This window comes from Hydra vulgaris, chromosome 09 (genome assembly GCF_038396675.1).
Source record: "Hydra vulgaris chromosome 09, alternate assembly HydraT2T_AEP".
Classification (NCBI taxonomy): Eukaryota; Metazoa; Cnidaria; class Hydrozoa; order Anthoathecata; family Hydridae; genus Hydra; species Hydra vulgaris.
In genome coordinates, this window is record NC_088928.1 from 36,170,001 (window position 1) to 36,307,500 (window position 137,500).

Here is a 137,500-nt window from a genome sequence, read left to right on the forward strand (position 1 = left end):
ATTTGTTAAAACTCAACAAACTTTTCTCCAAGTAGTCAATTAATCATAGTGTAATTTATTCTTAAGCGTTTCGTGTAATTTATTCTTTAACGTGAAAATGTTTTACTAACACACGTTTAAGCTCAACGAAGAAATGTGAATACGAATGGAGACATGTGGATACCAAATCTTATAATTTATTTTGAATGTATACTTTATTATTTTACATTTGTCTAATAATTCACCCAATTTCAAATTTTTAAAATAAAAGTTAGTTACATACGATTGTAAAACAAAGCCATAAAATACTTAAAGCAAGAAAAACTATTTGTTGGAGGCACGGCTATCTAAAACACAGGCCTATTAATCGTGCAAACCGTAAAAATAACTGGAGGCCGATTAACTCACAAATATTTGCCGAAGGTTAAATATAGTTGTTTAAAATTGGAAGAAGAAAAAATATTTATTGAGACTTATTATGCCTTTAAAGAGTTGTGTTGCGAATTGCTCTACTAATTATTTAACAGATAAAAAATTTGGTAATCTGCTGTTGACAGATTACCAAAAGATCCAGAAGATCGTAGAAAGTGGCTATCTGCTATTCCAAGAAGCAACATTCCTGATAGCAAATACACTGTTGTATGTTCTGAACATTGGCCTATAAATTTCAAAAAAATAAATGTTTATGGTAAGGAAAGACCCTCTTCTCCACCTTCTATTTTTAATTGTGTTAAGTCCAGCCTTGTACCAACTGCACCTCCAAAGTCAAGAATTACAACTTCATCAACTTCTGGTGCAAGAAGTGTACAAACTGATCAACTTGAAACTTTCTCTCAAGTTGAAAGTGGACTCTTTGAATTTCAATGATGCGATTATTCATTACCAAAAAAACTTTAGAAGAGAAACCATGGCTGACTAAAAATAACATTTTTTTACTTTACGATTATGTTCATATATGGAAAAACATAAGAAATAATTGGATTACTGAAAAAACACAAGAAATTCAATTTAAGGATGATGATGATAATTTAATTGCAAGGTTGAGTGATCTTAAGAACCTTTACAACTTAGAAAGTAAGACACTTGTGACTCTTTCACGTTTAAATACAGCTTTTATCTTTCCAAAACCTGTTGAGCGACAAAATGTTTCTTTGTGTTTGAGAGTTTTTTGTGATGAAACTCTTTCTGCCTTATCAACACATCCTAAAATAGACCAAACCAATGTTAAAGGAACTGTTGTATTTCTAAAAATGTTTATAGACGCATGGAAAATTATTAATGTTCACAAACTGGGTGATGATAAAAGGTTAAGAGACCCATTGCGCTCTGTCATAAATTCAACTGATGATCTTCGTCTGCAACAGATACTTTCATTATCACAAATCTGTGAAGATATGGATTGCCATAATGGAAAAAATAGAATTAAAACATTGACTGTTGAAACATCTAAAGCGATAGTCCATACCTTAAAAGGACTAGTTGAGTTAGCAAAATATTTGTTAAGTACATTACACGAATTTGTAAAACTTGGTGACTTTACAACTGACCTTATTGAAAAGGCATTAAGTAAGTTATGTCAAGGTGCTGGTGGTGCTTATTTTATTTCGGTTCAACAAGTTTTAGAAAAAACTAAAATTGAGCACTCAAAACTACTTTTACAATATGATTCAGACTTTCGTGAGTTTAATGTTGGTCATACTTGCATAAACTGTCAGAGGCAACTAACACAAAAGGAAAGTGAAATATTTGATTCTTTGAAAATATTAGAGTCTAGTTTAACTGACTCTGTTAAAATGGCTTTAGTATACATTGCTGGTTACCTTCAATTTAAGATTGGTTATGAAGATCTTGACACTGATACATATTCATATTGTAATAAGTATGGTGCTTATCTCTTAGACTTAGATAGAGGTGGTTTAACAAAGCCAACTGACATTTTAAGTCAATTTACTTTCTTTTGTTATATACTTTTTATTGCACTGGATATGACTTTGCCAGTTTGTTTGCATTCCTTATCATACTACTTTCAATCAATCAACAATTTTTTTTTTGGTTATTTGAAGAATAATAAGTGTATGAAAAGTTGTAAAATTTTGTCAAATATTTTTTTAAATAATTATTCAAAGCTAAACACTCCACGCTCTTACAAGGAGCCAGCTCAAAAAATTTTAAAACTGAGTGATTAAATTAAAACTTGTGTTGTTTTTGTTGTTTGACTTATATAAAACTCTTTTGAATAAATTATGTTTCATTGAAATTTGGTAATATTTTTTCTTCAATAAATATAAAATAGGTATGCCTTTAGTTGACAAATTAGATAACAATTGTAATTTGTTAAAATAATTTTATAAATCAAAATAAAGCCTAAATTAAATTTTTACTAATCGGCCTCCAGTTATTTTTACGGTTTGCACGATTAATAGGCCTGTGTTTTAGATAGCCGTGGTTGGAGGTGATAACGAATGGGCTAAAAGTGGTTTGTAATTTTTATTTTACTATACCGAACTAGCAAAATAGCCGCAACTAGCCGTACACAAATTTGTTGTGCATATTTTTAATTTACTAGACATGCAAAATGATATTGCATTGACTATTTACAAATACAAACTGTCACAGTTTGCTTTGACACTCATAATTTTTTTCCCTCTTATTTAGGAGGTGACCATTGTTGACTCTGTTCCCGCGCATCATAACTTAGTTAACCCAGCGTATTTTTATTAGTCGAGCCAACAAAGAGTTATAGTTAAACCATATGTTGACAATGATTGCCACCTCGTTAGAACGCATTGACAAAGAGTAAAACTAAAACTTGAAGAGCTTAAATAAGCTATTTAGAACGTAAATAAACTTTTTAAAACGTTCTTTGATTTTCCAAAATTATTTTAAAAATAAATCAAGAAGTGTTATTTTGCAACGCATGCATTAACATGTATATTAAATTTTGCATATGTTTTATATATTATGTTTTACATATGTTTTATATAATTAACTTTACATATGTTTTATATAATAAATTTTACATTAAAATTTTCTGCGCCTTCTTTTTTAAACAAACGGATGTAATTTAATAAAACTTTGCAATTTTCTGCTTTAATATTTACTTATTATATTTATATTACTATTTTGTTTTTTAAATTTTTATTTTAGGTGTCCCAAGAGGTCCTTACGGTCGTATCACAGAGCACCGCGGAAGAGCATTTGAAAAGAAGTACACGCCTCCTTACCAATGTTGTAAAAGTTGCCCATAGGTGGTGTTAAACAACGGATCTCCAGCTTCTGAGCTAAGTGCACTAACCACTGTGCTACAGCTGCTTTTTACATTATCTGGTGTTTTTACTAATTATTTTATCAGGTTGTGATTTAACTCTCCTTCAGTAATTGACCAAATATCAAGGTCTTCAGAAGACAAGTTTAACTCTGACTAGAGGGTTATAACCTGCAACCACGCACCGGGAGCAAATGCGTTCAAAGAACAAAAAGATAAAGAGTGAAATATCAAGAATAACCATTTAAAAGATTGCATACAAATGATTAAAAAATAGCGTACAAATGGTTAAAAGATAGCATACAAATGGTTAAAAGAAAGCATACAAATGGTTAAAAGATAGCATACAAATGGTTAAATGGTAGCATACAAATGGTTAAAAGATAACATACAAATGGTTAAAGACAGGCAGCTATTATATTAAATATACGTCTGTAAAAAATTTACCTGTAACTGTGACTCTTTGTATTAACAAAATGAGGTGGTTTTATTAACACTTCAATTTCATTAATACTTTATAATAATATATTTCAATAATAATTTCATAATTGTTCTACCTGATGCTACTTATACTTCACAGTTAACTGATTGGGATATAAAATTTTAAAGATCTGTCAAATATGTACTTTTAGCTACGACGTTAACAAACTGATCAATACTTTCCTAGAATACTTTTATTTTATTAATATTCAATGATTATTAATATTTCAATAATTATTTCATAATTTTTTAACCTGATTAATGTAATTTTAATTATATCAAAACTTCCTATTGTTTACAGTTCTATATGCCAAACAGTAATACCAAATTTGTGATTCCACAATGTTTTACAAACAACGCATTTGCTACTTGTAGGTTAGCCCGATATCCGTTGTAATTTTTTGTTAAGCTAATGTGTGTGCAACTTTAAACGAAAAGCGCCACCATAATTTTTCAAAAGTATAACAAATCTCAACTTTTTAAAATTACTAAAATTCTTCTATATTTTAATCCTTTATTTAGATCACCATGAAGTTAATAACCAATAATAACATATTTAATAAATTATTGAAATAGTCAGTTTGTGCTTTATTAAAAATAAACGTCAGAAAAAAAAAGAAAAAAAAAAAAAGAAACTTCATGTAATCTTTAAACAACTTTATTTTACTTTTAGTGTTTTTATTTTTTTATTTTAGACAACACCATAAAACAATTTTTAAATAAAATAAGCATAAGTCTGTCGCGTAAATACATTCTATGGTTGAATAAGGCCGGGTAAATAGTAAAAAGTAATTGCTTTTACTCGTTTTTATTGCGTTTTTGGAGGAATTGTTCAGCTTTACGTGAATAAAAATTTAACCAAAATCGGTAAAAATTTTATTCTTGTAAAGCTGAGCAATTACTCAGCGTTTTTGGAGTAAATTGCTCAGCTTTACGTTAATAAAAACTTGAGCAATTTTGCTTAAACTTTTATTCACGTAACGCTGAATAATTAATTCAAATACGTTGAGTATATAAGCAATTGCTTTTTTTATTCACCCGACCTTATTCAACCATAGAAACTGATTTTTTTGGATCTCGTATGTGATCTCTTTTTTTCAAAAAACCGCTTTTGGCTTTTACAATGTTTATTAATAAACAATGTAAAATTTCAAAATTCAAAATACACTTAAATCAATTAAAGCTTTATTAAAATAATGAAATAGTTCAAGTTAAACGAATGCCAAAAATATTTTTAAACTGGTCGAAAAATATTTTTCATACTTACGACAGAAACATATTCTGAGCTGTGTCTGTTTACTTTTGTATCATTAGTACTAAATGTATAAGAACGTTCTCTTGGAGTGCACAAATCGCGCAAAATAGGGCTAGCACACACACCATAACGTTGACTGTATGATCTAAATAAAACTCTAACCTGTTTAAAAAATGAGAGCAAAAAACAGATAATGAAGTGAGCTCAAACATAAAAAAAGCAATAAAATTAAATAAAGGAGCAAAATTTAAAAAGTTAAAAAAACTTAACACATTGTGTTCAATAATAAGTTCAACACATTGCATACAATTTTCAACACATTGCATGCAATTTTCAACACGTTCAATGCGTAGTTCTAAACACACTGGTCATTACTGTGTTTTACATAATGCACAACATTATACGTCTAACACATAGTTCAGATTATTGTGTTTAAATGTTCTGAAAAATCAAAACTTAAGACATTGCTGTACCATCGCTAGTTATCAACTCAAGGATTGTAAAAAGTATCTATAAGCTACTGGAAAAACTACTTTTTGGGACTGAAAGTACTATGTTTTTTAAAACCAAAAGCAAAACTTGATATCTAATATTTAGCTTAAAAGCAACTGTAAGAATAAATAAGAGCCCAATAGTGACCCTCTTTAAACTCACCATATTTTTAGTATGCTGATGCTATTCATACTACACTCTAAAAAAAGGTGGAAATGTTTACCTTAGGGTAAGATGTGTGATATACCCTTAGTAAGGTATAAAATTCTACCTTCTAAGGTAGAAAATTATATCTAAAAGAAAAAAAATTGTATGACAAACTACTATTTTTGATATAATTTTCTACCTTGAAAGGCATAAAAGTATACCGTACTAATAGTATATCATATATCCTACTATAAGGTAAAAATTTCAATCTTTTTTTTTTTAGTGTAAAAGGTAAACTTCTTAGAAAAATTTTTAAATATTTATATTTTCTGTAGATATTGAACTTTGAAGTTCAAAAAACTTTTAGGAATATTGACCAAATGGTGTCGAAACCCTTTTTAAACTTGAAAATAGAACAAACTTTTCAATGAGTATTTCACTTGATTATTATTTATTAGTTTAGAACTAAAAATAATAAAATAGACAAAGTAAACATTTTTGTAATTTTTAACCTTCATTTTCACCTAAGACCGCAAATATCCCATAATTTTTTTAACTATCGTAAATATTAATCTAGTATAATACCTAAAAATGGAAACATATTTATAATAAATAAGGCTCAAAGTCCAACATAAAAACGTAGTTAAAGTCGATTAATGCAATTCATGTGATCTTTTAATAGCTAAAGCCCTTGGCTTACAGTATAAATTTATTCTCAAAAATGAGTATTTTATTTTATTTACCATATTTATAAAAAATTCCTATGGGGCATAGAAATAGTAAGAAAAATTAACATAGATTAAACAGATTTCCTTTTTGATTGAGAGCCGCCACCTGTAAGAATCATGTAGAACTCATTAGTGAGCCATTTTAAAACTGTAATTTTTTTAATATACTCTTGCTATTCAGAAGATTAATGCTACAAATTTACTTGTTCTCTAAATAAGTCCAAAATTCGACAATTATTTTAGATTTATTGACCAAACGGTGTCAAACGCATTTTCAAACTTAAAATCAAATAAATACTTTTTCATATTATTATATATTAGCTAGTTGAGACCTAAAAAAATTTAAAAAATAAATGGTAGACAGATTGTTTCTCTAAATATTATGCTTTGAAAGTACGCATAAATTGATTTTTTGTTAATTTGAATCTTTATTTTCATCCAAAGGTTTGGTTTTTTATTTTTTTAAATTTTTTTTAAATCTACATCTAGTAAAGTACATAAGAATCTAAAGGGTTACGGCTGTTCATTTCAACTTCTTACTTTATTATTATTTCATAAAGTTTTTTGTTTAAGTATTGCACTGTTTACGTTTTTTTTTAGTTTATCATTATGGTATTAACTTAAAATTAGTACTTGTACTATCTGTAAATATTCCATGAAATGTAAAATCCATTTCAGTATACATTTAATTTGATAAATAACGTTGTAGAGGTGGGGGAAGTGGGTTAGAATTATGTGATTAGGGGAAGAGAGGGTGTCTAAAAACTTTACAATATGCGTTACGTTATTTATAAACAGCCCCTTAGATGCAAAATCTAAAACAATACGGCAAATATTATTTTTAATCTGAAAGTTAAAAGAACTATGCTCAGGTTTCTTTTAAATGATAATTTTTGAAAGCTCAGGTAATAAATTTTAGGAACGATCCTATATTATAACACGCTTTTTTTTGAATTTTTGAACCCTTCCTCTTCATGTCACAAAGTGTCACAAAATCTATTTATCTCCCCGCCCTTCCCCTTCTCACTTCACACACATTCTTGTACAGCGTGAAGTAATTTATGAACAGCTCCTAAAATTTGTCTTACCTATTGGTATTTTTTATATTTTGAAGTAATTCACTAAATCAAGATTTATAATTTAAAAAGACTATTAAAGACTTTAGATGAAAATGAAGATTGTGTTAAACTAAATAATCAATTTTTACGTACTTTTGAAGCATGATGTTTAAACAAGCATCCTGCCTGCCATATATAACTAATCTCTTTCTTTGGTTTCAACTAGCTAATATATAATAATGAAAAAAAAAAAAAAACCTTAAAAAAAGTAAAAGCGTTGTTTTAATTTAATAAAAGTATAAGCATTTATCTAGAAAAAAAAACAAAAAAAAACAAGTTTAAAAATGCGTTTGACTCCATTTGGTCAATAGTTCTAAAATATCTAGATCTAGATATTGGATTTCAAAATTCGACAATTATTTGTTTTTTTACAAACACAGAGAACAAATAAATATTTTAAAATAAATATTTTAGAATTGATCTTCAAGAATGAATAGCAACAGCGTATTAAAAATAAAAAACAATTCTTAAAGAGGCTCACCAATGAGCTAATGAGCTCTGCCTGATTCTTACAGATGGCGGGTCTCAATCAAAAAAATTTATGTTAAATCTTTGTTATTTTTGTATTACTATTGCAATACCCCATAAGGATTTATATAATCATGGCAGATGACACCATTTAATCAATAATTCTAAAAACTTATTAAAACTTAGTTTTATTGTCAATATTATGTCGTAATTCATTTTTATACCATACTTTATATATGCTAAAGAAATCTATTATCATTTTGGAAAAAGTATTAGGAGATTTTTTTTTGCACCGCTTCAGACTAGTTGTTTTCTGTAGTTCCTTTTTTTCACTAAAATAAATGCGTATGAATAGTTTAGATGCTGTTTCACTTTCAGCATCTAAACTATGAATAGTTTAGATGCTGTTTCACTTTCTTTGTTGTGCAGAAAATAATTCCAAATAGTGGTTATGCTGTTAAGCTTAATGAAATTTGACATGGTATTTGAGTTTGAAGAATTAAAGAAAAAATAAAAACTTATTAACTATTTTTTATTATTTTAATGTGTGTATTTAAGGTGCTATAAGTGTTACTTATTTGGCCAAAGCCGGCATTGAACCACAGACCTCGTGGTTTTGAGCCAGAATATTAACCACTGCGCTACGGCTGCTCTTTTCAAAATTGATATTATTAAGGCTGGGCTGTAAAGTAACCACTAAATAACACAATAAATGAACGGTTTAATGGAATTACTTATTTTTTTATAAAATTTACGTTAGGTTTAAGGGGCATCCATAAAGTACGTGCGCAGTAAAACCACTGGTTTAGGATCGACCTCTATTTTTTTTTGGCTTGCAGTGTTGGTTTTAAATTTGGCATAGAACTAGGTTTTAAGATAATAGCAGTCTTTAAATGAGTATTCAGCTTGATGTCTTTATGAATGGTGGTGTATTCCAGGGTTAGCCGTTTGTAGAAAAAGTTGTCTTTGGCTGCAGCATCTTACTGTTTCTTTTTCGTAGTAGTTTTTGTGGCCTCCTTTTTTAGATTATATACTAGTGAGACATGTCAAAAACTCAATTTTGTTACAAATTTTTGGATAAGAGCTCTACTTAAATATCTAGTTTTGAGCGATGTTTTGTTTATTTTTTGTTATAGAAATAATAGTTTTTAGCGATGTTATATTTAGTTGCTACAAGTAAAGTACAAGTAAAGATTTCATGGTGCAACTGAAAATTCTAGATTTGATCTGATGTAGGTTTTTTTGAGACTGCTCTAAAGTTATTGTTTCCAGAAACAAAAATATTTTATCAGGCTCTGACACTTTTTTGCTTTGTGAGCGAATTAGATCGTTTGTGAGTTTAACTTCATATTGCTTTCTAATTTGACAGCTAAATTTCTTTCTGAATTTTTGCTGAATAATATCTTAAGATCTTTTTTGTCTACAGCTATCGTTGTGTTTGTTTAAAGTTGTTATGGTTAATATGTTTTATCTTGTATTTTGAAGAGCTTAGTCGTATGCGCCACCTCGACCGTTAGGTTACTTAGTCTTGATTCAGTCTTGTTGATTTTTTGTTACTTTTCTTACAGGCTAATTTAGGCTATGAGTTTTGTGTGATAAGTAAACATTTTTGCCGTAGATTTTAGACTTTCAACTAGGTTATGAATAATAAATAAAATTGGACCTAGAACAAAAATTTTGGGATTTTTTGTTCCCAGGCTCCAATAATCTCAATGTTTTGCAAACCATCTTTTTTGACATAAGTATAAACATATAAATGTTTAAAGTTTGCTTTATGTCTGGAAGTTAGCTATCTCAAAGTCCAAAAAATGTTAGATCCTCACCTGAATGTATGTGCTTATTGCATCTGGTTGTGAAGTTTACAATTTAAATATTTTTATGGCGAGTTTATAAAACAGGTTTTAAACCAACGAGTTATGCTTTCAATACACACAAAAGCAAAAAAAAAATATCTTAAGCTTGTAAAAAGCAAAAAAAAAATAGCTGAAAAAATCCAAAACAAGGATTAACGTTTTAATTATATTGAAATCAAAGTAAAATTTTCTTAAACTCGCGTATATAAATTTTAAATAGATTTTACGATTACAAATAGAATACGAATGCAATTTTTGATTTTATAAATATATTGTCATTATTTTCGCAGTTAGTTGTTACTTAATTCAAAATAGTTGTTGTGATATCGCGAGTAAGTGTAATTTTTACTATAACTATGTTTTTGTTGCCATGTGATAATCATGTGATAATGAAAATATTTTCTTTCAAACGAGTGTACTAAAAGTAATAATGATATAAGTTTTGAAACTTAATAAATATTATTAAATAAAAATAATAACACATAAAAAATTTTAAACAAAGTAAACTTTTTGTTATTATTGGACAAATAGTATTGATAATCACAAAAACTCTAATGATTTAAGCTGTTGCGTTTTAAAGTGTTTATATATGAATTAACGCTTGGCATCTCATAAAACTTTTCATTATTTAGGTCAAATTTTAACATAACCTTGTTCCAATTAGGGTCTAAAAATTTTCCTTTAATAATTAAACGCTCAAGAATAACGAATAAAATATATTTCTAATTGATGGACTGACCTAAATTCTCTGAAAACGCTGCTTAAGCCAATACAGATTAACTTCAAGTCATTCAAAGGATTGAATAGTTTACGATCGCTAGGTCGCTTTTACCGCATTTGCGTAACTTTACTTATCTTTATATGATACTTTATATAAAGATATTAAATAGATTTAATAATCATTAGCTTGCTTTAGTTAAATAATATAACTTATTTATCATAATGATTCTTTAATTATTAATTAATTATTATAATAATTCTAGTTTGTAAAAAATATATAGCACTATTTATTATAATAATTAATGACCTTTTTCAATTGATTTTGAAATCAATTTTAAAAATTGTCAAGATTTATTTTAATTTGCTCTAATGATTGTATAAATATATATTACAAATGATAAAAACATATTTTTTTTTCATTACCTTCTTCTAACGCCGAGGAATGTTTGACTTGGTTTATTGTCTAGAAAATCAGTTTCCATTGGAACCTGCAGAAGGTTTTCTTGTAATATTTTGGATCGATTTATGGGAATATTCAGCATCAATGAGAGATAATTTTTCTATATTGAATTATTTATATATATATATATATATATATATATATATATATATATATATATATATATATATATATATATATATATATATATATATATATAATAACTATATGCATATATAAATATACACATTTACTCAACTTTACCCCTTTTTTAATGTATATCATTTATATATTATGCACAGTTTATATACGAGATATATAATTTATAAGTAATAATATAGTTTATGTATAATGAATATAAATCATATTAGGAATTATAAATCAATTAAAGATACCTCATTGCTAGAGACTTCTCTTGAATAGAATTCATTTGCTTTGTATGTCAAGTTTTTTGTATTATAATACCATATTACAGAGCTATCTTCAATTGCTGGATATGTGAAAAACCTGTCACGACTTTTAAATATGAAATTGTTTTTACTAAAGTTGTTTTGATCTGAAATTATTTCGTATTTTAATTTAAAAGGTTTGCTACTCGTTTCATTATAGATTTCATCGACCGTTTGAAAGAGCTGAGCTTTTGCAACGTTCTATTTAATAAATAATACAAATTGATCAATAAAATATCAAATTTTTCACGCTCATTGTTTTGCATATATGCGAAACAATGAGTATAAATAAATTACTTGAAAACCCTCGGAAATTCATAGAATCTAATTTAGTTCTTAATATAAAATTTTATGAGCAATCACTATATAACTCTCCGTTTGACTGATGCGCCTTCAGAATTTAATTTTTTATCATTCAATATATTTTATTTTGTGATAAAGTTTATTATATATTCGAAGTAAGGAAGCTAAAACTTACTTTAAATATGTAAACCAAAGGCGAACAGAATTTCTCTCGCACGTATGCATAAATGTCAAGCCGTTTAAACCGTTTAAAGATATACGAATAATCAATGATTATTTATAGTTTAAATAAATTTTTTAAGTTCATAATGTTTGATATAAATCTTTCAGTAAATTTATATACACAAACACTAAAACTAGATTTAAAATTAGTTTTTTAAAAAAGAAAAACGATGCGTTATAAAGTATATATTCGTTAATGAAAATGATTAATGCTTGCCTGTGAAAAAATCTAAAGAACTCCGTTGAAAGTAGATATAACTATTTTTAAAATATATTACGAGAGATCAAGTCAATTCTTTTCAAAAATCAAAAAAGTTAATAATGCTTTACCTTATTTATTTCTTTACCCTGAATGATCTCAATATATTGCTTTTAAACTTTAACAACTGAGCAAATACTTATATATTCTAAGCAACAAGTTTTTGTATAAAGATACCTTCGCTTGTTAATAAAAAAATGTTATGTATGAATGCAGTTCGCTACGTTTATATTGCCATTTTTAAGTTTATTTAAAATAAAGTAACTTTAAGTGGGTTTTGTCTCCACAATGACACTTGAATTCTTACTTTTTAAGCTTGTTTATGTTATTAAGAGAAAAGATACAAACCTAAATTTATTTTGTAATTGTATTTAGGTATTTATATTTTGAAAAAAAATATTAGCATAGCTGGCAAAATACTTGCAGCTTTGTAGTAGATTTTAACTTTTAAAAGTAAAATTAAAAAAAAAAGTTTTAACGTTTAAAAAATCATTTAGCATATAACTTTTTTTTATTAACCTGAAAACAACAATTCCAACAACGGCTCTGAAAAAGTAGCATCCAAAAACTCTATATCAATATACAGCTAAGAACACTAAAGTTTTTAAAATGGTTGTAACACATGTTTCTTAGATGCTGTTATTCTAATATTTTTGATGAGTGTTTATTGTTTTGTTTCAATTGTTTGTTATTTTTGTTTCAATATACTGTCAAACAAGAATGAAGTTTTTTAAAATAGATTTAAGTATTTGACTTACATTGTCCAACGTTTTCATTCCACTCTCATTTTCCAATATGCCAAAAACGTTGTCGTCAAAACTTTCATCCAAATAGTTATATCCGACGGTTTCATCCAAATATCCGACGGTTTCATTATTTGCTGCAATTAAAGCTTTTCTGACAATGATTGGTGTATTACATGATATTTCAATATAATCTTTCATTTTAAAAAAGTCTATTTTTTTTTGTTTAATTTATTTTAGCGTTTTGTTGTGTCTTTAAATAATTTTTTCTTCTTTTTTTATTAATATTTAAAATAAGTTTATTAAAAAAAAAAAAACTCATCAAATAACACAGTGTATTAAAATTTTCTTTGAAAACAAGCTTACGGAATAAATGTTTTTTTTTATATATTGAAGAATAATGTTTGCGGAAAAGATTTTCTTTAGTGAATGCAAAATCCTGAATGACTTATTGACACGTTGAATGATAAATAACCTTCTAATGAAACCTGAATTTTTTTTACTTTGAAGCAGCGGTAAGCAAACTATCGTTATAAAAACGTTTTTTTAAATATAAGTTTGTAATTTTTTTTTTTTAATTTTATGATTTTTTATTGCAGTAGAATAATACTTTAAAGAGTTAGGTAAACAAAGAAATTTATCAGATGAGCGCCAGTAGAGTGTAATTGACCCTCTAAGCAAATTAAGTAAAATTACTTTGACTACGTAACAAATTGTATAAAAGCTATGCAAAAGAACCTTTGTAAAAAAAATGATTCAGAGAAATACTATGGGATCCTAATATATTGGTACTGTGTGCAATTATCAGGCGCTTTATACACTTAAAAATAATGGTAAATAAGATACAGTTCTCATAGGAACTGTAACTGGCAAAGACAGTTCTCAGAGGCAATATGAGCTTTGACGTCTGCAGCAAACTAAACTGATTTTGATACTAAAACACTGCTACCATTTTTTCTGAAAATTGCTAGCTGATGACATTTATTATTCTTGTAAACTATTTCTATACTAACGTGGAATATTCTAGTTCACATTGGAGTCTATGAAGAGCATTTGCATTCTTTATGTCCTTTTTCACAAATAACAAACGTTTCTGTTGGGTTAGATCAGTACCTATTTCTTGCTTATATTTGAAGCTAGTATTGCTATATATGTAAACAGTAAACCTTTTCATTGGCTTTTGCTAATTATCTTTTTCATTACAAGGTTAGTCAAGATCGCAAAGTAATTGCGTCTCTTTTCAACCATTATTGGAAGTAATACATTACAGGAAACAAATTTGTTTTGTTTTATTTCAGATGAAAAAAATACAAAAAACGATATCGAATATAAAAAAAATTAAAATACTCCTAATATAAACAAACTGTAAGAATTGTTTATTACTTTTTAAGGTGGCCGCCCAGTAACCACAAGATGTGATTAACACGTCTAAAAAATGTATAACGTATTACGTTTTTTAGACGTGTTAACCATGTCTGTTGCTTACTAGGCATACACTATAATCCAGAAAATAGCAACATTTATCTCTATTGTTTACCAAGTCTTTTACAATACGTTTTAGACATACGTTTTTGATTGAAATATATTTGAATTAAATCTATTCAAAGAAAATCTAAAATTTTGTTAAAGTGAATTAGGGGTACAATGAAAATATGTTTTTTTTTTACTATTCTTAAATAAATTTATATTCATCGATAAGTTTTAAATTCTATACAATAGTCTCAAAAATTATGGCCTTTTAAACTTTGTTACCCCCTGAAATTGAGGGGTTACAAAGAACCCAAATTTAAGAGCTATTTTGTTCCGAGGCTCCAATCATCGCAAATTTTTGCTAAGCGTCCTTATTTGACATAATTACAAACGTATAAATGTTTAGAATTTGCTCCATGTTTGGAAGGTAGTTTCTCAAACACCAAAAAATGCTGTATCCATCCCTGAAATTGCTTTAAAAACCAGTGACTAAAATATAACATAGAATATTGGATGATACTGGATATGTTTATCTTCAAAAAAAATTGTAAAGAGATTTGATCTTGATCCAAGAATTGATCCAGAAAAAATCCCAAACAATCAATTAGCACCGCAGCGCCATACTTTTTAAATTTTTTTTAGGTCAGAGGGGGAACCATCTCTTCCTTTGACAAAACGTTGTGTGATGTATCTTGAATTTTGGTAAAAGATGTTTTTATATTAAAATCTATTACTTTAATAAATAGCATTTTAAATCTTTTTTAAAATCTCATTTAAAATATAATTTTTTTGTTTAGGTTGAAAGGAGGGGGAGGGGAGGAAGACAATAACATGCCCCCTCACCCCACCCTCCTACACCCCTTGAAATAATGGGTGCGCTACTAGTTATGTTGTAAAATAGTAAAATGTAATTATTGTTTTCAATACTAGATTTTTTTTTAATTATAAAGATATAAATATTTATAAAAAAAGAGTCATTTTTGATAATAGGGTATTTGAAACCATCATCCCTACGTCCACCCTAAGGCAATGATGAAACTTCTATATTTTACTGTGGTCTGATAGCTAATTGCAACAACATCTTGCATATAAAATTAACATTTTCATTAAATAAAAACACTCTTTTAATAGATAGTCTTTATTGCCTTTAATAGTGGTGGTTTTGTGTCCTTCATGCCCCTCGAATGTACCCGTATTTTAGAAACCTTTATAAATTTGTAGGTAACTCTTACATCAATTTTTTAATACCAAGATATAAGCTTTTGGATAAGAATTGATTAAGTTATAATAGTTTTAGTTAGTAAAAACTTTATTTTGACCACAGTTTCTTCAACAAACCTTAATATCAAAAAATCAGTGCTTAAAACGTCATAAATTTTTGTTAGATTGTTTAGTTGTTAGATTGTGGTAATTTTTTCACTTTTGGAATATTAAAATGAAGCTTATTTTAATGATATATAACAACCTAGAATTTGATAAACTTAAAAACTTTATGTAACATACCTATATAGAGCCATCTAAAATCTTTTTTATATGTGAAAAGCATTTCCCTAAAAATGCAGAAATGATTAAGCTTCCTGGTGGCTATACTCGGTTACTATATGCACCAAGTATTTTTAATGTTCCTTTTTCTTGTCTACCAACACTAAAGTCAGTGCTTCTCCAATTAAAAAAGACAAAATAAATTCGTTTTCTAATTCTATCCTGAAAAATTCGTTTTCTAATTCTATCCTGACAAAATTCTATTTTGACAAAGCATTGCACAAAAAGTATGAATATATTGTAACATCTCGGCAAAAATATAAATTCATATCGTACACCCAGATCAAGGGTGCCACAAGTCAAAAATTATGGATATTGAGAAATGAATGTCATTTGATAGTATGTTATGTGTTGTACATGGTGACAAAATACCACAAGTCTAAAACGAATGTTTACAAAATGACAGATACAAATGGCACTCTTAGTTGGAAAAAATATTAAAAACTTAAAACTTCAACCCTAATTTTCTCAGTTTGACGCTTTTTGACTTGTGGCACCTTTGATCTGGTTGCACGATATGTATTTTTATATAAAAGAATTTTAAAGACAAGCGTCATGACAATAGTTGTGTTCTCCACTAACTTTGTCTGCTTTTAAACATGCTATCAGCTTTCCATTAAGCAATATATTTGTGCGGCCGTGGCGCAGTGGTTAGAGCGCTTGCTTCATAAGCAGGAGATCCAGGTTCGAAACGAGCTCAGAATAAATTTTCGCATCACGGTAAGGAAGGAGGCGTGAACTTCCTGGTTAAATGCACTTCCGCGGTGCTCTGTGGCAAGACCGTTAGGACTTTTTGGCGGACCTAAAATAAAAAATTAAAAAAAATATATATATATATATTGATTTTTTTTTTGTTTTTTTTTATTTTGTTTTTGTTCTTTAATCTTTACAAGTTCGTAATATATAATAGAACTGTTTACAGAGTAAAATTTAAAAAAATAAATCACAAAGTTACGGTTATACAAAAAACATATAAAATAAAACTGTAAAATATACGAAATTACTTTAAAGAACGCGTAAAACTTGCAGAAAACCGATGATCTTGTCATCAAGAAACCGCTCTGCGTTACTTATATTTTTGGATACTTCAATTTAAAATAAGTTCATATTTAAAAAATAATGTTATAAGTTTCGGCAGAATAAAAATAAAAATGCAAAAAACAAAGAATGCAAACAAGAAGAAGTTTTTAATATTGTTAAATTTATTTCAATACACATAAATAAGTAGGTACACTTTTTGGATATTAATTTCTTATATAGACAAGGACCACGGCACGAAATGGAAAAGCGCGAGAGATAAAAGGTACGTTGAAGTTTCACATAACTCTGATATGGTATCTATTTTTGGTATTTTGGAAGAAATTCTTTGAAAAGTGAGAAGGAACAAGTCTAAGTTTATATTTGAGCATAAACAACAAATTTTGGAGTATATTGATTTGATATACATTTAATGCTTTCAAATTTTTTAAAAGTGGCTTAGCATGCGACAGTCTATCCTTATTAAAAACTATTCTTGCAGCATGTTTTTGTTTTCGATAGAGTGTGGTTATTTTGGATTTATGAGTAATCGCCTATCAAAATTAGAGATTATGTAGTAGCTTTGAATGAACGAAAAGTATAGGAACTTTAAATTATCAGGAGACAGTATAGAACTAACTTTGTAACGGATACCAATATTTTTTGATATTTTGGTATTTTTGATATTTTAGTAAATGAAGTACATTAGAATAGAGAATTATCCCAACAATGGCTAAGTCTTCTACTCACAGTTTTTTGAAGCTATTAATTTAGTTTATAATTATAATCTGCATGTTAATGATATTATTGAAAAGGTGACAATTATTCTTTCAGAATATGAATTTGAAACCAATGATGCTGTCAAACAAAAGAAACTGAATTTTATTACAAGACAATTTAAACTAGTCTGTACAAAAAGTTTCTCTATTGCTGATTATTGCTTTGCTATTGAGTCTTTTTATAAATCTAACTACAATCAACTTCGTGATTTTTTAGTGCTTCCAAGTAAACGAAAGCTGCAGTCTATAATTTCTGTCACAAACATGGGTCTTGTATTACAAAAAGTGTCGATCGGTCTTGTATTACATCGATCTTGTATTAAAAAAATTCAAAAAAGTAAAAAAAGATCATCAGAAAAATGCTTTTTTGATAGTTGATGAGGTAAAAATCAGACCAACAGTTGCTTATTCAGGCAGAGTTTTATATGGGAGTTTAAATCAACTTCCATGCTACATTTAATGATGAAATGCTTACATGGTAGACCTAGCTTAATGGTTTCTGTTACACCTGTTTACATACTAACATCAGTGTATCAATTCAGTGTTGTGAAAAAAAGCTGTTGTTATAGTTGAAAAAAGTGGTGCCGTTATTTTAGGATCTGTAACAGATAATCATAAAATCAATCAGCAATACTGCAAAATTTTCAAAAGAATTACTGACTACCAAGCCATTCACCCATTAGATGATCAGCGTGTTTGGTTTCTTTTGTTTGATACAGTTCATCTTCTTGAATGTTTACGTAACAACTGGATTTCTTAAAAGTGTTAAAGTTATCTCTTGATAATAAAACCATTTCTGATTGGTTCCTATTCTGATGTCAAAAACCTGTATCAATATGAAAAAGATAATTTTTTAAAATCAGTTCCTATATCCCATGTTTATCCTCCAAGACTTCAAATACAGAATGTGCATCATGTTTTAAGAGTATTTAAGATATATAAGAATAAGTAGTAGCTGCTTTAAAACTAAAATGAGCTTATAAAACATCCTCTTTTATACTGTATGTATTAGAATGGTGGAATATTGTTAATGTTTCTGCAAAAGAGCATAATATTAGATTAAGAGACCACAACCGATCTGTGCAAGAAAAATTTTTTAATAACCTGCAGTTATTTTTAGAACAATTTCAATCTATAAAATCAGGGCATGAACCCAAACGAATTCAATGTGTTAACTATGATACCAAAAAAGCTCTTAAACAAACCACGGAAGGCTAGATAGCTGTCTGCAAGCGTTTGTTTTCAGTCGGTTTTGATTAAGTCTTACTTTGTGAGCTACAAAGTGACAGAATTGAAGAGGAATATTCTGTTTACAGACAATCTACAGGGGTAAATGTTTTAATGGCAGCTGGGGAATTTTTTTCTTCTTTTAAAAAACTTTTAACTCAATTTGCTTCAACGTTTCTAGAAATTGAGGAAGTAGGACAACCCAATAAAAAAGATCACACATGTGAAGGTCCAATCAGTTTTAAAGATGTGACCTCAATTGAAGCTTGCAATTATGATGTGAGTCTTTCAGAAGCTAAAGAGAGCTCTGCTGCCTATGTGGAAGGGTGGCTGAAAAAAAAAAGTGAGGGTGATCTAATTTATGCCGAGGATGAACCTATACTAACAAATGAAGCTGAAAGTTTCACGAGGATGTTTGACTGTTCTTCATGAGTGTACTTATCAGCTAGTTAGAATTGGGTTATGCTTTGTAAAAAAAAACTAAACACAGAGCATGTTGTAGAAAAAGACTAATAAACATTCTGTCTATAATGGATATCATGATCAGTTATTTTTAGAACAATTTCAATCTATAAAATCAGGGCATGAACCCAAACGAATTCAATGTGTTAACTATGATACCAAAAAAGCTCTTAAACAAACCACGGAAGGCTAGATAGCTGTCTGCAAGCGTTTGTTTTCAGTCGGTTTTGATTAAGTCTTACTTTGTGAGCTACAAAGTGACAGAATTGAAGAGGAATATTCTGTTTACAGACAATCTACAGGGGTAAATGTTTTAATGGCAGCTGGGGAATTTTTTTCTTCTTTTAAAAAACTTTTAACTCAATTTGCTTCAACGTTTCTAGAAATTGAGGAAGTAGGACAACCCAATAAAAAAGATCACACATGTGAAGGTCCAATCAGTTTTAAAGATGTGACCTCAATTGAAGCTTGCAATTATGATGTGAGTCTTTCAGAAGCTAAAGAGAGCTCTGCTGCCTATGTGGAAGGGTGGCTGAAAAAAAAAAGTGAGGGTGATCTAATTTATGCCGAGGATGAACCTATACTAACAAATGAAGCTAAAGGTTTCACGAGGATGTTTGACTGTTCTTCATGAGTGTACTTATCAGCTAGTTAGAATTGGGTTATGCTTTGTAAAAAAAAACTAAACACAGAGCATGTTGTAGAAAAAGACTAATAAACATTCTGTCTATAATGGATATCATGATATTGGTTTATCATCAGAAAACTTGAAAGGCGTTTGGCAAATGTTCTTTTGCATGGAATTCAGAATTTGAAAAGACCAAGCAAAAAATGCATTTCTTTATCAGAAATCAATTAAAAAGGTACGCCTTGCCTTTTTATTTAATGAATATTTATTTATAGATAGTCATTATTATGTTGTTTTATTATATATGTCTTTATTATGTTGTTAACTAGCTTATAAAGTTTTATATACTGTATAACAAAAAACATCTTTAAAATATTAGAAATATTTTAAATATCTTAAAGATTTGAAAGCACTTTTGAATTCAACAAAAGATAATTCTGAGTATATTTCTTTGGAAAAGCAATTACCCATTGGTAATAAGAAATCCTTATAAGCAACTGGGTTAAAGGAAACCTTTTTGCTAATTTAGGACCGACTTCGATAAAGAATTTATTAAATTCGTCAAATATAGATTTTAATTCATGAATACATTTATTATCAACTATAATCATCTGGGGGAGAAAACCTGAGAATGTTTTTTGATTGCAAGTTATTTCTTTTATTATTTTACCAAGCACGCTTACATTTTAAACGTATCTACTATTCAGGAGTTATATATATATATATATATATATATATATATATATATATATATATATATATATATATATATATATATATATATATATATATATATATAATAGAAAAATATATATATATATATATATATATATATATGTATATATATATATATATATGTATATATATATTAGGGATATGACTTTTTTGCAACCTACTAGGCCTGTATCGTAATTCAATGAACTTTTATGTAAAAAGAACGAATAGATGTTTCATTTTGACATATTTTGAAAAAAGGTCACCCCAAAACCAAAAAATCGAATTTTCAATAGGTACACTTTTGTACAGTAAATGAATATTAAAGGCTGAAGATGTTGTAAAAGTCATACTCCTGTTGTTATTTTATTTATTTATGCAACATGTACTGTGATATAACAAAAAACATTATGTGATATATAATTATACAAGTATTACAAAATTAACAGTATCAAAGCGTCTAGTACATCTATATACATAACTGTCTGTGTCTATAGGCCTACTGTGTTTAGTACATGGGTCACATGATGCTCACGTCTCATAAAGAGTCTAGCGCTTATTACTTAGAATGAATCGAAGTTGCAGTTTGTCTTTCTTTCTGCAGGAAGCATACAGGTCTTGCATCACCTTGATTGCACGTTCAGCTATCTGATTACTTCGTGGTATGTCGATGACGGATGGCTCTTTCTTCCAGTGATTTTTGAATGACTGCAATGCCTTTTTGTAAGGCTTCAATACATCAGATAAATTCTTGAAGTCATTGTCATTGTACTTTTGACTACTAAACCAATGTTCTGCCCACTCATATGAAATGAACCTGCAAACCTTCTCCAAATTCTTTCTCGCTTCAGGCATAAGAATGAACGCCAGAATGGCGAGAATGGCTCTTGAGTTCCATCTGGCATTGCTCATATTAGGAATGTTCTGAAAGTGAATCAGAGGGAAGTTTCTTTGTTCTTCATAGAACCTAAACACTCTTGTTAAATGGTACAAAAACTTCATATCGTCTCTCCACCCTGATTTATCAAGAATTTCTACAGTTCCATTCACAAACTTATCCTTCAGTTCATCATACTTATTCAACAGCTCAGACACAAATGGGTATTCAATATTTGGAGATTTGGTATCACCCCCAAGTTCTTCGTCCATCACCAGACGGAGAATCCTGTCTAGTACGTGATGCTGACAACCGATAAATTGTGGTATTGTGACACCCTTTAATTTAAACATACGTTGCAACTTCACAACAACTCCATTTCTCTTCCCAGTATTGACGTTTGTTGTATCAGTAATGATCATCTTAATTGAATTCCACAAATTGTATTCATCAATAAGTTTGGCAATTTTTTCAGCAACAGTTTCAGCTTTGCCATCTTTTAAACGCAGTGCATCAAGTTTCACGTCAGTTCTTTCATTCTGAAGTACAACTACCTGATATTCCTTATCATCTATTCGTTTGCCGTCAAAGTGTAAGGACCACTGTTCCATTTTAAGTTGTTGTATCATTTCTTTTTTTAATTTACCTGCCTCTTTGAATATGGACTTGTAAATTGCTGATTGACTTGGAGTTGGAATATCAATACCTTTTAGCAGCTTTCTTTGTGGAAACTCCACTTGATGTAACCATACTTACAGCAAATTTACTTTTGTAGTGCTTTCTAGTTTTTTTCTGAGTGTCCTCATCATCGTCTTTATCACCGTCGTCGTCTTCATCATCTTCACTCTTACTTTTGCAGTTTTCAGATTCAGTACCACTGTCTGTGGTAGACAGGACTTGTGATGTGGAAGGTATTGCTGTTCCAGACTGGACTTTCCTTCTCTTGGAAGGGTGAATGGTTTCTTTACTTGCCAGTTGTCCTGTTGAGTACCCCACCTGTCCTTTACTTTCTTTTTGTAGGTGGTATAGACGTTTATCTTCCGAGGATAACCACTGGCCATTCACTTTCGTGATGTCAAATAATGCATTGAGAACATCATATTTTCCACGCTTGACACATTCATCATAGACCTTCAGCACCTTCATAAGCTTTGCTCTTATCACTTGATCAGACACACGTGGAAAATTCAGTTTATTGTCCCACAATTTTGTAATTTCCTTAGAAATTTGGTCTATTCGTTCTTTTCTTCCTTTAACATATGCTCCGAGAAACTGGTATCTTCCTACGATCTGCAATTGAAGTGGTATTCTGGATTTTTCATCGAGTGAATGTTCTTCTACAGCCACGCTTCCTCTTCTTCTGTGTGACTCTTGAAATCTCACCAAATTTTTAGTCCAAGTCTTCTTGTTCTTTGTTACTGTGGTATGACTTTTCTTGTGAGACATCATATAATATTGTTACGACTTTACGGATAGCTGAGCGTAAATATCCGTTTAATAAAGTCGTTTAATTAATAAAATACTTTAACTGTATAGTAATCCAATTATAGTTCGATAATCCAGTCAATGTTGATAACAGTTCGATAATCCAGTCCGTATCCTAACGATAATGCTACAACTACTTATACTTATACTTCGTACACTTACAGCGTCTTTAGTTCGCTACAGTAGTTCCTTATTAGCTCAGTTACACGCAGAGTACTTCATAGAACTATTCACATTATCAACACTGAGCTCTGACAGCAGCTCGCTTATATAATTATTTAGAGCTTCCAGAATGTTCTACTAAGTTCTATAATCTTCTACAGTCTGTTACAGTCGTCTATATCACCGTGGTAACACAATGGCGTCATCACATAACAATTCCAAGTATTTGCCGGCACACGGCCGTTTCGTTGCCATGGTAACGTGTGGCGTTATATTTATAAATTCATAACAAAATAATGAAATAAATAGAATTAAGCTGAGAATTAAGCTTAAGATTAAAACATCGGTCAAAAATGAATGTATAAAAATGGTAAATCAAATTTTTATTTTGGGGGTGACCTTTTTTTGTTGCAGAAAGCTATTTGGGCCTTTTTTCATGATTTTAGTTAAAAGTTCATCGATTTATGATACAGGAAACATTTTATTTGAAAAAAAATTAAAAAGTCATATCCCTAATATATATATATATATATATATATATGTATATATATATATATATATATATATATATATATATATATATATATATATATATATATATATATATATATATATATATATATATATATATATATATGTATATATATATATATATATATATATATATATATATATATATATATATATATATATATATATATTTAAGCGTTTTTGCCTTTTTTCAAACAATTATTTTTAAACTTTGTATGTTTTCCCAATTTCGGATGATTTTGTTTAAAGATGTTTTATGTGCAACTTCTGTTTTATCTTTGATGACTTTTGAAACCCTTGGTAACTCAAGTGTTGTTTATATCTTTTTAAACCGTTTTTTCAATAATAGGAAAGTTAGCACCATATACGACGTAAAATGTTTTTAAAGAAGGTCTCATTAATGATGTCTATATTCCCTTTGTAGTAAATATGATCCAAGTGCCAAAGAGATAACTGATTTTTAAATAGAATTATATTAGTAAGATTAAACGCACACATAAATATTGTTTTAGAATTATTATTAGTCGAGGCGTTTGAGTTAAGCGTTGCCAAATTTGAGGCAACTAAAGAAAAAAAAAACGATTACAAAAAAAAATTCCAAAAATACAGACATTTACTTTGAGCTCTAGCGGCAAAAAACCCCAAAAAATGCCCCAAATTGTTTCTAAATTCTTTGGCTTTGAGCGCAAGGTAAACCTCAATACTATGTAAAATTTATTTTTCTAATGTGATCATAATGGTCCAAATTTTTTTTTAGATTGTTGTGTATTCTGGTTTTTTCATAGTTGTTGTTTAAAATAAAAAAAGATTTCGCAAAATTTATGCAAAAAAAAAACACTTTTTTTTGGGAAATCTTTTTTTATTTTAAAGTATTGAGATTTACCTTGCGTTCAAAGCCAAATAATTTAGGATCAATTTGTGAATTAAAATGTGAGATTTTAATTATCAATTAGTTGTTGTGAAAATTAAAAATTACTTCAATAAGATCAAGATAATCAAGCAAAAGATTTCATGGATTGTCTAAGTGATTTTTTTTTGTTCCAAAATATTATTTATCTAATATTCCTAGTAAAAATAGGTTCGGATTGTAATGTGCAACATTTGATAATAAAAGAAGGTGAAAACAGAGGAATTTTAGTCATTTATCTTCCATCATCTGGGTACAGGCGGAGTTATCTCATTTCAATATTTCACAGAGGAAGATTCGACAAACGTCCCAGATGTTTGATAAATTTAGTTTTGAATATCCGAATCCGAGCTTTACAGAAGCAGTTGTTAAAGTCCATAACGACAAACTGAATGTACAAAAAACTGTTGGAGTGGGCAACGTTTACATTAGTTCTCAAAATGTGTTCTAAATCACTTTGTAAGCCTTTATCAACATTATTCAACAAGTCTTAAGAATCAAGTATTGTTCCAGATCATTGGAAAAAAAGCAAAGGTTACACCTCTAGTTAAAAAAAAAGAAGCAAATTTGAACCAATTAAATAATTATCGCTGAATTTTAATTATTTGGTTGTATGTAAATTAATGGAATGTAATATACGAGATGAGATAACGAAACACTTAATAGTGCACAAATTGATAATAAAACATATTTTTCGTGATATTCATAAGTGAATTATTAATTAGAATCGAAAATGAAGGAAAACTATTTGCTGAATATAGCAAATTTTTAGAAGTCATTAAATCAGAATTAGATAATATTAGTTTACAAAACGTTTTAAAAGAATAGACAGATGACTAGCAGATGAAATTCAATGTTAAGTAATGCATTTCGAAAACAATTACACTAAATACAAAATTGCTGAAGTTAAAAAAAAGTCGAAATAAATCTTTGTATTTTTATTTCAAATGATCTTGATAGATCCATATATCCTATGCAATTGATATAACAAATAAATAAACAGGAAGAATAAATATGCGTTTGAGTTAATAGATGAAAGTATTATTAGCTTATTATACAAGTCATTAGTTTGTCCTCATTTTGAGTATGGATCAGTTATATGGAATCATTATTGTAAAGGAGAAATCGATAGACTGGAAATAGATCAACCAAAATATTGAGTTTAGTTAGTTGAAGCCACGAAGAAAGTTTAAAACTAAAATTACCCTTATTCGAAAACAGAAGACGGCTTGGTGATTTAATCTAAATTTAAGTGAATATAAGTGAAATAATATAAGTAATCTAAACGAAAAAGTAGACAAAGTAAACTTGCATAACCTATTTGAAAATCTTAACACAAATGATTGTGCAAGATGTCATAACTTCAAAATTCATAAAGAGTTAATAAATATAAAAAAAAAATTGCAAGTTGCACACAATCAGGGCACAATTTTTTCTCTTATAAAGTTGTAAATGACTGGATTGTTTTAACACAAGAAACCGTTGAAAAAGGATAAATCAATTTAAGAACTGCATCGATAAACAGTTTAATTTTTTTTATTGCAAAACTTGTGTATTAATCGTTGCTACACATTTTTATTGTGTTCTATGGCTTTGTTTTACAAAGCTATAGAAATCGATATTTTTAGATTTAGTCGGAATTACAACTATATCTAACTAATTAGTTAACAAAACTATATACTAAAAAAAATATAGTTTTTATGCACAAATAAAGTTTTAAAAGTTTACAATCTCTTGATATAAACTTAACTTTTTTTCATTCTGTATTTGTGAAGAAAAAATGCATGTTTTTTTAATACAGAACTTGTTGATTCGTGTATAAAGGGGAAATAAATTTTCCTAGTGGGAGTTATCAGAATAGCTAACTAAACGACTTATATGTTGTATCCAATAAAGGTATTTAAAATTTGTGAATAAATTTTCGGAGTATAAAAAAAGCAGGATTGTGTAGAGGTAAAATAAACTTCTTTTTATAGGATGTTTTCACGAATGATTCTACGCGGGTGCGTGGGGTATCGTACCCCCCTTTCTTTCAAAAGAAGACAATTTTCAAGTTATAGTCGGATTTTTGAGGTATATCTCGGTTAGTCAAGTGGTTTTTAGTATTGAGAACTTTTTTTTTCGTTAAAGAAAGCAGTCGGCACATTTTAAGGATCATTTTATTCCGAGAATCGCCCCCGGGATGTTTTTTGGAATTTTTATTTTTCTATATTATTTTTAGTTTAAATTATTAAAAGTTATTTAAATTTAATTATCAATCATTTAAATACTTGAAAATTTTACCATTGCTTGAAAAACTAAAAACCTTTATCAGTATTATAAATTTAATAATAATTTCAGTATCCATAGTTTTTTTTAATGAAAAAACTACTTTGTCATCTCAGCTAGAAGCTTTTCGACACTTTCAACAAATGCAGGAAAATTTGGGTCAAGTAACAAGGTTTTTATCATGTTAGCATTTGTATCTTCGTTCACTTTTAAATTGGTCGTTTCATAGTATGATGGAAGATTGTGCATTTGCATCATCACATTCTATTTAAGACAAATTTATTTAATTAAGTTTATATTACACGCTAATATTGCTTATCTTTTTAGCTTAAAAATTAATGTTTGTATTTATTAATTAATTAATTTATAAATTAAAATTTATATTTATGAAAACTAAATAATACTCACTCGAGTAACATTTGTAATAGTTTCAGTTTGACGGATATCTGCTTGACTGATATCTGTTCGATTTAAAGTACTTGATATGGAACTGTCAGCGTCGTAGTTCACTTCAGAACTCTGCAAATTTGATGAGTTGTTGGCATTTTGAACATGAACATGAGGAGCAATCAAAGTAACAAAATCGTTGCACTGTTCCTCAGCCGATTTAAAATCATCCTTTGAAAATTTTATACGAAACCTTCTGAACTCATTCTAAACTTACAGTAAACAATATACACACAAATACGCGGGGAAAAAAAAGAAAAGTTTTTTTTGATAGGTGTTTTTGATATAAAGATGCAATCGAAATATCAAAATATGCCAAAACTTTGGTAGAATTTAATTCAAACCAAAACAGATAGCAAAGTTTCAGTAAAATTATAATCGCAATTAATGTTTTGATAAAATAAAACGGTAAAACAATCTTTAATAATTAACATAAAACAATTTTTTTGCAGTAAAATGAATGTACGAATTTCTTTCTACTTATAATGGCTGTAATATGGCAGCCATATTTATAAAATATGGCTGCCATATTTATAAAATATGACTGCCATATTTATAAAATATGGCTGCCATATTTATAAAATATGGCTGCCATATTTATAAAATATGACTGCCATATTTATAAAATATGGCTGCAAAACTAACTATTAAAGCACTAAAAAAAAAAAAAAAATTGATGAAACAGATCTAACAGATTTCAGAATTGATGAAACAGATCTAACAGAACGTTATTTATGAATTTATATTATGATAATGATATATTAAATTTTATATCCAACAGATTTCTGGAACGTTACGCCGGATTTAAATATTTTTTTCAAGGTCTTTGTAAACTCTTGGTGAAACCTTTGCACAATAATTGAATTATTGTGCAATTATATTGTATAATTAATTACAAATAATTTAATCACAATTGAATATCGATAAAAAACCGTTTGTTATAAAAAGTTTAAAAATAACTACTTCTTTGGATTAATTTTACTAAAATTGCTTGGATATATTTTGTCTAAAATCAATTTTTTTTTTTAAATACAAAAACAAAATAAAAACTGTAGTTTAATTTGAATTTAATAATCGATAGTGTTGAAACGTAAATAAAACATCAGACACAAGGTGTGATTATGTTGGAGTGTAATAAATTTATTTATAATATATCTTGATTATGGAATTACAGCAATTTTTAAATAGCATTTGTATTAAGTTTACAGAGGGTACATTGAGTGTTGATGGAACTAATTAATATACAAAAATCTATTGGCCAATATATAATAAAAACAAAGTATATAAAAGAAATAATATTAATGAACAATACAATTTGATTAACAATAATCTCAAATTTTATTCCTAATTATCTTATCTATTTTTGATTAAATTATCTTATCTATCTACTATATATTATACTATCTATCGATTATATTATTTTATCTATCTACTATATATTATACTATCTATCGATTATATTATCTTATATTATTTATTTGCGATTTAAATAAAATCTGACCTAATAAATTTTGTACAACAAACTTTGCACGGTTTTATTAGAATATATATTTTAAACTCATTTACTTAATAGTTATTTCAACCCAAATATTTTACAAATATACGTACCGTAAAAAAATATGGGCATCCTAATATTATTTTATTGTTCGCTTTTGCGGCAAATTATTTAAAACATGAGAAGAGCTACTTTAAAGTTCTTCTCGTGAGGTTCAATTAATTAAAAGGAAATAGTTTATAGTAATTTTTAACAGAGCTTTTAATTTTTCTTAAAAGAACTGTCTGATTCATCACAAATCCTACAGAACATGTACCCCAAAACATATATAGGCCAATATGATCTTGTCAACATAATCATGTGCCAGTTGGCAAGAAGAAAATTGGCCTATTCCATTTTGACCACTTGCTAAGATTCATTTTGACCACTTTACTAAGATTCTGAAATGATTAAAATTGAAGAGTACACGGAAAAAAAGGCAGTCACATTTAAAAAGTTTTGAGAAAGTATATATTAATCATTTATAAAAGTCTCTGTATAAAGTTAGGAAAAAAAAATTTCTAATAAAAGTTACAAATGTTTTATTAAAAATGTAAACCTCAGATAAATTAATCAAGAATTAATTTTTTCTAATTTACTCCTACGCTTTATATGAAAACTTTTATAAATGATTAATATATGAAGGCTCCAGGGGAAAAACGATGAGATTCCAAATTTGCCTGAAAAAATTGTGATAGTGCCATCTTGTAGCATTTTTTGTCGCCTTTCAGAATATCGTATTGCAAAACTTTTTAAATGAGACTTTGCCGTTTTTTCCCGTGTAATCTTCAATTTTAATCATTTCAGAATCTTAGTTCTTACATAAAACCGCCACAAAATATTCAGTAAAGCAGTAATTCAGTACATTTAAGCGGATCAAGAACATTTCATCGGGAAAAAGCAAATGTCAGCACTTTCCATTTTTCGAAAAGAAAATGAAATAATGAAAAAAATTAGCATTGAAAGATTGATTGATTACTTTGCTGAAGCGATCCATAATGTATCCATAAAGAACGTACGCAGTAAAACCACAGGTTTAGGCCCCCTGTCCCTTGTACGCAACTTTATGTTTTTCAACAACAACCCCTTCCTTAACGTTACATAACATAATACTGATTTTTTAAAACCATGAAATTCTATTGTTTTAAAAAAAATAAAATTAAAAAAGTTAATTTTTAGGAGAGATAGAGAACGAGAGTCAAACCACGTACGTACTCGCTTTCTTTAACACCACCATTTCCTAGTACACGTTTAAGTATACTCCCCTTTCCATACCTACTTAAGTACTGTATTAAAGACCCCTTAAGCTTATAACAAATTTAAATATGGTAACTGACTTTTAAGCTAAATAAGAGGTCATTTGCAAATTACTTTTTAAAAAAACAGACTTTCTCCCCTCTTTTTCACAAAGTTTCATAAAATATTCCCTTCTCCTCCTTTTATTTTTTAGTTAAAAAAAAACAAGTATTTTCCCTCTTCAATCTATATTTTTCAACTACTTGATATTTTCCCAAACAAGGTTAAGATGTATGGCTGTTATTGTTTACAATCTACCACTTATATAAAAATGTTTATAAAGTTTGATTATTCTTCTAAAAAATTTCTTTCAAAATATTCTATTATTTTCCATCGTCTAAAAGAAGGCAAGTTACTTCACCCTCTTCCAATTTAACAATTTTCTTTACTTATACAGTTGTAACTATACAATCTACTTATCTTCTGCCAAATAGCTCAGGTCTATTACTTGATTAAACATTAAATTAGATTTTATCTCACCTTTATTTTATAGAAAAATAGCATGCTGTCACTTTTTGATATAGCGCGAAGCCAATTCGAAGTTTCCAGTAAAGTGAAGGATTCCTAAAATTTTGGATAAATTTGACATATATGTATATGTATATATATATATATATATATATATATATATATATATATATATATATATATATATATATATATATATATACATATATATATATACATATACATATATAAATATATATATATATATATATATATATATATATATATATATATATATACATACATATACAATATATATATATATATATATATATATATATATATATATATATATATATATATTTATATATATATATATATATATATATTTATTTATATATATATATATATATATATATACATATACAATATATATAATATATATATATATATATATGTATATATATATATATACTTATATATATATATATATATATATATTTATATATATATATATATATATATATATATATATATATATATATATATATATATATATATATATATATATATATATATATTGTATATTTATATACAATAGGGGAGAATGAAGCAGTTTAGGACAGGGGTAGTTTCTCCAGAGAATTTAATATTTACATTTTCAGAGAAAGGGATATATTCTACGCTATGAATAAAAAGTTCATTTACAAGACATAAAGTTTTCACAAAAATATTGAGAAATATATTCTGAAATCAGGGTTGAGGCAGGATGAGACAACTTTCATGGGGCACATTTAGACGTACTGCGCGTCTCTTAACAATCTAATGGGCAAATTAAATTATTAAAAAATAAAAGTTTAAGCAAAGTTTAAAAATTGTGCGCAACTATAAAAAGAAATATGAAAGTTATATAAACAAAAAAATCGTATTATTGAATAAAATTTTTTTGTTTATATAACTTTCATATTTCTAAATATAAAACATATTTTAATATTGCAGTAAAATATGTTTTTAATAAAAAAATGAAACTCAAAGAAGGTACAATGTAATTGGGTTCTCTAATAGTACATAAGCTTACAGAATAATTTTTTTTCTTTTTTAAAAATAGTAAAAAATGTAAGAGTTACAAAAAAATAAAAATAAATAATAAAAAATTCGAATTAATAAAAAATTTAAAAAGTAATAAATTTTCCACCAAGTATTCTATTTCCACATTCAATTTTAGTTAAATGTTATGAATTTTATTTTTTAAATTCGGTTACGAAGAAACCTTAATTCATGTTATCTCAATCAACTTTACATTCACACTCTTTAGTTTGTTGTTTTTTAAAGTTAATATTTTTATATTTATGTTAGTAATATTATAATATTTTATATTTATTGATAGGTGATGAAATAGTATTTTCATTTTAGTTTATTTGAATATTATTTAATGTTTGAAATCTTTATAAATTCAGTTATAGGGAACAACTCTCTTTATTTAGCTGTTGCTTATAATTACTATAATTAGTTGTTATTGTTTATAACTACTATTCAATAAAAAAAAGAATGAATTTTTAAGAAACATTTTTTGCCTTTTTATTACATTTCCTAGTTTTGGACAACGAGTAGATTTCTTTTAAAGAAAAAAAAGCAATAATGTTTTATTTGAACCAGCCGGATTTTGCTTTTTTTTAAAGATCTTTTTCAGCAAAAATTTCAACTTTTTGTCTAACATTACAAAAGTTGTCGTATCTTTTTAAAAAAGCGTCTTAATGTGCACCCTTTCCCCCTATATTTAAATATTATATACAGTAAATATTATATACGTTATATATAAACTTACTGTATAGATACAATATGTATTTAAATATATACTTATATATATATATATATAATATATATATATATATATATATATATATATATATATATATATATATATATATATATATATATATATATATATATATTTATATATATAAAATATCATATATTGTGATATCTGCCATAAATACCCTGCAAGATTTTCAGAGAGCAACTTTCTTGTTCGAAACTATAATTTGATATTGAGCTCATACTAAATTATGCATCATTAGCCTTATTTTTGTTTTATATTTGTTACCTAATTGAATTTAAAAATTGTCTAAAATGCAAAAAAAGTGAGACAGGTAATTACTTTATTACTCTTCTGTAACACTAATAGTTATAATACTTCAATAAGTGTGATTTTTCGTGTCATTTAGTTATAGAAATATTTTCCATAAATCAATGACGAGACGCAAAAAGACGGTAATAAAAGCAAACTTTTTCTGAATTCTTTTTTTTAATTACGCAACCTGGTTTTTACAATTTCTCTTACAATGATACAACAATTTAATAATTTATTTTTAAATAATAATAAAATGGTAATTTTCAATAAAAATGAAAATATTTAAAAAATAATGAAAAGGTAATATTATAATTTTTATCATCAATTTAAGTTAATGTCAACATACATTAAGATCGTTACGGACAGGTGAAGAAAAATGAACATACAGGGGCGGATATAAGGCACGTCTAGTACGTCTGTAGACATACCCAAAAATACCAAAAATAAAATTGAATTTTGAAAAAAAAAAAGTTGATATAATATTTTAATATTGCTTATAATAATAACTTTTTACATAACCATCAAGTAAATTATATTCAAGTTTTATTATCGAACTTTTTAAGTTATATAAACAGTTATGAAAAAAAAATTGCTTCTTGTTGGGTTGCTTTTTCTTAGAGTTTCTTCTTGAGCGCTTTTTATAAATTTATAAAGTTTATATACAAGTTATATTTCTTAACTTAAAGTAATAATAAATGTTATTAAGTCAAAATCCTTTGTTTGTTATTAATACATAACAAAATACACCAATAAACGTCCCCAACATTATTTTTTTTTTCTATGATTTATCTTTATCTTTAATTTGATTTTCAATACTTAATTTTTAAGTTATTATTTAATTTTATTTATATAAAAACACTATCGGACGTCCTTCAATACATACACCCTGAAATATATAAGGTTGATTGATGATATTTAAAATGTCGCCTAATGTTAGATGTCAAAAGTGTCAGATTAAAATGTCACTAAATCACAATGTCAAAAACATCATGCTACAAAATGGCAACACAAAATTTATCTCTTTGAACATACCTATATTATAAAAAAAAAATTTTTTTTATAAAGATACGAGTCTTGTCGACTGTTGTGAAATATTAGGTTTTCTTAAAAAATTAAGTGTTTGCGACGTTAAAGCTGGTGATAAAATTCTTCAAGATCAATTGAGATATTATTAATAAAAAAAATTTGTCTTACATATCTAAGACAAAACATCATTTGGTAATAAAGTGATTTGGGGAAGTTATTACTGACAAAATAGTAAAAAGAAACTTTAATTTTAAACATTTTTTTTAATTTTATTTTCTAAGTAAAGAACAACTGTTATTAATTACATGGTTTGTTGATTCAAAGTTATCATATCATGAATTGCAGAGGGTATTGATATAATGGTGCTGGAGCAATAGATTGTCACACTAAAAGTTTGCCCTCTGGTATTTTAAATCTGAATGAAAAAGCTACATATGCTTATTGCAACAGTCATAATCTTAACTAAGCTATTTGTGTCTTGTACAGAGTACAATATGTAAAGTATCTTTATCACATTAATGAGGTATCATACTTTTTAAACTTTTATCTACCAGGCAACAAAAGTTAGAGAAGCATATTGAAAGTTCCGTTGGCTGTTAAAAAAACAATTAATAAAAACAATTAATAAAAAAAATTAATAAAAAAAAATTAATAAAAAAAAACAAAGTTTTTGCAAAACACATTAGGTGTAAAAAGTAAATGGTTTGGATACTTTTCAAGAACTTTGTGCTAACTCCTACAAAAATGATTTCAGAAATTCAATTTTTTCGTGACACTAGAATGACTCCATCATATCTTTTAGTGACTTTTATGGAACAGATTTACTGAATTCCATTGCTTTGTCTTGTGAGCCTTATTTATAGGAATCATTTTGGTTAAATTTAAAAAGGTGATATCCATTTTAATAGTTGTTAAAAGTGATAAATTTTCCTGCTTGTCAAAACATTAAAAACTTACTTGCTATCATTCAATTAACTTCATGCGAATATGAGTGCACTTTTTCTTCACACCTGAAAAATTGTATGTTAAACACCATGGTGCAGGACCACCGCCCAAATTGTTTAGCTTTGATAAATATTTGTACAGAGTTGGTAGTAAATAAAAAACTCATTGATAAGTTTGCTAATAGTAATTAAATTGTTTTAGCTTTTAAACAAAATTAAAATTAATGTAAAATATAAAAAAAAAGAAAAAAACTTTTTAAATATATAAAAAATATAAAGCATCGTACAATAAAAGTCGGCTTTTTTTGTCACTAGTGAAAAAAAACCTGGCTATTTATGTAGCCATGTATGTATGTATTATAAAACATTGTTTGGCATAAATCAAGTATTGGAATACATTGTATTTTTAAGTTGCGTTCAGACATTGTTTGTGACATCAACTACACCAATTTGTTGTTATCATTCTTATTAAAAAAAAAAAAAATGATATGTTGTATTATATTGGTAAATGCTTTTGTTTTTTGAACTGATTTTTTTCAGACTCCATGAATTTATCAGCAAGATTTAATAAAGTAAAGATTTTAAAACTTACATTTTTTAAACAAAAAAATATAAAATTTTAAATATCTCTCAGAATACCTCTTTATATAACTTAAATAACTTAACTTAATAATATATATAACATTTTACAACGTGTAATTTAATTTAATAAAGGTAATGTGTAAAAATATATCTTAATAATAAATTTGTAAATAATGTGTAAATATATAATTTTACAATCGTAAAGTGCCCCAGTGATATCCTTGCATATTTTAGAGCAAAGAAAGGCTCTAAATAGATAAACTAATATATGTATATTTGCAATCCCTCCCCCCATCCACTCCTAAATGAAGACGGGGGTGGGAGGAGGGTAAAGTTTGTTTGTGAAAAAAATCAGATGCACCCAAATAATTTCCTGGATCCGCCCTGACATGCTTAGACAATACATATGACAGAAATTGTGATAATTGTAAAAAGCAGTTACTGTAATGCTGATGGAAACCAATACTTTTTATTATGTAATCTAACGGCAATTAATTTGAGTTGACAAACTGTAACTGAATAAACCAAAACAAAAATCTTTTATCATTCTGTTTGAAAACTCAGTACACCACACTGGAAAAAAATTATAATTTATTATTACCAAAATGCCGCACGGATTTGTAGACAATGAAAAAAAATCTTCAATTCCTTGAGTTGTATAAAAAAGCGTATTCAACACTTGAAAAACAAAAGCAGTATCAAATAGTAGAAAATGATCAAACCTTGCATGAAAAAAAAAATGAGTTAAGTGAAAGCAACAAAGTTGAAAGGATCAATTTTTTCATTCTGGGGAAATGCTTTTTCACCACCAAGCAAAAAGAAAAAGATATCCATCCAGCGCTATCTTCATCAAATGAAACACAAAGCTCTCAATGCAACTACGACAGAGCCTACAAGTATTGATCTTGGTAGGCTATTTTCTGTAAAATTTTACAAAATTGTTCTCACTCGTGATTTTCTATGCATTGAGTTTAACCGAATAGTAAATCTAACTACATCGTGCGACCATAGAGCAGTGACAGAAATTTATTTTTCTTTGACCACTAGACCTATTTTTCTATATCCAAAATAAATTGCTTAGTATCAACTGTCAAGAATTTATAACAGCTTATGTTTTGGTATTTCTTAATTTAGATTTAAAATACAACAAGAACGAAGGAGAAAATCCGGCACAAGTTAGGAGTCGAAAAAAAATCTCAGATCTTTAGTCACAACGTTCATCCTTGATAGTCGTATGTGACTTTAGTTTGTCTACCGTAACAAAGGAACAAATAAACACTGTGAAAGAAACCATAAGAAAAGAAAAAAAAAATTGGATAAGTAAGATAATTTAATTATATATAATTTCTTTATTAGATATTTCGTTTTAGAACGTCTTACTGTAAGGTTTCTAGTAAATATCAAGAGATACATAAAACAGAGCTTATTTGTGCGTATAGAGAAGCGTCTTGGCCATAAAACCCAAACATTTTCAAATGCAGAAACTTTTATTATCCTATTGTCAATTATAATTTCTAATTTAAAATGAGAATTTGCGTACTTTTTCTTTCGCAAAATTAGCCAAAAGTCGCAAAATTAGCCAAAAGTCGCAAAACCTTAAGTACAGAAGTTTTTATAACAGAATCAAAGATTTTTTGACATTTTGTGAAATGGCTCGTTAAAGAAAACGAAGACAAAAACTTAAAGAGAGCATTGAAACTGAGTGCGAGAAAATCCCTGAAGTATCAAATGCTTTGAAACAGTTTGTTCGAAACCATCCTGAATGACCGCGTCTCGAAGTTAATCAACAATTATAAAAATTGTGCAAAATTCATCAGCAGCTGACGAACGTCGAAGAACAGAATGTCTCCGTAGCCTTCATTTTAGATTTTTCAGGCAGTTAACAAAGTTAAGCTTTACCTTGAGTAGGAGTGGTTTTACTTCCGGCTTTTACCGCGACGTGGAAACACTTCAAAGATTTCACTTCAGGATAAGGCACCATGCTTCCCTAAAAACTTAGCAATCTCTTCCGCTTGCTTGATTTAGATGCTTTTCTTCATGGTGTGAATGCAGCTGGCTTTTTAGGCGTTAACCCAGTTAAAAGAAGAATGGCACCTCTTTCTCGTGATTTGACTGGAATAGTTCTTCCTCAAGATTTTTTTTGGCAATCACTTTGATTCTTCTGGAAAAACAATTGACCATGAATTGGAGGTAGAAAACTGTCTAAAAACGGATTTTGTCATAAATAATGCGTACGCACGCAGAGAGGAAGGATGGCTCATTGAAAGCATACAAGTGTCTACAAGGAGAGAGGAAGGTCTTAAATAAGTGGTTTTACTGCATACATACTGTATGAATACCCCCTTATTTGCATTATTATCATTATAAATATAAAAAATATACTTACAATATCTTTATAACTTCAATACTATCGATTGGAGCATTATAAATCGCAGATCGGATAATTTTTGAAAAATCTATTTTAATTCAGACTGCAGACCAGAAAGAGTATGGCGGTTGCAGCACTACTCGCTATCTAAAATCTCCACTTCATACGTGTATTATTCAATTGAAATAAAATCTTTCTATTCATCTTAGTTCAGATAAACATTTGATGATAAAAAGAAACTTTTTTCTTTGGTTTATTGCAAGAAATACGACTGGATTAAATGCAGCGTTAAAAAGAATACTGTTTTTTGTTTTGCGTGTCAACATTTTGCTGGCAGTTCAACTTTCAAAGGTGAGAGTAAAAGAAAAAAGGCTTCCATAGACATTTGTTCTTTAAAACTCAAGTCATGTCAAGACACTTCTACGCAATACAAGAGAAAGTAGTTAGAACATATTTGTGCTCTCATTGTCGGATTACTTGCGAATTTTATTTATGACAAAGTTGTTTTTGTAGGATTTGATTGGAACAATTACGAATTAATTGAGTTACGAAGTAATTCAGCTAATGTAAAGAGTGGGTGGTCTTATGGTGTTCAGGCCAGGGTCAAGGACGTACCCTCTGATTGACATAAATATATTATCACGCTCACAGATTATATCTTGTTTTGAGTGCAATTTCCGGCACAAAATAACTGTTGGAGTTTTTAGACACCATCCAATGATTGTAAAGGGAGAGACAGCCAAAAAACTATCAATTAGGACAGATCCTTAATCACTGTTATCTAATTAAACAATGGTATTTCTTTTTTATTTAACAAACAGCTCTTTGTATACCTGTATGTGGTAAAAACCGCATTTTTGAAAAGTACCTACGAAAGTATATTTTGAGGAGTGAAAATTCAGAAAAAAAAAGAAGAAAAAAAGAAAATTAATTGATGTCCTACTTCTCCTCCATCACTTTTTTGTACACTGTGGAAAGCTTGATAATATTTTGATGAAGATTAAGTGGTTTACAATTTTAATAGTTTTTAAAAAATAATTTTTGTTAATGTTATTAACTACTTGATTGTCCCACCTTAGCTGCACTTGTACAAACATTGCAACCTAACCGCACTTGTGCAAACATTGCAGCCTTTACCCCCAATGACACGGTTCTTCTAGAATCAAAAAAATATATACTTTATTATAACCTGCTATCAATCTCAGGGGGATGTGCTCAAAATGATGCTTTATCTGTTAAAACTTGTTTGTTTTAGCATATTATGTTAAAAAGATATTAAAACTATTCTAGAAGTATTTTTTAATGTCCCATTTCTTCCCAATTTTCACTAAAATTTCATAGCAACTATTATTACTAGGCAGGAATTGTTTTTGGCTGCTCAAAAGCACATGCGATACAAGAAGGTGTTTTTACTAGAAAGAACAACGGCAACTTGTTGATTATGCTGGTACAGATCAATAAACAAAATTATAATTCGTTACCAGGCATTACTTGTTGTTCTGGAAGCTGTAACGGAATCCAATAACCACGGTTTATCAACAGAGAAAATTGGCTATAAAAAAAATTTATCTTATACTCACACATTTTTGAAAAAATGTTAACAAAAGCTAAAATATTAACTAAATCGATTCAAGAAAAAGACTTAATAATTTTGAGTGTCCAACAGTCTACTACTGCTACCAAGAAATACCTTGAAAGTAAGAAAACTGAGTAAGATGCACTATTGAGGTAGGCAAAAGAATTAACAACATCTGTCGGTATTGACTTAACTTTGATGCAATAACCGATTAACAATCATCTAGAATTGCAAGATCACAGAAAAATTAACCTTTTTTATAAAATATTTATCAAATAGACAATTGGAAAAAAAGACGTGTTAAGCCAGCCCATTAGTTTTTCTGATAAATTAATAAGATCATATTCAGCTTTTTAGATACATTTGTTGTAGAATTTAAAAGGCGTTTTGTAAACTTTTTTTTTTCAAAAATATTCTAAATGAGAAAAAAAACAACCGTGTAAGCATAGTACTAAGTCGTATACTTCGCATCTTTACAGAAAATACATATAGATTCATTTCCAATTTTCTCTAAATGATCTACCGTCAGTCCACTTTTTTAAGTCATAAGAACACAAGACAAAAAATTAACGCAACCACGGTTTTTTAAATTCTAAACTAATTTGTGGGTTTTGAAACTTGTTATCTTGAACTGTTTTTTGTAGTTCCTTGAAAGCAAGGGCAAATGTTTCATTTCGATTAAGTCGAACATTAGTTTAGTCGAACCGTTTCCCTTGGCCCCTTGGAGGTTTGAGTTAATAGGAATTTGATGTATCACCTGTAAAAAAAATGCGCGTGATCAATATAAATAAAAAACCTCTATTCTTTGTAATGACTATAATTAGTAGCTTGTAAGTTTTATTTGCGCCGATCGCTTGAAAACACTTTGAAAAAAATTGAAAAAAACGTAAAAAAAGCGGCCTGCGTTCAAACACTTATCAAAAATTAAAAATAAAAAAATCATCATTAAACAATACATTAGTAACTTTCTGAAACACTAAGTGAAATAAAATTTGTTTATAACAATCAAAATTTGATGGGTCGTTGTAAACTAATGCCCATAAAATCTAAGTGCAGACAACTCCCTTTAATTTTTCAGACAAACTTTTTATATTATGGGGAGAACGCTTAGATTACACTAAAAATTTTTTTGTGTTATGTGGGTATTACAATCTTATAACAGAGCACGGCGGAAGAGCATTTAACTTGTGTGCCGAAGCGCAGTGGTTAGAGTGCTTACTAGCTCTAGACATCTGAACATTTAGCGCCATCGGAAGGAATCTTTTCATCGGTAAAGAAGGCACTTCCTTACCGATGGAAAGATTCCTCTAAGATGGTATGATTCCTCTTTCCTTACCAATGTCGTTGATCGGGCTAGAGCCGGCAATACCAATGTCATTTATATGGCATGTTCATATTATTTAAAAAGTCATGCTTCATGTTATTAAAAAGTTAAGAAGTGCAAATATTTCCAAAATATAATCAAACATTCGCGCAGACTGCTAACATCAATAGCCAACGACTATATGTGTTTTTTAAAATTTCGCATTTATTGATATATTTTTTATTCTATACTTTTAATTTATCTTATTCATTTTTCAGTGAGCAATATAGAAACAGTAAATCAAAAAATAAGAATTTTTCTATCTTCCCAACCCTCCGCGTTTTAGCAAGTAGAGAAAAAAAAAAGGATTGCAGAAAGAAAACTTAGCTTTCTCACCTCCCCTCCGTCATCTTAAGTTATAAGGTAACAAAGCAACTAATACATTACTTTTGTTGCGCTAAAGGAAATAATTTATTCGAATTTTACAATAGAATGGTCTTTTTAAAAACTTTTTAACTTTTTAAAAAGTTTCACAATATAACAACTTCATTATGAGAAATAATTTCGCCTTTACTTAAAATATTCTAATGTCGGAATACTTAAAAAATAAGGTATTTTTTTTATAAGGTATTTTTTTTATAAAGTCTTTTTTTTTTCTAAGTAAATGTATATACCTAGTGTAGTGTCTTTTTTTAACAAAATTATAAAAAAAGTTTTTTGAATCAATAATAATATCGCACTGATGTGTTCAAATAACAAAATACATAATATGTTCGTAACACTAAAGTGTTGCAAACGTTACAAGTAACACAAAGTCTTTAAATGTTGTTAACAATTAAAATATTTCAAATATTCCTAAAGGAATACCAAATAAAAAACCTAAATATAAGTTACAACACTATTTAAAAGTTTTTATTTCCTTGCCTTAAATTTATTTACTCCCATATTTTATAACTTTTTTTTAACAATAAAAATATTAAAATAATCCTGAAAGACTTACGAGGACTTCTGAACCAAACTTCAAAATTAAATTCAAAGGAGGCACTACTGATAATAAAATCGGTTTGCTTGACAAGCTTTCTAAAATCTTAAAAAAAAATAACGCGCTAAGTAATTAACTAAATTTTCTAAACAATATTTCGAAGCCCAAAATAAAACTTTACCTCCCATTCACCACATTTATTGCTTTCTGTTAAATATATATTCGGGTTGGCTTTTTTAAAACGTCCATACTTCTCTATTTTCCATATTTTTGCTGCCATTTTTTAATCGTTAATAAACTTAATTAAATTATTTTAAACGAACTTTTTTCATAACTTTAGAATTATTTCATAACTTTAGTTTTTTAGTTTTGATAGAATTCGAATAGTCATTAACCGCGTACAACAGATTACAAAAAAAGATACGTGGGTATTTAAATTATTTTATATAATGTTTATCTAAAAATAACTTTTTTTTCAAAAAGCAAAAAATTCAAAATAAAAATTTGAAAAGAAAAAAAAAGTTGCATATCAGTAAATTAAAAAAAACAAAAAACAATTTTTTAATTACACACACACGCAAATATTATATATATATATATATATATATATATATATATATATATATATATATATATATATATATATATATATATATATATATGTATATATATATATATATATATATATATATATATATAAATATATATATATATATATATATATATATATATATATATATATATATATATATATATATATATATATATATATATATATATATATATATATGTTAACAGTTATATTTATTTCAATATTATATTATTATGGTATATTGTATAAAGCTAAACAGTTCTTAAACCAATCTTGTCTTAAATACATATACTTTTCATTTATACACTGTTACCTAAACTATGCTAACATTGCTTGGTGCAGCACCAATGTTACAAAGCTAAGTAAACTTCTATGTAAACAAAAACACGCCATTAGGATTATTACAAATGAAAATCGCTTCTCTCATTCAAAAATACTTTTTAGTAAACTTAATATTCTAAACGTTTATAAATTAAATCTCTATCATGTTCTTATATTTATGTTTAAACTTGATAAAAAAAATGGCTATACTAATAATAACTATACTCAATCCAAAACCTACTATTCTGCCACTAAATACTCAATCACAAACCGAGGACCTAAACTCTGGAATACACTTTTAAATAATGATCTTAAAACACTTTCTTCGCTTAATCAATTTAAAACTAAACTTAAGCAAAATCTTTTACTAAACGACAATGAAATAAATTTCTTCTGAAGCGTTTAAAATGAGAGTACTATTAGTAATAATTTAGTATTAATAATTGTTTATTACTAAGATTGTCTATTCAAATACATAAATATGATAAATAATCTTGTCTCTAGTCTTGTTTCTGTTTATTTTATTATTTTTGTTTTGTCTTTGTTTGTTTGTTTGTTTTTACTTCTTTATTGTTGGTCTTTTTAGTAAGTAAAGTAAACTTAAGCGTTAATAAAAAAAATAATTTGTAGCATATGTAACTTTTACGGTTTTTATTAGCATTGTAATTTACGGTATATTTATTACGGGGGTTAGTGATAAGGCAACTATAGTCTTCTTTTTGCCCCGGTCATATATTGTTTTTATTCATGAACATTATTATTGTAAATACTATTAACGACGAAATATATAATAATAAAAATAAAAAAGAAATTAAAAAAAAAAAAAAATTATTAAATGTGCATGGGGGCCGTCCATAAAGTACGTCACCATTTATTAGGCATTTTTTGACCCCCTTCCCCCCTTCCTCCTTGGTCACCGATTGTCCTTTTTTCCTATACCTCCCCCCCTCCTTAAAAAGGACGTCATAAAATTGAGCCCCTCCTTCTTCCCCCATAAATATTATTCAGAATCTGATTAGGTATTTCCATGTATGTTTTTGTTCTTTTGCCTTTCTGAAAAAAAAAATTACTTAATATTACTTTAGTCTTATCCGACATATTAAACTTAATCAAAGTGTATCATGGGAACTTGCCTCACTCATCATCTATCCAAGGATTTTTTAAGTGATCGTCAATTGATATGGTTGGAAAAGAGCAGTCCGGTTCGTCTGAAATAGTTAAATCATTCGGAATGTGAAGGCCCTCCGTTTCGATTTTGTCCTCATCGAACCATTCAGCAAAGGCCGCGTTCTTTTCTACTGCAACTACGGCCATTAACTCTCTTTTGCACTTGGTGGCAATGCGAACAGGCCTGGGTGCGGATTCACAACACTTTCGCAAGCCCAAAATTTGCGTTAAGTTTGCGTAAGTTTTGTTTAAGTTTAAAGTTACGGTATTCACAAACCTTGCGTAAACAAAAACTTACGGAATTCCGAAGTTTTTACGTAAGTTATTACAAAAAGTCTAAAAAACGGTATTCAAAACATTTTCCTAAAAAGTGCTCAGCAAAATTTACGCAAGAAAAGTTACGTCTGCTATTTTCTGACTTAAGTTTTGCGTAACTTTAAAACATCTAATAATATCTAGTTATATTTAAAAATGGCGTTTTTATTATTATAAAAGATTTCAGATCATCTAGTAATACTTAAAAATGGCGTTTTTATTATTATTAAAGATTTCAGATTTTGTTTGTTATTGCCAATAAAATATAATTTTATCTTAATTTTATACTGCTATACGTTAAGTTATTTATTTAAATAATACAACAATAGTTGTTTTTTTTAACAACAACAATAGCAGTATATTTACCAAAAATTTAGATGTACTACATAAACTTGTTTTTTAAAACTTGTTTTCACCTTAAATTTAAGGTTAAAAAAATATAAACACAATCTATATAATCGATGGTTCACTCTCACATAGCCTAGCTAAAAAAGGAGAGCGATCAAAGTACGGATATATCATAGTTTTGTAGTATGTCAATAACTTATTAAATAAGTTAAGTTAGCTTAATAACTAGTTATTGTCATACATCAATACTATATGATGTATCCATACTATATTAAGTTATGGTTTTATCTATACTATACTATCTATACTATAATATACAAAAATATATACAATAATATTATTGAAGTATATACTTTAACTTGCATAACTAGCAGAGAGAGAGAGAGAGAGAGAGAGAGAGAGAGAGAGAGAGAGAGAGAGAGAGAGAGAGAGAGAGAGAGAGAGAGAGAGAGTGCACACTCTTTCTGTGTAAGATATTTGTGCTAATATAGATACAATATTCAAAAAAATATGTAATTAATTCATTAGTTTTTCAAATATCTATTTTTTTTTATTTATAAATGAGAACAAGACTATTTCGAAATACAATAATGCAAAAATTATCTCTGAGTAATGAGGCTATTGAAGTAAAAAAATATTATAATCTAAATATTAAACTTACTTTGAATAATGATGCTATGTTTTTCGATAATTTTAATTATTCAAAGGTATTAACAATATTAAGATTATTTTGAATAATAATGCTCTGTTTTTAATTATTTCAATTATCAGGAGATATTATTAACATCTATGGATAATTTAAATTATTAAAAAAAAGAGCATTGTTTTATAAAGCCTAATTTCTTGGTAAATAATATTGTTATTTGCAAATAATAAACATATTCTGTAATAGTTTAAATTGCTTTGGTAGATCTTTTTTTTTGTGATTCTATATGAAATCTCATTGTTGTAGTTTGTTATTGCAAAGAGCAGAGATTCTATAAAAAGTTCCTTGATCCACCAGTTAGTCCAAATGGAGTGATAGTGCTTTTGACAATTCAGTAGAATTATTATCTGTTGCTGTAGAAAATAGTAATACAACTCTTGAGATGACAGCATATTGTTCACACTGGTTGTAGCTATTAGATTGTGCTGTATTTGGTGTCATGAAAACCTACTGCAATACTTGTTGTTGTGATTTAATCAATATTTGCTCTGTCAAAGAGTCAAACTTTTTTATACTGCATGTACCTGATTCACAGAATTAACTTTACGGTATCCATCAAATATAAAAATCATGTTTTTATTCGTGCAAATATAGTACCATAAATTCTCAATCTGAAATATCACTGAAAAAAAACTTACAAAAAACAAGTGGGTTTTAATTCAAACTCAACTTTTATTAATTAATACAATTGAAACATTTTTCATAACGTATGAAAAATACAATGTATTTTTCCTAGTATGTTATGGAAAAGTTGTTGAACTTTTGCTATGTTTTTAAAATTTTCCTTATATTTCTGACAATAGAAATTTTGTTTTTAATTAGTTTCAAATATACTAGAATGCAATCAAATGTATTTCTTGAATTTATTGAAGCAATTTCTTTATTTAATAAAACTGTCATTCCCTATTGCAAATAAAAGTGTTTTTGATTCAAGTCAATTATATGACAAAACAAGACCACTGAAAAGAAAATTTAACAATTATCATGATGTTTTCTTATACCTTAGGGTATGAGAAGTAAGAATGAAAACAAGAAGTTAAAAAAAAACACTTTAGTTTAGCACTTCCATTATTTTATCAACGTGAAACTTTATGCTAAACTAAAGCATTTTGTTTTAACTTCCTGAAGCAATGCAAGACAAGTTGCATGATCTGATCAGGGGTGAACCCAGACCTTTTTTGGTACTATAGGACCGGTATGGGCGCCAAAAAAATGCCTCAAAATATTAATTTCACTTTGTTTTTCTTTTTCTTTTTATATTAAAAATAGAAAAAAAAGTTCTTTCAAACGCTAGTTTTCTGTATATTTTAGCTAGTTTATTTAGCCAGTAATGTTTACAAATAAGGTTCGCTGCAGGTTTAGAGTCAGGGTTAAATAAAACTAATGGGCATTCACTGATGACATCACACAGGAAGCCGAATAATTATCTTATATAAGCCCAGGATAATACAATTTATACTACCCATTTGGATTTGAATAAATATGCCCAAATTATTTCTTAATGAGTGCTTGTAATGTTTATAATTAAAATAATAGATGTCTAGCATTTTGTTAATAATCGATATCTCATTTAAAAAACCAACCGACTCTTATTTGTTCCATTTTTAATCCAATTATTAATTATTTTGATTATTTTTCAAATAGATACTCAAAATAGATTGAAAGAATGTTTATGCTATATATGCTATTACTTTTAAAAGTAATTGCATGTATATGCTATATTGGGCTATTCAAATACAATGAAACACATTTTTGCTGTTTTTAGACTCCCTTCTTTGTATATGTAACATTTTAAACAATCTCCCCCCGCTCTATTTGTGGCGGGGAGAGATTGTTTAAAATGTTACATATACAAAGAAGGGAGTAAATATATCTTTGAGTTTGTACTTTTATGCTAAAGATTTACTATTCCGCTGTGATTAGAATTTTAAAAATTTTGTCATGTCACACTGTGGCTAACCACCCCCTCTCCCATGTGATATTTGGTGACACTTTCAAACACCTCCACCCCATATAAGAATGTCACGTATTATTTGAATCGCCCCTTGCTACATTTTTAAATATAGCAACAACAAGAAAAAAAAGAATTGTAAGTAAATTTAAGCCCTGTCTTTAAAAAAAATACATTCACTGTTTGGTCACATTGCCTTATGTGTCTTAATAAAAAAAATTAGTAATACTAACTACTTCTTTTATACAAATAGTTATAAAATATTTGCCTTAAATTTTGGGTAAGTTATTGCCTAAGTTTTGCGTAATTCATGCGCAACCTTAAATTTAAGCAAATGCTGCGAAAAAGTTGTGAATACCAAATAGTTATGCAAAAAATATTTTGCGTAAGTTTTTCGTAACTTTTGCTCAGCTACGCAAAAGTTGTGAATCCGCACCCTGACTTGCAAAAGAGTAATAGCCATTTGGTTAATAACATTGAAATGGTGGAGGCAGAAATCGACCAGGAATAACACGGAAGTAAGAGCTCCTTTTCGAAGCGCAACATCCGGGATCTTCACATTTCACAATTTGTGTGAAATATTGACTGGTGCGCACATGAGAGGCAAACCAGTCCTGATCCTTTGATAAGAGATGATGGACATCGAGCTCCATCTTTTTGTCTGGATCGATATACTCGGCCACCATTGGAAACTGGTCAATCATCAGACCTGAAAAGACCGAGGCACAGTTCTTTCCAGCAAATTCAAAGTTTTGTTTCTCCAAAAGACGATCCACTGTCCTGCCTTAAATATAAGTCGCAATGCAGATAATTAACTCCTTAAGCCTTATATATATATTGTATTTTGATAAATAGTTGATATTAAAAATGAATTTGAATACCTTTAAAGTCTAGATGAGGTCCATAATGATTATGAGGTAGGAATAATCTTGCCAACTCTTTACTCAGTGGAATCATCCTTCTCTTGGCTCAATTGAAAGCACTCCGTCCTGGTGCATTCGTCATGATGAATAAGGCATCCAAATCATTTGTAAGGAAATGATGAATTGCTGTAAACAAAATGGATATTTAAATTAGAAGAAGCATAACTGTATTGATAGATCGCAATAAAAAATTTGAAAAAGAAGGCTACACTAATTTCGATGACTTTAGCGTATCGTGGATTTTCATCTGGTTGACCATCAAAACTGAAGACAACCACTGGCTTGACCAACTTGGTCAAAGGATCTTTTGTGATAGAATCAAACTCTGGCAGAGTCAAAAGTTGTTCAAAGTCCAATCCGTGAGCATACGCTGTCGATGATGAATGCTTTCCAGATCGAATAGCAACATAAGTGGGACCGGAATAGGAAACTGCGTCAGATTTTCCAATCCCATCTAGTTTGATTACAATACCTACGTAGACAGACGGATGAGTTTATGCTTTGCAGTGATAACCCAATCATGATCAGGAAGAGAAACTCGATATTTCATATGCATCAATATTGGAGCTTGTTTGTTGACAGCGGTGATTCCAATAGGAATTCGAGCTTTATCGTCTTGACTTATAAAGCACACATCCTTGGGGCCCAAAAAAGAGCAAAATTCTTCCACATTTTTTATAGTTGCTGTACAAAATGGACCATCCACGTGACTTAAATGGAGGTCATTTTAAGCCCGCATCAACTTAACTGGAACCGTGTAGACGTGTCTCTTTCCTTCAAGCAAATCGCTCCGTTTTGACATCAAAGGAGTATATAAAGCACCTCTGCTAAGATTGTAACCTCTCTTTTCGAGCTCGGCACCAAGCTCATCATACGATTTGAGGCTCTTTAAAAGTAATTAAAAAATTATCAGTGCAAAAGTTCAGAGGCTGAAAAGTTATATTGAGACCTAATATAGTCCATTAGAATTATTTATTATCTAAAGTTGTACTCTCACCCTATACACTTCAGATTGTTTTTTCTCGTGGGCAGCAGATCCATGTTCAGCAAGTTGAATGATGACACGCAATATCTCAGATTGCTCTACCTCAATAGTAGGGCGACCGATTCCGTCACATACTTTAAGAGCTTTTTTCACTTCCGGGTGGTTAGCGAACACCTACAGTACCGAAAGAACTATACAAATAAGCTAATGTTAACTACAATATTATTATTGTAACTTATTATTATATGATGCGATAAATATTACCTGATTCATGACAGTTTTCTTTTCAGTCATTGATTTTTGTTTTTACTTCATATTGCAAATCAACTTGTTTAGATTACTCGTAAGCTCCTAGACATTGGCCTTCTTCTTTTTAATGGTTTCTTCTTCAGCATCGGTCAATAAGCCACTTCTTTTTCTGCTCTTCATAGCAACTATTTCTTGATTCAAAACAACGATCTTTGCTTTGATTGTGTCTTGAGCATGAGTCTTTGCCTTCTTCGTCTCATTTGAATTGTGCTCAGGATGTCGTGTTATCAACGTGGTATCAACGACATCTATTGGCTCAATAAATTGATCTGAAAAAACTGGAACTCTAAAGACGAAGAACTGGCATGGGAAAAAACAGTTTGCTTGGTTGTTTGATGGGCCCGAAATGACATTAAATGATCTTTTTGTTTCAAGACCATTGAGGTATACTTTTGGATCAAAGTCTTTACTTGAACCTCCAAATCTTGCTTTTCCTTAATCTCAATCCATATTTTGTGGACTTTTTTTGACTATCGGCTTTTTTCTCGAACGGATGAGCAATTTCCGAGAGTACTTTGTACAACAAATATTATGTATCTATCTGTTATATTCACTTGATTTATACGCATAATAACGATAAGATGGTATATATTTCATAGGTTAACAAAAAAAAAAAAAAATTTTTTTGGTACCGAGCAAACAATTTTTATTTTGTATAGCATTTCTCGTTTTGATTTCAAATACGCAACTCATTTTTCACTATCATGTTAAGTTGTAAAGATATTTGGGTTCAAATCTTTAGCATTTCGGGTAAAATCCCTAATATTGTCTAAAAAAAAGTTATTTAAAAGTATGTCAACCTGGGTCTCAAAAGAAGCGTATTTCCATAGAGATTTTAGAAAATATAAATATTTTTCCTTAAAATTTATTGACAAAAAAAATTATGTGAAAAAATGCTTAAGACTTTAAAAAAAATTTAAAGACAATGTTTCTCACCAATAATACAAAAGTACTTATTTTTATTAAAATCTCTATGAAAATACGCTTCTTTTGAGACCCAGGTTAACATACTTTTAATTAAATTTTTTTGTGACAATATTAGGGGTTTTGCCCTAAATGCTAAAGATTTGAACCCAAAAATCTTTACAACTTGGCGTGATGGTGAAAAATGAATTGCATATTTGAAATCAAAATGAGAAATGCTATACAAAAAACAAATTATTTGCTTGGCACCAGATTCTTTATAAAATAAGTTTCATATAATAGACATATTTAATTGATTTTTTTAATAATAAAAACCTAGATAACTTAAACTTTAAGTATTGGGTTTTGCCGGCTTCTGGCGCACTGTCAAATGATTCAATTGTCAAGTGCGAATACTGCTCTTCAACATTTTTTTCACATTATTTTTGACTTTTCAACCAGCAGTCACAAGCTCGATGATTTATTATTTTGAAAAAGCTGAAAATTACGAAATTTAAAAACTTTTGGAGTTAAACAAAAATCAATTGAGAAAACGAGTCAGATTTTAAATTACTGCTTTTCTTAGAAACAAGATTGATTCAACTGATGTTGTACATGCCAGACATGTTACAGTAGATCTTGTTCCAATTTTTAAGTTCGAGAAAAGTATTGATTTTAAAAATGGTTGGGTAGCACAAAAAAATAATAGACTTGAAATAAAAGTATGCTTTTGAAGTATTGCAAATAAGTAAAGTTCGGAGATCAACAGTTTGAAATTTCACCACCTCGACACCGCATATGGTGTTCAGGTGGTGAAATTTCAAACTGTTGATCTCCTCTTCACTAACAAAAATCTTAAGAACTTCCTTGAAAAAAAACTGTTATTAGGTATGGCTATAATTGTTTTGTATTTGATAGACCCAACTGTGCAAAAGTTTTTGTAATCTCTGAAAGAAATGACACTCCATTCCCCAATTAAATTCCCGTAATTTACTGATAAGCTGATGAGGATTAAAGAAGGTTGGGAAAACTGCGGTTAATTGGAACGATTTTTTTGTGAATTTGTAGCCAAAATGCAAATATTTTAAAATAATTGATTTTATTGTCTAAATAATTCTTACTGAAGAATTATTCAAGCAAAAATAGTTTCTTACACAAAAAAATCACTAAAAATGACAAATAGTATTAAGTACTTAAAACAATATCATGCATTTTGTTCATGGGTGCCCACAGAACTTTTTGATTTTTAAGATATGACACTTTCACGTATTGTGCTAACTCCAACTTAAGTATATTCGTTCCTACGCTAAACGAGGGAGTTTTGCAAAAAATTATGACGATGAAGGCTCGGGAATAAAAACACCCCCAAAATTTTGGCCCTTCTTCTGCCCAAACGAGGCTTAAGAAAAGCAGTTATGTAGTAAGGTTTTCTTATACTAAATTTAAATTTATCAACAGGTTTAAAATTTCATTTAAAAATATTGTAAATTACAAAAGTTATGACCAGGCTAAATTTCAGACCTCTTTCCTCTCCCCCTCCCCCCTCCTCCACCCTAAAAAAATGAGCGAGTTTTAATATCACAATAAGTGTCATATTGGAAACATCAAAAAATCGTGTGGGCGCCCATGGTTTTATCATTTCATCATTTAATGTTGTTTCTTTATTTTCGGAAAGTTTTTTTCATAAAAAATGTATAAAGCTACTTTGTTTAAAAGATAATTGTTTTTTTAACTGAGGAGCCCATCTGCAAAATGATCTAAGTCCGAGTAAATTGACTTTGAGAAATCAAAGGAAAACTGGCCCACGCCTAATTAGCGCTCCAAAAAAAAATTGTGTTCCTTAAATTTGTATCATTAAATAGACACTTTAAAAATCACGCGCATAAAAAAAAATGTAACTCGACAGGATCTCGAAATAAACCTTTTTGAAATATGGACTTATTTTGATGTCAGTTGGATTATTTTGAAAATGTTTGGTTAAATTCATATGGCTTGTTAGTTTATTAAAAAGCATTGAAATATTTTGATTTATTTAAATTTCGCGACATGTTATACTATAAAAAGGTAACGGAAAAGGAAGTATAAAATAAAGGGAAAAACAAAATATCGTAAGTTTTATTAAGAAACTGATCAACAACAAAACAAAATTTGAAATACAACAAAAAGTTAAACATGTCTGCTTTCAGCATCTTTATCAAGACAACTGCATATAGTATCTTCCTCATCTTCTAGCCGTTCTTCTATTAAAGAATCAATAACAATACTTTTTAAAAAATAAAAACGATTATCCTTCTCCCAGTTCACGTCTACATGCATAAGAATTAAACTTTTGATATCTTTCTTATAAGCATCTGCAACTGGGACTCCTTTATGAATCTGAAATGGACAAGAAAAACAGTCACGAACTCTTTTTGTAATAATCTGAGGACTGTTCAGAAAAAATTTAAAATTTGGTTCTCACTGGACTTTAATATTTTTAAGTGATCCTCTTGTGATAAAAAAGCGTTTATTTTTCTGAATTTTAATTGGCAATGGTTTTTTAAAAACTCTTAGAGATACTGATTTAAAATCTAACACACTCCAGTCTCTCTGCAATTTTGACTTTTCCCTGTGTACTGTAAATATTATAGTACTCTTCTGGGGAATATATTCGTTCAATCTTTTTAAGCTTTTTTTCTAAAGTTCCAAATACACGGTTACAAGGCAAAAATGCATGTCCTCGAACAGGAAACAAATTCAATTGTTTTTACTAATATCGGTGCATGTCTTAACAGCCAGAAATACTGCACTGGAACAGGAAGAACTATTCTTTTTGAAATCATTCTCATTCTAAGTATAGATAGTGATATTATCTTGATTTAATGATCCGTTAATAAGCTTGCTGATCTGGAACTTTAGGAATGACTTGGTTTTGTTGATGGTCAAAGCAAATAATTTTTAGGAGAACCAAACCCTAAATTAAAATTGATTATGAAAATTTTTTGAAAAATTCATGTCGCAGGTAGGTTGGGTTCCTTTTCTGCATACAATTTCCATACTGTTTTAATACTTTTAAGCTCTTATGGTAGATAAAGTTTTATAGATTTCTTTCTGCTTTAATGACTCTCCCTTCCAGGAAAAGTCTTTATAAATTTTATCACAGCCTTTTTCTTATCCTTAAAATTGTGGCTCTTTTTATCACCACCTTTGTTTTCTTTTCTAGGATTACCATGTTTAAAGAAATATTTTGCAATATTTTGAACATTAGTTTTACCAACATGTAAGCATTTTAGAAAAGTGTACAAATATGCACAATTTGTCTGTTTCTTTTTCCATAAAGTAGAGATATCACGGAATATCTTAGATAAGTTTGTATGATTCTGTTTGTATTAAACTTTTAATATTCATAATATAAAAGTTCAACTTATTTTCTTTTTCTTGCGTTACCCTTAGTAAGACGGTGGCTTGCTTTTTCTCCAACAGCTGTAAAACCTTGTGTAATTTCAGTCATTTTTTTAAATGTGAATAATAAATAAAGCTTGAAGCGCTAACAAAAAGTGCGCTAATTTTAATTTCAACACTCCTTTTATGGATTGCTAAAAAATCATAACGTCATTTGATTCGCTGCGGACTAAGTACGTTTTGAAGCTGTAACCCTGTTTGAGCGTGTTTTAAAAATATTGTGATATTTTCCCTAAATATTTTTAAGACCTAGAGTCTTTTATTAGATCTAATATTAAATAAGAATATAGACTTCTGTATCTAGAATGTAGAATTGTAATTAATTCAATTTTTTTATTTTTGTGACTTTTGTGAGCGTGTTTTGCAGATGGGCTCCATTTATTTGATTTCAATTTATTTGAAGTTTGATTGAAAAGCGAGAGTAAAAAGTCCTTCAGTATATGCAATGCAATAGCATCATTACCTTTAACTACCTAAATAGTGCCTAAAATTTTAAAACTAAAGCAAATAAAATTGCTCTTTTTAAAATTATTATTTTCTTTTGCCTACAAAAAAAATTTTAAGATTTAGCGGACAGGACTATCATATGGCATTCGATTGCAACTAACATAAAAAAAAATTCAAACATTTGTTATTAGAAAATCAAGCAAACTTCGTTGCTTACGGTAAATTAAAAACAAATCATGCTTTTATCTTGCGCAAAAAAAGAGCTGAGTTGGTTTTGAACTATTTGAAGTGTGGCTCAGAGAACACGATAGAAAGTTTAAATTAGAAACCATAATGTTACATTTTGATAGTTGCACCGCCCATTATAATATTGAGAATCTTAATTGATCACATTTTCTTTTCCCAAATACATTTTATTTGGAGCCATTTGATTATTCGGTTTATTTTCCCTAAAAAAAAAAAAAAAATTATAGCTGCAATTGACAATGAAAATCAATGTTCTCAATTAGACATACCCAGTGCTTTGCTTAATTATGACTTCTCTTAAATCGGACAGTATATCAATTCCACTTTAGCGTCCGAGTTAACAGGAGTCTTCTTTATAAATTATTACAAACAATGGTAGCCGACAACAATTCAAAATTGAAATTACTGAAAAATCAGTTAGCATTGTAAATAAAGATTTTATTTCTACTTTAAATTTAGAGAATTTTAAAACTTTGAATTTTGCTCTTCAAATTTAAAGCGGAAAGAAGCAAGAAGTTCTACTACTTTGATGTTCTATTACTATTACTAAGAAGTTCTACTTCTTTGATGTACTACAAGAAGTTCTACTACTTTGATGCATCTTGGTATTAGTTTCTTATTTTCAGTTTGCTTTTCATAATCGGACACAACTTAAGCTTTTTTGATTTTTTCTTGTTTTTTTTTTTAAACAAAAGATTCTATTTAACAAAAGACACTTTTATTTAAAAAAAAATATATTCTAATAAAGTTAAAAAATTTCCTTCAAAATTTTTAAGCAACTGTGGAGAAGCGGCAGGTAATTAAAAAAATCGATAAAAAAGTTCTGGTTAAAAATAAATTTTCATTATTTTCAATCACCGTGCATTGTTGGCAATACAAAAGATGGGTTTTCTCTCTCTTCTCCTCCCTCCCTCTCCCCAAATAAGAACTTGAGAGGTTTACCCCTTACTGTTTGGCTCAGTAAAAATGAAGTTTTTAAATATTTAACAATAGTTTAATTTTTGTGTCGTAATTCTTTTTTTGATTTTTTTTACTATTTAATTAAAGAACGAATTTTGAAAGCCTTTAGCATAATAAGGTTTATCATCTTCATTATCATTTCCTGTTATTTCTTATCTGCTATGTGTTTTTTGTTATTTGTTATCTTTTGGGTGTTGACTGATTTTTGGATGATTAAAATATTTTTTAAGTTTTTTTTTCAGAGTTTTAAAAGCATGATTTAAAAAATTAAAAATTGAAGTTTCCATTATTTATATCAAATTTCTTGACATATTTTTTAAAGTGCTATTTATAGTTTAATGGTTATATTCCTTTGTATAAACTGCAATTAATGGACCGCAATTTTTTATTTATTGTATTTTCTAATGATAAGTTTCATTTAAAACGATTTGTATGCAATGAGGTAAAAATAGTAACAATTTGTAAATAGAGAGCTACCTCAAAAGGTACCTCAAGGAGTATACTTTTGAAATTTTATGTAACAACCTGGTTTAATTAATTTAATCGTTTTCGAATTTGCAAAAAATAATTTTGAAAAACCGTTACTTTTATTTATCGTTTTTTTAATCTTTTTTCAAACTTTTTAAATTTCTATTTTTGAAAAAAGTTTTAAAAATTTCACTTTTCAGAAAATATAAAAAATGACCTTATTATATTTTTGTTGAAGCTTTTTTAGTCAAGACTTTTTTTGTTAATTTATTTTCAAAAATAGCCACAGTAATTCAAAACATCTATTTCTAATATCATCAACTTTTTTTAATCACCTTGCCGACCGTAGATAAACTTTCATTTTTTAGTATCGTGTGCAAACTTTTTTGGATGATTTTCAGTCGAAGGATTTTTATTTGCACTATTAATTATTTACGTCTTTTAGTTATATTATGCTTCTTTATGTATTATTTAATGTTTTAAGTCATGTATTGTAGCTATGCAACTTTAACTTATGTAATTTATTTTTACTCAGAAAATGTTTGCTGAATATTTGTAAAACATAATATAAAGCAAAACGCTTGATTTGACCGTGCTTTATTGTACATCTGTGTTTTATCTCTTTACAATTTAATAAGAACTGTAGTCGAACTTTAATATAATATGGACGAATGAAAAAGCTAATTTTTGATTTTTCATCATAAATAAAAAATATCTATTTCATTATAATGGAAGTTTTAGATTCTGAAAGCTCGATTGAAAAAAGAAGTTTTTTTCATTCGTTTCCTGATCTCGAAAAACAAGCAGTTGAAATACGCAGTGGAACTCAAAGCACAAGTAATTTAAATGCTACATATAACCAAAAAGCAGCTAGTCTTGAACAAGTCAGATCTAATCAATTGGTATGCATATGGTATTTCTTAAAACAGATATTTAATACAGAGAGCCTGGTGTTCATAATTACAATTAATTTCAAACCAGTAAATATAAAATTTATATGCTAAACATGGAGAGATCAACACATAATTGGTTGTTTTAATTGTTTTAACACATATATTTTAATTATTTAATCAAAAACTTATTTAAAATCATTATTTTTTGTCTCTCTTTTAAATCTCTTTTCACAGTAAAAAAAAACATATTTTGTTTGTTAAAAATTACACTTTTTTTCAAAGCAATATTTCTAAAAAATTTCTCTAGCACATTTTTAGTTTTTCATTATGTTTAGATAAAGTTGCAGACACTTTCCATTTACCTAGATATTAAAAACATGTAATATGTATTTTGATTCAAAAAGCATTTATAAATTTAAAAATTGATTTTACAAAACCATTGTCTGCACACAATGAATTTGTAAAATTAATAATCTGTCAATAATTTTTCAAATCATAATCAGGAAAAAAAAAAAGAAGTCGCTTATGCAGTCTTCAGCAGATGGCTGTTCAAGGATCCCCAAATATATTGCATTATATATGATATATTTTCACAGCTTTTATTATGTTAAAGGCAATTTTAAATATGGTTTTTTCCTCTGAATGCCTTTTTTTCAAGAAACTTGTTGCTTTTTTAGCAGTAAGTGCTGTTAAGACAAGGCAATATTATGTTATATGCTCATTAACTTTTCCTAGTAGAAGGAAAACAAGAAATATAAAACAGTAAAAATTCAAAAAAAATTTTTACTGTTATTTACTGTTTAATAGTCCACAAGAAATATAAAACAGTAAAAATTCAAAAAAATTTAAGATTTTTTTTACAATTTTTTATCAGAAAGCAAATGTCTGCTTCTTAAATTCCTAAATTTTTATAATTTAAGAATTGGATTATGCTACATCTGTATTGGTTTAATTTTACAACTTAATTAGACTAATAATCAGTAAAACAGTACTTTAAAACAAGTATGGGTGTTTCTTAATTTGAGATTAAATTTGCTAATTTTAAAGGAAACTTAACATACAACAGTTGTAACTTTGTATTACTTTGAAATAAATTTAATGTAAACTTTAGTTTAAAACAGCTTAACTTTGAAATATATTTAATGGAAACTTTTAACATTCAACAGTTGTAACTTTATATTACTTTATTTAGATTAGAGGTGAAGTTTGTTCTCCAGACTCTCAGTTAAAAGATTCTGATTTTAATAAAAGTAGTAGTAATAAAAAATCTGGAGTTCGCTTGAGCTGGAAAAACTTATCAGTTGCTACAAAACCAAAAAGTTTATCTTTATTTAAGACTATTTGTCGAAAATCAAAGACATCAAATGAAGGAAAAGTTCTCCTCAGATCATGTAAGTAATTATTATTGAATTTAAATTTTTTAATTATATTGTATAAATGTTATTTTTGGAAAAACCCTGATTTATGTAGAAAGACAAAAAAGTTCTTTTTTTTATTAAACCTTTTTTTTACATCCTGATTTTTATTTTGATAATTTAGAATTGTACTTTTAGTAAATGGAGCTGCTGAACCTGCAAGTCTGCTTGCTATTATGGGTGCTAGGTATTTAATTTTATCAGATTTGATATTCATTTGAGTGAAATTTATTTTTACTTTAAAAAGTTGAGATTATGTTTGTCTTTATCTAACTTTATTTAATACTATTGGGTATTTGTATATAGGGTATTACTGTTTGTAAAATATTACCTTTTATAGGAATATTACTATTTTACTGTAGGATATTACTTTTTCTAGAATATAATCTTTTTAATATAAGATATTATCTTTTTATAGAATATTACCTTTTGACTATAGGGTCAAAAGGTAATATTCTAATTTTTTAAGAATATTATGTTTTTACTATAGGATATTAATTTTTAAAGTGTAACTGTTCAAAATTTAACTATTGATATATTCTATAGATTAATATCCTAATGATATATCACTTAATAAATTTTTTAACAATTACCCATTTGTTTTAGTGGTGCTGGCAAAACAACCCTTTTAAATGTTCTGTCTGGTCAAAATGTTAAAGATTTGGATATAAGTGGTGATATTTTAGTCAACAATGAAAGAGTACAAAATAAAATTAAGAATATATCTGCTTATGTACAGCAAGAAGAATTGTTTATTGGAACTCTAACTGTCAGAGAGCACCTTCTCTTTCAGGTTTTATTTTTTGAATTTCTCTTTTAATTTAAGAGAAATATTTTGTTTTATAATCTTAACCAATAATTTTGTTATTTATAATTAAACATTAAAAAAAGTTTAATAGGTAAGTTTATAATTGACTATTCAAATAATTTTAATGTTTTAATATATATATATATATATATATATATATATATATATATATATATATATATATATATATATATATATATATATATATATATATATATATATATATATATATATATATATATATAGTTTTATCAAAAGTTAGATGTTTTTTAACTTCAAACTTTTTAAGATTAACATCTTAAGTATTTAAGCATATATTCTGTTTTTGGACATTATATCCAAATTTTTTTGTTAAGTTATTGCAGGAGAGTACTAAATTTGTATTATTTAATTATTATTGCAATATTTTTGTGCAAGACATGTTCTATAATACATCACATTACTCTTGCACCTGTTGGTTAATAAAGTTCTTAAAATCATCTAATAAAATTTTCTCTTATTTTTTGTTAGAAATATATTTTCTAAAGTTGCAAGTAATAAAATCATTTTGCTATAGTTATTAAATATAAATTATTTTTTTTATTTATATAAAAATTGAGCAATGTTACTATTCAGTATTTACAATTTAGGCATATCTAAGGATGCCAGAGTCATTTTCAGTTAAAGAAAAAGAGAAAAAAGTTGATAATGTTATAGCTCAGGTGAGTGTTAAAATACAATAAAAAATACCATAATAATTTATTTTTTTTTGAGACATTTAATCACAAATCTGTTTACCATCAAGTATTTTTTTTCAATTGTTGAGATCTTTAATTAACAAAAAGTATATATATATTTTTTCTTCCGAAAAATGATTTTTTTTTTAATAATGTCAGGCATCTACTTTTAAAACTAATGTTAAATTTTTTTTTTAAATTTTCATATAAAAAATTTTACAGATAAAAATGTGCTTATTTTTACTTTGCATTTAACTTTTTTTTATATAGCTTGGTTTAACCAAATGTCAAAACACAATTATTGGTGTTCCAGGACGGATTCGAGGAATATCTGGTGGAGAAAATAAAAGACTTTCTTTTGCATCTGAGGTTATTCCTAATTTTTTTTAAATCTTAAATTATTTATAGCTATAGAGGATAAAAAGCAGTCTTGTTAATCTGTTTTGGGATCAAAATACAAAAAAACCAGCATAATATACAAGAATACATACTCAGAATGGCTAATTATTAGCCATTAGATTAGGGTGAAACTTTAGGATGGGTCAAATAATGCATAGTTTAAAGTTAGGAAAAAACGCAAAAGTTAGAAAAAGCATACTTAAACAGTTGCTCCACAATTTACTGATTTAGATTTAGGAAAGTATTAACTTTTATTGATTGAAATATGTATAACTAGTACATCATATTGTATAAAACAAATAATTTTTGCTATTAAATGATCTTAGATCATCTCAGGCCAGCTCAGATTTTAATGAAACTTGCAAAGTTATTGTTTGTTTATAAAGTGAACAAGTTCTTTGTTAGTTAGTGTATATTTATAGGGTGAGCGAAGTTCCAAAAAATTTTATGTTTTTTAAAAAAAACATAATTTTGAAATTGCCTACATTTCTGCTGGTCTATTTATATGTCTTTAGTAAAAAAGATTTTCTTGTTATTTTGAAGTTCTGAATCAATACTTTGTTCTTTAAAGTCTTTAGATTTTTGTAGTGATATCAGTAGATAAAAAAATCAAAAAAACTTTTCATATAGTTATTTTATTTTTTTGTTTTTTTAAGTGGTTTTTGTTTTTTCTACTTTCTTTTGTTGCTGTGCATTTATAACAGCGAATGGATATCCATGCTATGAAAGCCATAGCTGTATAGTTTTTGAGCAGTTTCTCCTCTTTATTTAAACTTTTCATCAGCTAGAAAATCTCAAGGTTCTTCTCCATTCAAATTTTACTTCTTGAGCCTATTTATTTGTAAAAAAGCTCTAATTTTCTGGATGAAGTAGACAACTGTTAAGTGCCCACCTTAGTTTAGAACTTTTTATTAATTACCAGATCATTTTTGTCGTCCTACATCCCTTATATGTATATATTTATATATATATATTTTTATATATATATATATATATATATATATATATATATATATATATATATATATATATATATATATATATATATATATATATATATAGCAAAATTATATAAGAAGGATTTTGATTATCTAAGTTCTACTAGTTACACTAGCAGCAAATTAGGCAAGGAAACAGATGTTTTTGATTTGATTTTAATGAACATCCTAATGTTTAAAGTTCTGTTCTTCTTCCTAAAAATATTCTTCAGTCAACCGCTTATACAGCAGTGAGAGAAGGTATAACACCCCACCAACATAGCAGTGTTAGCAGTGTTGATTACTAGTGTTATTGTCATGGCTGGTGGTTCTGTAGCAAATTTTAGTTGTTCTAAATCCGCATCTTACAGAACTGCAGAGAACATAATATCTATCAGGGCTAAAGAAATAAAAGAATACATACACTTTAACGGAGAAATAGTTAATGAATTAACAGAGGGAAAACAATTTAAAAAAGGTAGAATTGCAGTTTTGATAAGGACTGATGCCAAAACAGAATTGCTAGGCATTCCTCTAATAGATTCTAGTTCAGGGTTTAATCAAAAGCAAGCTATTGTACAGTTTATGGAGTTTTTTGGAATAAAAGGTAAGGTTAAATGTCTCTGTTTTGACACAACTTCAGCAAATACAGGAAGAAGGTATATGTATATACATATACATTTTTCCATGAAATGGGATGGTGGACTGCTCCAGGAGTACCAAACTTGTACTTGTCTTCAAAAAATACCATAAGTAAAAGCTCTATCAGCTCAATGTAGTCCTTTCTTTTAGCCCCATCCTTAGTTTTTATTCAAATTCTACAGAAACATTATCAGTAGTGGGTTTTAAAAAAAGATAGTTCAATGACTAGATATCTGAACTTAAATACAAGTAACTGAAGTTACTTGTAATTACTTTTAACTCCATATGTAAGTAGAAGTTCTCTACTTCCATATGTAAGTAGAGAAATTCTACTTACAGTGAGTCTCTAAAATAAATTTTTTTTTTAAAGACCCACTGTTTTGGTAAAACTTGATATTTTCATGTTTTGATTATCTAGCCAAAATTTCTTTGTATACTCAATCTTCTCACCTTTTTTTTAATTTAAAGAAAAACATAATAGAGACAATAGATAAGTGTAACTAAGAAATTAGTGACCCAGATGCATGTTTAATAGCAAGTACAGTATTGAAAGATTTAAATCTCCTGCCTGCAGAAATTGTTATTGCTCTCAAAAAGCTTTATAAACAAAAATATTTAAAGAAAATAATTGAAAAACAGTCTATTGAATTCGAAGTAGTTATTGGTGTATTGGGTTTGATGGCAAACAAGGTAAAACTTATATATAGAAATACTGAATAAGAGCACTATGTTTGTTTCTTTTCCGGAAATTAGTAAAGCAAGTAATATTGTTAAAGAAATCCTGTCAAACATCAATAACATAGGTTCATTGGAAATTTTAACAACAGTTATGTGATGGTACAGTGAACAACACTGGTCAATAGAATGGAATTAAATGAAAGTTAAAAAAAGGTGTTAGAAGACCAGTACAGTAGCTGGTTTGCTTGCTTGCAAATGAATTAATTTTTAGAAAGTACTTTGCTGCATTGGAGGGTGGACAATCAAAAGGTCCTTCTACATAAACAGGTAACATCATTACTGCATTAAATTTTGATCAAAAAGATTTATCTATTGTGAACTTAAAAAATACCTTTAGAAAAGTTTTTTGATGTAGGTGATGATGTGATAAAAGGATTAAGCATGGATTAGATCTTTTAAAAATCTAATTAGCAGTTAAACAGGCCAGTACTGCTAGTAATTTATATTTTATGCTGAATGCTATCCCAGAAAATCTCAATTAAATAAAGAAAGACTTAAATTGTTGAAACAGTGTTGCAAAATAACAGTTATTCTGCTTGTACAGAAAACATTCTTTTTTCTAGGGTAACTGATAAAGATCTATCCATTTGAAAGTTTAATTGATACTTAGGCTCACTCATTTGAAAACAGCATCTGTGTGTTTAATAAGTCATACATCAAGCTTGATTATGCAGCTACATAATATATATAGATGTTTGACTGGTCAACTACTATTGTAGTACCATTATCTTTTTCAAGTATTTTAAATGATGATCTTTAATATATATATATTAGGTCTTAATATATATATATATATATATATATATATATATATATATATATATATAATATATATATATATATATATATATATATATATATATATATATATATGTATATATATATATATATATATATATATATATATATATATATATATATATATATATATATATATATATATATATATATATGTATATATATATATATATATATATATATATATATATATATATATATATATATGTATATATATATATATATATATATATATATATATATATATATATATATATATATATATATATATATATATGTATATATATAGGGTCTTCAAATTTTGAATAAAGGTTATGAAAAGGAAAAAGAAAAAGTTTATGTGTTATGTCTCATACAAATCTGTCATGGTTGCTCGTACGTACAGATTTGAAAGTTTTCCATTTTTTATCTACCTGAAGTAAAGTTTATGTTGCAAATAACAGGAACTAAAAAACACATAAATCTAAAAAAATAGCAAATAGTTATGCTAGGTGTTTAGAGAGTTTATTTTTAAACTGGTGGAAAAAAAAATTTATAATCTTTTATATTTATTGAAAATAAATTTTATTTTTTTATTTTTATAAGTTTATTGTTTTACATTGATATTGTTGCTATGGATATTGTATCACAATTACTGTAGATATTAAATCATAAGGTTTTGCTCTGTGAACTAAATTATGATTACTGACTCTATTGTGGTTATTGTGTGATAATACTCTTTAAATGAATACTATTAAAGAAAATAGATTTTTTAATATATGTTGAGTACTTTTATCAAAAATTTGTTTTTAAATTTTATTATTTTATTTTCAGATAATTACTGATCCTAAACTTCTCTTTGTTGATGAACCAACATCAGGACTGGATTCTTTTATGGCAGAAAATGTTATAATTTGTTTGCAAAAAATTGCTAGTGAAGGAACAACTGTTATTGCTACCATACATCAACCATCATCAGAAGTGTTTCTTCTATTTGATAGGTAACTTGCTCAAATAAACACCTTCTCAATTATTTGTTAAAATGTTTGTTTACATTTTTATTTGTTAATCGAATTATGAATATTTTATAGTTCAGGCAATAAAAAATTACGAAGGCAAACTTAAAAACAAACAATATTTGTCCTTGTATTTGTTAAAAGTCTAAGCACAAAATAATTACCAAATTATTATCAGAAAAATAATTCATTTTCCTGAGATCAGGTAAATAAACCAACAGTTAGATATTGATTGAAGTGTATATACACAGATAAAAGGTTTCATTTGTTTTACTATTTTTTACATTTGTTTACTGTAGTTTAATTAGACAGGCTTCAAAATAATTTTTGTTTATACACTTTTTTTGAGCATTACTGTTAAAACATTTTTAACCTGCTAAAATATTTTTTGTTATTCAAAATACCTTAATAACTTAATGAACACCTTTGATTAACGCAAGTCAACTAATGATTTTATAAATTATTATTATTATATAGTTTCCATTTCTTTATTGACCTCTGAATAAAATTGTTCCTTGACTCCTCCAATAAATCATTAATCACTTTCCTACATTGTAATGTTGCTGGTGCAGATAGCAAATTTTCAATAAATTTGCTATCTGCACCAGCAGATAACAAATTTATTGAAAAATTTGTAATTTTACGATGTTGCATGTTCAAAATTTTACAATGTTGCATGTTCAAAATTATAACTTAAATAAAAGTATATATAAAACTAATCGCAAAGATATCAAAAGTTTACAGTTTCACCTTGTTTCTTTAGCTTTAAGTATAATATATATATATATATATACACACACATATATATATACATATATATATATATATATATATATATATATATATATATATATATATATATATATATATATATATATATATATATTATATATTATATAATCTTTATAAGCTTTAAGTATAATATATATATATACATATATATATATATATATATATATATATATATATATATATATATATATACATATATATATATATATATATATATATATATATATATATATATATATATATATATCTATATATCTATATATATATATATATTATATATTATATATTATATAATCTTTGGCTTTAAGTATAAACTTGCTAACTCCATAATATGTAACTTTACAGGAGACACAAAAATCATTTTTAAAAATAAAGCAATTAATTTCAGGAAATGGCTCTTATACAGTTGGTGTTTTTTTTCATTCTTTATAATATGAAATAAACATGTTAGAAAGTGAAAGTGTTAGATAATTCTGTATTTATTTAGTAATTAACATGTTTGTGACATAACAAGTTTTTATAACGTTTGAACATTTTTGATAAAGGGCTTGGCAGTTTTTCACTTATAATATTAGACTACTTAAAATTATTTTTCTAATTATAGGTAATGTATTTAAATACAACAATATTGTATTTAGAAAAAAAGTGTTTCTAATCTATATTAATAAAATATCATTTTATTTATATGGATTAGAAACACCTTTTTCCAGTTAATATTACCTCTATAACTTTAAAAAATTGCCACAAAATTTAATTCCAAAACTAAATGCTCTATTCTAATTGCTTCTCCAATTAAACTATCAAAAGTTTTCTCTTATCAAAAATTATTAAACTCTAAATGTTTTACTCTTTAACATAAAGTAACTGAAAGTTGCGGTGGTATTTTCCATTCATCAGTAAATCTCAATTTAAAATGTCACCATTTATTTTAGCAAAAATTGGATGCCATTAAAATGCCTGCAAATCAACTGTAAAAGCAACACTTTGTTTATCTTTTTCTGCTTGAGCTTCGTCTTTATTACTTTGATGATATCAATATTCTTCTTGCGGCTTATTGCCAACTTTAAAGAGAGCACATACCTCACATTGGTCTTTTTTGAAATAATATAATTCAAGATTTTGTACATCTACTTCTTCATTAATCTTGCAAATAGACAAAGTATGCACGTTCCGCATTTTACACCAATCGTTTACATAAAAGTCCTAAAGAGATCTTTACTCAATCATTTGGCAACAAATGCTTTTTCTGTGTAAAAGCATGACACTAGTGTGATTCCATTACTGGCAATGACTTTAAAAAATTTTTAAGCTCCTGAAGTTCTTGTTCAAAAGGCTTTGAACTAGAATCTTTAGTTTTAAAAGAATCTAAATCTTCGTTGTTTCTTTTAAAACAGGTAATTGTTTATTTTCCAATTTAAAACTGTCGATCTTTTGATTCAAAGAGTATCAAGAAACATAGTTCTGCACACTTAGATTGGCTGGTTTTCTTTTTAAAAATAGTAGAACAAAGATTGATCTTTTTGATTCTTCATCACTTATTCTCCCCCTTAGTTTTTTAACAGGTAAGGATGTCCCAAGATTATTAATGTATACTTTGTTTTCTGTCCAGATCATATAACAAAATTCTTTCAAAATATTATCTATAAATATATATATATATATATATATATATATATATATATATATATATATATATATATATATATATATTATACTTATATATATTCTTTCAAAATATTATCTATAAATATATATATATATATATATATATATATATATTTATATATATATATATATATATATATACTCATCTACAAATGTAGAAAGTTTTATATAGACTATTTTCACACCTGGCTCCAGCAAAATTAAAAAAATAAAATTTATAACACTTTTTGTATTATTATTTTATATTTATATTTACTATTTATTACATACTGGCATATATTTATATATTTTTAAACTCTAATTTACTTTCAACAAGATTGCAAGCAACCACTATTAAGTTATGATTTGAAAAAGTAAATGATTAACTGAAGACTTGAAAAGTTGCAGGATGTATTAAAAATAAAAACATGAAGACGGGGAAGAGTTAAAAGGCTTTTTTGATGCGCAAGGACAAAAAACTGAATTGATAAAAGTTTTTATTGTATGAAGGGACAGATCCAGTAAAAGGATGCAATTTGTTGAAAAAGAATCTAAGTAAGAATGAGTTTTTGTTTATCCTAATAGTGATGATAGCTTGTTGAAACATTGACCATGATAGTATTTGTAGAAAAAAGAAAGAAATGCAACCTTACAACAATGGGAGAGTGGTTCAAGCTTGGCAGATAAAGCAGATCCTAATTACAAAACTAATTCACAATGTGCTTTTAGACTTTGTCTGAGTGTAAGATGGTTGCTATTCGTCAATATAGGAATGGTAACAATATTGCAATATTTTTTTGCAGTAAACAAATGAGTTTTGTTGCCTTAAAATGTTTAAATCCACAAACCACTGCAAGCCTTAGGCTGTTACAGAAGAGAGATCAGATTAAAAACCGGCGCTTGTTCTATGCAATCAAAAAGTGAAAATTTTTTGTCAAGACAAGAGTATAAAGTTGAGTCCTTAGCTGATAGAGGTACTTTAGATGTAAAATTTTCATGAAGTTTGTTATTGTAGTTAAGAAACATTACAGTAGCAAAGATATTAAGCACTTTTTAAAAGTTCAGCAAAAATTGAAGAGAATTCTGGAGAACACTTTTATAAGACTCTGATGGAAATCTTATCTGGATCACAAACTGTAGAAGTGTTCAATTGAGAATTAACTTTAGCATTGGAAGCCATAATGATTTTAATGTTTAACAATGGGGTAATCTGTTTAACTGGCAGGAAGAGTGTGGCTATTAGATTCAAGAGTTAAATTAGAGTAAGATTGTTTTGCAAAAAACTCTGTCTTATTCTGGGGAGAAGTAAAAAGTCAGACTCATGAATTGGAGATTAAATGTTAGACTTTAGTTAATGACACTATTGAAGACTAACCAAAAGTCTTTAGATCCTAACATCTGAGATAAGAAACAAGATTTAGTAAACTTAGAATAACAGAGCTTAACATCAGGCGGGACCTTTTCACATTGGCTTCTTGGAATAATAAAAGGACATTTGTTTATAAGAGAGATATTCTTGTAAAAAAGATGAAAAAAATGATTACTGTTTAATAAAGCAACTGCTCAAGATGGTAAAAAATGCAGAGTAGAATAAGGCTTGACTTAATATTGAAGAGAAGGAATAGAAGCTTCCAAGCTTTTATTCCAGAAGGAATAAAAGCTTCCAAGATGCGCTTTTTGCATACATATTGTGGGTGTAAACATATATTTTTGCTATTTATTTAGAGGCTGGCAAATAAAAACCTTTTATATTTATATAAATCTTAGTATTTATGCGGTGTAGTATTTGCTAAAATAGAAGATGATAAGATAAATGTGTGGTGCGACTCTCACGCAACAAGAAAAGGAGGCATAGTCTTAGAGAGATTAGAAAAAAGTGTCTTATCAAACAATGTTAGAGAAGAATAAAGTGATTTAGGTGTCAGCATGTAGAAAGGTAGAAGTTTCAGGAGAAAGTGGTAGTGGTAGAAGTAAGAAAACTTAAAGAGAGTGCCTTATATGTTGTATGAATGAGGTTTAGTTAAAAAAAGAAAATACTCTAGATTGTTTATATTAGAGAAACAGCATAAAAGAGGAAAGCTAAAGCCTGATGATGATGATGATGATGATGATGATGATGATGATGATGATGATGATGATGATGATGATGATGATGATGATGATGATGATGATGATGATGATGATGATTATGATGATGGGATGATAATGATGATGATCATGATCATGATGGTAATGATGGTTATGATAATCATGTTGATCATAATGATGTTTATATATGTATATATATACAAAATATGAAATGAATTTTGAATCAAAAAAATATACTTTAGGATGTATAATTGTTTATGCAGCACTTAAATAAACCTTTTTAACAAACATCAATTATCATGGACCTATGAATTCCTACAGACATCTATAAAAAAAAAATTAAATTCTGTGTTATTTAACTGTATTAAAACAGTTGAACTAGATTTAATCCAAATAAGTTTAGTGGATTTTGTGCCAGTAATCAACAAACATTTAAACACACAAAATTTCCAACTTATAATACTAATAGGATACTTTATAAACCAATTTTTAAAACCTTAATATTATATAAGTACTACAAAAACAAATGAAAAGTAAGATTATAATCTAAATGGTAATAAGCTAATAAAAAGTTATTAATTACATCTAATGCATAATAGCTGCTAAGTGAAATAATTCTGTGATTTTCTTTATAGGAAAAGTGCTAAATTTAGTTTGCTTATATTGTATATTGTTTATATTCAATTTAAGTTACTTTTAATTAGCAATATTTCTCATTTTCTGATTAGTGTTATGCAAAATAACAGTTTGATAATTTCAAAAGTTCATACCTTTGATTGCAGTTAAGATGGAGTTAGCTGCAAACTTTTGATGTGATGGATTTGATCATTCTATAAATAAAGTTCATAAATCTAATTATACCACAGGATTCTCCATGAATAACAATAAATCATATTTGTTAATATGCTAATTGATAAGTTTTTAAAAAATATTTTGATCAATTTTGAAAGGTTCTAAAAATAGTTTAATCTTTAATAATGGAATGTACATATTATCAGTGCTCTTTTTTCTTTTTTGCCTACAACAGATTCACAATCTGCTTTCGGCACATAGTGAATCATAATTAAATAAAGCACTGATAGTACATTGTGAATAATAAGATTGTGACTCTCCCATGCTTGAAAATACATGGTTACAGCTGTGGTTATGTATTGATTTACTTTTTTATTTATTTTAAAATTTTAATGTTAAAATAAATGAAATATGTTTTGGAAGTCAAGATTAAAAATTTGAAATAAAATGTAACAATTTTTTAGGTTGTTGTTGATGTCTGAAGGTCGTACTGCGTATTTAGGAAAACGTGAAGATGCTTTTGGATTTTTTGAAAGGTCTATACTTCTTATCAATATTTTTATGTTGTTTTTAAAATTAATTTTAAAATTTAGACAAATGAAATTTTCTTGTTAGAGTAAACTATCCTTGTCCTTTAAATTACAATCCAGCTGATCATTACGTTCATACACTGGCAATTATACCTGGAAAAGAAGAGGAATGCAAAACAAAGTGTGAAGTAAGTTTATAGTTATATTGATGTTGATGATCATGATGATAATGATGATAATGATGATGATGATGATGATGATGATGATGATGATGATGATGATGATGATGATGATGATGATGATGATGATGATGATGATGATGATGATGATGATGATGATGATGATGATGATGATGATGATGATGATGATGATGATGATGATGATGATGATGATGATGATGATGATGATATTGATAATGATTATTACAATTTTTAGATGATATGTGACTCTTTTGTTTCTGACCTTAAGATTCCATTAAATGGATATGAATCTGTAAGTAATTAACTTTTTAAAAACTAAATGAAGTTATTAATATTTCTTAGTTGTATAACGTCTGCAATATGTCTAAGAGGAGAACAGGGCATTATAAAAATAGTAGTTTAAATCATTATTTAATAAAAGTTAATAATGATAAATTTTTATTAAATTTGCTAAAAACAACTTTATTTTTTTTTCTGATATTACATAACTTATATTAAATTAGCAACCTCAATAAAGTAAAATTAGAACAAGTGTTTTACAAACAGAATTAGTTGATGCATCAGAGTATAATCAGTTTGTTAGATATTTGAAGTAAAAATGCGGTAGTAGACCAGTGGTAGAACACTTGGCTCATAATCAAGAGTTCAATTTTAAAATTGAACTGATGCCTCTGGAAGTACTACACTAAATCTCCATGCAGCAATCTTGTTTAAGAATGTTTGTGTTTTGGAATTTAGACCTGAGAGAGTTGTAAAAGAAAAAGAAAAGAAAATGAATAGTCTCTTTGAAAGTGGTGGGCTCCTTTGTAGTCTGAGAAGGTGAATTTAATTACAACAAAAGCCTTAATCATCAAAAACAATTAATAAGAACACAGGACACCGCGTGATATAAAAATAAATTCTTTCAAATTGTTTTATTACTTTAAAAAAGTGGGCAGCAAATGTTTTATAAAAATGATTTTGATCTCAGATTTACAATCACTTTATATATATTAATGTAAAGCAGTATCAAATACTTTGGCCAATATATGTGTGTGTTTAAAATAAAATACTGGTCAAATTATATATAGAAATATATAATTTTGCTTATATTTAATTTTAATTTTTTGATTTTTGGGTATTTTAAACCTATTGAAAATACATTGATATTAGTGCATCGCTCTTATAACTTTTTTTTTTTTAATATTTGAATAAACATTTTTTATTGTTATCATATTTGTTATTATATTTTGTTTTTAAGCCAGTTATGTTGCAACAAAAATACTCAACCCAAAAGTGAGTATAGTTATTTATTAATTTTTTTTTGTAGCTTGTTATAATTTTTTTTATTAACACTTTTTTTTTCTATTAGTTATAAAGTTGGATTTTTAAAACAACTTGAGGCAACATTATGGCGATCTTGGATGTCTGCACGAAGAGAGCCTTACATTAGCACCATTAGAATTATGCAAAGTTTTGTGGGTTTTAATTATTTGATATAAAAAAAAATTATATCAATTTACAAATTGACATATTGTCAATTTACATAAATTTCAGTTTGTAAATTGATATTTATGAAAATTTTTACGGTATCAATGTTTATTTTAAATCAGGTAATGGCTCTTATTGCTGGTCTAGTTTACCTAAGAGTTGGAGACAATGAATCACAGGATAAAGTCATGAACATCAATGGAGCAATCTTCTTTAGTGTGACCACAATGTCATTTGGTTCAATAACTGGTTCTTTGTTTGTAAGTAAATTTCATACATACTAATCTTATTGCTGACACATTTAAGACATTAACTTTTGAGTAATATGAATATATAGAATATATACAAGCATTTATATTATGCATTTGTTAAATAAATTTCTTCATTTATTTAAATTTAAAAAAGATTCATATTCATTTTATTTTTATTTTTTACTAATATCACATTTAATTAAAGATCTTAAGAATATTAAAATTTTATTCTTTAACTTTTAAATTTTATTCTATGTTGTAAGATGGTTTGTTTTTATTAGGTGTTTCCTGCAGAACTTCCTGTTTTCTTAAAAGAACACAAACTTGGAATGTATCGAACTGATGTTTACTTTATTAGCAAAACATTGGCTGAGGTTATTTTATATATTTAGAACGCATGGTCACCTTTGAAATATATTTAAGTCGAAGATTTCATAATATTAGGTTTAATAACTATAAGTAATATATAAATCTTTTTTTATTTGTATTTTCTTGTTATTTCCATTGGACTTTTTTTATCTTTTTTGTAATTTTTAAAAGTTGATCGTTGGTGCTAGCTAAATCAGAGCAAGTTGTACAGAAAGAAACTATTAATAATTTGATACAATTAGCTTGTTTACCAAATAGCTCTTTTTTAATTAGGACTGTAATATATTTTAATAAGTGTTTCAACTGTTGGGTGTGATAGCGCTTTTGTATTAGATTTTTTGTATGTTAGATTTTTTTCTATTCCCCAGTCAATATTTTGTGAGCTGCTTCTTATCTATGATAGGAAGCTCACAAAGTTTTACTACAACAAATTTAGAAATAATAAGAATCACTTCAAAGAAGAGTTATATAACATTTGGTTGATTATCAAATTAATTTGTGTGGAGTATCTGTTAAATATTTGGTTAAATAGGTCTAATCAAGTTTCACATTTGCATTTTTATTGTGTTTTTTTTAAGTTGCTACTTTTAAATGTTATGCATTATCGATTGTAACCTGTTTTTAGTTTGTGTTTGAATTAAATAGCATTTATGTGTTGTTGTTATTATTTTGTGAGTGTTACAATAATATTTGCACAAAAAAAGTTTGTACAAGTATAAATTTGGTATCTTCAATTGTTCATATGTGTAACATTTTTTTATAAAATTATGTGTGCATCTATTCTTGAGCAACTTTATATAAACCTATTTTTTGTCTGTTAAAGGTAGTTAGGTTAAAGGTAGTTTTTTGGAACATTATTATCTTAATTGATATTTCTCTTGTTTTGTAGTTTCCATGGTATTTTATTGGTCCAGTAATTTATTCTCTTATCTATTACTTCATGGTTGGTATGAACATTTTAAAAAGTTTTTAAATATTTATACCTTGTTGTTTATGAGTTTTTTAATAGGGTACTTTGTTATTTTTAGGGCTTCGTCTAGACTCAGCAGCTTTTTTTCTTTCCCTTGTTGTTCTAGAGCTTTTAACACAGAGTGCTCTATCATTTGGTATTTTTTTAATTTTAAAAAATTCAATATTAGGGTTTCACCATTATATATATATATATATATATATATATATATATATATATATATATATATATATATATATATATATATATATATATATATATATATATATATATATACTATATATGTAATATATATTTATATATATATATACTATATATGTAATATATATTTATATATATATATATATATTATATATATATGTATATATATATATTTGTATATATATATATGTATATATATATAAATATATATTATATGTATATATAGGTATATATATTTATATATATGTATATATATATATATTTATATATATATATATATATATATATATGTATATATATATATATATGTATATATATATGTGTATATATATACATACATACATAAATAAATATATATATATACACACACAAACATGTGTAATATATATAAATATATATATATATATATATATATATATATATATATATATATATATATATATATATATATATATATACACACTTATACAAGTATCAAATAATGCTAATTTAGGTATGCATTAAACATGGATAGCTGTCTGCAGGGGCTACAGTAAATACATCAACAAAAATTTGGGTTCAAGCAGTAATTTTAAACAAAAATTTTACCAAAAAAAAGCAAAAAATTCGAAATTAAAAATTACTGTTCAAGCACCACACACACAATTAGGTTTGGTGGTTTTTATTGCCACTATTGTGCCAATAAAATTTTGATTTAAAATGTCAACTAAAGTCCGGACAGTTTTATAAAAACAGTAGAAAAAAATGTTTGTTTTTTTCTTTGCTGTTACTACAGTCTTTCATATCTAGATAGTACTTCTCTAAACACTTAGTAGTTGTATGTACTAAAGCTCTTGCAGATGTCTTTTTCAGTGTGATATCATCAATTATCTTTTATGCATTACTATGATTTTGTAGAGAAGTCAATAAATAGCTTAGTTTAAAAAATACAGTATTGATAAATATAACAAATTTTAGCTTTTAAGATTTATTGCTGATTGTTGAACTTTATACAAAAGCAAGTTTAATTATCGATATTGTTAAGATTCATCCACTGTGTAGGGTATTTGGTTTCTGCTGTATCACCTACTATTCAAGTTGCAACTGGTATTGGCCCACCTTTGATTATGCCTTTCATGTTGTTTGGCGGCTTTTTTCTTAAAGATAGGTACCACAAAATAAAATTTGTTTATTATATCAAATACTTTTCTTATTTGCATTGTTTGTTATGTTAATTCACTTTACTTATTATTATTGATTATCATGACAGTTCATTTTATTTATTTTAAGACCATGCTTGTTTGTAAAAAAATAGTGTTTACAGGCATATTCTTTTATAGATCAATTCCTGTATATTTTATTTGGTTAAAATGGCTTTCCTGGTTTAAATATGCAACAGAGTGTCTTCAAATTATCCAGTGGGATGAATATGGAGCAATAGGTATACCTGTATCTATAAATAATTATAAAAGTATGCTTTTGCAAACTGGGATCATTTGTGTCATCAATGTTTTTTGAAGCTTAAATTGTTAATGATAAACATCTTAGGCTTTTTAACTGTTATTAAAATTATCTATTCTTTGCACGTAACTCATAAGATAACTATAAAATAGTTTATGACATTTGAATGAGAGCATTGATCAGTTCATAAGATATCAATACTGGATCTCATTCCTTTAGCAAAGCTGCTGAATACAGTTTTTTTTTTCTATGAAATATACCTAAATTAAATAATGTAATTTTTTATTTCTGTTAAGAGAATTCTAAATTAATACTTAAAGATAATAGTAAAATATTTTTTATGTTAACATAAAATATTTTATTTTCATTCGTTGTATTAATTAGAGTTTTATTTTGGAAATGATGTGTCCTTAAAATATTGATTTAAACTCTAAAAAAAGAGATAAATTTTTTATTTTTAAACTGCAAAAAACAAAAATTGTAAAATAATTGTTGTGGAACTATGTTAAGAAGTTCAATGTTTTGACAGGCATCTTGATTTAACAAGAGAGAGTTATAAAGATAAATATCCTTGATATTTAATATATCTGTAATATGCTTTGAATTTGATTTTTATTAGCATTAATAGAAATAAAGTACAAAGCATAGATTTAGTGTCAAATATATTATTAAAGAAAGCTAAAATTAGTACGAAAGCCAAAGGTGTTTGCACAAGGTGTGCAAATAAAATTTGATATATTTCTATAAAGAATAATATTAGAAATTTTTAATTTTGTATTAGTTTTAGATTTCCGTAATTAACTAATATTTTTGCTTAATTGCAGGCGGATGTTCAGGTAACCAAACAATGTGCTACCATGATGGAAAATCTGTTCTTGTTACCAATGGTTACTCAGCGGTTCGTATTGATTTTTTTTTTAATTAAAAAGAAAAGGATTTAAAACATTGGTAACAGTAATAACGCTTTATAATTTATTGGGTTTCTCTCATTTCTTAGTCTGCATTTTCACTCACTTGTATGTGCCACCTCAATTAGTTTATTAAGTTTTTTTTTTAGTTTTTTTTTGTGATCACAAAAAAATGACGACTTCTACACTTTGAGCGGAGTTATATATTCATACTTTCCGCAAAAGTGTACCATTTTTTCTTTCACAGGTTTTTATTGCACTGCAAATTTTCATAAAGTATATTGTTTTTATGATTTTAGAGCAACTTCAATCGTAATATTGGTCTTCTGGTAGCCTTGGGTATAGGTTTTAGGTTATTGGCATTTTTATTCGTATTGATTCGAGCCTACCGCGCAAAATAAATATATATATACAAATATCTGACAAATTCATTTTATTTATAAAAGTTTATTTATTACTCTATTGTATTTAAATATTGTGCTTTTTAAATCTAAATGTGTCGATTTTCGAATCGATCTCTAGGTGTGAAAAAACTTTCGATAGATGTGTAAAATTTAAAAGATGTTATTATATATTTTATAAATTATTTATCAATATTAAATAACATTAAATGTAATAAAAACTAGCATTTGTTAATATATCTATTTCAACAAATTATCTTGAATATTAATGTCTAGTTAATAACGAGAGTTGGTTGTTACATAATATTACAGCTTTAAAGTTTAACAAATTTGTCTACTACCTAATTCACTTTAGATTATGCAGTTTTTTCATTTTTTTTCGAAATTTGACACTTATTGATATTAAATTTGATTTTAATCTTGACAAAACCAGTTTTACTGGCTTAAGTTATAATCGTACGATGGGCTAACTTAAAAAAAAAATTACTGTACAGACTTGAATGTATGTTCAGTTGTGTATAGCAAGTAGTTAACTAGAGTAAATCATTGTCTTTTAAGATATTTGGTTTTTAGAAACTTAGCTCACATTTGAATCAAAAATTTTTTCACATGAAATGTTCACCAAAGTATGTGGGGGGAATATATTTTTTACATATAAATTTTTTATATATTTGTGTGTATATGTATATATATATATATATATATATATACATATACACACAAATATATAAAAAGTTTGAATACATACTGAATTTAAGTTACAATGTATGAACAGCTCCTATAATTAGGATGGCCACAGCTTCTCTAAAGTCCTCAGGAATTATCTTTTTCCGGATATTTCCAGAATTCCGGATGTTTTTTTCAACTTTTAGTTTTTCCGGATATCCAAAATATTTTCCATACATACAAGTTTAGGTATATACTTTTGTAATATACTTGTTTTTAAAGCTTTTTCAGTCGTAACTCATAAAAAAAATATGAAAAGTTTGAAAAAAATCAGAAACAGCTCAGCTAAAACAAAATTAAAAAAAAATAAAGGAAAATATATTCCGGATTTTTTACGGATATTATACCCAAACAATTTACCGGATTTTTAAAATAAGACCTGGATGATGTATGAATCCTCTTTATCAAAAACTTCCTCTGAAATCTTCTATTATCCTCTGAAAAGTTAAAAATTTGATTAAATATCCTTTTTAACTCCTCTATTTTATTTTTTATTTCTTGGTGGTAGTATAATGTTCAAAATATCTGCAAAACTGGTTAACGCCTAAAAGTGCATCAAATGGTAAAAAATTGCTTAAGCAAATCCATGTTATTTAACATAAAAAATGACTTTATTGACCCCTTTTCTAAACCCCATAAGTGTAGAAACATGGACGTTAAGCCTATAGAATAAAAAAAAATCCTTTATTTTTATTCAAAATTGTTTAGTTTTGCAAAAAAAATCGTCTTAATTAGATGCAAAATCTCCTTTAAAATCCTCTATAATCCTTTTTTTCTTAGGAATTAATTTTTATGGTAACCCTGGTCCTGCTATTTCAGACTGATTTTATTATCTGCAATAGTTACATAAATGCCATGATTGTTTGGTTTGCTTTTTTCATTCCATTAATGTAGATAAATAACAGTGTAAGCAGGAATGAAATCTAGAACTATAACTAAAAGCTAGCAAGAGGATATCCTGCGAATGCTGTTAATAATAAAAACAAATTAGCCGACCAAATTTTGTCTTTTGTGTCTTCAAGCTCAATAACATCTAGAAGTAATTCAAATTCATTTAACTTGTTGATTTTAAAAAATGCCTAAAATTTTTTAATTAGAAATACAAAATATAGAATCCTCCTTGAAAACACTGCTTGTAAATTAACACCAAAAGTTTACAAACCAACGTTTGTCGGTTGTAATTATTTTATTGGGGCAGGGGACGGATCCTACTTCCTTCCCACTTCGCGCTGGCCTTGCAGTCAATGATAACATAAGACTGATTGCGTTAGCGTGATTATTTTTTTTAAGAATAAAACTTATAAAATCATTATTTGCAATACTAGCTGACGATTTAATGTTTAAACAGTATAAAAGCATATTTTTATTAGTGTTGTTACGACTTTTAAATAATTCGACTGTCAACTTAACAGGCTGATATAATTTCTAAAATTAACTAATAAATTTTTGAAATATTTTGACTAAACCGGATAAAAGTTGATTTAGTCGAAAAACGAAGTGAATTGAAGTGAATAAATAAGATAATTTTTATTAGCTTTTTATGTTTTAATATCATATCATTTAAATATTATTGTAAAAAAAAAATTATATGAGAGCCGGGCCTCTCTGACGACGGGACAATTTAATCCCAACCTCCAATGGTTTAGGTCCGTCCTAAAATACTTGCTAAATATCAAAAATTTAATGCAATCATATTTGCATTGGGGATGTATAGATGAAATTTAGACTTTAGAACTTCACAATTTCTTTTTACCTCAGGGCTCCGAGTCAGCTTAGAACGGCCCTGTCTGAAAGTATTTTTGAAATCATACGCATAGAATAAACAAACAAACAAAAATTTAATGAAATACATAAAAGAAAGTCTAATTAGGTATAAATATTGCTAACATGCACTTGTTAAAAAAAAGTGTAACTACACCACTTTATTGTTTATTTTTTTTATTTATAGTTTTACTGATTAAATATTTTTTCATTGGACAAACTCAAAATTTGTAATCTGCCTAAATATATTATTTTTAAAATAACTTAAGTCATGATCTACCACTATTTAAAATAAAGTTAAAAGTATAAATATAAATCATAAAATATAATTAAACTTTTAGTAAATTAGATCAACGGCTTCATTAACCTTGTTGGAGCATATCTGATCTAAGGTTAAAACGCATTAAATTATTTGCAAATATTTTTTTAATTATCCGAAAACATTCTTTAATAATTTAAATCTGTTGCATATATGCATAAATTTGTTGCATATATAAATTTGTTGCATATATGTTGCTTAAGAAGGTTCAACAACTTTTTTAACAAATTTAAATATATTTTCAAGCTAAACGTAATAAGCACATTTTTTTTATAACTATTTAAGTATAATTATAATGCAAGTTTATTTGTATTGCAAACTTATTAATTAGCTACCTTTTTTTAGTTTTGGACTAAAGATACTAATAAAATTGCATGGCATGTTTTAGTAAGTTCTTTTCATTTTTTCAGCGTATTATGTCAGCATAAGTTTTAACATAAGTTTTTTAGCCAAAAGCTACAAGATTTTTCATTTTATCAGCAAAGCATTTATTGTTGTATATTTATTTGTTGAACTATTAAAAGTTCTGGCACTATTTGATACAACTTGTTTGTCATTTTTATTGACTGTATACTTACGTTAACAGCGCTTGTGCAATGGATAAAGCTTTGGTTTCAAAATAAAGACATCCGAAGTTCGATGTCTTATCTATTCATATTTGCGAAATCGGTAAAGAAGGTGAAATCGGTAAAGAAGGTAAACTTTTTTTGTTAAATGCACGTATGCAGTATCTTGGGAAAAAACTATCAAGTCATATTGGATCGCTTTAAACACGCTTAGGTGCGTGTTTCTACAAACATTTCAAAAATTGTTATTATTTTTATCGTTTAGTTCAAAACTACTAGATGAACTTGGGTGATTCTAGTTATTGAAAAAAGTTCGAACTAGTAGGGGAAAAAAAAGACACCGACACCGATAACGACTATAATTTGGCAGGAAATCTTTTAACAGGTGGATATTTGATAATCTTGAAACTATCTGGTGACGTAAATCATTGTAAAGTTTTGAGAAAGATTGTTTACATGTTTTACATCGGTTTATAATAACATTACCATCGGTTTATAACAACATTAAGACTTTATTGAAAACATTCTCTCAGTATTTACATAATACATATTCTAAAATAATAATTTAATTGTAAAAGCTACAAGTAATCTAATACGTTCTGGAAAAACTGAGCTAAAGTCTAAAGCTTTAAAGCGCATTTTGTGAACAATGTGTTTAATTTTCAAATTGGGTCCTTTAGTTAAGGTGATAAGCTTGTAAGAAACCTTTTAGAAGCATCAAAGTTGTATTCATAATAAAAATAAGCAGTTATTAAAAACAATTATGGAATTAAGCATTGCATTAAAATAAAAAAAATTTAAACTAGAGATATTTTTTTTTTTTTTTTGCTATATAAATTTATTCAAGTCGTAAAACATAATATAAATATAAATAGCAGGGGCAAAAAAAAGACATAATTTGTCTTATCACCAAGCCCATACCAATATCATGTTTTAAAATTAAAAAAAAATTGAAAATCATAAAATGTGTAAAATAATGTCAAAAATTAAAAATATCAGTCAAAAAATACTTATTAAAAGCCACCAGGCCTTATAAAGAAATCTAAGTTTACCTTTACTTTTTTCATATGGAAGTGATATATAACGCTTATTTACAATTCGTTTCCATTCCTTTATAAATAATTTTGCAATCACTGATCCTAGTAATCTTAAGAAATTGAAACAGATTTTATAATCCTCTATCATTATAATAAATTACTTCAACATTTATACACTACTTACAAGTAAGTTTTTAGAACAACGAGTTTATAAAATAGAATAAAATAATTCATTTAACTGACCTAGTGATTTTGGCAATCTAATTTAAGTAAATTAAGGTCTCAGTTTTGTTGCTATAGTGTTGCTAAGGTTAACAATTAACAAATTAACTTGCGAGTAAAAAATTTTATTTTTAACACTTAGTTGGATGAAAGAGTTTAACAGAATCAAATATCAGCAGAAAATGGATAAAATTTTACATATTAAGAACTTATATTTTAAATGTTAACATCTTAGAAAAGTTTGGTAATAAAAATGAATTAAAAATATCTATTTATGGTTGATTAACTTTATGTTATATCTTATTTATTATTAAGTATTTCTTTTTTATATACTACAAAATTTCTTAGGGGTTTAATGTAGCCTCGAAATTCAAGGAATATATAAAAAAGACCTTAAAAAAACAAACAATGAAGCTACAATGGAAGGTGTTTTTACTTCTTAAATAAAAAAATACGGTTTCTGAAACGACGAGTTTTTCCACTTTCTTTTTTTTTTCTTAATTTCGTTATTTATCTAGGTGCTCGAAAAGTCCAAAAGGTTTTATCACAGAGCACCGTAGAATAATATTTAACCAGGTAGTTCACGCCTCCATCCTTACTAATGATACATGTATTATCAGAGCCGGCTTCGAACCAACGACCTCCAATTCTGAAGCCAAAATTCTAACAGCTACACCACGGCTCCTTTAACATTTAACATCAAAACTGTTTTTGATGTTGGTCAGGGCGTGTTGAAATTTTGAGCTTTGTTTCTCCAACATAATATTTTTCACATAAACACTCTAGTTTGCAGACTCCAGAATAAGATTTGTTAAGAAGTCGAAGCTTGTTTTTTTTTAGTTATTAACTGTTAAAGGTTTTTTGATGAGTTTACCCCGCATTTATATTTCTCTACCTATGATAGAGAAGTATAAATAAATTCTAAATTTTCGATTTTGTTAATTATTTTCCTTTTTTTTTTTAATTTTTTGAAAATATTTTGAAGAACTTTTTTATTATGACCATTTTCCATGAACATTTTTTAAGAATTTAATTTTTGATTTATATGTTCCTTTCCTGCATAATGCAAAAGCTTCTTGGATAAAACCTTTGAATAAAAAAAAAATTTTTCGGATCGTGGCAAGAATGCGTCTTTTTTTTTCAATTTATTATAGCATCTTGCAATAGATATTAAAGGGGTATACTCCGGATTCTTTATTTGTTATTAAAAGATCAAAAAAAGTTTATTGTGAGTGAATCAATTTCTTTTTCAATTGTATATTTTATATTTGTATGTTGATTGTTTAACAACTCCAATTGTCAACATACCTATTAAATGATTTTACATAAATTAGTGGTGTAAGAAATCGTACCTGCAAACCTAAACTTTTTAAAACTTATGAAAATTCTTTTATTTCTAAATTAATTTTTATATTGTCATTAACTTTCTTTACATTTAATGATCTTTCGTGCTAGCTGATTGATGATAATGTGTTCCATAAAACCAAGATAACATGTATAAGGAAAAATTTTAATTTCAAAAAAAGAGCATTAAACTGGGAAGTTTACGTCACCTTCCTTACCAATGCTGTTCATCGGGCTAGAGCCGGCTATTAAATATTAAAATAATATAATTTAATGGATTCTTAATGAGAAAATATATATTGACAGTTTTTATTGGATATTAAAATCTAATTTTTGTAAATACGTCATTTGAAAATTAAAAAATATTTTAGAAATAATTCATTTCCACTAGCACATATTAATAGTTTCACTAGCACACATTAATAGCACATATTAATAGCACAACACGTCTTGTAAAATTGAAATTCAACCCTATAAACAATTTGTACAGTTGCTCACAAAAATTTGCTTTTGACCTCAAAATCTTTTGAAAAAAAGTATGATTTTTGGTCAATAAAGACAAGTTTAACGCAAGTTACTTAGTGGGCATTGGGCGTCCTAAGACGTCTGTTAGGCATCCGTCAGAGGTCTTGGGACACCAAGTGCTCACTGGGTGTTAGTTGGCTATAAGACAGAGGTATCAAAAGTAAAAGAAACTTAGTATAGATCCAGTAAAAGATAAAAGAAGTGACATTAAATACAGAGTTAGCAGATTATACGTATGTGATGCTACTATCTAACCCAAGTAGCAGAATAGAAAGAATCTCCAGAAAATGAAAAAAACCTACAGAAAATGAGAAAAATCTTTAGAAAAGAACCTACAAAAAATGATGTAAAAATCAAGGCAAAGCTAGAAAAAATGTAACAAGACTATTCTATTGTAAAAAAAACTGTTTTATTTTTATCTACGCTTTCCTTCGCCTGCTTTGGTTTCCCATCCGTACCAGATAAATTCAGTTTCAAAAGCATACCACTGAAATAAGCAACCACTGTTATTGTTATTACAATTACCAAAAGCTCAGTAAAAACGAAATTAAACTTAAAGTATAAAATTTTAAATGTAACAACGGTTGAGTGGAATGTCGCAAAGTTTAGAAGATTGCAATGAGTGTCATTTTGTCAAAAAACAAAATAAGGAATAATGTCACAAATAAATTTAATGATCAAAAACATAATATGGAATAATGTAACAAAGAAGTTTAATAGTGTCGAAAACAAAATAAAGGAATATTTTTGCAAATTATTTTAAATTGTATCAGCACAAAAAAAATTTATCGACTGACTTATATAGGTAGAACACGCAGAAGTGTACATACATCAACTGACTTGAATATGTTAAACATGAAGTGAGTTCATTTTTCGACACTATTCCTGTCACTCATAGTAAAATTAGTTTATTCTAGTTAGATAAATCCATATAAATTTTAGGCTTTTCTGTGTAATTAAATAAATGCAGGTACTAAATACAGGTAGTAATTAAAGGTACAGGTAATATATAAAGCAAAAAAAGTACAATCGACATTAAAACTTCTTTTTTATTTTAATATTAATTACGAATCAATGTGACGAGACTGTTAGGTCTACTTATACCCTATAATACCCTATAACTAATAATACACTATATACCCTATAAATGTCAAAAAAATACGTCTGAAAGACATCTTTTGTTTATTGATGGGACAGGTTCTGAAGTTCCACTGCTAGACTATGATACCCCCTCCCATGCCCATAAAGAAAGCATTAACAAAATAATTTTCATTAAATACATTAAGTACTAGCTAAAATGTCTTATTTTATAAGATACCCAAAAAGTATAACAAATAAAACTCTATGGTTTTATAATAAAGTTTATATAACAAAATTTGTTTTAAACTAATAAATGTATGAATGACTTTGTTTGTTTTATTTGCAAAAAAATTTTTTTTTTAAAAGTCGCAGTCATAAACGTCATAAAAATAAGTCTGAAAGGTTATGTCATGGCGTTTTCAGACCTTGCAAATTTTTTTCCAATGCTATTTAAAACAAACTGTTCATAAAATTCCCATGGCATTAGTTTGTATTAAAACTTAATTTGTTTGAAAAGAACCATTAAATCTAAATCATTTTATATAAACATTAAAAAGTTTAATTTAATTATTGAAGGATAAATCTTTATGATCTTAGACAATACATTAGAAACATACAAACAAGGCAATACATTAGAAACATTTGTTACAACAATATTAAAGTTTAATAAATTGATATTTAACTTAACTTTGTAATAAATTAATTAATTAAACTTTATTTTAATTTTATGCCAATGTTTAAAATAGTTTTTTTAACGCTATAATAGTTATTTGTAGATAGATCAACCAATATTTCTTTATGAAAATGTTCAGATACTGTTTTAATACTTAAAATATAACTAAATAATTCTAGAACAAGAAAAATGGCATATAAAGCTATTTAATGGCATATAAGGTCATTTTTTGGTAGGTACTTTTTGTCTTACAACGACAGTATAACCTTTCTTTTAATGCGGTTTTATTTTTGTGGCTGTAGTTTATCTTTTTTATTTAATTTACGTCTGGATAATTTTCAATAATTCTACTGACGCAAAGAGAGAGATTTGTCGATACTTTCTTGAAGCAGCGTCAAAGTTACTGACGCCAATTTGCCGCTTTAAGCTATGAACCTTTTTACAAACTGAGTTATAAGATTTTGTCTTACCGTCACCAAACAAATATTTTATTAATAAAGTGACTACATAATAAAATGACGTTCTTGTCTGTAAATTGATGTTTTTTTGTGTTTGTTTATTTTTTGTTTATACTTTTAATTTTTTTTACGTTACGCTGTGGTGATTCATTGTTAAAGTATTTTGAAATAACACTTTGTTTTAAGACCTTGCCTAGGTTTAGAAATTTAAAACAATTTAAAAAAAATTTATCTTCAGACATTAATTTCCGCAAAAAAACAAAAACAAAAAAAAAACAAGCTTTTAAGATTGGAGTTACACCCTCCTCTTACCCTTGAAACCATCCAGGAACCCATTCAGCTTTAATTAACATTGTAAACATTGTAAATTTTTTCCAGTTACCATAACAGTTTAGTTTTCTAAACTGACGCCTATTTTTTTAATATAACAATTAAAGCATAAAAAATTTAATTTTAAAATTGATCAGAAGAGGTATACTTTACTTAAGTAAAATTTTGATTCGGGAAGTTCTCTTTATAAGAGTTGATTTTATTTAATTTTATTTAAAATTTTTAATTTAGTTTTGAATTGAGTTTTTAATTTTTATTTAAACGTTCTAGCAAAGTTCCATACTTGCAACAAAACCTTTTGAACCTGTTATCAGCCAATATCTTGTATTTTTGAACACTCTGTGATCCATTTTTTTGTGATACGACTTTATACCATCCTTGCTATAGCATAAATAGTAATGCTGGTCCACAAAGTCATTTCCACTTTGAGTTATGTCTTTATACTCTTCGAAATACTTATCTATCCCACTGTAAGTTGTTGGTATATTATTAAGTTCGTGATCTTTGCTATACGAAGACCAATCCATATGACCCCAACGCGGCTTCCACGAAAACCATGTTTCCACTTGATTGGTTATTAAAAACATAATAAAAAATAAAAGAATCATCTTTAAGGATTATATTAAATTTTTCTTGTTCACTTGGTAAAGTTTAATTGGATGAGGTGTCTGGAATCTTCTCTTTTTAAAAATGATACTTTTTTAATAAAATTAAAATCTACAACTTTGTAATATTTTTTTATTTACTTTCCCGTACTTTCAGTTTTTTAGTAGCTTTAGTAGTAAATTTAGTAGCTTTAACTTATGAGCGTCTTTACATAAAGAGTTTAAGAAAAATTATTTTAGTAGTAATTCAATATATGATTCAGTAATCGAAATAGAAAATTTATCGTTTGATTCAGTAATCGAAATAGAAAATTTATCGTTTGAATAAATAAATTAATATTTAACCGTACTCAGTTTCTCTTCATTCATTTCATATAATACTTTTCTTATTCTATGTTTTTTAAAAATACGTTTTTATTAAACCAGTACTAAGTTACTTATATCAGATTTATATTTAGCCGTAAATACAGAGCTCGCAGCACCATGTGTGGGAGAGGGTGGGTGGAGGAGGAGGGGGAGGGGAGGGGATAGGCATGTGGGTGGGGTGTGTGGAGGAGCAGGTCAAGGAAGTTTTTATTCTCAATAAAGTATAAAAAATAAGATAAAATATTTCCTTTCGTGAGAACAATAATTTTTTTTTTTTTCCTTACTTTTTTTGATGTTTTTTATTACAGTTTAAAGAGCCTTTTGTTATAAAATTTAAAAGATAAAGTATAAAGATATAATCAAAATCACAAATAAAGATCGTAAATAAGAAAATAAAAGATAAATAAAGATAAAGTATAAAGATATAATTAAAATTACAAATAAAGATCGTAAATAAGAAAATAAAGAACGCGGCGACTCGTACAAGCTCGTAAGGTCTTGTTGTTAACCACTAAAATGCACGTCATAAATAAAAGTGGTAAAAGATAATCAAGATACAGTTTTTTATTATTATTATTTTGTACTGAGGAATTGGTTATATATATATATATATATATATATTTATATATATATATATATATATACACATATATGTATATATACATATATTTATATAAATATATATATATATATTTATATATATATATATATATATATATATATATATATATATATATGTATATATATATATATATGTATATATATATATATATATATATATATATATATATATATATATATATATATATATATATATATATTTATATATATATATATACACATATATGTATATATACATATATTTATATAAATATATATATATATATTTATACACACACATATATATATATATATATATATATATATATATATATATATATATATATATATATTTGTAATCATTATCAAGACCCGCTCACATTGCCATAACCCCCCCCCCCTTCTTCTCACTTCTCTGTTAAAGGACCTTTTTTTTTTAAAGAAAATTCTAAATATAGAGGGCTTCTTTTAAAAATTGACGATTGTGCCCCTCCACTTTGAAAACCGTGTCGTCGGCCCTGTTATAATCATGATTAAAAATTTTCGATATTCACAGAGGCGGATTTACAATTTTGCCGCCCATAGGCTATAAAAAAATTGCCACCTACATGCAGAAAAAAAGTGCATTAGGTCAAGAAAGGAATACGCGCTGCTTTCTTAACTCTATATTTTTATTAAAACAGTTATAATCTAATGATTTATTGACATAAAATAAACAAATAAACAGATAAATATCCTCTTACAAAAAATCAATTTGGAATTTTTAATAATTATTGCTATGAATTTTTTTTAAATTGGATTTTTTATTTAAATCGAATTTCTGAAAAGAATTCCTTTGAAAGATTAATTTATTGTTTTTGTCAAACTGTTGAAATATTTTTTATTTGTATCACATTTGCGTCTCCTTAAAAAAAAGAAAAGGTTCCCCATTTTCTTTCATTTCATTTTTTTAGGACCTTCAGATTCTGGTGCAGAGGAAATGAGGGGGAGGGAGAGGTTGCATACCCCATCCCTCTGTATAAGTCTGGTTTTATTAAACCATTAACTGGTTTTATTAAACCATTATTATAATTATCTTTAAAAATCTGAAAAGCGCTCGTAAAGTTTATAAAATAGCTCTAATTACTTTTTATATTGTATAAATACTTTATTTTATAAAACATGTTTGTAAACGTCAAAATGGTACCCCTTTACATATGACAAAATGAATATACAATTATTATTTGATATATATTTTTCTTGTGAAAGTCCACTCGAACACTCGAACATCTTGCGATAATTTTAAACAATTTTTTTTTTCATTTTTTTAAACGTTCTTTAATACTTTAATTAACTGCGAAGCATTTTTTTTTAGTGTTGCAAACTAGCAAGTCAAAATTCAGTTGTAAATCTATGCGAAATAAAACTTGGTCATTGAATGTTATATGCTATATGGAATTTTAGATATAGATATGTGATGATATATGAATATTGGAAAAGTGCTTCAAGAGAGTCAAGAATAAAATTTTAAGAGACCGTCGATTGACGGTCTCTTAAAATTTTATTCTTGACGGGTGACGGTGACGGTCTCTTGAAGCACTTTTCCAATATTCATATATCATCAGATATGGATTTAAGAAATGTTATAAAAAGTTACACCAAATGAAATCATCAAAACATATTTTGAAGACTTTAAAAGCAATATTTGAAAACACCAAAATATATTTTGAAGACTTTCATAGCGACATGTAAAAACATTAAAACATATTTTGAAGACTCATATAAACACATTTAAAAAACTTCAAAAATTCAGCTTCAAAAGAATTACATCACGTAATTAGATACGCAACATAAAAAAATATATAAAAAAAAAGTTATTTATAATGAAGTGTGTTGTCATTAAGATTAAAGACTTGCCGCAGTAAACTTTGCACAACCACAAAGAATTAAACACTTTTCTTAAACAAATCTAACTGCGTTTATTTATTTTTTGTCTATTTAAAACATCTCGTATTTTTTCTATTATTATTTATTTATAATTAATTATATTAAATATAAAAAACAGGTAATTTTGTAATCGGTATGCAAGTTGGTAGGAGGGTTCACTTAGTACAAAACAGTTAGAAGAGTTACAAAACGTTTGAAATCTGTATTAAAGGTAGAAAAAAAAACAAAAAAAAAATATATTTCGACTTTACTGTCCTATTTTATTTTCTTTCTGTGAAGTTTCAGCCAGGTTTACAAAACCTAATTCTGATTTGCAATTTATATATAATGCATTTCTTGTAAATAACATAAAATAATAAATTTTATGGAATAATATGTTTTATAATAGATCGAAAAAAATCTCTATACTTTGGCATCCACAGAATAATATTCATAGAAAAATAAGTTTTTTTAAATCAATAAATTTAAACTTTCATTAAAAAAATATTATGGCGTTCAAAAACAATTTTCATCCAAGGTTTATTTCCAGTTTATGGGATAACTGATGTCGAATCGTTATTATGTAAAAATGATCAATGACTATTATCAAAAAAATCAAAAAGCATAAGAATGAAACTATATAAAATATATATATATATATATATATATATATATATATATATATATATATATATATATATATATATATACAAACATGAATAAATATATATATAAATATATATAATATATATACATAAAAATATATATATATATATATAAATACATATATATATATATATATATATATATATATATATATATAAGAGAGAGAGAGAGAGAGAGAGAGAGAGAGAGAGAGAGAGAGAGAGAGAGAGAAGAGAGAATTGCATATTGGTAACGTATGCAGTGAGCTAAGTTATTGGCAAACACGAGTTAAAAAGTTTAAACAGGAATTTTAACAAAATGCACAACAACTACATACGGTAAAAACATGAAATTTTTAGTGCATCTTTGCCATTTTTTAAACACATAGTTTGAAATAAATTTTTTCAGCAAGATGACTTCTATGCAAATTCAGAAAGAAAAAAACAACAACAGAAAAAAGGTATTTACTACTGCAGCGTAAAATAAAAGTTCTCCTTTTAATTTTCTCATAAAAGAATCTTCTAACCAATAAAATTAACAATTGCTTCTTTATTAATTCCAAAATTAAAAAATTATTTATTTAGTTATTTTCAAATAATAATGGGCGTTTTGTCTGGGCATTTTTGATTCTGTTTTTTCAAATAACAAAATCATAATATTAACTTCACCCAACAAAGTTCTTCCTTTAGAAATAATAACGGAAAAATCATTTTTCTTTTTTTATTTTATCAAAATATAATGAAATTCTTCATTACCTTTTTCTTACATGAACCTCAAAAAAAAAAAAAAACTTTTATTTGAACAAACCTAGAAAAATAACAAAATTTGCGTTAACCCTGATATTAAACCGTTACCATGAAAATACGTTGAAAAATCAAGATGGCTTTAAAAACTAAACTAAAGTAGGTCTGGCTTTTTTTATAACCTGGAGACATGAAGGATTATCCACAATTTGTCACTTTAATTTAAAAATTAAATTCACAATAATCATGATGCAATTTTTTTAGAAGCAAAGTTTTAATTTATGACAGCAGTATTTATAACATTATAATATAGTCTAACAATAAATTTAAAAGTTTCTAAAATTTTATTTAAAAAATTTTCAATAGGTGTTCTTTAAATCTTTACAACACAAACTACTAATGATGTAATGATGTAAGATGTAACTAAAAATTAAACAACGAAACTTCAATAAAAAAAATTACAAAAACAACAATGCCAATAGCAATCAAGAGATACTCATAAAAATTGTCATTGTGAATTATGTACTAAAGAGGTATAAAAAATCTTTAGCATCACACTTATGCTTTTGATACCTTGACCTTACTTGTTGCGCTGTTAAGACAGGTCATTCAGCATATATTTGGATTTTGCTATCAAAAATACCCTGTTGACATTTCTGATAAAGATTAAGATGTGAAAATTTCATTCTTTTGTTATTGAACTTTTGTGTTTAGTGTTACAAAGTACGACGCAGCGCGTTATTCACAAACTGTTCGTTTTAAAAGAATCTTCTGTGTTGGTAAGATATCAATTGATTGTAAAAAAGTCAATTACTATAATATCAAATATTTTAATTTTTTAGGCGACGAATTATTTATTAATGCTTAATTTTTAAAAAAAAAAAGTAAAATAATATAAAATTAATAAAACACGAATTCCAAATATTGATTATTGTTTTTATTTTTGTTTGCATTGTTTACATTACAAAATGACACTACAAGTGACGTACTCCATACCCAATTACAGTAATTGTGTTGAACGCACTAATCGACAACGTAGCAATAAATTGGGCGCTTCAATGACTGATCTATTTTTTTAATTATTTAAAAAACAAAAATATTGAGGTTTTATTTTTTATAAACTTTAAAAGTGTACATTTTGTAAAAGTGACTCTGAAGGTTAAGGATTGTTTTTCTTTGCATTAAATTAACTCGTGAATTTTTACGTTGCTTGATACTTTAGAAAACATCGCACGTTGAAATTTAAATGGATATTGGAAGCAGAAGTAAATGGTGGGTTTTTTTCGTTTTGAATTTAATTTTAGAACCCGCTTTTGGTTTACATGAAAACAACAGATTTTTTGAAAGTAGCGATAAACCAATCAGAAGAGAAGAAATAAAAGCAGTACTAGAAGCAAAGTTTTTAAGCATTCTAGGACTACCATTTAAACCGGATAAGCCGAAGAATAAAATAAAAATACCTAACCATGTCTGGAAACTATATTACAAATGGTCAGATAATACTTATCATGATCTTGATAAAAATAATGCAGATACAATCCAGTTTCATCATCATAAAGGTATAAATGTGGTTTGGGTTATATATATATATATATATATATATATATATATATATATATATATATATATATATATATATATATATATATATATATATATATATGTATGTATATATATAATATATATTTATATTTATATATATATACACGCGTATACATGCACACTTTATGTATAAATAAACTTATATATTTTAGAAAAACCATCAATCCATCACGTGAATGAACAAAAATATCAAGAAAATGTAGAACACCTTGAGTTTGAAATAAATTTTTTAAACGAATGCAAGCAACTTCATCGCGCAGAACTACATGTCTTCAGCGAACCTCATAATGATCTTCGAGAAAGAAAACCATATCAAGTAACAATATATAGTAATGATAGCACTTTGCCTTATATAAAGAAAAAAATTTCGGGATCACGTGTAGGCTTTAATACTTTAGAAGTCACTGAATTAGTTCAAAAAAGTATGAATAATACTCCGGTATTAAATATCGGTATAACTCAAAACGACCGTTTACATCTTCGACGCCGAAGAAACACTGACGATAACGAATGGAACACCAAAAGACCTGTTCTTGTCATTTATACTTTATGTGGGGAAAAAATTACAAAAGTTGAAAAAAGCCATCATCGAAGTAAAAGAGAAGCCATTGAGAAAAATCCAAACAGCGACAATAAGCAAGATTTATGCCATTTACACCCGTTTGAATTTGACTTAGTAAAGGTTGGTTGGAATGAGTTCGTTTTGTATCCTTCTTTGTATAGATTAAACTTCTGTGCTGGCAAATGTCCGAATCCGCTAAGTCATCATTTTAATGGTACCAATCATGCGGTTATACAAAACAATGTTTTAAAAATAGCAAAAGACAAAGTTCCGCCATTATGCTGTATACCCAGCGAGCTTGAAGCGCAAACAATCATTTATATAGATCATGAAAATAAAATGATCATTAAAAGACCTGACAAAATGATTGCAACTGCGTGCGGATGTCGCTAAAGTTAAGAAAATTGAAAAAAAAGTATAACCTTGTACGACAAAATACAGTCTATGCTACAACTGAAGAAAAAGTTGCAAAAAAAAAAGCCATTTCTAAAAACTTTTAGAATATGAGATTACGATTAACCTAGTGTGTACATCCAAACTTAGTAACCACCCAAAGATCAGTTAGGTAACTGCGTAATTATTACGTGCTTTGAGAGTATTTTAAACTTAATTGCCATTATGTTACTGGTTTTATCAAGTATCGATTTATTACTTTTCGACCTTAAATTAATTTTAGTTTATTTTATTGGCAACAATTTACAACTGAGAGGCAAAAAAAAAAAAAAATTATCCACAAGTTTACATATATTACATATCGTTTTAATGAAAATCGTTTTCTGCCAAAAACTATATTGTTTTTCACAACGAAGAATTTATCGATTGTTTTTGTATATCATTTTTGTTTGCGCTTATCTCACGCATAACAAGAGAATGTTTGATAGTTGAAGTGTTTCTTATTTTTCTTCTAAATATGAAAACACAACCGAATATTTTAATCTTATTGTATCCTTGTTAATTTTGCTATTGAATGAATAGAATGAACAACTTTAATGTAATCGATATAACATTAGGAATCTTGGCGGCGTTTTTATAAAATCGTTTACAAGTTGTTTAAACATAACTGGGGCGAGTCTGCATCGACGTTTTCGGTTTGATATAAGTTCAGAGGTACAATAATCTTGGATTTCCTTTTATAAAACTTTAATTTAATGATATAGTGTTCATTATTCTTCACCGTTAACAGCAAACAACAGAAGACAAAAAAAAAAATAATAGTACAATGGGAAGGTTTCTAGAAAAATGTTCATTTGTGAAAACTACTACAAATTATTAAATAAAATATTTAAACTAATATTTATTTGTCAATAGATTTTTGTTTATATAATAAATTATAAATTTTACATCTAAAATGATTTTTTACATGTGAACCAAGCGAGATTTTTATTTTGTTATATATTATATATATATATATATATATATATATATATATATATATATATATATATATATATATATATATATATATATATATATATATATATATATATATATATATATCAAGCCAATATCATTTCACAAAAACATTTATCTTATAATTTTTTATAAAGTCAATAACCCACGCGGGTCATTTACTCTATAATTCACAATAATATTCAGCCCAAGAGTTTCTATATTTAAGTTTTTATAAGTTTTAGGAAAATATAATGAAAAACCTCCAACTTTTGCCAACTGGAAACATCAAAAAAAAAAACAACCTGCACACCCCCTTTGGGATGAGCCTGAGTTTAGTTATGCATTTATTCTCAACAGTACTGAATTGGCGGAAAAAACATGATATAAATTGTTTTTCCTTTTTGAAGAACTAAGAAAGCTTGTTTTTGAATTTAAATTTGTTTCCAAAGATCGTGGACAGTTTGTTACCTAAAACTATTAAAGGAAGGATTAAGGATAGTAGATCTAATCAAATAGTTGACGAAGGAATATTATTTTATATTATTATTATAGTAATATTCTAGAATGGAACTTTAACTTCTATGAGCCAAGTGTCTAACAACATCCGGGCTATAGAAGACCAACTCGGAAGAGAACGAGTCCATTTGTCATAATTGTTTTTAATCTCGTTGACCGAATTAGCGGCAACTATTGAAGCAGGCAAAGCATTCCATGTTGACACTACTCGATTTTTGAAGAAAATGTGTCTTTGACTGTTTTTTGTAACTTCTCGTTCCATTTTATGCTTTACGCTACGAAGACTACCTGCAGGACTATCACATATGAAAGAAGTTGCTCGTCTACATTCTTGATGCCAGTTGACTTTGTTGAAGTTTTTATATATTTAAAAAAATTAAATTAGATCACCTTTTAATCTACGTTCAGCTAATGAGCTGAGAACAAGATTTGCCTGACGTGATTTGTAGCTCATGTTGTGCAATTGCGGAATAAGTTTAGTTGCCCTACGTTGAACTGATTCTAACTTTTTAATGTCCTTTTGTAAGAAAGGGTTCCAAACTGGTGCACAGTACTCTTATATTGGCCCCACATACGCTGTATAAAGCTTGATGAACATACTTGGATTCCATTTTTTAAAAGTTCTTTTGAGTATCCCAAGTACAGAGTTTGCTTTAAGAGTAGCTTGACTAATCTGTTCTGACATTAAGTTTATTATTAACTAGAATACCAATGTTCTTTCTACAAATACGACTTCAAGAGAAATGCGACTACCATTTGCGTCTAACATTGTTAGGAGAATGTCAAATTCTGAGGAACTCCGCGAAACTTTAGAACTTTGCATTTATTTATAATGAGTTCCATGCGCCAAAGTCTTGGCCAATCACCTAAAATATCAATGTCCTCCTGAACATACGCCAAATCCATGACTGACTTTATTTTTGCAACCAATAAGCTATCATCGGCAAAAAGTCTGCAAGTACTTTTAACTAGTTCTGGCATTTCATTTATGAATAGCAAAAATAGTATAGGTCCTATGACCGATCTTTGAGGAACACCTCTCAGAACATCCATCCATCCAGAAAATAATTGCCAAAAACAACACGTTATTTTCTACAGCCAAGAAAGTTCTTGAGCATGGCCTTCTAGAAATGCAGGCCTTGACATCGCGATAAAACATCTTTTGACTGGAGGCCGATTATATATGGATAGCTTTACATGAATGAAATAATTTTGTTTTGCGATGGTTATAATTAACAGCGATTGGTCTAAACACAAATTTTTAGCGACTGTGTAGCGTTATTTAATCTGCAACGAAAAAATGGCAGTTTAAGTTTAATCTTTTTGTAAAATGCAACATATTTATCTAACAAAAAGTTATAAATTATGCCTCGAAAATGTTGTGTTTCATGCTGTAATAGTGGTTATGTGTCATCAACTAAAAAGGTGTCCGCTTATCGATTTCTTTGTGGTGAATACGAAAAAGAAAAGTAGATAAAAGCTATCCCAAGAAAAAATCTGATTGTAAATAAGTACACAGTGGTGTGCCGACTTCATTGGCCTGTAGATAGCAAATCTTTTATATTTTATTATGGAAAAGAACTTCCTACAGAACCACCAACTGTCTTTTCTAACATGCCAGCTAGCTGTCTTAGTTTGCTTTTTTCTAAACCCAGAACAATAAAATTGTCATCGTCCAGTATAAGAAATACAACATCAGATGAACTATAGTCTTAGAGAGCATGATTTTTTTCGATTTGATAGCATAAAAAAGAGACTCTTGCGTAATAATGATCTTATTGTATACAACATATATGACAATAATGATGTTGTTTACATTCAGTCAAAAGAATTTGTATGTGGTATTCCAAAGCTTTTAGTTATCATTAATGGGGATTTACCATTAACTTCGTTTCATTTTGGGTCATCTTGCAGTATTTCCATTTTAATGTTAACATCATAATGTTGTAAGTATTGGTCAGTTTTTGATGAAATCATACGTTACTTAAAAAATAAAGATGTTTGCCACAAAAAAAAAAGTATTACTCAAACATATGCACTGTATGTCTCAAAAGAAAGTTGGTGAATTTACTTACTCTCCTGATATAATTACTCGAGCATTTGAATACTTTGCTATATCCAGGTCTCTGGACAGCCAAATTTTTAATGATTATAAATTACCCGGTATTAGAACTTTGACAAGAATCACTTTAAAAGTCGGATCACAAGACAGTCTGGAAATTTTGAAAAATGATATGATGAGTATTAAAAATACACAACGTAAATGTATAATGCTGGTTAATGAAGTTTATATTAAATCCACATTAACTTATCATGGAGATGTATTGTTTGGAAATTCTGCTGATCAACCTGATGTCCTTGCCAAAACAATGTTGGCTATAATGGTAAAATGTTTATTTGGTGGACCGGAGTTTTTAGTAAAAATGATTCCAATTAGTCACTTAGATTCTGATTTTCTTTTTAAACAATGCAAACCAGTTATTGAAACAATTAACAATCAACCCAATCCAAAACTGTTATCAAACTGATGGAAATAGAGTAAGTCAAAAGTTTTTTTAAATGATGAATAAAATTGGATAAAAACCTTTGTGCAGAAATAATGAAAACACATTTTGTTGTTTGATTATGTTCATGTCATGTGGTTGTAATAATTGGTTAACTGAAAAAAGCGGAGAATTAGTTTTTAAGTTTGAAGGTAACAAACATGTAGTAAAATGGAGTGATTTAGTAAATCTTTATGAGTTGGAATCTGCTAATCTTTTGAAACTTAGTAAATTAAATGAAATTCGCATCTCTCCAAAACCAATTGAGCGAAAGAAAGTTGACACATGTTTTCTGTGATGAAACGGTGCACTTAAAAATCATCCATCCATTAAAAAAGATGAAGTAATTGGCACCATCAAATTTATTTCTATATTTGTGAAGTTTTTGAAAATTTGTAATGTGAATGGTGTTGGAGCAGATATTCGTTATAAAGATGAGTTTCGTGCAGTTATAAGATCATACAGACAAAAGCCTGCTATTTTTATTAGATGTGGCAGATATGGTTGAAAAATGAAAAAATCAGGCGTAAAATGTATTAAGCAGCTTACAAAAGAAACCTCTGAATGTATTTCTCATGTGTGTAGGGGGTTAGTCAACATTGCAAGATATCTTTTGGATTGTGGAAATAATTATGTTATCCTGGGGTGGTTCACAACTGATCCATTAGAGAAAACTTTTAGCAAGCTTCGCCAGGTTTCTGGAGGAACCTATATTATTACTGCTTAATCTGTCATAGAAAAAGTTAGAATCCAACATGCAAAACTTTCTTTACAGTTAGAAATGGATAGTTTTGATAATTGTACCAATGGTTATTCATATAAAAACTGTTTTAGAAGTTTAAATGAGTAGGAGTTCGAAAATTTTGATAACTTACCCGAACTCGAGGATAAAGTTCAAGCAGAATCATTACTTTCAATTATATATATTGCTGGTTATGTTCAAAGAAAAAATGGCTATGATTATACTGATACACAATTTTATTATAAAAAATGTGGTGCCAACATCAATGACTTGAATAGAGAAGGTCTTGTTATTCCCTTAGACAATATTTTTCAATGGTGCATATTTTGTTTGGTTTTATTTGATCAGTTATCAGATGAATTTTGTCGAACATTTTTGATGAAGCAACTCTTATCTGTATCAAACAAGTTTCAATTTGGTATTTGTGACCAACATTGCCGCACTTTAGCAAATATTTTCCTAAAAAATCTAGCAACAATAAAATATCCAAGATGCTCTAAGGAGTCCAGGTAAAAGGTTTTAATACTGTCGTGAAAATGATTTTTTATTTAAATTTTATTATATTATATAAGAAGTATGTTATAGTTTTTTAATTTTATTGTAGTTTTACTTTTAAGACAGCTCTTATATATTATTATTATTATAGTTTTTTGCTCTCCTTGTTCGCATCCACTTTACTTATTAGCGCTTCGCTCGGCCTCCAGTCAATAAAAATTTCGGCGCGTTGTCAAGGCCTGTATTTCTAGAAGGCCATGTTCTTGAGCCAATCGAGAATTTTATTGCAAAAACCATAGGCAGCCAACTTGAGATGAAGCAAAACATGCGACACAGGATCAAAAGCTTTAGCAAAATCTAGCAAAATAAGCAATGCTGCACAATCATCACTTAAAGCTTCAGTAATTATATCCAGCACTTCGAGAAGATTTGTAATGCACGATCTATATCTGACAAAACTATGTTGATGCCAAGAGAACAAATTATGTTTTACTAGGTTTTCAATCATGACATCACACATATTTTCCATTATTTTTCCAACTGCAGAGGTGATGGAAATAGGCCTGTAATTTCCAGGATCAGTTCGCTGACCTTTTTTGAATATGGGCGTTATATTAGCGAGTTTTCACCCAGATGGTACTTGGTCAGATCAAAGGACTTGATAAATATTAGAGAAAGATGCACACAGAACTCTTTAGAACAAGTATTGAGCACTCGAGGATGAATTCCATCATTACCAGCGGCTTTTGAAATATCAAGCGCAGATAAATGTTTTTCAATATTACAACAACTAAACAAAGAGCTTGAAGCTGGAGAACAAACAGCTTCGGTTCTTAGAGGAAAAATAGGGGATTGAGAGTGAGTTATAGGTAATGAAAACGCTTTAAAAAATTGATAATTTAGACAGTCTGCTATAGACTTTTTATCAAATAATTGTGTTCCATTGGGGTCAAAGAGAGATCGAATGTCACTTTTACAAGACTTTTGGCTGTTTACATAAGAGTAGAGCTTATTCGGGCGAGATTTGCAAGCAAAGATGATTTCACTCTCAAACTTTAATACCACATCAGCCACAAGTTTTTTGACCAGACAATTTTGTTTATTTTACAAGACTCGAATACCATTTTGGATCACTCTTTTTTAAACTAAACGACACATTGAACTTAGGAATGTGCTGTTCGATCAAAAAATGTATGCGTCTTTAAATAATTTGAAGCTTTTATCAGCTGATTTATTTCGAACAAGTTTGGTCAGTTGATTGCATTCAGGCCCTCATTGATTGCATTATAGTCACCTTTGTTATAGATATAATTTACTTTGTGTAGTCTGGAAGATTTAGTCGATGATTTAAGTTTGTAATCCCATAGGAGTGAAGTGTGAAAATAATTTTTCTGAGTACATCCAAGTGGAGGACCGATTGTAACATTATAAATACAATCAGAGTCAACTGATAGCACTAGGTCAAGCGTATTGTTAATAAAAGTTGGTTCAGTGACAAACTGGAATAGGAAACGAACATTGATAGTATCTAAACACAGTTGACTAGACTGTTTTCTACTTTTACATTGGCCACCTAAATCACTCCATCTGATATCACTATGATTAAAATTACCTACAATTAGAACACTTGTAAATTTCCCACCATCAATTAGAGCTTTAGCACATTTGATTGTCTTATTAATTTATAAATTAGACTCATTTCAAGTAAACGGATGACAATAAATACATCCAATTAACAAAATATCACTTCCAATTGAAATTTGACTCCATGTTTGCTCACCCATTTGTTTATCGCTGAACTCACATTTAAATGAAGGTATATATTTTTTAACATATATGGCCACACCACCTCCACGAATCGTCCAATTTCGAAGGTACGCAGTACCTTCGAAATAGGACGATGTAATTGTCTAGATTTGTTAAAGATGTGGAAGTGAACTACATTTCTGTGATTGCAATGATGTGTGGGTAATCCAATGATGCAATTCTAGCTTTGAATTCATTCCACTTATTTTCTAAAGACGTTGGATTATAATAAAGACATTTGAATTCAGATAAAGAATAGGTAGACGATAGAGTTAGAGGACTATAATCATTTTTGTTTGGTGTTTCATTCTTTTCGTTCAATCCATCAAATTGAGCCAGATTGCACAAACCAGAAACCTTTTTTTCCATCTCTAATGCCCCAATTAAGCTGCATTCCTTGCAGACCTTCAAATAATTTTTGAAGAGCATTATTTCTGATTCTACATTCAGCATAAAGTTAAGATAGAGCTACCCTTTCGTTCTCAGTTTGGTCTGGTTGACATAAACTTTTGATATAAACTCTCTTGCGTTGTCCAAAGCTAATTGACGTTTTTCATAATCCTTAAATTCAATTAATACCAACGGGGGACGCAAAGATATATCATTCAATTGATTGATGATCCCATTAGAAATAGAAGGAGTAGGGAGTGATCTATTTTTCTTTTTTAGCCTTTTTTTAACTTTTACATCATCACGAGACTTATAATGGTCAGAACTTCATCAACCACTTTATTATCATCCACCAAATTAAATGACTCTGTAAAACCACTTATGGTTAAATTATTTAAAATTCTGTTCTTCTCTTTGTTTTCTTTTGCAATTTTAGCAAACAAAGCAGCATTATTCTCTTTGATAGTAATGTCCTTCTCTTTGTTAACAAAACATGCCCAAACATCAGCACTGCAATAATTATTTTGATAATTGATGCTTGCATTCTCATTTTTTTAAAGGCAATCAAGTTTCTTTTTTTGAATTTTGTTTTCTGTTTCTAAAAACCCAACTCTTGTAGTAAGAGAGGAGACCAATGATAATAACTTTCCACACCAGACATGCAATGCTCTGCTCAGATTACTGTGATTTTCTTAACCAATTTTAGGCCAATTTTCTTCTTGGAGAAAATCCATCTTGAAGCGAATATTTCTGCTAAGAAGGCTACCACCCTTAATACCAGTGGATTACCTCTGGATGTGAACTTTTTATTTTTTATTATTAGGTAACTTATTACACAAGGGCATCAATAGTTGCGTTGTACCTAATTTTTAATCTGTTTGTTTATTGTTGCTTATTAACATAAATGGAACTGTTAGTTTTTTGTGTTTTTTTCCGTCAAATTTATCTATATATTTGATATAATATATATCTATAATATAAATTTACTCACTCGTCATAACCCCTAGGTTTTTTAAAAAGATCTTTGAATAAAATGATGTGTAGTGAATGCTCTCCACGAGCTAAAAGACCATTGTCCTCTTAATGATCAATCAGATCGGTTGCATCAATTTCATTTACATCTAAACAATCAGCAGTTTCCGAACTCCTTTTCAGGGCGATAATTAAAAATTGGTCGGAACTTTTTAGTAGGATAGAGTCTTGTAACATAAGAATGGATAAAGAACGTGCTTTTTCAGTCTTACTTGAGAGGCAAAGTAGACAAGACTGAGTCGGTGGACAAAAGGCATCGTAGGGAAGAGTTGTAATATTCAGGCAGCTCGACGAAGAATACTTTCAAGGTTTGATGCAACAAACATAAATAGGAAAAATGCTCATAGGTGACGCGAATATAAGCTTTTTTTTTTAAAAAAAAGATTAATTGATATCGTTTTGGTCCCTATTTTCATTATGATTAAATCTATGTAATTTTTTTAATGGCGTTAATAATGTCTCAAAATTTGTTACTTAAAAAAAAAAAAAAAGAATTAAAACCCTAATGTTTGAATTCTAAAAATTTAGTTTCGTTGGCTTGAATTAAAACATTTCAAAAAATCTCTTAATGCACTCATTATTAGTGATCGACCGGAACTAATATTTTGCCGGAACCGGAACCAAACCAAAAATCAATTTTTATTATTCATAACCGGAACCGGAACAGAAAATAAACCCAAAACTAAACAGGAACCGAAATCGGAACCGAAATAATATATATATTTTTTTAAAGTTAGTTTTAATTTAAACAAAGTATTAAATAAATAAAAATGACTAATAATATAATCAGCTGGATGATTTTCTTGACAAAAAGAAGTTTTTCCAAATTTTCTGGATGGGGTCTGTTTCTTTCGTTTGGGAGAATATCTCCAGCTGTAGAAAACAGTCTTTCGACATCTGTAGATGTTGGAGGTGGTGTAAGGTACTTTTAATCAATACCTGACAATATTTTTGTTGCCTCCTCAAAAACTCTGAAAATGTTCACCACTTTTTCACAGAGGCTTCAATCTTGGACAAAAATTTAATTCCCACTGAAGAAAATTTGATTAAGTTGGCAGCAATGGCTGGCTTCAGGTGTAAAGTTCGCTCAAGCATATATTAGGTAGAGTTCCTTCTTGTGGCAACATCACTTTTTAAGCCAAGTCTGAGTTTTGCCCCCTTTTGGATTTCTTGCTATCTGTAAAGTTTAGTGTAGAAAGCAGTAGAATGGGATGCGTAAGAACAGAATTTTTGACTTTTTGCAATCAGTCCGTCAATGATTGGATCTGAAAATAGTGCTTTTTTGGTCACAAGTTGAAGGGAGTGGTTAAGGCATCCAGCTGACACATAATTACATCATTAAAGACTGCCTTTACATTTGCTGCATTGTCTCTCAAGCAAACTTCAATTTTTAAAGAAATTTCCCACTCCTCTGCGGTTGTTTCGATCTTGTTGAAAAATGTTTTTTTCGGTATATCTTTCATCAAATTGAAAACAAGAGATGCAGAATTTGACACGGTTCCAATCTTTGGAAATAAAGTGAACCGTCATCCCCAGGTAGCCATGATGAAATGATGACCATGCATCAAGACAGACTAACACACTTTCAGCTTTTGATTGAACCAACTTTTCCTTGTGAGCAAATTGTGTTTTTTCATAAGTTGGATCCAGTAAACTTCTATAGCATTTTTCGCTAGCAATTTTGTAATTAGGAGCAACAAGAGCATGGTGCCTCAAAAACCCAGCATCATTGACAATAGACCAGGTTGGAGGTCAAGAACCATCATTTCAAATATTGACTTGTGAAATTTTTGGCCTTTTTTAGAATTAGAGTCAATTTTTTGAAAAAACGTGAATTCAGTTTGGAACTGTAGATTTGACCAAGTCAAATTCTTTGTTTTTTTGATCGTATATTGAAGATTATAACTGTCTTTCTCTTGTTTAATTTTAATTCTCGCGTGAATGCAATTAAAAACTGTTGCGCTAAACTTAAAAAAGAGTTGATTGAAGAGAAACAACAGATAATTTAGCACTTTATAGATTAAATACAATTAGGATAAAAGTTGGATTTTTTTAATTAATTGTAATATCTAATATATATATATATATATATATATATATATATATATATATATATATATATATATATATATATATATATATATTAGATATTACAATTAATTAAATATATATATATATATATATATATATATATATATTAGATATTATAATTAATTAAATATATATATATATATATATATATATATATATATATATATATATATATATACATATATATATATATATATATATATATATATATATATATATATATATATATATATATATATATATATATATATATAATTAATTAATGTGTATATATATGTATATATATATACACATTAATAAATTAACACAAGAAATGAAAAGACATGTTGTAATTGTAGCATTAAAGGCAGAGCATAGCGATTTACAAACTGCACAATTTCTTAAAGTCACCCGATCTTTTGTTCTTAAAGTTCGCAAGGAGTTAGTAAAAAATGATTGTGATTGTAATCAAGCTGCTAAACGTAAAAAGCACGAGCAACGGTCAGACCCAACTAGAACACCTGAATTTATTCATCAAGTTTAGAATATCATTGACGAGAGCCCCCAAAAGTCAATGAGGTCCATCGCAAAGGACCTGGGTGTTTCAAAAGCCACAATTCAAAAGACTGTTCATGAAAATCTTCGCTACAAGTCTTATGTAATGAGGAGAGGTCAGTTTATGTCCGAGATTACCAAAGCGAATTGTTTGATAAGGTCCAAGAGGCTGTTAAACAAACTGAAACATCCTGCTGAGTAAGGCATGCTTTGGTTTTTTTCAGATGAGAAAAACTTTGATCAAGATCAAAAAGTAAACAGAAGAAATGACAGATGGCTGTGTGATGACCCTTGCAAAGTTCCAACAGTCATGCACACAAAATTTCCTGCAACTGTTATGATTTTGGGGGTTGATTGCAACGAAGGACATGTTATGCCACCACACTTCTTTCCGTAAGAACTAAGAGTTACTTCTGCTGCTTACATTAAAGTCTTGGGTACTGTTGTTAAGCCTTGGATCGATAGAGTAAGAAATGGAAGGCTCTACATTTTTCAACAAGACTCTGCACCAGCACATAAGGCTCAAAACACTCAGAAATGGTTGACGGACCATTTTATGATTACATCGCTCCAAACTTGTGGCCTCCAAACTTTCCAGACCTGAATTGTGTATGAGGCGTTGTTGAGAGTGATGTTAATAAACATCCTCATAACAGCAAAGATTCTCTGAAAGAATTCATTGTCCGAGTAATGGACAACATAGATGAGGGCCATCTCAAGCACGCTTGCAGTCGGTTTAGGTCTCGAATCAAAGCTGTTACTGAAGTAGAGGGGGATTTCATTGAATGAAGTTATCAAACAATATTTTATCTTATATTATTTATGTAATTGATTTTGATTAAAAATATTTTCTGTTTGACTTTTTATCATTTATAAAAAATTAAAAATATGTTCTCAAGTAGCTGATGCACCCTGTATATCTATTTATATAAAAGTTATCCTCATAACAACAATATAATCTTTCAAAAAATAACGATAAAAACTTTACAAGGTATGAATATTAATTTAAACAAGAAAATTATTTCGTTTTCAAACAAAGCAAAATCTTATTTCCGTTAATTCTCAAGCTTGTCATTTAATTTAAAAAACTTTTTTCAAAATTACTTTATTAAAATGATAATGCTTAACAAAGCTTTAAGACATCCATTTTTGGTAGCATTTTTAACCGAAATTCCGGCCGAAACCGAAATCTTAAATAATACCGGAACCGGAACAGGAACCGATTCATCTCTAATTGTTTTTCTTTTTGAATTCATTTTGTTAGAATGAAATATAAGACAGTTTTTCAATGTTGCTGGTTTGCGTCAGATACAAATGTTAAATATATAATTGACAAGTTTTTGTATTTCCAATATTTATACGTAATGACTGCTACACAAAAATTCCCTTGGGACAATAGTTAACAAAAATAAAATAAAGTATTATTTTTAAGGTTTATGGTTGTTACTAAGTGTTTTTAAATCGGGCTAAACTATTTTTACAACTCTTTGATTTTATTACTAATTAAGCAAGGAAAACTTTATAGTTCCAATCAAGGAAACTTTGGACTATTTTGTTATATCACTGGAATACTATGCTAATAGCATCTTATAAGATAAGTTAATATTGTTAATTGCATTTTAAAACCCATAGCGTTAAACTCAAATTACCGCTTAATCCATGGCAGTCTATCTTACCTACCGCAATCAATATAATGTGAACACATAATTAGATCACCGAAAAAAAAAGAATAACGCAAAAATGCTTTAAATCAATGGTGCACATAGATTTTTAAAAGAATAACCTTCAGAATCAGTCAAAACGTAGAAAATAAAACGTTTTACTAAAAAAATGCAAACTATAGCCATAATTAATTTTTTTTTCAAAACTAAATGCAAGTGTTCGAATTAAGGTGCTGCTCCAAATAAGGTGCTGTTCTAATTAAGGCTATCCCCTCATACTAAATATTTTTCTGTAATTTAAATTCAAAAAAGTCTTTTTAGTTTCAAAGTTTGAGTTAATAAAATTGAAAAAGTAACGAACCAGTTTTTTTTCTTAAGGAGTATTGTTTCGATAAAAAGCAGCTTCAAAATTGATTTCTTAATAAAAAGTTTTGTTAATAACGAATCATTATATAACTTCAAGGCATTTTTACCAACATCTGCCTGACAATTAAACTGTTTTGTACAATTCCAGTAAATGTATTATCAGCAGAAAGATCATTTAGCAAACTGGCAAATAAATTGAAAATCATGGTAATGAAGCACAACCTGTCAAGATTGCTTAAATCCTCTTGCCGTATTATTGAATATATTGAAAATAATTAAGCAAAACGAATTGATTTCAGTGACGTTATTGAAAAGTTTGCAATAGAAAAAACCCGAAAATGTTAATTAAGATAATATTTGTAATTTTTATATTACCCATGCATTAAAAATAGCTTACGGCACACAGTCAATATAATTTATTTTTTTAAATAACATTTTAAAACGATCTATTGATGGAAACCTTTATTAGCAAATACAAATTTAGTACCAATTAGAAAACTCTTTTGTTTGGTTGAAAGTGATCAGGTCATTTTAATAATTTTCCCATAAAAAAAGAGCCCGCAGACGGGCCCAGCATAGAGGTGGTTTAGAATGTGGGGGCTAAGGCTATGCTATAATTAAAACTGACGAGGTAACATTTGAGATTTTGAGAAATTTTTTTTTTTTAATAACCCCGCGGGCACAAGACGTTTTTAAGACGTTTAAGTTATGTGTTAAAAGGTATTAATACGTTTTTTCGACGTCTAAAACACGTCATGTGCCCACTGGGAAGGAAAAAAAAAAATTGCAACAAAACTCTATTATAATTATTTTATTACGTCACGTCAATTAAGCTTATGTGTTCCGTAAATTGACTAAAAGCTTTAAACTTCGTAGTTTTAACTTAGTGCAGTATTTTTAAACACTAGTGTACACTAACATATATTAATTTGTTCAAAATTTACTATTTACTGAGCGTTTAAATGCTTACGGCAGGGTATAGATTCATAAAGACATAAACTTACAAAAAAAGCCCTTTCTCAAAATAGTATTTTGAAAATATCACTGTAGTTTATAAACTTATACATAAAGAACCTCTATTTCGCCAACTATTTAAAATCTATTTGCTCAATGGAAATTAAGATAGTTCGACCGAGCTGACAAACATTTTAAGATTTGAGTCATTTTTAACCATGTTAAAAAATAATAGTTAAGTTTTTCTACATAAGTAATTTTATAAAAAGCAAATTTAAAGACTTAGGTCTTCATTGAGAAATTAGCTACGATAGACGCCAAATCTTGCGCTAGTTGCTTCTGTCATACTTACACGAAATATTTGAATATTACGGAAACACTTGCATATTAAAGTACATAGATTTTATTTGAAAATCTTTAAAAGGTTCAAATTAAGATCACTTTATACATAATTTTTGAAATATTCTAGTGAAGTTGGATACGTAAATATATATAGGCAATTGATAAAACAATTCTGCATAGAGTAATATCTGAAAGTTTTATTAAAGCCAATAAATATTGGTTTAATAAAATAATGGCCAATAAATAAAACTTATTTTTAAAAAATGTTGCCTATTTTGGAAACAAGTAAATACCGATCACCCTCTTTCCCAAAAGAACGATGCTTTAAATGGTACTTTTGGCAAAGCCTATGAACAAGCGCACGGTCTTCTTTAGTTAAATCAGACGAAAATCTTATTTCGTTTTTGCTTGAATCGTGTAAAAACGATAACAAAGATTCCTCTACGCTCGATGAGCGCACTGAGCGATATGTGAATTCATGTCCAATTCCTTTCCGTCCATCAGCACCTTCAACAAAAACAGGATCAGATATACCGCAACCATCTTTTCCCAAACCACCGGCCCCGCTCCATCCCATCTTACGAAGAAGTTGATTGCCTAAATTTGTTTCTTGCAATTTTGGTGATTGGTAATACGTTGATTTTATAAGATTACTTTTTGAAATCGTAGATACACTTTCATGATACTTTATTAGATCTTTTTTATAAATAATCCCTTGGGAGTATTTGAGCAGCTCGAAAGCTGAGGCTGCCGTATTTTGTTTGCAAACTTTTTGATTTGGACCTGATCCATGCGCTATATAAATATTATCAATAAAAACGTCCATATGAATCTCATTATTAATAAAACCTTTATCTATGTAATAGATTTGACGTTTACATTTCTGGACGCTTTCCTGTAAAATACTTATGGGGTTCGAATTATCGTCTTTTTCGTTGATGTATAAAATCAAACCACTCACTAATTCATCACTATTATCCGGTTTTTGAATTAAATCTTTGAAATTTTCCCGCACGATAACATCACCATCGATGGCTAAACATAAATAATTTAATTTATTTTTATTCTCAATATTTATAAAAATATTTTACAAAAAAATAAAGTTTTATAACATATTTCATTATTGCTTTTATTACATTTACCAATGACAGTGCGAGCGACTCCCCCATCTCCAAAAGAAAATATATGAAAGTCAATTTACTTTTAACGACTTAGCTTAAAAGTTTTTAAGAAAACATGGGAACTAATTTAAGCTTAAATCTGTTTGTTTAGCTTATTTTTGTTCATATTTTTCCTGAGTGACGCCATTTTTATCAATGACTTGCTAATAATTTAATTATTGATTTTATTAACAATGTAGTTTTACTTTTAATTGAAGAAATTAAGTATAAAAACAAGTTATAATATTTTAGCAATATGATTATAAAGTTTGCAATTATATTCTTTATTGTTGTAAAAGTTGTTGTTTCAGTTAAAAATATTTTTTTAAAAACAAACTAAAGTTTACAGTTTTTTTGTGCTGGTGAAAATGTTTAGAAAAATATGCATTAACTTTTTTTATAAGTTTGTTTAGATGTCATGGTGCATAGTTTATATCATTAATGAATTTTAATGTTTATTAATATTTTATATCATTTTCACTCAGTTTTCATTAATTTAACTTAAAACATTTTAAAACTAAAAAGTTATATTTAAGATGAAATAACTGCAAAAACAAACAAACAAAAAACATAAATATTTGTAGTGCTCAGAAAAAATGCAAACCATATATATAAGCAACAACAAAAAATTTATTTTCTTACTTTTTACCTTGTGAAGGTGGACCAGTGCGTGTACCAAGGTTCTCATTTGATGCTTTAACAAACTTAACTTTAGGTGTTGCTATTTCGATTAACATATCAATTTCTTCTTCAATTTCACGCGGTACTCTCGTATTACAATCTGTCAAAATTTCTAAAATATAAATATTAATAATAAAATAATAAAAATGATTGATAAATAAATCATTATTAATTAGTTATGGTAACATCTATATTCGAAAACTATAATTTTATATTTAACAAACACTAATGCAGAGACGTTTAAAGTTTAACTACAAACTAAATTAATTGTCTATAAAAATTTTTTTTAATGCTTATCAAAACGAAGCACGTAAAGAACTTCCATAATACTTTATATTTTTATACAAAACTTGCATGACTAAAATTATGTAAGAATCAGAAAAAAATTTCAGTTATCAGAAGTATAACATGAGAATATATATATACTAGAACATCATGGGCGCCCGTGGCGCCCGTTTTTAGCAACCTTTTACACTTTTAAATGATAATTATTTTGAGAAGTGAAGTGAAGCCGGTGAAGGCAAAATAAATAAAAAAATATATATTATGCATACCTAATGAGTGTTTATAAGTGAAAAAGAATTAAAATTAAAAATCTAAATGACTTAAAACAAATTTTAAAAATAAAAAATTCTAAGTAAATTTCAATAAAGAATATCTTTATAAACTATATTGCGGCTAAAGTGTCTTTGATCATTCATCAGTTGACCTTGTTGAGGATTTGCTTCGATGAAAACCTTGACTTGATTGGAAATTCTGAATCTTGATGGAGCAACATATAACTGTCCATGTACGAATACGGCCGTTTGCCAATGAATTCCAAGATGATCAAATGACTGACCTTGCAGCTTATTAATTGTGATTGCATAGGCTGGCATGATTGGAAATTGTCTACGGCAAAAGAGAAATGGAAGCGTTGTTTCTGATGGTGCTTAAGTCAATTCGAGGAATTAATATGGTATCTCCTTTATTGCACTCAGAAACAATATTTGCTTTGATTATGTTTCTATCTAACTGTCCAACAATCAATCAAGTGTCATTACACATTCCTTTCTTCGGATTAAGATTTCTTAAGAGCATAATGATAACGCCTTTCTTTAAAAGCAAGACATGTGGCGGCATTCCGGTAGGTGTTTGATCGCTCAGAAATTCAGTGGGAAAATTGAGTGTGTCATTTGGATCTTTGCTAACTATTGAATCTGCACTGCAATAAATCTGCGCTTCACCAGTTATCAAATTGATTATCCTTCTGTTCATTTCAAGAGTTAGTGCATTTGTGGGTGCAACAATCACTCTTTTTGAAAGATCCTCGACATTCATTTGTTCTATATTGCCAAAAATGATGTTAATCAGGCCATCTGTTGCTATTATTTGGTTAGGTATTTGAATAGTGTCATGTTCATGAATTCCTAGCACTTGAGGCAAACTTCCTGATCTGGAATCCAATAACCGCTGATTGTGATTATTTTGACTTTCACTTCGCATGTTAGTGCTAAGAGTCAATTGAGTGAAATAATTCCACCATTGGCTAGATTTGATGCAACATTCTATTATGTCAATAACCAATACTTTAAACTTTACACATTAAATATTAATAAACATGAATTCACAAAGAAGTTTATCAACGCATTGAAATCCGTATTTCGGTAACATAGTTATTTTATCTATTAAAATCAATGTAGCATCACGTAAATTTTCTGCATCAAGTGAATTCATATGCATTAAAGATACAGATGTGTCAAGCAATGGAACAGGTAATTTAAATCCACTGTGAACTGTTCTTCTTCCCTTTACTAATGTGGCAGCAATTCCAGTGGTTACAAAAGGTAGAATAATTTTTCCCCTCCCTATAAAATATGCTAATAATGTTGTATAGAGAAATACTTTTCTCGATCCACCTGGGCCATCAAGATAAAAAAGTTTTGAAACTCTATTAGTAATTTCAGTTGCAAGTATGATACTTGTAAATGCCATCATTTTTGCTGGATTGAACAAGTCAAATTATTTTGTCTAAACTCTTTATCTTGATCATAGCTCTCTTCCTCAAATGTATTTCTATGAGGTATAGGCAAACCAACTGATGAACACGACATTTCATGATTTGTTAATTGCTGTTGCTTCATTATGTGAGCACATATAGTCGAGTGATAAATTTTGTAAATGATCTTGCCAAAGTTTAAGAGGCTACTTAGGCTGACAAAATATGCAAATGTAGGCAAACATTTCTCTCAGTTGTTTAGGCATTAGATAATTGCCACCATCGGTACGACAATAGTTCCATTCATCATCAGATTTGATAAGACCTCAAGCTATTGTTACTGCTTTGAATATTTCCAAATTTACACCATCCAATTTTTGTAAAGATTCTAAACTTACTGGTCCAGGCACATGAAGTTGAAGTATACATAAATAAAAGTGCTCTTTGTCTTTGAAACTAACTGTATACATGTGAGCGACAATTTTTGAGTGACCTCTTTGCTTCTTTTGCCATTTGCTGTGCACATGAATATAATGATAAGGAATATCTGTATAGATATTCCATATCATTATATTTATGTGCGCGATATTCTTGTTCTTTACAATTATTAATATTCAAACCAAAAAAACTCTCTAGTTTGGTTTTGTTTGAGCGGCCAGCAATGCCTTTTCTTTGTGACCTTCCTCAAAAATAATTCATTGCTTATTTGGGAGATGAATTGGGAGCCTCATAACCGCATGAGAACTATCGTGCATTTTCGATTCTCTCAAACATCAAACTGCTTCAGGAGTACTCACATATCGGCAATCAATGAAGTTTGATATTTCATTTAAACGAAATTTTGTTTGAACAATCAAATCCTTTGAAGATGTACTTATAAATGCATTTAACAAATCTTAGTGATATGGCAACTTCAGCATTGACTTGGGCATTATATTTCAGCATTAGGTATGGATTTACACCTCTTACTGTAGCATATTCACCTGGTCGGCATCTGTATGATGGATAGCCATTTACATTTAAAAGAGTGTGATCATTAAAAATTTTAGGAAACTGTTTTGAGCATTAGCCGTCTTTCATGCAAGGTGAGTGAGGATAGTTTTGGTCATGCATTTAAGCACAATTTCATGTAGCCTTCTGATGGTATCTCTGCGCAAATAAATTGATCAACTCTTTGTGTTGTTGTAAATTTATCCTCAGCTTTTAAGGTCACCAAGATATGTGCATGCGGTAGACCTCTCTTTTGGAATTTGATGGTGTTAACAAAGGCAATGGATTTTCCAAAAATTTTGTGCTTTATGTCATCCAGTAATGAGTCAAGCTTGATTTTAAAAACATGTACTACTAAATCTGGAGGATCTGATGAATGCTCGCCAGGAAGGATATACAGTGAATGTTATAAATAAATCAGGTGCAACATGTTTTGCAAATATTGACATTGCATCACAACATCTTTCTCTCATGCTTCGTGGAGACCCTTCAAAACTGGATGGAAGAATGACTGACACTCCTGCAGCAACGTTAGTGTCTTGCGCTAGGTTCTCCATATGATTAGCGAGACCTTGGTAGCATTCTGCTCATGATCGTTTTTGATTTTAGTAAATGAAGTTAAGATTATTTACTTCGACCTGCAAGTATGAGTCTACCAAGCATTGTTGCATCAATTTGCCTGCACTCAAATTGTTTCTAATTGCTGTAAGGGAACATTTGTATTAAAGCATGCTGACATTGTTTCTAACTCTTTTTGTAACAGCTCCAGTGTATGTTTCACAATTCCAATTAGGTTGCCATCCGGCTTCACCATAGGGAAAAAGCAATCTGTAAGTCATGGGATCCATATTTGGGTTCAAAATGCTAAGATTAATAAATTTATTATTTGGATCTTCTGGATTTTTTGGATATATGTGTATATCTTAAAAAAATGGTGGCTCACCATCCTCATTCACAAAAATCAATGTTACATTGCATGTTGGAGCATTATATTGTCATTGATCTGACCGACAATCTCTTCATAGTGCCATGCTCACAATTGGAATAGTTTCTTGGCGGCATGAATACTTTCTTGAGCTTCAACATCTTTCATTATTTGATAGCTTGGAGTCAGTCTATTGTGCACACGAAAGAAGCGATCAAGCTGGTCAAGAATATCAACTCAACAACTTTCAAGGCTGCATGTTGTTAACAAATTTCTGTTGCTTGTTTGCTATCCAGTATATAGAGTTGTGCAAATTGTGGTACCTGATTGTCATTTGGCTGTATGTGCGAGGTGCGATGGTAAGTTTGACCATGAATTTTGAAAACAAAAGGGCAGCAACCTGGCAAATCAACAATTTTTGCACCCATTAAAGCGAAATAAACAATGCTATTATATGATCGTATTTCATTTCGAAAATACAATCAGGGTTATTATTATTATAATATAATCAGGGTTATTATTATCACATAGTAGATTCATCAAACATTTGGGATACTTCAATTCATTGCTATAAATGTCTTTCGGAATGGGCAGTTTGATTTTCTTTTTCTACAGCAATTTGTAAATTTTTTATCGCTTGGTAGCTCTGCAGCAAAATGTTTTGCTGCACAGAATTGTCATAAATGATCAAATGAGAAACAGTAATGTTCTATAACAATAGTTTCATTGAAATTAATGGCTTTGCCACAAATTGCATGACTTTGTCTATTTCTAGTCAAAAGCTGTGATGCAGTATTAGCTGTAAGATAAACTTGAAGTTCCTGAGGCGTCAAATTAGCAACATATTGCTGCTGTGATGCGGCATGTGCATTATGGAAAACTTCTGATTCTTCAGGTGATGGGAAATATTATTTGAGATGATTCTTCAGGTGACGGGAAACATTATTTGAGATACGCAAATCAGCTGCTTGTAGAGGAGTAAGTTGAAAGACATACACCGTTGCTGTGATGCGGTATGTGCATTATAAAAAACGACTGATTCTTCGGGTGTCATATTAACCAAGGGTTGTTGATGGGAAGTATTATTTGAGATACGCAAATCAGCCGTTTGTAGAGGAGTAAGTCAAGTGACATATCATTGCTGAGATGCTGCATGTGCATTACGGAAAATGAATAATTGTTGGGGTATCATATCAAGCAAGCTTTGTTGATAAGCATCTGCATTTAAGCGAGCAATTTTTGCCAGTAATTCTTGACTTTGCCTCTTGCGCCACCTTTTCTGTCTTAAATTTGCCAAGCGACGTTTTCCTGATAACAGATCTTCATCCATATTAAACAGTGCTATTTTAAATCTGTATTTAATATTTTATATTTAATGGAGGAATTTTTGCTACTCACGTACTAAGAATCTGAATGTCAAATATTGATTGGGCTATTTAAATTGATTTTAAGCAAAGAAAATAATTATTTACTTCCTTTGTGAAATTAAATTTTGGATTTTTTTGTTTAAATTATAAATTCATGTTAAATTTTGATATTAAATTGAACAAAATAAATTGAATGAAATTAATTGAATGAAGCTAATAAAATTAATTGAAAATTTTGATATTAAATTGATAATTAAATTATAAATTGATATTAAAAAGTTTCACCGGATGATGCTGTCTTAACTAATTGAGTAATTAATTAAAGCGCGTGAAATATTTTATTTTTATTAATCAAATAACTTTATTTAATTAAAGCCAAAGCCAACACTATTAGGAATATAAAGTAATAAAATATAACGAAAAAACATGTTAAAGTTGACTTAACTTGTTAAAGTAGTTAAAAACTCAATAAAAGTGTACCTCCACTAACCAAAACCTTTTTAAATTGACTTTTTACAATAATAACATTTGGCATTTACTCTCAAGAGATATTCTTTTAAAAAAGATGCAAAAAACAATAATAGTTTAGTATAGCAACTGCACACGAAGGTGGAAAACATGGAGTAAATTGATGCTTGACTTGAGGTGAGAAGGAATGACAGCGAGGAGGAACCAACAAGAAGGAATAAAGGCTTTAAACTGACAAGAAGGAATAAAGACTTTTATACCTGCTTTGATTTAGGAAGTTACATAATTTCATGATTTTTAAAAATTGCAAAGTGGGGAAAAAAATGAAGAACCCCATTTTGCCCCATTGAAACAAACCCATTTTACTGCATTGTAGTGTTGCACTTTATTCAAATTTATTTAAAGAAAATTAAATTTTAAACAAAGAAGACTGATATATATATCAACCCTTGGAATTAGGATAAATGAGGTCGGTAATAATTTGCCAACCTCAATCTTTTAGAGGTCAACAAAAAAAAATTGATACAAAGGTCTTACCATAAAACATAGAAACAAGGTCAGCAATTTTTTGCTGACCTCAAACACTTTATGGTCCCTAATGCCAACCCTAATTCCAAGGGTTGATATATATATATATATATACACATATATATATATATATATATATACATATATACACATATATATATGCATATATATTTACACAGGTCACTTATTCCCTTATTGTGTAATGCTGACATAAGGCTTAAAAATATCATGCGCCAAAACATATTTATTTTATTTAAACTTTATTGACTTAATGAGTTACAATATTGTGTGGTGTAGTGGTTAATAAATTTGATTGTGGTGCCTGCGCTCTAGGTTCAATTCCTATTGGAGTCTATTTTTTTTTTTTTTTAGAATATTTTTTTATTAATTAACTAATTGATGCTAATATGTTAATATATATATATTAATAATAATAATAAATATTAATATAATAAAAAACACAGCGGTTAATAAGTAATTCAGTTAATAAATAACTTAAATAAGCATAATATTTTTTATGTGCATTTAAGTGTACATTTATTAACTAAATTATTTAGAAATAGACATAACAAGTTGAATATATATTGACTTTTTCGATAAGCCATAGGCATGGCAGAGTGATCATGCACCGACTAAGATGTTTAGTCATAGAGGCAACATGTACATTAACTGATTTATTTAGCCATTGGCGCAGTGAGCGTGCATTCATCACCTTAGCATTCACAATAAAGGAAAATTTACTAAAACTTGAATCTTATCTCAGATTTTAAGTTCTGAGACTAGAAAATCTAACATAAGTAAGCCTAACATTGCATCTTTATTTCATGGGTCTGATCTTATTACTTCTCCCAAAAATTATGGAGTGTTATTTGCAAAGAACTTTTCCTCTAATTTGACTCTTGAATCTAATGGCCATACTCTTCCAGCCATTCCATTTCAACAGATTAATCTATTGTTAAACATCCAAATCATTCTAGTTTTCAATGATAGTCAACTCTCTATGTTAGTGTTCTACGGGTTTTATGATGGAAATAGTGTTCTACAATATTTCCATCATAGTCTTACAAAAGCATTCTTCAGAACTTTCTTTAATCCTGGCTGAATAAGTAGTTCCAAAATTTAAAAAATCTAAAAAACACTGACTTCTTAAACTATCCTACGATTAGTTTTTTCTCTAGCATTAGTTTCTTCATATAAAAGTTTAATAATTAAATCAGTTAATTAATTATTAAACTTAAATTGCTAGTTTAAATGAGCACTCTTATGTCACACTAAAATAGCCTGCTGCCGAGGGCTTCAGTACATACATCAAATGACAAATAGCCTGACTCGCAGTGGAGTGCTGCTACATGGACTGAGGGTTTGGAATGGGGCAGCAATTTTTTCTTTCATTATTCTTCACTTTTTTTTTTTCCTTTCCTGAAAACACCATATGCTATAAAGATAAGCAAAACTAGTGAGCAAATGCTCATTTAAACAAGCTATAGAAAAAAAATATATATATACAAGCCTTCCTGGGAAGCGCATGCGGTTGCAGGCCTTGTACATCCATGCTTAAAGTAATTTTTTTAGATAACTTGACCATGTTTTTATATTGTAAGCATTTTAAGAATTCACGGCAAAATAAAGCTATAAGAAGCTAGAGAATAAATTAGCAACACTCAAAGAATAGAACCGAAACTATATGAAAATCTAAATTAAATAAGCTAAAAAAAACTAATAATAAAAAAAATTGTTGTCAAAAGTATAATATACCTAAGTATTTACTGTTTTTGTTTACTTTTTTTTAGAGCGTTTGTTATTTTCCACAACCAATATTGATACAAGTTGAGAAAAAAACCAATAAGAATATGATGAAAATAAAATTTTTTTGATATACAATTTTTTGTGACTTTTTTTCAGTCAGTATATTAAGGAAATACTTTAAAAACTATGCTAGAAACATGGACAATTTTTAAATTTGTTTTTCAAATGTTTTTGCTAAACTTTAATGCTTTTATCAATGCACAGGAAAATGAAAAAACTAATTGCTATTTATTTGTACATTTTTTTTTTAAACAAGTTTTTGATGTAAAAAAATGATACGATGCTGCAAAGTTTTGTGGGCTAATGCATTGTTAATTTACTAAACTTTCTAAACGAAATTTTAAGGAGCCTATTTGAGACTTTTTTTTTTAGTTTTTAATTACATTTTTTTAAACAGAGCAATTGCTATGTTTATTATCTCTAGTAACAGTATTTAATGTTTTAATGTTTAAAAAAAGTTTTAATGTTAAGTTAATGTAAAGTTTTAAAAACGTTTTTAAAAAGTTTTAATGACGTTCGTTTAATCTATGAAAATAAATTATGATCACGAATATGTTATCGGTAACTGATAAATAATAAAAAAAACTCTTTATTGTTTAAAAACATTATTCAAAAGAGTTCACAAAATATATAAGAAAAAATTTATTAACAGTTAATAAAATAACAAAAAACCAACTATAAAATTGTAAGAAAATAAACAAATATTATTTTACGTTTTATGAAAAAAATATTTGAAAAAAAAAAAAAAATTTCATATTTGAAAAAAATAATAAAAATGGTTTTTCAAATAGGAACTTAGATTTTATTTGTAACTTTTGTTATAGTGAGAAAAACAAACAAACTGTTTGTATGATTTTTAACGCGTTAATAAAATAACTTTAATTACAATGCGGTACTTAAAAAGATGCTAGTGACGCAATATAACTTCTAACAATACAAAATATATTTGCTGAGTTGAGTTACTCACAAACGGATTACGCGTTTTCGTTACGCAGCGAAATCTCGACAAGGCCTGATATATATATATATAACAAGGCCTGATATATATATATATATATATATATATATATATATATATATATATATATATATATATATATATATATATATATATACATACACACATATATATACATATACATATACATATATATATATATATATATATATATATATATATATATATATATATATATATATATATATATATATATATATATATATATATATATATATATATATATATATATATATATATATATATATATAGATATATATATATATATAGATATATATATATAGATATAGGTAAAAGGTGGTATATATGAAAGGTGGAAAAGTCGGGTCACATTTGCTTTTGTTACTTTTCACCATATTGACCATTTTGGCCAATTTTTAAAATTTTTTAAACATAACTAGGAGTGGCGCAATTTTGAACAATAGATGTTGTTGTGATGGAAGAAACAAGAAATAATTGAAAATTTAGTTTTTTCAGCAAGAAAATTGTTACAAAAAAAAAAAGAAATAAAATATCATGACTTAAAGAGGTTCTAGTTATTCTGAACTTAATTCACATACCGTAATGTAATGCATTGTTTATTTTGAGACTTTTTTCAACAGACGTTTTGATGGCTCTGGAAAGGCTTTCCGACGAGGGCTGACAACCTGCAAGAGGTATTGCATTTACTTTTTGTCTTTCGTTATTGAAGAGTTGAAGGTCTGGATTAAAGCAACCCCTCTCTCCGCACAGTTATTAACTACTTTCATTTGCTTGGCAGTTTCCCTGAACTGAATATAAATTGGATCCACTTACCAAAGGTCGGGTGGTATCAAGATAATAACTTGAGCCTTCTCTACTCCGTTGTCGATGAGAAGATCGAAAAGATGAGAAGATCGAAAAGATGAGATGTTCAGCTTGTAACATATGATTCCAATGGGTTTTCTAGCTTGAATGTTTTGCCTTGAATTATCTTTGGTGATATTTTCTTTTTGGGCATGTTTAAGATTCTGAACCATGGCAGCTTTTGTATGAACATCAACGCAGGGGTAAAAAAAAGCCAAGCCAATCAAATGTTCTGAAAAATACCATAGGTATCTTTTGAAGGCTGTCATTGCTGCATCTCTAACAACATTGTTGCAGGTATAATCATTCAAAAGTCTCAACAGTCTCATGTTATCAAGTTATATTATATGGTTCTCTTTCTGCCAAGCAAGCTTCATGCCAAAATTTTACATAAACTAGAGCAACAAACAGGCTGATGTCGGTCAAAACTTTTCTTTCATGAGCAGTGAGAGATTCTTGAAAAGAAGGATTTTGATAGAATAGATGCCCTTTTCCATCCACTTAGCGTAGTGCATGGCTTCAGGTGTTCGAAATCGCACTTCTTTTTTTGGGCAACCACCAAGAAAGATGAGGCACATTTGAAGAAGCTCGCCATAGTCTTGGTGAGCTTTTTTTTTCTTGACGTTGGTGATGGCTTTTTACAGCTTCTTTGTAGTATGCAACCATTTCATCGTGGAGATTAGTCATAAATCCACTGATGAGCGTTTCATCGGCAGCATCATATATGCTTTGGTCAAATGTTGGCTATTCATTTTGAAATTGTTTATATAAACCTACATCAGTTCCAGTGGTAGCTCCAAGATAAGTGGATGCAAATACGCTGAAAAGTATAACTCCAAAAACATGTCATGACATGCTATCAACAAAAGGTCTTTCTTGAGAGTTTTTTCTATAATGTGCAAGCTCCAGATTTTAGGCCAGTGTTTGAGGCTGTTGTATTGAGCACAAGCCCACATATTTTGTCTATGAGATGCCAATTATACAATAGTTCAAGGCAGGCACTAGCTTGCTCCTCACCTACTCGCCCTACAATTTTGGGAACCTCAAGTAATTTTTCTTCTCCAGCTCCAGAAACTAGGATTGCATTGCTGTCTACCTTTATATTTGTCTGGACAATATCTGCAGGGTGTTAGCCAGGAAAAAAATTTATACAGCATTTTAGCGAAATTGGGAATTTAGGTGCCGCCAAAAAAAAAAAAAAAAAAAGGTCATTACCTTCTGACATTTAAAAAAGTAGATACAATTTTTTAGAAACAATTAAGTTTCAATAAAAATTTTCTATTTTTGCTGGGTTATTTATAGGAATATTTTTCTGTTTTATTTTTCAGGAATATTTTTATATTTTATAAATGTTTAATTCTAACTATTCAACTTGTTTCCTTTTGAGCAATCTTCGTCAGTTTTCATTTTTAAATCGCTTATCTCCTTTGTTTAATATTGTAGAGAGAAAACAAGAACAAAAGACAATTGTTTGCAATTTTTTTAATGAATGAATTAATAAATTTATTCATTGAAACTTTGATCTATTTTAATTGCGTACATCGCTTTTAAATACAGTTGTAAAGGTTTACAGTTGTAAAAGGTTTAAATTAGTTACTTATATTGTCTTCTGTTATTTTTATTTTCATTTTTAAATTATAAATGTAAAAAAAATGCTAAATAGTATTTAATTTTTAACAAAACATTTTTGACGATTTCCAAGATCCTCTTGTAACTTTTTAACTTGCTAAAACAACTTTTTAATTAACGACAGTCGATAAAAAACACTATATGCTATACGTAGGAATGCCAGAAATTTACGGCTTTTACAAAGGAAAACACTAAAAAAAAATTATTACAGGTTTTTAAAATCTGTAAAATTTTAATTTTTGTAAAATCCAGACATTGGCAACCCTAATTATATGGAAAGATTTTGAATGTTTCAGTTTTTAAATACTTTAGCATTTTAAAACTAAAAATTTTATAATACTTAAAAAAATTTTCTTAACTTTCTTACATAGGTAATCGTATTATTGTTCATCATATTTTATATTACAATTTTTATCATAGATACATTCAAAAGTTAAAAAACTTATTAAATCTATAAATTTTAAATGAAAGTTAAATTAAAGTTTACAAAATTTTAATAACTTTTAATTGAAAAACATGATTCGCTCGCCAATTTACGTCAAATATAATGTTACTTTAATTTAAATACTCCGTGTAGTTAAGGCGATTTACAAATTATTCGAACTTATTTATTTGAAATTAGCATGATTTTATAAGCGTATTATGTCCAAACAAAAGCTTTAGATATTATATTTTTTTTCGCTTCAGGTTTTTTTAATATTTGAAGAAACCTTTCTCTTTTTTATATAATTTTCTAATCCTTTTTACTACCCATAATAATGAATTTAAAGAATACCATTTCGGAGTCTTTAGATCACTTTCGCTCATCGGCGTTAACTAAATTTAGTTAAAAACCTTTCAAAAAGTGCCTTAATTTTCTATAGATCCTAGTTCTAATCGTTTCTGACCTATATTAGCTTTAAATAGTTGTCAAAATACAATATTTTTATCCATACAAGAATTCCGACCAAAAAAGAACTTGCAATTAAGAACAAGCGCCAATAAACGATTGGAACAGATCAAATTTTTAATCTATGATGTTCATTTTACCTAAAAATCGTGTTTATTTAAAATCTTATTTGAATTTGGACAAGCGATTGGGATTTTAAAAAGATTAAAAAAAAAAAAAGAATCTACGGTCTGGTTTTTTTTCGCTTCAAACATTTATATTTTATAATAAGGCAAAATTTATCATTTTCTTTTTTTCGTCTTTTCATGATTCATAGACCTGATCATTTAGCGGAAATATGTCGTAGTCAACAAAATATCATACAGACGCTATAGTATTTTAAAATGAGGGCATCAACTAAATTTAATCGGCATATTTAGATATCTAGTAAATTAGGTATTTAAGTAAAAAAATATATTCAAATACAAAAACTAATTTTTTTTTTTTCTTTTTCAATTTACAGATATACATTAAATATCTACGTAAATTTTGTATTTGTAAAACTAAAAAAAAAAATAATTTTTGTAGTTATTGTAAATATTGTTAATAATTAATAATATTATAATATTATTTAATTATCTTCGTTTATTTTTACGCAAATAAAAAATATACAATACATTTCATTGCATGTTTTATTTTTGATTTTTTTGTTGTTATTTTCGGTTTACTTTACCAGCTTACTTATTTTACCGAAATTATTAATAAATCTTTTAATATAAAAATGTTATTAACTTATTTTAAATTATGATATTTATTAATATGCAAATTTTATTTGTAACTTTCCTAACTTATAATAAACAGCAAGAATGTAAATAAAGATTTTTTGAATAACAAAAATAAATAAATGAAATAATTTATTAAACGTATTGAACAATTTTAACTGGAGAATAACTGACGTCAATTAAAAATTAAAAATAATTTTTTTTTCAACTTTTGAATGAATGATCTTGCTTGTTAATGACGACACATTTTTTTCACATTAAAAAATTGATCTTAATTCTTAATTCATTAACTTAATTAATTTCCTTGTCGTGCGTACTAATTGCATTTTTTACTCGTCTAGCGCAACACTTTAAATATGAAACTGATTTAATTTTTTTTTTACCACAATCTTAAGAACCTTTGAGAATTTTAAACCAAATGGGAAACCGGTTATACGCGGTGCCATCAGGCTGGCTAACACCCTGATCTGGTAGGGGTTTTCCATCCCAGTGCAACAGGAGTGGTACCTGGGTTAAATATGATTTTTAGTCCTTGACTACCTTGGACCTGCATGTATCCATTCTAGAACGGATAGTGCTGCGAGAAACTGAAATGCTATCCAGATCATGTCCAAGGGCTTGAGCAGCTGCAGCAATAACATAAGTAGCTTGCCGATCACTAATGTTAACGCGGTCAAGTGTGAGGTTCAAGTCTGGAGTCAGAATGTTATTTCTTGCCTTTTTTGGAGCTGAGTGAGGTAGCCTTGTGGAAACGCTGAAAAGTTCATCATCAGATACAAACTCAGTTTCAGAAGCGGAAGAGCTGAAAGAATGTTCTGACAGTAGAGTTGCAGCGACCATTTCTTGGTTTTTCCTGGCATCTTCAGCACCCCTTTCTTTTTGTTTTAAATGTTTTTCTGCTTGTTAAATTTTTCGAGATTCCTGTCGGGCCAAATGCTTATTCATACCTCCAAAACTGGAACTAGAGAAATCTTCTTGCTGGGATACCAGAAACGCTTTGTCTTCCTCATTATGCATACTCTGCAATGCGCCTGATCTTGCAACATCAAAAAGTTCATGTAAATTATTTTTGAAAATTTTCTCTTTTATTCTATATCCCTCAAAAGTTTTTGTACGACTTTTTTTTAATGTCTTGTAGACATTATCTAACTTCAGCAATTTTTTGGCAGCATATCTTACTGGTGTAGTCGGTATCCTAGCCTTTTCCCAGTAACAAAAGACGGATAATATGGTAATATTGGTACTTAAGTTGAATGATTTCTTTTCTTCCTTGTGATAGTAGAGGAAGTTTGCTAGTACTTGTTGATTCGAAGGAAGTCTGAAGCATTCCAACTCTTTGGTTGATTTTCCAATTAATCACATACTGGCAGAACTTCTCGTTGCTTGAGCTTTTGTCATTTTTACCTAAACAATGAACCAACAACCATTGCCTAAATTTTACCAGTTCTGTTCATGTTATAGAAAACTTCTGTTTCATGCAAACATTAAAATAAAAATTTAATGAATGATTGAAATAACCTACTACTACTACTACTACTACTACTACTACTACTACTACTACTACTACTACTACTACTACTACTACTACTACTACTACTACTACTACTACTACTACTACTACTAGTCTACTATAGAATGATAATTTTTAGTTTTTTAATAACAATTTTCAGTTTGAACAATGAATATATAAATATTTAATTTAATTTTAAAAATATAATTTACTTTGGAATCTTTGAAAAATTTAAATTAGAGACAACTGCGTGTGATATAATAATTAATTACTAAATTATAATTGACTTAATCAAAACACAGGGCTGCGTTTGAAAAAAAATTTCCTGTTCCTGGGGGTTTCTTATGTAATCCCTAATGAAATGGCCTCCTAAACCCGAATGTGACATTAATATTGCTCAATCAGGTCAGGTTATTGAAATACAGCACACCTATTTTTTTGTGAAAAACTTAATTTTCTCTCATTTTCATCCTAGTAATGTAATACATTGCAATAATTATTTGTGAACTGAAAAAAGACTCAATTTAACTCCTTTATTAACTTTAAACTTAAAAAAAACTTGTGAAGTTATCTAATACTGTAAAAAAAAAATCTATTTCCTGAGGATAGAAGTCCTTAATGCCTTCCGTTTGTGAAAAGTTATAGGTTCGTCACGTTTAAGACGCCAACAATAGTCAGCTAAATTTTTTATCAGACCAAGTTTGATATAGAGAGGAGGAAGTAAAACATATTCTGGAGGGACTACTGGTTCAGCTATCACGTTGTAGCTGCCGATTGTGAATGCCTCTTAAGATGGCCAGTCTTTCTGCTTATAGCAAAGACTATCTGCCCTACTATCCCTTAGGCATAAAAAGCAAGGGTATTTTGTGTACCCCCTTGCATCCCAAGTAGAAAGCACACAACCTGAAAAGAAAAGATTTATTCATAAAAAAATTTCTAAAAAATTTCTGAAAAGAAAAGATTTATTCATAAAAAAAAATTCTAAAAAATTACCCACAAGTGCTAGAGTATTTTCAAAGGCAAGTTTTATATTGACAAGAAATAATTAATACTTAATAAGTATTTTACCTTAAGGTCACCACATCTTAGCTAATTGTGGTTGGAGTACTTGATTGCATCAATCAGTTTTTTTATGTTCTTGTAGCTTTCTGTCAACTGAACTGAATGTCCAATAGGTACAGATGCCATTTTATTGCCAATGTGTAGGAGTACTGCCTTTAGGCTTCTACTAGAGGAATCATTAAAGAGCCCTTATTCTCTTGGTTGTTAAGGAATGCCAAGTGCCTCCATTAAGCCTTTTACATCATTGTAATATGCCAACGAGCTAGAAGAATCAACTTCAAAGAACCTTCGAAACTTTTCTTCTTTATTTCTATACCAATCAAAGGTAGTTTCTTTGGAGAGGAGATTGCTTTCACTATGATGGGAACCAAGAGGTTGTATATTCTCTTTAGAAAGACCAAGATCTCTGGTCAAGTCATTTAATTGACTTTGAATGAGTGGTCTTGGGAAAGTCATGCTAGATGTTGGCTCATATGTCACAGATATGTCAGTGTCTTCCACTTTTACACATTCCATATCCTCTTCTAGTTCCCCTTTCTCAGGTGGAGAAGGAACTGGAACTCCTGAACCATGTGGCACTGCCTTAATAGCAGAAAGAATATTAGGATAGACCACCATGTTTTTATTTTTCTTATTGACAGCTGAAAAAATTCACATATTTATTTTCAGATGTTTATCCACGTTTCTATACATTTTAAAGAATTTTTTTGTTGAACTTCAACACACTTTTTATAAACAATACAAACTTTATTAGACTATAAAAAAAAAAAAAATGCATGGATTAGTTAAATATTGTTTTTTTAAGAAATTATCTGATCTTGAAGATAGGTCATACAAAAATAGCAGTCTGTAGTATGGTCCTTGCCTTCTCTCCATACCATCATTACACCAAATGACATACAGTTTGTTGTATTCTCATTCCGGCGCCTCAAGGCTACAACACAGGCTTTACAGCTTATATGTGGAGCAAAGCTTTTGTCTTGATCGCTAAGCCTTATTCCAAAATATGCACTGTAAAGGGACTTTACTAACTGCTATGTGTGTAAAAGTTACTTTTACACACATAGCAGAATCTGTCGGGACTGTTTTTACATTTTCTATTCATTTTTATGAAATGAATTTTATTTATCTCATATATTAGCCTGTATAAAAATTGACAATGATAAATAAGACTTTATAAATATACTTTAGATACTGTTTACAGATATATTAATACACAACTGTCACCTGGGAATTGCAATAAAATGGACACTCAGCTGTTATATGCAATATCAATTAGGTTTAGTTTTTAAGATATAGACTTAGGGCTGTATAGAGCCCTAAGTCTATATCTTAAAAACTAAACCTGACTGAGAAAATTGAATCCTAGATTCGGATATAGGAAGTAAATTTCATTGAGAATCACCTAAGAAAACCTTAGGAACATTTTTGACACGGATCAGTGTAATCAATAATCATATTAATAATAGTGGAGACTCATGCAGGAAATACAAACATGAGAAGGAATGAAAGCAACTAAAAGTTGACTTTTAGTTACTTTCACTTCTTATTTGTATCGCAACCTTTTTTGCTTGCTGACTTAAAATTAAGTCAGTAAGCAAAAAAGGTTGCGATACAAATAATATAATTATTTTTAAAATCTAATTTTACAGATTACTATACTTAATTTATTATAAAATTATTATACATTTATCATACTTCACATGAACTAAAACTACCATTACTTACTCTCACACATAGAGGCTAAAATATATAAAATGAAACCACCAAACAAAAAATGAAATAACTTCAGATAAGCCAAAAAAAAATTGAAAAATTACATAATATTTTTAGTGTCCACTAAAATTGTTCAACTTTGCGCCACCTCATATTACTGCATCTGTCTCATTTTTGGTTAAAAGACTCCTCTTATGTATGAAACAAGAGCAATTATGACCCAAATTGATATTAATAAAAACAATTTTAACACAGTAACTTAGACCACTCTAATATATATGTTTAAATAAATATATATATATATATATATATATATATATATATATATATATATATATATATATATATATATATATATATATATATATATATATGTATATATATAATTTAATATATATATATAACTTAATATATATATATAGTATAATAAAAAATATATATATATAAATAAAATATATATATATATAATTAAAATTTATGTATATATTTAATTTTAATAGCAAACTTAGATAAGCACTCTGTTATCACACTGAAACAGCCTGCAGCTGGGGGCTTCAGTACATACATCAACTGACAAATAGCCTGACTCGCAGCAGAGTGTTGGAACATCGACTGAGGGTTTGGCATGGGGCAGCAATTTTTCTTTTATTATTTTTTGTTTTTTTCTTCTTTTTCTTAAAATCCATATGCTATAAAGATAAGCAAAACTAGTGAGCAAAAGCTCATCTAAACAAGCTATAGAAGATTGGGAAAAATGAGGTCGGCAATTATTTGCCATTAATCTACTTAAGATCGGCATAAAAATTTTATACAAAGGTTTTATCATAAAACTTAGAAATAAGGTCTGCAATTTTTTGCCGACCTAAAACACTTTTAGGTGCCGACCCTAATTTCAAGGGCTGTATATATATATATATACACACATATTTTTTAATTGATCACCTCCCCAAGACCGAGAAAGTTATTACAGTTGAGGAAGCTACTTTTGTGGTTACAACCCTCTCTTAACTCTATAACTCCAAAATACAAACCTCGACAAACAAGGCCGCTGGGCGGAGAAACTAGTTGAGGGCAGTACTACCAGAGACATGGTGGGCATTGAACTTGGAACTTCTTGTTTATGAGGCGAGCGCTCTACCACTACACCACTACCGCATATATATATATAAAATATATATATAAATATAATATATATATATATATATATATATATATATATACATATATATATATATATACATATATATATATATATATATACATATATATATATATACATATATATATACATATATATATATATATATATATATATATATATATATATATATATATATATATATATATATATATATATATATATATATATATATATATATATATATATATTATTCATTAGAAAATCACTTATTAAGTTTTTTCATTTTACACAATGTTTCATCAATAAAATTAAAAAAAAAAATATTGATCCATACTTTGAATAACGTGCCTCTATAAATCGTGATGTAAATAATAATAACTTAAATATCTTTATCGAAACTACAAAAACAAGTTTATAAGAACTATACTGAAATGTTACAAAGAATTTAGCCACATTGAAAAATGTTTTCAACTGCATCATTAATGGTTTAAAACAATATTATACAAAAGTAAAAAAAAACTGTAAACTAGACTTGAAAAACTTTCAAGTCTAGTTTACGGATACAAAATAAAAATTAACTATTATAATACATTTAATTTAACTTTGAACTTTTTAACAAAATAAAAATTATGGCTAAATAATAAAGAGACTTTTTTATTGTGATGCTAAAGTTAACATAAATAATATATGATTTCCAATCAATGTATTTATTATTAAACTTTGCCTTTTTTTTTTTTACTAGTCCTGCAAGTCCTACAACTTATAAAAATACAAATATGACCTACTGAATCAATAAAAAAAACCCTTCATTAACATCTAAATTAAAAATTACTAAACTAACCTTGAACTTCTGGTCCATAAGAGCAACCCATAAACCTCCAGTTAGCCCATGACATTGACAATGATGCAAGATGGTCACCATTGTAATGGTGCTTATTAGTATCAATAAAAGCTTTTCTTGCCCTCCACTCATGGTCAGCTTCCCACATTAACCTGGGAATTCCAAGATATTCTTCACCCATATAAGTGTTTTGAACTTTTATTAAAAAAGCAAATTAAAATCCAAGTTTAAACAAATAATGTATTTAAAACTTTAAATACCATGCTTAATATTGTTGAATTCAACAGATTATATATTTACAGGGTGACCGGAAAGTTCTGTCAGTAATCAATGTGCATACTTTCTGGTCTCCCATATTTCATTATTTACAAGTGTTTATCATTAAATCTTTTATCAGTTTTGTATCAGTTTAGAACAATTGTAACTGTACAATGATGCTTATCAATTGTAACTGAATTTGTCAATAGTAACTGGGTTTGTTCTTTCTATTGTAGTCATTATGAATGTTTTTATGTCGTTAAATCAACAAATGAATCATTTGTTGATTTAACGACATTATGAGGAAGGACTTACGGGTGCTGAAATATTCAAATTAGTAAAGGTGCATGGAATTACTGAGAGATGTGTTTATCGAACTATCCAACAGTTGCGTGAAACTGGTGGTGTTGAAGACCGTGAAAGGCAGGGTCGTCCACGAACAGTTCGAACCCCAGATCGTATTAAATGAGCACGCGAGAAAATTTGGAGGAACCCTGAAAGGTCAGCGCGAAAATTGGCTCAGGAGAAAGGAGTACCCAGGGAGTCGATGAGAGAATTAATGAAATTAGACCTTGGATTCAAACCTTATTGCAAGCATAAAGTTCATGGATTGACTGCAAATCAAAAGCTGGCCAGGTTGAAAAGATGCAAAACGTTGTTACGTCAGTATGGTCATTGTGCAGTACAGAACATTATCTTTTCTGATGAAAAGTTATTCGTGATGGAACAAAGTTTTAATGCTAAAAACAATGCTGTGTGGTCAACATCATTAAAGAACATACCTCAGTCTTTAGGAACAGTTCAGCGGTATCAGAATCGAAGTTCGGTGATGGTATGGGCACCAGTGTATAGCAAAGAAAAATTGCTATTGATCTTCATCGAACGTGGCACCAAAATTAATGCAGTATCTTATCAAGAGAGTGTCCTGAAGGCAATTTTGCAACCAGAAGCCAATTTGTTATATCCCAATGGAGACTGGTGTTTTCAACAGGATTCAGCACCAGCTCATACAGCTAAAACAACGCAAGAATGGCACCAACAGAATTGCTCTAAGTTTATTGCTGAAGATGAGTGGTCTCCGTCCTCTCCCGACCTGAATCCACTTGATTTTTGCGTGTGGGGTATTTTGGAGTCCAAGTTCAATGCTAAATAACATCCCAACTTGGCCTCCATGAAACAAATGATGATCCGCGAATGGGAAAAATTTCCTATGGAAACATTTGTGCCGCCATACAATCATGGCCTCATCGATTATCATTGACAGTGGACCAAAAAGGAGACCGATTTGAACAATTCTTGGTATACTTACACTACATGTTACTTGATCTGTTACTGTAATTTCAGTAGTTTATGTAGATTACATTAAAAATAAATTGATTGTGAAGTACTGACAGAACTTTCCGGTCACCCTGTAAAAGTTTTAATTAGAAATTCTATAATATAAAAAATCTACAATGTACTCTTGGGTGTTTAATACAAGGGGAAATATAGAACTATATATATATATATATATATATATATATATATATATATATATATATATATATATATATATATATATATATATATATATATATATATATATATATGTATATATATATATATATTTTTATACATCTTCGCTTCCAACAAGGCTGCAAGCAGCCACTAATTAAAGTTGAAAGTTACTGAAAGGGAAAAGATGAAGACTGTAGAGCAAGATAACGATTGACGGACGCCTTAAAAGATTGCAAATTAAATGAATCAGGAAAGCAAGATGAAGGAAGCAATTTCAAAAGAGCTAATGTTCGAGGAAAAAAACTAGACGAATAAGCGTTTTTAGAGCACTTTGGAACAGTCACAGAAAAAGGATGACACTTAATTGAATGACAAGTAACACGAGAATGAATTATAGTAGATGGCACAAGAAACGCTAGCTCTTTAGAGCAGTGCCCATTATAGTATTTATAAAAAAGAGAAAGAGAAGCAACATTACGACGATGTGATAATGGTTGAAGGTTGGCTGCAAGAGCAGGTCCAACTATGTTTACAATGCATTTTTGCACCTTGTCTAAAAGAGAAAGGGCATCATTAGAAGAACCGCTCCAGATATGGCAACAATATTCAATACAAGGCCGGATTTGAGATTTATAGAGATAGAAAATAGAATCCGAAGTAAGAAAGTGTCGAGCTCGATAAAGAGATGCAACCTTAGCAGATGCTAATTTTGCAACTGATTTGATATATGGTTTCCAAGAAAGATTGGAAGTAAGAGTTAATCCTAAAATATGAAGAGTAGGTGACTCATCGAGTACATCACCATATATATATATATATATATATATATATATATATATATATATATATATATATATATATATATATATATATATATATATATATATATATATATATCTATATCTATATCTATATCTATATATATATATATATATATATATATATATATATATATATATATATATATATATATATATATATATATATATATATATATATATATATATATATATATATATATCTACAGTATCGGACAAAACATGGTGGACAAACTCAAATTTAGAACAAAAGTTGATCATAAACTAAAAAAAACTAGTAAAACAATTGAACATATTATTTTTTATATAGTTTATTATGTTGTTAGCAAAATTAAAAACTTTTGAATCATACTAAAAATCACTAAAAAAGTTTTATAACACATTTTCCCTAACAAACTACATTTTTCTTTAGACAAAACAAGGTGGACATTCAAAAAATCGACTGAAAATTCAAATAATTTTAAAACTTAACTTATTATTTTTCGAAAAACATCAAAAAATTAACTTAATATTTGGTTAGACCTCCTCGACTTTTAATTACTGCTTTCATTCTTTGAGGCATAGACTCAATTAATGAGTCAACAATTCTCATATCAATCTCTCGCCAGGCCTTCTCAACTTGTTCAAATAATTCCTCACTGGTCTTCACATTTGTACGCTCAATCTTTTTGCCAATTATTTCCTAGATATTTTTTATGAGATTCAGTCTGGGCTTTGTGCAGGTCACTTCATTATGGTGATATTCTTGTCCTTGAACCATTGTTTTACAATGTTAAAAAAAATCCATTTTAGAGGCATCTCCTATTCAGCATGTGAAAATATTATCTTCCATTATATCTTTGTAGACAAAACGGTCCACAATACCATTAATTTTGTGAATAGAACTAGTTCCTAGTGATGAGAAACATCCACAAACCATAGCAGACGTTCCATGCTTAACACTCTTCTTGGTATATTTAGTATTGAATCTGGTGTTCTTTGGTCTCCTGACTCGCTTCTGACCGTCGCTTCCAAAAAGGTTATATTTTGATTCATCACTAAAAAGTTTGTTTTTCCACTGGTCTGCAGTCCAATTTTGGTGTGCTTTGGCAAACGCAAGTCTTAGCTTTCTATTTTTAAAAGAAGTTAGTGGTTTCTTGTCAGGCATTCGAGAAAACAACTTTGCTTCGTTAACTCTTTGTCGCACAATGCGATTAGAGATTTGTAGTTCAAGTTTTTCGGTTAATTTTGTGGATGACAAAAATGGATCTTTTTAAAGCTTTTTAACAATTATTCGATCTAGTCTTTGTGATGTTTTTCTTAGAGGTCCGCCCCGATGGTTTGTTTTATAGCTTCGTCCGCCCCGATGGTTTGTTTTATAGCAAGATCCAAATGATTTGACAGTTTTGTTTACAGTCAATTAAGGTATATTATATTTTCTACAAATTTCAGCTTGACGTTTTCCGCTTTTCAAATCTTTAATAATATTTTCAGGTAAAATACTTCCTAATTTGTCGTAAGCCATTTTAAGTTGCAATATACGCCATATATCACGAGTTAAATCTATTTTTAGTTAAATTGAAAAAATAATTGGTCAGATGTTCCAAAATCTATTTTATTATTTTAGAGTAATGTTATGATAAAAGTGAAAACAAAAGAATATGGTAAATTGAATAAAGACAATGAAGTCTTATAAATAAAGCGTCGTTTTGATTTGTCCACCTTGTTTTGTCCAAGGAAAAATGTAGTTTGTTGAGAAAAATGTGTTATAAATTTTTTTTTTTTGATTCTTAGTATAACTCAAACATTTTAAATTTTGTTGAGAACATAATAAACTATTTAAAAAATAATATGTTTAATTGTTTTACTAGCTTTTTTTAGTTATTGATCAACTTTTGTTCTAAATTTAAGTTTGTCCACCATGTTTTGTCCGATACTGTATATATATATATATATATATATATATATATAATATATATATATATATATATATATATATATATATATATATATACATATATACATATATATATATATATATATATATATATATATATATATATATATATATATATATATATATATATATATATATATATATATATATAAAGGTATAGCGGTAGTGCTACCGAACTCTCGAACCCTCATTAAATACTGTGTTTTTACCACCGACACTACCATAAGTTCAAGCAATATTTTTTTGTTTACAATACCGCACTCTCAAGAAAAAAATTTTAACTACCGTCACTACAGAGGTATATTTCGGTATTTCATTCTACTACCGCCATATTATAAAGTTTAATAAGCATTAATTTCCCATTTTATTAAAGATAATTATTAAATCTAATTCGAATTTTATGTGTAAAATAAAAGCTCGAATTTGGCAGATTTTCAAATTATAGAAAGTTTATTTTTCTTAAACCAAAATTTCACAGTGACTTTGCATTTAATCGAATTATAGAGGTTTTCAAATTAAGGAGATTCGAATTAGAGAGATTGTACTGTATTAAAAAGAAGTTTTTAATAAATAATATTAATTAATTTGATGATTGTGATAACAAGATACAAATATTTTTACGGTCTCAGTATTGTTTTTAAGTTTATTAAGTGAAGTAATAATCAGCAAAACAAGATTTATAAAGTGAAAAAAATGCCTCAAGCAAGTCCTTTATTTAGAAATATTTCATAAAAGACGGTCATGGCAAAGATTTTGCTCAATGTAAGTTGAGCCCAGCTCAAATAAATACAAAACAAAGTCACAAATCAACTTTTAATAAAATTGAAAATTTAAACAGATAAAGAGTTGCAGAAACTACCAGTGAGAATTTGGGGAAGGAATCTTTACAAGTGCCATCAGAGCATGACTCACAGGTTGTTTTCATTCAAGGTGTTGAGAAAATGAAGATGGATATTTCAACATATTGCAAAGTGGTTACAAAATATAATGCCAATTATATTTCGTAACCACAAGAGATATTTCGTCATTTCTAAATCAGCCACAAGAGACAACTTTTGGCTGATTTAGAAATGACGAAATATCTTTGTATCTACCATTTGCACATGTTGCAACAGACGCTTTCAAAGGACTTATGTCATTTCTGCAACCTGAAATAAACATAAAGCCTCCCACAACTTTTCTCGAAACAAACTTCCAATTTTGCATTTTAATATTCAAGAATCAGTGATGAGCATATTAAAAAACGATTTATCAAATGTTGCTTCAGTTGGCTTAACCTCAGATCTATGGTCAAGTCGAAGCAATGATTCATATGCAGTCTTAACTTTGCACTACATTAATTCGAACTTTGAATTAAAATTCTTTCTGCTTGGCTGCAATGCATTTCCAGAGAGGTATACTGGGGACAATATAGCTTCCAAAACTGATGCCATTGTTTGTCAAATATTGCTTGTTGTTTTGATCCATGTGATGCCTGACTAACCTACATACTCTGATTAAACTCTCCCCACTTTCTCCTCAAGGTGGTACATAGCCATGCCCATTGATCTCAATGAAAAATTTGGATTCTTGCTCTATCTATGGTATTAATAATATTGAGGTAAAATTAGTATTAATAATATTGAGATCAATCGAAACTGAGTGCAACAGGTGACGATATATCACTCAATTCAAAACAAACTCTAGCACTATCTTCAGACCAAGAACTTACCCCAGCAGAAAAGCTCCTTTTTGAGATGATGAATCATGACAGCCCACAGTCTGAGTTCTAGGACACATCAATATCAAACCCTTTTGATGCAGAATTAGATGCTTACAAAAGATTGGGGTTCCCACAAAAGAGCAATGACATTCTAGAGTGGTGGAGGGTTCATTCTACACAGGTACCATTATTCTCCCATGTAACAAAAAAACTTCATCTAAGCGTGTATTTTCACAAGCTGGAAATATTGTCAGTTGCAAAAGAACTCTTCTAAAGTCAGAAACAGTGGAAAAGCTTGTTTACATGAAAGAAAATATCTCAAGAGTAACAATTAAAAAATGGAAAATGATATCCCAGAGTCTGAAATCGATTTCAAGGTCAGGAATCCAGACCTTAAAATCGATTTCAGACTCTGGAATACTTTTTCATTTAATATATATATATATATATATATATATATATATATATATATATATATATATATATATAAATAAAGTAATATTGCTCTTTGTTTTTAGGAAAATTGAGCACTCTATTTTGTAGAATACATTTTAAAATTGTTTAAATATATATATAAATATATATATGTATATATATATATACATATATATATATATATATATATATATATATATATATATATATATGTGTATATATATATATATATATATATATATATATATATATATATATATATATATATATAAATTGATTTTAATAAAAAAGGCAGCATATAACTATTTTTTTAAATATATTTTAGATATAATAATATATTTACAAAAATTTTATTTTATTAAAAATTTAGATTTTATTAAAATCAATTTATTTATATACATATCGTATAAGAAGATATGACTTTTAAAGAAGAATATATATATATATATATATATATATATATATATATATATATATATATATATATATATATATATAAACAACTTTAAAAAGTATTCTACACAATAGAGTGCTCAATGTTCTTAAAAGAACAGAGCAATTATATATTAGTAGAAAATCACTTAACAAAAATTTTTTCCATTTAACACTGTGTTTCGTCAACAAAGATTCATCAGAAAACCTGATAAATCTTTGTTGATGATTTTTCTGATGAATTTTTGTTGATGAAACACAGTGTTAAATGGAAAAAATTTTTGTTAAGTGATTATCTACAAATATATATATATATATATATATATATATATATATATATATATATATATATATATATATATATATATATATATATATATATATATATATATATTTATACAATCCCATGACAATTTATTAGTGCCACCAATATTTTTTTTCATATTTTCTTTTTCAAGTTGAACTTAACAATTGAAAAGCAATGTAATATATTTTAAATGTATTATTTATAAGAAGTCAATTATGCATAAAGTTAATTTCTTCAGATTTTATCTTCAAGCACATGATTGTTTTTCTCTGTCTATTTTATCGTTTTTTTTTAGAATTCTGAAGAAGTGCAATATTTAGTTTTTATTTATTTTACTAATATAATTTAAACTTGTAAATAAAGATTTTCTAATATTATTATTACAGAAAGGTCATTTTTGGTAATGTTACAACTTTAACCTCAAAAATCTTGTATTTTTTAGTAATGGGTAAAAAAGATCTTTCACCAACAAAAATTAGATTTATAAAAGCATTGATGAATGAAAAAACACTTTCACAGCGTGAAATTGCTAAAAAATGTGGTATTTCACATACCTGAGTACAGAGAGTTGTCAAAAAATTGGATATGGGTGATAACCGTTCACCGAAAAGGAAAGGTAAATGTGGTAAAAAAAATTTTTTTTTTACCACATTTACCTTACAAACATTTTCTATTGGATTGATGTCTGGTGAGTTACCTGGCCAATCCAATAATGGAAAAAGTTCCATTATTGGATTGGCCAGGTAACTCACCAGACATCAATCCAATAGAAAATGTTTGGGATCTCCTGAGGAGAAAAATTTCAAAAGAAAATATCACAAACAAAGTTAATTTGATTGAAAAAATTATATATTATTGGAACCACGATATAAATTTAAAAGAAATGTCATTAAAATGTATTGAAAGCATGCCTCGACGCGCCCAAGCAAATATTGATGCCAAAGGCGGGCTCACAAAATATTGATACAATGTGTGTCTATCATTAGGTTTATTAATTTTTGTCGTTATTTTATAGATTTATTTGGTTTTATTGTGTATATGAATGTTAATCAATTAAAAATAAAAAGTATTTGAATACATTTTAATTGTTTACTGCATTTTATAACCCCAAGAAATCATTAATACAGAAAAAATGTAGGTGGCACTAATAAATTGTCATGGAACTGTATATATATATATATATATATATATATATATATATATATATATATATATATATATATATATATATAAATATTAGTGATGTACCACCAGCTAGTGCCGATTGTGGCTAATAATAGGTTTAATGTATTTATTTAAGGGTATTATAATAATATTAAGGATTTAAATTACATATTTAACAAGTAACTATTCATCAGAAGTGATTCAACCTACTAGCCTATGCTATTGGTAGCCAGCAACCAATTAATTGGCTTAACCATTGGCCGATGGCATGGGTTGATTAATTGGCGTTGGCCAATGCATTAGTATTGGATATTAAGCCAAACCAAACTGGTGCATAGGCACACCTTATATATACAAGTTGCATACCTAATATTAAGATATTACCTTTATATACATACATTAAACCCTATATTGCCGATGGCACATCACAAATATATATATATATATATATATATATATATATATATATATATATATATATATATATATATATATATATGTATATATATATATATATATATATATATATATATATATATTTATATATATTTATATATATATATATATATATTTATATAT

General features: G+C 27.9%; 6 protein-coding genes across 16 annotated transcripts in view; 3 read left to right on the plus strand and 3 right to left on the minus strand.

Annotated features, from left to right (window-relative positions):
* Positions 1-13,328, minus strand: part of LOC100214995 (rac guanine nucleotide exchange factor JJ) — a 65,298-nt gene extending 51,970 nt beyond the window's left edge. For 2 of the 6 annotated variants that reach the window (XM_065805542.1, XM_065805541.1), the window contains exons 1-4: positions 12,936-13,328; positions 11,340-11,594; positions 10,929-11,065; positions 4,992-5,124 (exon numbers count right to left, since the gene is read on the minus strand). In XM_065805542.1, coding sequence (XP_065661614.1) covers positions 4,992-5,124; positions 10,929-11,065; positions 11,340-11,594; positions 12,936-13,121 — 711 coding nt within the window. In that variant the 5' untranslated portion in view covers positions 13,122-13,328. Of the gene's footprint in view, positions 1-4,991; positions 5,125-10,928; positions 11,066-11,339; positions 11,595-12,248; positions 12,522-12,696; positions 12,813-12,935 lie in introns of those variants that run through there. The other 4 variants (XM_065805544.1, XM_065805543.1, XM_065805548.1 and 1 more) reach the window with 4 other exon arrangements.
* Positions 13,329-27,010: 13,682 nt separating this feature from the next.
* On the minus strand, positions 27,011-42,005 carry LOC105843623 (meiotic recombination protein REC114). The gene is made up of 5 exons (XM_065805556.1): positions 41,807-42,005; positions 41,644-41,730; positions 30,747-30,830; positions 27,398-27,643; positions 27,011-27,253 (listed from the first exon to the last, which is right to left on the minus strand). The coding sequence occupies exons 1-5, from the start codon at positions 41,903-41,905 to the stop codon at positions 27,089-27,091; spliced, it is 681 nt and encodes a 226-aa protein (XP_065661628.1). The 5' UTR covers positions 41,906-42,005; the 3' UTR covers positions 27,011-27,088.
* Positions 41,174-76,409, plus strand: LOC100208926 (protein white). Of its 4 annotated transcripts, none has more exons than XM_065805555.1 (20): positions 41,174-41,254; positions 57,793-57,991; positions 58,154-58,202; positions 58,622-58,808; positions 59,453-59,524; positions 59,810-59,908; positions 63,907-64,073; positions 69,869-69,940; positions 70,020-70,122; positions 70,370-70,426; positions 71,375-71,409; positions 71,486-71,591; positions 71,727-71,864; positions 72,137-72,229; positions 73,114-73,171; positions 73,253-73,330; positions 74,437-74,542; positions 74,715-74,815; positions 75,660-75,733; positions 76,043-76,409. In XM_065805555.1, exons 1-20 carry the CDS (start codon positions 41,231-41,233, stop codon positions 76,142-76,144), a joined length of 1,920 nt encoding a protein of 639 aa, XP_065661627.1. In that variant the 5' UTR covers positions 41,174-41,230; the 3' UTR covers positions 76,145-76,409. The 4 variants fall into 4 exon arrangements, 2 of the variants coding, with proteins under 2 accessions (XP_065661627.1, XP_065661626.1); XR_010640825.1 differs by lacking the exon at positions 41,174-41,254 and adding an exon at positions 56,160-56,609 and having other exon boundaries at positions 74,420-74,542; XR_010640824.1 differs by lacking the exon at positions 41,174-41,254 and adding an exon at positions 56,160-56,609 and having other exon boundaries at positions 74,353-74,542; positions 76,043-76,216.
* A 2,891-nt stretch (positions 76,410-79,300) lies between these two features.
* LOC100206349 (bone morphogenetic protein 2-like) lies at positions 79,301-93,425 on the plus strand. 3 transcript variants are annotated; one of them, XM_065805558.1, is made up of 6 exons: positions 79,301-79,337; positions 79,537-79,646; positions 79,782-79,901; positions 90,764-90,828; positions 91,272-91,608; positions 91,804-93,425. In XM_065805558.1, exons 5-6 carry the CDS (start codon positions 91,296-91,298, stop codon positions 92,604-92,606), a joined length of 1,116 nt encoding a protein of 371 aa, XP_065661630.1. In that variant the 5' UTR covers positions 79,301-79,337; positions 79,537-79,646; positions 79,782-79,901; positions 90,764-90,828; positions 91,272-91,295; the 3' UTR covers positions 92,607-93,425. The 3 variants fall into 3 exon arrangements, with proteins under 3 accessions (XP_065661630.1, XP_065661629.1, XP_065661631.1); XM_065805557.1 differs by lacking the exons at positions 79,301-79,337; positions 79,537-79,646; positions 79,782-79,901 and adding an exon at positions 90,414-90,582; XM_065805559.1 differs by lacking the exons at positions 79,301-79,337; positions 79,537-79,646; positions 79,782-79,901; positions 90,764-90,828 and adding an exon at positions 91,057-91,153.
* A 13,751-nt stretch (positions 93,426-107,176) lies between these two features.
* Positions 107,177-128,605, minus strand: LOC100213376 (NF-kappa-B-repressing factor). The gene is made up of 3 exons (XM_065805560.1): positions 128,373-128,605; positions 108,887-109,030; positions 107,177-108,112 (listed from the first exon to the last, which is right to left on the minus strand). Exons 1-3 carry the CDS (start codon positions 128,551-128,553, stop codon positions 107,334-107,336), a joined length of 1,104 nt encoding a protein of 367 aa, XP_065661632.1. The 5' UTR covers positions 128,554-128,605; the 3' UTR covers positions 107,177-107,333.
* Positions 128,606-129,189: 584 nt separating this feature from the next.
* LOC136085435 (uncharacterized) lies at positions 129,190-129,783 on the plus strand. The gene has a single exon (XM_065806742.1). It carries the CDS (start codon positions 129,190-129,192, stop codon positions 129,781-129,783), a length of 594 nt encoding a protein of 197 aa, XP_065662814.1.
* Positions 129,784-137,500: the final 7,717 nt, after the last annotated feature.

Bases quoted from the DNA above. Each gene is read 5' to 3' on its own strand.
- LOC105843623 (XM_065805556.1), bottom strand. From the start codon at position 41,905: ATGGCAGCAAAAATATGGAAAATAGAGAAGTATGGACGTTTTAAAAAA. The intron at 41,731-41,806 runs GTAAAGTTTTAT...TTTTTTTTTAAG, and splicing joins ATAAATGTGGTGAATGGGAG to ATTTTAGAAAGCTTGTCAAG. The intron at 27,644-30,746 runs GTGAGATAAAAT...CTGTAAGTTTAG, and splicing joins TATTTTTCTATAAAATAAAG to AATGAGTTCAGAAGGTTTCG.
- LOC100208926 (XM_065805554.1), top strand. From the start codon at position 56,436: ATGGAAGTTTTAGATTCTGAAAGCTCGATTGAAAAAAGAAGTTTTTTT. The intron at 72,230-73,113 runs GTTATTTTATAT...CTTGTTTTGTAG, and splicing joins TTAGCAAAACATTGGCTGAG to TTTCCATGGTATTTTATTGG. The intron at 75,734-76,042 runs GTTCGTATTGAT...TTATGATTTTAG, and splicing joins TTACCAATGGTTACTCAGCG to AGCAACTTCAATCGTAATAT.
- LOC100206349 (XM_065805558.1), top strand. From the start codon at position 91,296: ATGGATATTGGAAGCAGAAGTAAATGGTGGGTTTTTTTCGTTTTGAAT. The intron at 91,609-91,803 runs GTATAAATGTGG...TATATATTTTAG, and splicing joins CCAGTTTCATCATCATAAAG to AAAAACCATCAATCCATCAC.
- LOC100213376 (XM_065805560.1), bottom strand. From the start codon at position 128,553: ATGGGTGAAGAATATCTTGGAATTCCCAGGTTAATGTGGGAAGCTGAC. The intron at 109,031-128,372 runs GTTAGTTTAGTA...TTTATATTTTAG, and splicing joins TTATGGACCAGAAGTTCAAG to AAATTTTGACAGATTGTAAT. The intron at 108,113-108,886 runs GTAAAAAGTAAG...ATTTATGTTTAG, and splicing joins CACTGGTCCACCTTCACAAG to CCATCGATGGTGATGTTATC.
- LOC136085435 (XM_065806742.1), top strand. From the start codon at position 129,190: ATGAAATTAGACCTTGGATTCAAACCTTATTGCAAGCATAAAGTTCAT.